Source organism: Zootoca vivipara, chromosome 17, assembly GCF_963506605.1.
Source record: "Zootoca vivipara chromosome 17, rZooViv1.1, whole genome shotgun sequence".
NCBI classification, from domain to species: domain Eukaryota; kingdom Metazoa; phylum Chordata; class Lepidosauria; order Squamata; family Lacertidae; genus Zootoca; species Zootoca vivipara.
In genome coordinates, this window is record NC_083292.1 from 40876687 (window position 1) to 41019796 (window position 143110).

At 42.2% G+C, this 143110-nt stretch overlaps 9 protein-coding genes and 2 pseudogenes across 9 annotated transcripts; 4 read left to right on the forward strand and 7 right to left on the reverse strand.

Annotated features, from left to right (window-relative positions):
- The first annotated feature begins 7599 nt into the window (after positions 1 to 7599).
- Positions 7600 to 10328, forward strand: LOC132591347 (vomeronasal type-2 receptor 26-like). Its single transcript, XM_060269655.1, has 2 exons — positions 7600 to 7708; positions 9427 to 10328. Exons 1-2 carry the CDS (start codon positions 7648 to 7650, stop codon positions 10326 to 10328), a joined length of 963 nt encoding a protein of 320 aa, XP_060125638.1. The 5' UTR covers positions 7600 to 7647.
- Positions 10329 to 14051: 3723 nt separating this feature from the next.
- Positions 14052 to 36578, forward strand: LOC132591305 (extracellular calcium-sensing receptor-like; annotated as a pseudogene).
- Positions 22920 to 27712, reverse strand: LOC118078591 (vomeronasal type-2 receptor 26-like). Its single transcript, XM_060269804.1, has 4 exons — positions 26885 to 27712; positions 25887 to 26108; positions 25446 to 25572; positions 22920 to 23821 (listed from the first exon to the last, which is right to left on the reverse strand). Exons 1-4 carry the CDS (start codon positions 27677 to 27679, stop codon positions 22920 to 22922), a joined length of 2046 nt encoding a protein of 681 aa, XP_060125787.1. The 5' UTR covers positions 27680 to 27712.
- Positions 36579 to 38203: 1625 nt separating the features above from the next.
- Positions 38204 to 44689, reverse strand: LOC118078000 (vomeronasal type-2 receptor 26-like). Its single transcript, XM_060269886.1, has 5 exons — positions 44546 to 44689; positions 42667 to 43527; positions 41264 to 41491; positions 40599 to 40725; positions 38204 to 39102 (listed from the first exon to the last, which is right to left on the reverse strand). Exons 1-5 carry the CDS (start codon positions 44687 to 44689, stop codon positions 38204 to 38206), a joined length of 2259 nt encoding a protein of 752 aa, XP_060125869.1.
- Positions 44690 to 48509: 3820 nt separating this feature from the next.
- Positions 48510 to 55504, reverse strand: LOC132591306 (vomeronasal type-2 receptor 26-like). The gene is made up of 5 exons (XM_060269382.1): positions 55361 to 55504; positions 53781 to 54653; positions 51197 to 51418; positions 50760 to 50886; positions 48510 to 49411 (listed from the first exon to the last, which is right to left on the reverse strand). Exons 1-5 carry the CDS (start codon positions 55502 to 55504, stop codon positions 48510 to 48512), a joined length of 2268 nt encoding a protein of 755 aa, XP_060125365.1.
- A 6000-nt stretch (positions 55505 to 61504) lies between these two features.
- Positions 61505 to 69442, forward strand: LOC118077997 (vomeronasal type-2 receptor 26-like). The gene is made up of 5 exons (XM_060269383.1): positions 61505 to 61648; positions 63947 to 64789; positions 65752 to 65979; positions 67378 to 67504; positions 68541 to 69442. The coding sequence occupies exons 1-5, from the start codon at positions 61505 to 61507 to the stop codon at positions 69440 to 69442; spliced, it is 2244 nt and encodes a 747-aa protein (XP_060125366.1).
- Positions 69443 to 74901: 5459 nt separating this feature from the next.
- On the reverse strand, positions 74902 to 81017 carry LOC118077996 (vomeronasal type-2 receptor 26-like). The gene is made up of 4 exons (XM_035101711.2): positions 80800 to 81017; positions 79124 to 79415; positions 77445 to 78305; positions 74902 to 75174 (listed from the first exon to the last, which is right to left on the reverse strand). Exons 1-4 carry the CDS (start codon positions 81015 to 81017, stop codon positions 74902 to 74904), a joined length of 1644 nt encoding a protein of 547 aa, XP_034957602.2.
- A 3001-nt stretch (positions 81018 to 84018) lies between these two features.
- On the reverse strand, positions 84019 to 89973 carry LOC118077995 (vomeronasal type-2 receptor 26-like). Its single transcript, XM_035101710.2, has 5 exons — positions 89710 to 89973; positions 88036 to 88878; positions 87010 to 87237; positions 86323 to 86449; positions 84019 to 84932 (listed from the first exon to the last, which is right to left on the reverse strand). The coding sequence occupies exons 1-5, from the start codon at positions 89971 to 89973 to the stop codon at positions 84019 to 84021; spliced, it is 2376 nt and encodes a 791-aa protein (XP_034957601.2).
- Positions 89974 to 114109: 24136 nt separating this feature from the next.
- Positions 114110 to 121480, reverse strand: LOC118077991 (vomeronasal type-2 receptor 26-like). Its single transcript, XM_035101708.2, has 6 exons — positions 121353 to 121480; positions 119924 to 120215; positions 117632 to 118492; positions 116741 to 116995; positions 116013 to 116139; positions 114110 to 115011 (listed from the first exon to the last, which is right to left on the reverse strand). Coding segments are annotated over exons 1-6 (2439 nt in total). The 5' UTR covers positions 121355 to 121480.
- A 964-nt stretch (positions 121481 to 122444) lies between these two features.
- On the reverse strand, positions 122445 to 123344 carry LOC118077990 (vomeronasal type-2 receptor 26-like). The gene has a single exon (XM_035101707.2). The coding sequence runs from the start codon at positions 123342 to 123344 to the stop codon at positions 122445 to 122447; it is 900 nt and encodes a 299-aa protein (XP_034957598.2).
- An 18474-nt stretch (positions 123345 to 141818) lies between these two features.
- LOC118077989 (vomeronasal type-2 receptor 26-like) overlaps positions 141819 to 143110 on the forward strand; it is a 5996-nt pseudogene continuing 4704 nt past the window's right edge.

A 143110-nucleotide genomic window follows, 5' to 3' on the forward strand; every position in this document is an offset into this window, starting at 1 on the left:
TTCAAATAAAATAGAAAGGTATTAATAAATGCATTTGCTGGTGGTACATGACATTTTTTTCATACAAAATTTATATACTGTTTGATTTTAATAAAATACAGAAAACAGTCATTAAAATCGTGTTTAAAATCACTTAAAACAGATATTTTAAAACGTTCAAAACTAAGGAAACATTAAGCTAAAACAGTTTTTATGAAATGTATTTTTTGGATTAGGCTTTCCAAAACAAACAGCCAACCAAAAATGTTCTAAGAAGGCAATGGGATGAATAAAGTGAAGGTGCCCTTTATCAGATTTGAAGCAAGAACTGCCAATGAACAAACGCCACCTTTTCACTTTCTCCCAAACTTCACAGGATATTTTCAGGGGGGAGGGAGTAAGTGTTGGAGATTGCAAGAGTGTGTGCTTATACATTTCATGCATTTTGCTACTGTCTCAAATTAAGTTTCTTTCAAATTAATGAAGTACACAGTAAAGGGCCTTAATAACAGGACCTTTGAGTCATTAAATTTCTAAAAGACAGTTTTACTCTACTCCGGTTATTGCATATAAGCTAAATCATGTATGGGGTGGCTATGCTACCTATTAATTTATTTGCTTCCAGATTTGTTTCATTTGTTTTAAAATTACGGCTTCTTCAGGAAGATCTGTTGAAATAAAGTGAAAACAGAGGGGAAACGTTTCAGAAGACTTATGTTTCTTGCATGTATTTTTAAAAAGTTGTCCATGCATTTTTGCAACTACATGCACACAACTTTTCAGAATGAAATTTCATCATGAAGTTTGAGGTTTTCTGCAGTTATAAGAATGGACTTGTATATATTTGATTCCCCCCCCCCTTTTTCTGCTGGAACAGCTTGGATGGAAAGTGTTGGTTTCCTTTTTTATTCAAATTTTTCAATAACAATAATCTATGATGAAAATGAAAATACTCTTTGGGTTGAGAATGTTGAATTGTAGGAGGGCATTGCCTCAACCATTTCTGGTATGTGTCAACACGCCCCCCCCCCAAATGGTTCCATTAGGGCAATCTGGCTCCTGGACCAAAGCAATTTGTCAGCTCTCATGAACAGGTCACCCCACTCCACTTTGTATTGATGGCAAGAGAATGTATCATTTGTGAAACTATATTTGATGGATCTCACCCTCATGTTATAGTATCTGCAGCTCAGCACCAGCGAGTGAGAGTTGAACACTACATGGATAACATGTTGATTTCTCCCATGATACAGTATCTCTGTTTTGCAGGATGGTCCCAAAGTTTTATCAGCACATCCTGGCCTTGGCATTCGCCATAAAAGAGATCAATGAGTTTCCCGATATCTTGCACAACACCACTATTGGGTTGCACATTGATGATAGCTACTACAATGCAAGGATGACCTACCGTGCCACTCTGGAACTGCTCTTCAAATCACCCCATTTCCTCCCAAATTACATATGTGGCAGCAAAACACAACTAATGGGAGCCATTGGTGGACTTAGGTCTGATACCTCCTCACAGATGGCAGATGTCTTGGGACGTTACAAGATTCCACAGGTATGGAATTCATGGGGAAGTATTTTCAAAATGATTAATATTTTATTTTTTAGATTTACATTCCATTTTTTGCACAGTCCATGCAATGGTTCATAATAAAACTAGTAAATAAAGGGGCAGATGGGGAATGTCAACCTGGAAAGGTAGCCCATCTAGGAGACGGAAAACTCTGGTCCTGAACCTTCACTGTCTTGTGGGGTACCTCCAGGAGAAGAAAATGCTCAGAAGTAAACCCTACACAAATCCAGAGTGGAGTCCCTAAGACGGTTGGATGGTGCTTTGTATGCCTCCTTCTGGCAACTCCGCAACCAAGCAGGTGTCAAACATCTTGCTCTGCTTTCCTTTGGACCACAACAGCATGGCCAAGAGGGGGGTCTTGTCATCTGGGCAGCCCAGGACCTCCATATACACTGTCTAGGCTTGCGCCCTGGGGAAGTCACTTCGCTGTTGCTAACACAGTGGTTTGGCTTCAACCCATTGTCTCTCAAGGAAGATGGATGCCAACAAGTAAATCAGAATCTATCAGGAACACAATCAGTAAACAACAATCACTAACAACAAAACTCTCCTACAAATACCCTCAGAAAATGTGTGTTGTGAGTAAAAGGATGGATTGAGGTCAATAAATACATGAAAACATGGAAGATGGGGAAGGTGGTAGGGTAGTTAAACTGATCATGGAGCTGGAGGATAGTGTTATTAGATAAGCCTGCCCGCTCACCTCAGAGGTAATATGGCAAGAGGTCTGATTCTGAATGCCCAGGTGGTGTCCACCACCACCCCACCCGAAGTTGCTAGCTCTCTTGGCTGCTTGACAATGATTAGCTTGTCACTCCCCTTCATGCTTTCATAATTTCCTGAGTAGATTATCGCAATACAATCTGTATGGGACTGCTATTGAACAAATATACAGAACCCACAGGCTGGACACCAGTCTGATGTTTGTTTGGAGGTGCACACTATGTAGAATGGAACATGGTGTCTATATTTGTTTCTGTGTGCAATTCCAACTACTGACTCTGGCCTTGGAAATAATAAAAAATATGCATCTAGAATTTATGGCAAGAATAAAACCAGGGAATGATAAGTGTTGGACCACAGTGATTCCTTAAAGAGTCTTCAGATAAATACCTGTCCATTACTTCTTCTTTTTAGTTTTCTTATGGCTCATTTCATCCAGCAGTGAATGATCACATTGGATTCCCCTCCTTTTACCGCATGGTTCCCAACGAATCTCTTCAGTACCAAGGAATTGTCCAGTTACTTCTGCATTTCAAATGGAAATGGATTGGTTTGATGAGTTTTGATGATGATGGGGGACAGCATTTTCTGCAGACTATAGAAGCCATGCTTTCTGAGAATGGCATCTGCTCAGCCTTCACAAACAAAGTTCCAGCTAATATCCGTATATTGGAAATGGGTGATATGAACAAATACATATTGGAAAGTGTTCCTATTTTTAAGGACAGCAAAGCCAATGCAATTGTTATATATGGGAAAACATCAAACCTCAGGTGGTTGGCTGCCATTATCTTTGGGATCAAAGAGTCTCTTGCTGGTAATCTTTACTACAATGCAAAGGCACCTTTTGGGAAAGTATGGATTACGACAGCCCAGATTGATTTAGCACTATTTCTATTCCAAAAAAACTGGGATATCCAGGTGTTCCATGGAGCCATCTCCTTCACAATTCCTTCAAAAGACATTCCAGGTTTCCAAACATTTGTTCGGAGTGTAAGTCCTACCCAAGCAAAAGGGGATGGCTTTATCAAAGATTTCTGGGAGCAAGCATTTGACTGCTTTGTTCCAAATTCTGGTGGCTCCACAGATACTGATGGAGCATGTACTGGTGAGGAGAGGCTGGAGAACCTCCCTGCGCAATTTTTTCAGTTGAAGATGACAGGCCATAGCTACAGTATCTACAATGCCGTTTATGCTGTAGCCCATGCCTTACGTGTCAAATACTCAGCTAGCTCCAACTACAGAAAAATGGAGAGTAGAGGCAAGCCACATCCTTGGCAAGTGGAGCCCTGGCAGGTAATGCCTTGTCACTCACAAACATCTCTGACTTGGGCTAGAGCATTATAGTGGCACATAGAATAGTATGCATGTATTTAGTTTTTAGCTCTCTTAAAAAAAATAGGTCCAAGCAGCTGGTCAGACTCATCACATCAATTTCCTTTCTGTAGTTTCCATATATTGTTTAGACCGGTGGTGTCCAAACGTTTTTCAAAGAGGGCCAGATTTGATGAAGTGAAGGGCTGTGGGGGCTAAGCCAAGCCAAGTTGTTGACCTTTTTTAGGGTTAGAGTTGTTGAGCTTCTTTTAGGTTTGAAGTTGTTAAGTTTTTTTTTAGGATTTTACCCCAGGAAATAAACTGCCATGGGGGCCAGATTAAACTGACCAGTGGGCCGGATTAGGCCCCCCAAAAACAGACCTTGGACATGCCTGGTTTAGACAAACCTGCTCAGATGCTTAGAAAGTTAACGTAATTTGAATCTGTTTCAGAATATTAACTTTAGTATGTTTTAAAGTTGGGCTGTGAATTTTCCTTGATTTCCTTGTCACATCTTTTTGTAAACTGTTTTGCATATGCCCACTTTCGCCTCCTACCCCTCCTGCCACTGGCAACATATCCCCAGGAAGGTGTTCCCACAAAACGACACAGCTCTCCGACTGGGGGAAACCAACTATTGTGTATTACCTTGTTCTTACCTAAGGAAATTGAATTAGCCATAATTAATTCACTAGGATATATTTCTGAGCAGATATGCTTGGCATGAGCTGGAAATGGTTTGTGTATATCTTACTGAGAATATTCTGTCTCTTATGGGGCTCTCTGTTCTATTTCTCTCCTCGTGTAGCTCCATTCATTGCTTAGGAACAACCCACTCAATAACACTGTTGGAGACGAAATTATGTTCAATGAACATGGGGAATTTGTAGCTGGATTTGATGTTACAAACATAGTCACCTTCCCAAACAATTCCTATGTCAGAATCAAGGTGGGAAGACTGGATCCTCAGGCTGTTCCAGACAAATCACTCACCATCAACAAGGAGAAACTTGAGTGGCACAGAGACTTGTCTCAGGTGCATCATTGACATCCATCCGTGGGCTGGCATCCGTTTAAAATAAATGGATACAAATTTTGTTTCATACAATCAATGGCATTCATTGGCTTGGCATAATATTAGCACATTATTCCAATTAATAAATAACAACATATCTTGAATAAGGCTGGCAATTTGTTGGTTTGTTTTTGAACTTAGAGTAATTTTGTATGCTGTCCATCACTTTGCTAGGTTTTTTTTTAATAGAAAAAGGCAGCCTACAATTATATACGCACACACACACACACACACACACACACTATATATATATATATATATATATATATATATATATATATATATATATAGTGATATCATTACTAGAGAAATTGTGAATCGGCAAAGGGGAGGGCTATTAGTCTACAAGAAGCAAAACAAGAGACGTAAGTTTCATAAATTCAATATATTCTGTCATCATAGGAAGGAATCTTCAGAAGGGTCATCTTGAGTAATGATGCCAGAGGCTTTGTTATAGCCATCTGGAGCTATCTGTTTTTGCAATAAATCCTCCTTTTTTATATATAAATATTTTATTGATTTTCGACCAAAAGATTAACAAAGAATTTTTTAAAGCAATATAAAAGAAGAAAAACAAAAACAAAAATACAGAATACAAAAATACAGAATACAGAAATACAAAGGAAAAACAAAAAAAGATATAATGCATTACAACTTATCTTCCTCACAGTGTAAGTTGGGACCTCCTCGGGTTCCCGTCCCTGTGGTTCTTATTTACTTTCCTAAATAGGAAATTCTACATCCAAATAATCACCTTTTAAAATACATCTTTTTTTTCCCTTCTAAATAACCTATTCCAATATTCCACAGTTTTATTTACCACTTAATTTCTAATCTAAAATATTACTTTAGCATACTTTTTAAAATACAATTTAAAATCTTTCCACTCTTCTTCCATCGCCTGTTCTCCCTGGTTGCGGATTCGTCCGGTCATCTCAGCCAGTTCCATGAATTCCATCATCTTCATCTGCCATTCATCAATCGTTGGTAATGTTTGCTGCTTCCAGTATTTAGCAATCAAAAGTCTCGCTGCTGTAGTGGCATACATAAAAAAAGATATCTTCTTCTTAGGGATCTCCTTTCCTACAATGCCCACTAGGAATGCCTCTGGTTTCTTAACAAATGTGCTTTTCAGCACTTTCTTAAGTTCATTATAAATCTTATTCCAGAAGTCATCCACTAGTGGACATGTCCACCACATGTGGTAAAATGAACCTAATTCTTTCTTACATTTCCAACATTTGTTATCATGGTTGTGGTATATCTTTGCTAATTTTACTGGTGTAAGATACCATCTGTACATCATCTTCATTATATTCTCCTTTAATAAACTACACGCAGTAAACTTAATATTCTCCTTCCACAACTTTTCCCATTCCTCAATCATGATGTTGTGTCCCAATCCTTTGCCCACAAAATCATCGCATTTTTTGTTTGTTCATCTTTCGTGTGCCACTCTAGCAACAGTTTGTACATTCTGGAAAGTATTTTCATCTTAGGTTCTAATAGTTCTGTTTCCACCTTTGACTTCTCTGATTGAAAACCAATTTCTCTATCCATTTTAAACACTTCATTTATCTGATGATATTGGAGCCAATCATCTAATTTACCTTTCAACTCCTCATATGTTTTTAACTTAAATTGGTCTCCATCTTCGATCAATAAGTCTCTATATTTCGGCCAACCGGTCTCCGTATTTAGCCTTTTACGAGCCTTGGCCTCCAAAGGTGAAATCCATTTAGGTGTTTTCCTTTCTAATAAATCTTTGTATCTGGACCAAACCTTATACAATGAATTTCTAATTATATGCCTTTTAAAGCCTCTGTGGGCTTTTACTTTGTCATACCATACATATGCATGCCAACCATATACATTGTCATAACCTTCTAAATCCAAAATATCTGAATTTTCCAATGTAAACCACTCTTTCAACCAACAAAAGGCAGCTGCTTCATAGTATATTTTAAAATCAGGCAGGGAGAAGCCTCCTCTTTGCTTATCATCTGTCAGTATCTTATATTTGATTCTTGGCTTCTTCCCTTGCCATATGAATTTTGATAGCGCCTTTTGCCATTCCTTGAAACAATTCAGCTTTTCTATTATTGGCAATGATTGAAACATAAACAACATCTTTGGCAATACATTCATCTTAACAGTTGCTATACGGCCCAACAGAGACAATTTCAATTTGGTCCAAATTTCTAAATCTTTCTTAACTTCATTCCATAATTTCACATAATTATCTTTAAACAGATTCAAATTTTTAGAAGTCATGTTAACACCAAGGTATTTCACTTTCTTGACAAAAGATAGACCAGTTGCTTCTTGCAATTTTTCTCTCTCCTCAATATTCAAATTTATATCTAATACTTTGGTTTTTAATTTATTCAATTTGAAACCTGCTACCCTTCCAAACTCTTGAATTACTTCCAGTGCCCTCTGTGCACTGGACTCTGGGTCCTGCAAATCCTCCTTTTTAATTACCTATGCTTACTGTGTTATCAAGCTGAGGACCGGGACTTCTGACAGACACTGAGCTGGGATATATTTGTACAGGAAGTCCCTAGACCTAGGTTTTGAACCTGACTTCATAGCAAACAGGAAGCCACTGCAGAAGATTGGTGCTGGTGGCTAAGAGACTGTAGATATTTTAGCCCGTCTTGTCTTCCTATTTCTAATTCCATTTCATTTTTTGGTATTTTTTAGTTATTGAAAAAAAAAATAGGAATGGGTTTGACATAGATAGAGATTTGTTTATCATGTTTTCCCTCTTATTCCAATAGTAAGCATTGCCCACACTCTCTGCACTGTCTCTGTAGTCACATATGTTAATGTTTAAAGCTAATCAACCTTTCTTTATAAAATAAAAACAATTAATTCCATGGAAAATTATTCCTTCGTCAATGTATAGGTGCCTCCATTCTCCTTATGTAACGATAAATGCTATCCTGGGTACAGCAGGAAAAAGAAGGAGGGGATGAAATTTTGTTGCTACGATTGTTATCCGTGCCCAGAGGAAATGATCTCAACACAGGAAGGTAGGAGACATGTTTAAATATTTCTAATGAAAAGTATAAACAGTTCTTGGAGGTGGATACATGAGATTTAGCCTGTACATTATTTTCAATAGTGTTTTTATGGATGGGAAGGAGATGGAAAGGTTGCTTCAGCAAATAAGCAGCATATTGTATCACCCCTTAATAATGTTTGAAACAATTGATCATTTGTTGAAATCTTGGAACTCTACCAAAAAGAGGGGGGTAGGGGAGAAAATCATAGGTCTGCACAAAAGAAAGCTGGTTCACTTTGGCTGAATTAACCCAAAGGAGCCAGTCAAGGGGTCCCGTGAGCTTTTGAGTCTGCCTAAAGCGCTGACAAAGATGGGGAATAGTAGAAAACCTAGAAAAATAATAGACGACAAAGAAGGAGGAAAAAGAAATGCGTACTGATTCATTACATCGGTATTGGTTATCTCTGTTTATGTTCTAAGAGAAGGTTATATGTCTATACTGTAAAAGGGAAGGGAAGGCTCAGGAAATCTCAATTGAAATCAATCCCTTTTCCCTATCTCCAAATAACCTGCCACACCACAAGTCTTTCTTTACTCTAAAGGGTTAAAGAACCCTGGCAAACCGCATGTTTCTTATGCAGAATGAATTAGAATTAATCCCTGGAAACAATGACCATGACGGCAATACTGATTTAGAAAGTTGGTTCAGATTATATATATACTAGTATCTTGAAGCCCGTTAAATTAACGGGTGCTAGAACATGCAATTCCCCCCGCCGATTCCCCCCTCTCTCCTCCTCCCTTCTTTTCTCCGCCCACATGTGCCGGGACTCTCCTGGGCTGCCACCGGCGCTGCTCCTCTGTCGCTGCTCCGCCTCCTCCTCCTCCGCTGCTGCGGTCCATGCCTAGGCAGGGGAGGGGGGAAGGTAGGGGCGGCCAGGGCCCTCTTTCCTTCCTGCCCTCCCCCTGGGCTCGAGCCTGCTTTTGCGAAGGGTTAGCGGGGAAGAATGAGCAGCATCCCTCCGCTGCCACCGGCTTCTTGCTGAACACAGCGGAAGCATGGGGTAGCAGAGGAGATGCTCCACGGAGCAGGGAAGCAGGGGCAGGCGACGGGCGGCTGTCACCCGCCCCTCCTTCCCTGCTCCCTGTCAAACATATCCCCCCGGGCTGCTCTTTCTCCCCCCCATGCACTGTCCCCGCTTCTGTCTGCCTCTGACCCTGCACCGCGAGGGAAACAGTAGGCAGAGGGGTGGGGGGAGAGAGAGAGCGTGTGCGTGACGCCCGCTTGCTGCTGGTCGTCGGGGGGGAGCGTAGGAGAGGAAAAAAAGGGGGGAAACAGCCTCCTTCTCCCGCCTTTCCCAACCCACCCAGAGCTGAGCCCGCCACACGCCGGGTGGGGGGAGGGGTTGGGATGCGGCGATGGGGTGGGGGTGGGGAATGGCGGCGGCGGCGGGTCAATCCCTCACGGTCCCTTCCCCTCTTCCCCATTAATCTTCCTCCCCATTAATCGGGAGGTGAGGCGCGGAATGGCAGTTTGGAGGCGAAGCCGTTGAGGGAGAGAGAACCGCATTCCGCCCCCCCCCCCCCGGCTCTGTGTGCGTCCAGTCTCTGTGTCCAATCCCTGTGTCCGTGGGGCACATGCTCAGTAGCGCGGAAAACGGGACACACGGAATCTGGATGCAGAGACACAGGGACTTTCTTATATAGGCTATTACACACACACACATACATATCTTTTTCTTTCAGATTTGGACTACTGTACCAGATGCCCTGAAGATCACTTCCCTAATAACCGTAGAGATCACTGCATCCCCAAGATTCAAAGTTTTCTTTCTTTTGAAGATACTTTGGGCCTTACTTTGACTTCTCTGGCTCTTCTCTTTACAATGATCACAGCTCTGGTGCTGGCAGTCTTCCTTAAGCAGCGGGACACTCCCATCGTCAAAGCCAACAATCGGAGCCTCACCTACCTTCTCCTTGCCTCCCTCCTCCTTTGCTTCCTCTGCGCTTTGCTGTTCATTGGACAACCCAATAACATCACCTGCCTCCTCAGACAAACAGCTTTTGGCATCGTCTTTTCGATTGCAGTCTCTTCCATCTTGGCTAAGACTATTACAGTGGTTGTGGCTTTCATGGCCTCCAAGCCAGGAAACATCTTCCGGAAATGGGTGGGGAAAAGATTGGCACATTCTGTCGTACTGTGTTGCTCCCTCGTTCAAGTCGCCGTTTGTGCTGGTTGGTTGGTTTTTTCTCCCCCATTCCCAGATTTGGACAGTCACTCAGTGCATGGAGAAATCATCGTTGAATGTAATGAAGGGTCAGTCACCATGTTCTACTGTGTCCTGGGTTATATGGGCTTTCTAGCCACTGTCAGCTTCACGGTGGCTTTCTTTGCTAGGAAGTTGCCAGACAGCTTCAATGAAGCCAAGTTCATCACTTTCAGCATGTTGGTCTTCTGCAGTGTGTGGCTGTCCTTTGTTCCAACCTACCTGAGCACCAAGGGGAAATACATGGTGGCCGTGGAGGTCTTCTCCATCCTGTCATCTGGCTTAGGTTTACTGAGCTGCATCTTTACTCCTAAATGCTACATTATTGTTTTTAGGCCTGATCTAAACAAAAAGGAGCAGCTAATAAGGAGAAAAAATTAACGTTTCAAATATTCAAATCGTTTTCTTCATTTTAATTTGATTTCTGTGAAAGTCAGTTTCCCTGTGCAATGTCTGATTTTGAACCATCCTTTTGAAATATGTGAAGCATTCTTCTCAAATACACAAAACAAACAGCAGGTGAAATTTATGTAGAATGAAACCTTCATATGCATTTTTGAATAATGCCTTCCTCAGTATTGAATTTTGTTCCTGTTTGCTTGGTGAAATACAGTAAATTGTAGAATTTGGAAATAAAATGTTGAGCAGACTAATCCATAGTGTCCTGATTTCCCCATTCTGGTTTTTGTGTATACGTGAGCCTTAAAGTACAAAACTGCACTCGTGCTTTAGAGCCACAACAGCCATTTTGTGCCATGCCAGCCCTCTAGTGGAAGCCATTTTGTATCGTGTGAAGGATACAATGGCTGCTATTTTGTTACTTGTGCTCATATACATTTTCAAAATCATAGCTCCCTTGGCTCATAGCTATTGTGAGTGCTCACATTACATGTACTTTTTAAAGTACAAAATTCTATATAATAAAGTCCCTGTGTCTCTGCGTCCAGTCCCTGTGTCCCTGGGTTTGCATGTGCCCCACGGACGCAGGGATTGGACGCAGAGACTGGACGCACACACACACGCTCCCCCCCCTGCCTCCTCCAACCGCCGCTCCAGGCCGGACAGCGCCTCACTGCAGGGCACGTCAGGGAAGCGAGGGTGGAGGTCGGCGGAGGTGAATGGGGGGAGGCAGGGCGCCCTGAAGACTGGGGAAATTAAAAAAGCCAGATCAGTGGGTTCCTTCCCCACATCTAGAGCAGCAGGTTTTCCCCCACCTCCGCCCCACACAGGGTCTGATCTCCACCACTCCCTTACCACACAAAGTTTCTGCCTTTCTCCCCTTTGCAGCGTTTGATGAGCCATCTTTCCCGCCCCTACCGTTTCCCTCGTGGTCCTCAGGCTGCGGCGGCAGACAAGGAGGGGGCTCGAGCCCAGGGGGAGGGCAGGAAGGAAAGAGGGCCCTGGCCGCCCCTACCTTCCCCCCTCCCCTGCCTAGGCATAGACCGCGGTGGCGGTGGAGGAGGAGGCGGAGCAGCGACGGAGGAGCCTGTGAGAGGAGCGGCGGGGCCGCGGCCTTCCCTCCCTCTCTGCGCTCGGCTGCAGGGCACGACGGGAGAGCGAGTTTGTTTACTTGTGTTCCTGGCACGCCCTGCGGCCGAGCGCAGAGAGGAAGGGAAGGCCGCGACCCCGCCGCTCCTCCCACATACGTTCTAGCGCCTGTTTACTTAACGGGCTGAATGACACTAGTCTACTAATAAAAGCCTAGAGGACTCCAGTGATCATATATCGCTCCAAAATACACATAGCTGCCAAGTTTTCCCTTTTCTCGCGAGGAAGCCTATTCAGCATAAGGGAAAATCCCTTTAAAAAAGGGATAACTTGGCAGCTATGAAAATACATATTAATCTGATATGAGGAATTATCTTGTGATAACCAGTGGAAAATGAGGACAAGGGACAGGGCAGGGTTTGTGGGAAATGACACATCACCAAAGGTGGACATAGTGCCATTGGAGAAGAGGAGTTCAACTGTAACTTTGACAGATCTAATGCAAATATCCCTGTATCCAGATCTTTTCCATCCTTGTGATCACTGTGGGTCACTTTCAAGTCACCACTCAGCTGAAGACGAACTAGAGAGCTGAAGAAGTTTGATTAGACATCTCACAAACATGTTAGAATCAGCAGGTGGTGATGTCACCCTGTACTTACCCAAATTACTGTATTTCATTCAGCTGGCCAACCCTGCAGGGACTTTTCAGTGGGGTGGTGATGGAGAAAATAAGCATACCTGAAAGGATTTTATATCATCCCACTGTAAAATTGCCAGCTACAGGTAGGGGGATTGGAGAGAGGCTTGAGATCTAAAAGGTCAAGAGTCAGATTATTGTCTTGCAATTGTTGTTGAAGGAACATTTACCCTCTCGGTGGTAAATGCAAGCTGGATACAAGATACAGGTCCCTAAAAGTGTATTTTCAAAAAAAAGTGGCATCAGAGCTAATTTGTTCAAACCAAGCTAGCAGTAATAACTATACCGTAGCATAGAGCATCAGAAATAAATCTCGGTTCAGAGCTTCCTATGGCCATCAGGATGAGGTTTGAGATGTTGTTCTTGCTGTTGCTACCACCTATGGCTTGCAAAGTAGAAAGTTTCAACTGCACTGGGAATGATCCAGTACATATTCCGCATGAATGGAACCAGTCAAGTGAAATCCTCATTGGAGGAATAATGTCTCATATCTACTTCCTTTTAACTGACGTTGATTTTCTGAAACACCCTTTGGAGGAAGAGATTGGTGTCCAACTGTAAGAAATTATTTTTCCCACACACCATAAAAGTGAGCTTTGCTTTTATTTTGGTGTTTATATCCTTTTAGAATCACCAAAGGTTAGTTTATATTGAACAGTATCAATTGTTGTGACTTGAGTGAATGTTCATAAGGACCAGAGCACATTGACTAGATATATCATTGTTTTAAAAACCTATTTGAATCATTAAAATATTTTGAGATATTTTCACTCAATTGAGGTGATAGGCTTACCTGCTGAGGCTTCCGATTTTAGCAAAGTTACAGGTAGGTAGCCGTGTTGGTCTGACATACCAATGATAAACTTAGTTGGTCTCTAAGGAATTTTTATATTTTGTTTCGACTATGACAGACCAACACGGCTTTGTTGTTGTTGTTTAGTCGTGACTGACTCTTCGTGACCCCATGGACCATAGCATGCCAGGCACTCCTGTCTTCCACTGCTTCCTGCAGTTTGGTCAAACTCATGTTCGTAGCTTCGAGAACACTGTCCAACCATCTCGTCCTCTGTGGTCCCCTTCTCCTAGTGCCCTCAATCTTTCCCAACATCAGGGTCTTTTCCATGGAGTCTTCTCTTCTCATGAGGTGGCCAAAGTATTGGAGTCTCAGCTTCAGGATCTGTCCTTCCAGTGAGCACTCGGGGCTGATTTCCTTCAGAATGGATAGGTTTGATCTTCTTGTAGTCCATGGGACTCTCAAGAGTCTCCTCCAGCACCATAATTCAAAAGCATCAATTCTTCAGCGATCAGCCTTCTTTATGGTCCAGCTCTCACTTCCATACATCACTACTGGGAAAACCATAGCTTTAACTATATGGACCTTTGCCGGCAAGGTGATGTCTCTGCTTTTTAAGAGGCTGTCTAGGTTTGTCATTGCTTTTCTCCCAAGAAGCAGGCGTCTTTTAATTTCGTGACTGCTGTCACCATCTGCAGTGGTAAATAATAAAGAAAGCAATCCAGTAAAAGTAAGCCAATGTGAATTTCATTTTCTGTCCAACTAAAAGTATTTACCACCACCATCTTCTGGCAATTGTAGCTTTTGCTTTTCACTGGACAGCTAAATTATCTTAAAACCAGAGTGGAACCATATTTTAATGAACTGTTGATTTTTCTCATAAGAAGAGCTTGTAAATCTGTTTGCAGGATGGTGCCAAAATTCTACCAGCACATCCTGGCCTTGGCATTTGCTGTACATGAGATCAACGAGAATTCCAACATCTTGCCCAATGTCACTCTTGGGTCCCACATCTATGATAGCTACTATGATGCAAGGATGACCTATCGCACCACACTGGATCTTATTTTCAAATTCCATCAGTTTTTCCCCCAACTACAAATGTGACACCCAGACACATCTAATGGGCATCATTGGTGGACTTAGATCTGATACATCCTCACAGATGGCAGATATTTTAGGACTTTACAAGATTCCACAGGTAGGATCTATGTGTTGCATTCATAGGGGATAATAAAATGTTCTTCTTTTCGTAGAAGGAGTCTCAGGGCTCACCCACACTTCTGTCTGTGCCTCGATTTCTTGGCTTCAAGGAACAGATCAAATTAAATTATATCATCCAGGTTTTGGAGCTGGATGCATATTGTCTTGCTTCTTTGGACCAATAGTTTGCTTTGGAAAAGAGGCAAGGGGAAATGCAACCTGGCTCATTCTTCAGGATGCTAATACCGTTAAAATCTGTTTCTTTCTTTGTGTTAGTTTTCATACGGCTCCTTTCAACCAGCAATGAATCATCAAGCAGCTTTCCCTTCCTTTTACCGCATGGTCCCCAATGAAGCTCTCCAGTACCAAGGAATTGTTGAGCTACTAGTGCATTTTAGATGGAAATGGGTTGGGCTGATGACTTTTGATGATGCTGGTGGAGAACATTTCTTACAGGTCATGGAAGCAATCCTTGCCAAGAATGGAATCTGTTCAGCCTTCACAAATAAAGTTCCAATTTATATGAGAATATTGGAAATGAGTGAAATGAACAAATACATTATGAAGAGCGTGCCAGTTTTCAAGAACAGCAAAGCCAATGTGATTGTTCTATATGGAGAAACTGCGAATATTAGATGGTTGGCAGCCATTATCTTGGGGATAAAGAAGTCTCTAGCAGCTGAGTCTCAGTACAACGAGACCACATCTTTTGGGAAAGTATGGATTACAACAGCCCAGATTGATTTTGCACTCTTTATATTACAAAAAACCTGGGATATCCAAATGTTCCATGGTGCTATTTCCTTCACAATTCCTTCAAATGAGGTTCAAGGATTCCAAAAATATATTCAGACTTTAAAACCTACTCAAGCCAAAGGAGATGGTTTTATCACAGATTTCTGGGAACAAGCATTTGACTGCTTTGTTCCAAGTTCTGATGGCTTCACAGATATTGATGGAGCATGTAGTGGTGAGGAGAAGCTGGAGAGCCTTCCTGGGCAATTTTTTCAATTAAGTATGACCGGTCACAGCTACAGTATCTATAATGCTATCTATGCTGTGGCACATGCCTTGCAGATCATGCATTCACACAGATTAAATTACAGACAAATGGAAAATGGAGGCAAGCTGCATCCTTGGAAAGTGGAACCCTGGAAGGTAATGCCTCTGCAATCCATTTAGAACATGTGTCTAAACCCTTGGTCCCGCTCATCAATTTCAATCCTCCCTAGAAATATTTAGGGTATGTTTTGTTTTGTTTTTATTAAAAAAAGATTATCTATTTTCAGGAAGAGTGGAGTTTGAGGGGAGGGTGATGGAAGATTTTGCAACTTTTGGTGAAGTGTTCAAATGTTGCACCTCACACTTGGTACCATAAGTGAGATGCTGTCCCTTACCATAACCCTTTAACTGAAAAATAGTTGCATACATAACTGTATGGTAGAACAGTGTGGTATGAAGTACATAGCTGCCAAGTTATCCCTTTTTAAAAGGGATTTTCCCTTATGCTGAATAGGCTTCCTCGCGAGAAAAGGGAAAACCGGGTCAGAACAACTGCAGCTAGCAACAATGACGGCACTAGAACGGTCGGACTTTCTGCAACAAACGCAGGAGGATGGGTTCGCTAGAGAGAAGAGGAAGGCAATACGAAAGGGGGAAGTCCAGGTGAAGGAGTTTACTGAGAGAGGAGGGCTGCTGTATAAGGGAGAGGCTCTCTATGTGCCAGAAGCTTCGTGCAAGGGTGCTGAGACAATGCCATGACAGTCCAACAGCAGGACATTTTGGGCAGTGGAAGACTTTTCTGCAAGTCTTTTCTGAAAGTCTGGTATCAAGGGATTTTTGGTGGCCACGGATGCAGAAGGAGGTCAAGGAGTATGTCCGAGCATGTGAAGTGTGCCAACGGGCCAAAAGACCTCGCGAAACACCAGCCGGGCTACTTCAACCACTGCCCATGCCACAAGTGCCGTGGGAAGGCATTGCTATGGACTTTATCACTGATTTGCCCGAGTCGCAGAAGCAGACAGTGGTTTGGGTGGTAGTAGATCTGTTCTCCAAGATGGCGCATTTTGTTCCTTGCAAGAAATTACCGTCAGCACAGGAGACCGCTCAACTCTTCATAGAACATGTGTTCAAATTACATGGATTGCCACAGAATATTGTGTCAGATAGGGGAACGCAATTTACCTCCCAGTTTTGGAGGCGACTGATGCAACTGCTGAAAGTGGAGGTGTGCCTCTCTTCGGCTCGGCACCCTCAGACAAACGGGGAGGCCGAACGGACGGATGCGATGTTGCAACAGTACCTACGTTGTTACGTGAATTATCAACAGGATGACTGGGTTGGGAAACTAGCGTTGGCTGAGTTCGCTTATAATAATGCCGTACACACTTCTACACAACAGACGCCATTTTTTGCCTGCCATGGGCGACATCCACGGATGTTTCCGGGTCAGGGGGACAGTCTGGCAGTGCCTGCAGCTGAACAGTTCGCAGAAGAAATGGAATCGCTGCACAATATTCTGAGAGAACAGCTAGAAAAGGCGAAGGCTCAGTATAAGGCCGAAGCTGATAAACACCGACAAGTGGGCAAGGAGATACGGGTAGGGGACCAAGTTTGGCTATCCACTAAATATTGGCCGAGCAAGGGACGTTGTAGGAAGTTACTGCCGCAACGGGTAGGGCCATTTGAAGTGTTGGAACAAATTAATCCTGTTTCGTATAAGTTACGTTTACCGGCTTCAATGAAGATGTATCCGGTGTTCCATCGATCACTCCTATCTCCAGTAACGCCAAGACACCAGTATCAGAAGAGGAAGGAGCCACCCCCCCCCTGCCCATCTGGGTGGAGGGTGAACCGGAATATGAAGTGGTTGAGCTATTAGACTCTCGTAGAAGGGGCAGGGGGGTACAGTATTTGGTGGCTTGGAAAGGGTACGGACCAGAGGAGAACTCGTGGGTGAATGCGAGCGATATACATGCATCCAGGCTGCAGAGAGAGTTTCACCGTAGGTGCCCTAATAAACCCAAACCCCCGGGTTGGGTAGAGGAGCAGGCAGAACAGGCAGATTGGGAAGCTGAAATGAATGGTGGGTCTGAAGAGGAGGAAGAAATAGAAGAGCCGCAACCGAGTTGCAGTTATTGGGGAAGTGAAGGGGGAGAATGGTGGGAGGTATCTCATAACACCCCAAGTAAGGAAGTGTGAAGGCAGGAGGAAGGAGAAGAGGGCCCTAGAGGGGGGGGATGATGATGATAGGTTAGAGCCGATAAGTGATGAGGCTCAGCTGTCGGACTTGGCTGATAGCCCGGAACTGGAAGGGAGGCTTGTTTTGATAAGGGCTGAGGAACTGGCTGGGAGGGGTGAGCAAATGCCAGAAACTCATCAAACCTCAGAAGAGAGTTTGTCCGAGCCTGTTCCTGGGTCTTTAAGGTTAAAAGAACGCAGGAGGGGAGGGTTACAGGATAAGAGGAAATTGCAATACAGACGGAAGCAGAGGGAGGTGTTTGAGCGTAGGGTTAAAAGGAGACGGAATCACGCTAGAGAGCTAGAGGAGACATCATCTGATTAACTAGTGGCCTTGAGCATGAAGCGGCAGTCTGCCTTTGTTTTCTATTTGGAATAAATTTCACTATTCACAAAAAGACTGTGTACTAGTCATTGCTGTTGCTTACAGTTTGTCATGAAAAGTATGAATAGTAGTAGAACTTATATGTGTAAACAAGCACCATTTCTGATTTCTTCAGATTTAGCTGCTGCCACTTGCAGAAAATTCTCATTTGTGGTTAGTGTAATAACATCTAGTTTGGGAGGGAGTAAACGATTGCCTGGAGCATGCAAGAACATTGATTATTAATTAGAAATTGTCAACAAGATAAATTTTATTCATTTCTCTGGACAATTCTTCCAATGGGTTGTATAGCTGTAGAGTATTTATCTTTACCAATCCTTGACCCTGCTTTTTGTTTTGTACTCAATTAAATAATTTATTTTTTTTATTTCCTCCTTCAAAAATTGATTAAAAAATCACACACACAAACCCAAAAACTCAACAATAATAATATAATCACCTGCAAAGAAACCTAACAGGTGAACACAGTGGGCTTCCAAATCTTCACACCATGCATAATCCAAACACTGTAGTGTCCACCTTCCCATGACTTTGTTTCTTGGAAGTTAAAAGCTGCAATTGTAACATTCCTCAAAAAGGAGTTGTTCCAACCCTTTGATCATTTTACTTGCCCCTTTCAGAAACTTTTCCAGCACCACATTAGTATTCCAAGAGTGGTCACACTATAGGTCAAGCTATCCTCCACAATTTAAAGATCTTACTACTAGTCAATAACCACCAGATCAGACTGAATTTCTGAATATGTGAAATTAGGATTTTTGCTGCAATTTACACCTGCTAATGCTGAATTTCATTTGCCATTTTGATGTCCATTCACTCAATACATTTATTCTCTCACTTCAATGCTGGATAAAGGTCACTGGTGGACAATGCTGAATCCAGAAGATTTAAACACTGGATTTGGGTGGATTTTTAGAAAAGTGGCTCTTAATAAGAGAGAACAATTATGGGCATCTTTACAGTATGCATAATATATTTCTCTTACAGACCTGGACTACTGTACCAGATGTCCCGAAAATCACTTCCCTAATAACCGTAGAGATCACTGCATCCCCAAGATTCAAAGTTTTCTTTCTTTTGAAGATACTTTGGGCCTTACTTTGACTTCTCTGGCTCTTCTCTTTACCCTGATCGCAGCTCTGGTGCTGACAGTCTTCCTTAAGCAGCGGGACACTCCCATCGTCAAAGCCAACAATCGGAGCCTCACCTACCTTCTCCTTGCCTCCCTCCTCCTTTGCTTCCTCTGCGCTTTGCTGTTCATTGGACAACCCAATAACATCACCTGCCTCCTCAGACAAACAGCTTTTGACATCGTCTTTTCTATTGCTGTCTCTTCCGTCTTGGCTAAGACTATTACAGTGGTTGTGGCTTTAATGTTGCTGTACAGATAAAAGAGAGGGGGGTGTCTTCCCCTGGTCTCCATTACCTGATTTTCCACACTAAATATAGTGATACATTTGCCAAAATGTAATGCTTATTTCCAATCATCCATTGATGTCATAAACAGATTTAATATTTGATGGCTACGGTACTTATTAAGCAGAAGGACTAACATATGACTATGTCACTAAGGGGCCATCTTTTTTAAAAAAGAAAGAAAGAAAGAAAGAAAGTTGATGCAGAGGACTCCCCCCCCCCATGGATTGGCAGTAAAGATTCCACAATTATGTTTGACCTACATTCCTGCCTGACTCTCTAGCACTGCTTCTGCATTTCTCAATCATCTGAGGTATTTAAGGAGAGGTGGGTGTCCACATGCCAGGAATGCTGTGGGTTATTGCAGTGAACAGGGAGTTGGACTAATAGAGGTCATAAAAGGAATATTAGGAAGAAGAGGAGGAGGAGGAGGAGGAGGAGTTTGGACTTGATATCCCACCTTTCACTACCCTAAGAGGTCTCAAACCACTCACAATCTCATTTCCCTTCCTCCCCCACAACAAGAACTCTGTGACATGAATGAGGCTGAGAGACCTCAGAGAAGTGTGACTAGCCGAAGGTCACCCAGCAGCTGCATGTGGAGGAGCGGAGACATGAACACTGGCAGTTTGGAACTGCACATGAAGTCAACTTAAGGATTATTTTCCCTTGGTCTATATTTGTTCCTTAAGCAGCATGCAGCCTGAAACCCTATGATACTCCTCTTCCTGCACCCACCCCAGATTTATAAACTCCCAGGTCCTTGGGTAGCCAACTTACACGTGGAATCTTATAGTTGTTCAGAATGACTGCCATGTGGAGACAGACATTAGAGTCAGGTCCCCCAATGACCGCTGCCAAACTGTTCTGGGGTTCACATTTGTAGTTATGGATAAATCTTCCCCGTGTGCAGAGAACTTCCAGAGAGGCTTGAAGTGTAGATATTGGTTGGAAATAGTTCTCATAGATGTTGAAACCCAGGGTGAAATTGGGTAAGAGATGAGTGTTGCAATTTATCCCCCTAACAGCAAATACAAAGGCCAGGATGTTCTGGTAATTCTGAGTCAGAAACCTACAAAGGACGTACTACTACTTCCTACTACTACTACTACTATCATCATCATCATCAAAACCAAGCTCCGTACATGAGCTCATCAACTACGTCCTGAGAAGGATGTTTTGTGAATGTTATCTGGTAAGAAGATCTGTAGATCTGCGAAATAATGCACCCAAGGATGAGATCACCTGACTGATAATAGTTGTGAAGAGTAGGAGCATGCTCATCCCTGCAAGATTTAAGAACAGGAAGTCTGCAACCAGCTTGAGGCAGCCACACTAATGCCAGTATTCCAAATAGAATCATCTTGGGTGATAACCATCCAGTAAGAAACCATTTTATCAGTTCCCACATTATCATTTGAGTGCCTATTAGTTTCCTCATCTGAGCCGAATAATCACTCAGTCAGCTGAGCTCGAAAGCTGGGACTTTCAAGAGTGCAGTTTATTAGCACTCAGACCGATGGCACAGCAGGTGTTAATATCTAGCTTGAGTCAGAATTTACTATTTTGCTAGTGGCCAATAGAATTCCCCATGATATTTGCAGAAGCGGTTGTAATCACAGTTGATTTGAGAATTACTGGGGAGTTAATCACATGTTTAGCATTTACTGTGGAGGTGCAGAAGAACATTTCCCCCCTGACATATCAGCAGAGGTCAGTGGGCTTCACAGCCCTCCCCGGTGTGGCAACAATAAGCTCCAAAGCCACTAAAGGCCACTAAAAAAGAGAAGCATTGAGAAACAAGCAAAGACTAACATACCACCCTATACCCGGGGGTCTCAGAGCAGTTCACAGAATATCAGGGCGGTTCACAGAATAATCTGGCATCAAATGGTAATGGTACCTTAAAAAGTATTCATTTCCTAATCTCAGCCCATGGGGCCATCAGATAATAGGAACCATTGCATTTTCTCTGGTATTCAGGGCCCAAGAAAAGGAGACTTATTCCATAGATACATAGGCCAACCATTAAGTTATTTTAGTGACTAATTCCTGCTGTTGATTTTTTTATTAAAAAAAACATTATATTCATTATATAGTAACATTCACATCACCATCACTATTTCCCTTAAGACAGATGTTTTTAATACATTCAAAAGCCTTTTTGTGGGGGAGAACAATCCTGCTTTTCTTTCATGACACTAGACTTATTCTGGTGGTTGTAAAGATTACGTTATGACAGACACAATCCTGAGATGTCAAAACACCAGGTCTTGTAGAGAGGCAGTTTTCTAATTTAGCTGGGGTGTGTGGATAGTTCCAGCCAAAAATCTGGGGAGCCTTCTTGCCCTAGGTCAATCAAGACATTAACTTTTTTCACCAATCCCTTTTCTCCACTCAAATGTGGATGAACACAAGGCATGCTAAACACGTTGTCTTGCAGGTAGGTAGCCGTGTTGGTCTGACGTAGTCAAAACAAAAATTAAAAAAATCCTTCCAGTAGCACCTTAGAGACCAACTAAGTTTGTCATAGGTATGAGCTTTCGTGTGCATGCTAAGGTGCTGCTAGAAGGAATTTTTTATTTTGTTTCGACTATGTCAGACCAACACGGCTACCTACCTGTAACTGAAACATTGATAAAGATGTTTAATAAGACTGGGCCCAAGACAGAACCCTGTGGCACCCCACTAGTCACTACTCTCCAGGATGAGGAGGAGCCATTGATGAGCACACTTTGGGTTAGGTCAGCCAGCCAGTTACAAATCCACTGAATGGTAGCATTGTCTAGCCCGCATTTTACCAGCTTCCTTCTAGGTGCTCACAGACCATTTGCTTAATGATCTGCTCTAGAATCTTTCCTGGTATTGATGTCAGGCTGACTGGGTGGTAATTTTTTTCTACTCAAATGTTTTTCTCCACTCAAATGTGGATGAACACAGGGCATGCCAAACACGTTGTCTTGAACTGCAGGCCCAAAGGAGGGTTTGAGCAAAAACAACAACCATGAGAATGGCCAGATCCAATGCTTTATTAAATAAAGGTGTAAACAGACATCAAGGCGTGCAGAGTCACACGTTCTTAAAGACACGGGACAAGAATTATGGAATATTATGCCAATATGTGATCACAAGTGGAGAGAATTGTGGACACAGATTGGAGAATTTGCTATTATTCAGTATGGAGAAATGGCAGAGGGAATTAATGAAGTAAATTTGATACGTAGGAAAAAACACGGTTAACCTTTACCAATAATAATAATAATTTGGGATCCCCTCTTGGACTTTTCATGGGAGAAAGAAATGAATGACTTTGAGACACTTTGACTTAAAAGAAATATTATTTAACAGAAAGTAGATAAGATGGTGTTATCTGGACTGAATGTCTTAATTCCTCACACACACACACTTTTTATGTAACCAGCAGATGGAAAATCATTAAGTCCTTTTTCTTTTTCTTAATTGTTTCTCTTCTTTCTTTCCCGTCTTCTTTCTGCTTCCTTCTCTTCCTCTTCTTGTTTCCTCTCCTTCTTTTTTTGCTTTTTTGTTGTCTCTCTCTTTCATTTTCTTCTCATGATTGGGGCTGCAATAGTAGTGTAACTTAGCTGAGGATAAGTATATTTGGTTGGGATTGCATTGTGAGTTTCATGGATGACAAGGTAGGTATTTAGTGATGGCTAAATTTCCATGGCTTACAATGCGATTAAATGATGAATAACGTTAGTTGGGTTGAGTACCACATTACAATGATTATTTTCTCCTCTGTATTAGCTGCTCTCTGCTGTTCAACTCAGGCCTAACCATAATTATATAGCTTTTTGGGAAAAAGATACAAACCAGTAAGCCTGCACTGGAGGACAAGATCGAGAAGATCTCTACAGCCACCATGTATTTCCCCTTAGTACTCAAGTAGGTTGGAACAAAGGAGAGCCACACACTGCAAAACACCAGCATGCTGAAGGTGATGAACTTGGCTTCATTGAAACTGTCAGGCAACTTCCGGGCTAGGAAAGCCACACTGAAGCTGACAATGGCTAGGAAGCCCAAAAAGCCCAGCACAGAGTAGAACATGAGAGGTGAACCTTCACTACATTGCAGTACAATTGCATCAGGCATTGTGTGCATGTCCAAATATGGGGATGGAGGAGAAGTTGACAACCACACAGTACAAATAATGGCTTGAATCAGGCAGCAGGAAAGAACAATTGAGGTGGCCAGGTGTTTCCCCACCCATTTTCTCATTTTCGACCCTGGCTTGGTGGCCCGGAAAGCTATGACAACAATGATGGTTTTAGCCAGCACACTTGATACAGCCACAGTAAATATGAAGCCAAAAGCAAGTTGTTGGAGGAAGCAGGTTTCCTTCTCAGGTTGGCCAATGAATAGCAAAGCACAAAGGAAGGAGATCAAGAGGGAGATGAGGAGAGTGTAGGTGAGGCTCCGGTTGTTGGCTTTGACTATGGGAGTGTCCCTGTGCATAATGAAGATTCCCAGCACCAAAGCTGTGATGAAAGACAAGGAAAGAGCAAGAAGAGCCAAACCGAGGCCCAATGTTTCTTCATAAGACAAGAAAGTTATATATTTTGGAAGGCATGAATCCTGGCCATTGTTTGGATACTGTCCATCTGGACATTGAAAGCAGGCAACCATGTCTGAAAAAAGAAAATGTAGTTTTCAAAACACCTTTCATTTTGTTATACATGCTCTGATATCGGAAAAACCCAAATGAAGGCAAAAAAGGTCAAAAGATGAAAGAAAATCTTGCACCTAAATGCTCAGAGCTCAGTGGCACAGGAAAATGCCAATGCTGCTTTTTGTCCAAGGGTGCAATGCCTCTGCTGCCATCTTGCCTGAATGTATATATCAAAATATCTGTTTGGTTTTATTCAAGTGGTATAATATACTGCCCTGTTTAGGGAGGCTTTTAATGTTTAATAGATTATTTTATTTCATTTTTCTGTTGGAAGCCGCCCACAATGATATTAATCCACACTGAAATGGGACTGCCTGTTTGTATTGGTGGAAGGGCTTGACTCAAGGATTCCATTGAAGCTAAAGGAAAAAGGTAAAAGGTAAAGGACCTGGACAGATAAGTCCAGTCAAAGACAACTATGGGGTTGTGGCGCTCATATCCATAGCTGCCAAGTTTTCCCTTTTCTCACGAGGAAGCCTATTCAGCATAAGGGAAAATCCCTTTAAAAAAGGGATAACTTGGCAGCTATGCTCATATCACTTTCAGGCTGAGGGAGACAGCGTTTGTCCACAGACAGCTTTCCAGGTCATGTGGCCAGCAGGATTAACCGCTTCTGGCACAACAGGATACCATAATGGAAACCAGAGCACATGGAAACACCGTTTACCTTCCTACCTATTTATCTACTTGCACTGGCGTGCTTTCAAACTGCTAAGGTAGGCAAGAGCTGGGACAGAGCAACAGGAGCTCTGTGTGGATTCGAACACCAACCTTCTGATCGGCAAGCCCAAGAGGCTCAGTAGTTTAGACAACAGTGCCAACCCCATCCTTTGAAACTAAAGAACAGCAAGAAGAGCTCTCTCTGAGATTTAACCGAGTTGATAATTAACTGGTTGTTGTTCTCTAGCAGTTAACATGTGAGTGAATAACATTAAATCAGGTGATAAGGGTTTTTGGTTGAAAATCTCCGTTTTGAAAGGAGTTGCCTTTGGGTTTCTTTGTTTTCAAACTTTGTGGAGTGAGGATGTAAATGAAGCTCTCCAAGTAAGTAGCTCCAGGCTAAAGCAGCTGGATGGCAGGCAGTGAAGCCTGTGTGTGAGTGTATGCGAGAGAGCTGTTTGTCAGCTTTGAATATAAATTAAAGTTATTTCTAAGCTCGACAGCACAAGGTATTGTGAGGATATTTTTGATGTATCATTGATGTTTTTGTTTTGTTTTTGAAGAACGTTCTGCTAGTAAACTTTTTAATTAAACATATGGGCCTTGACAATATTTTTATTCCAAAAGGACTCCATTTTCATGTATCCAGTTACTTCAAACTGTTCAATATTAGCATCTCCAATAAAAATTGCCTATTCATTCTTCATGAAATAATACAAGAACTGAAAACACTGCTAACCTTTGGAGTTCACTTTTTTCTGAGCTTTGTTATAGAGTTCTAATCCAAAAATCAGTATGAAAATATATGGAAAACTGAACTACAAACATTTTTTAGCATCGTTAGATAAATGAGTTTCAGCCTGATATGCATCCAGTGGACTACATGCTAAACTTCTGAGAACTTTATACATTATCATGATTACCCTTCTGGTTGGAGATCTTTCCTTCTGGACATGGAAGGCAATCATAGCAGCAAGATGGCTTCCCCTCCTTCTTGCCCTTTCTATAACCTGGATGACAATTGTCATTGCACAGAGAAATGGGACGCGACTGTCAATAAAGGAAAGCACAGAATATTTTAAGATTCAAACAATAGATTTAGATTGTTTGTATCATATAGTTTAATCTACAGCTGAGAATGAGATTAAGGTTGGCATGGCATAATAAATTTGCTTGAGTCTTAGGAGTTGCTTTCTATGCAGTAGGACTGATTGCACTTCCACCTTGGTTGTGTTTAAGATAAATGAGCCTCATCAAGCTGACATGAGAAAGAGGCAAAGTTGGTTCCAATTCTGAAGAATAAACCATTTTAAAAACTTTGGGAAAATAATGGGAACCATCTGAAAAGTTTTGTGGACCCTTACCTGGTTATAGATATTGGGCCAAACAATGGCATCCTCATCAATAGTGAATGCTTGAGGAGCATCTGGGTCTATGTTTCCAACTCTGACTCTAAGAAAAGATTGATTTGGGAATGTGACCCAATTTATAATATCAAATCCAGCTTGTAAGGCCCCCTTTTGATCAAATGAAACCTTTCCCCCAGCACTGTTGTTAAATGAAACATTTCGTAGAAAAAATTGAACCTAAAGGGAAGAGAGAGAGAGAGAGATCTTAAGAGAGAAGCAAGGCAAGAATACAACACACTTCAAACTAGGATCAATGGGCTCTTTAAATGATTAGTGCAGGATGTGGCAGTTCATTGTTCCAAGCAAGAAGCCAGTGATGTTCTCCTCCACAGTACTATGAGCTCAAGCAGGGCAAACCCCATTGCCCCACCATGTTCTTTATCTTCTGGAGGCAACTGAACATGCTTCGGTGTGTGAGGAGTTGCTTTCTTATACTATTAAAAATATGTGCCTTTTCTGCATATTGTGGAGTTAACCAACATGAAAAACAAACTTCGGCCACAGTGACATTGACCAAACAGTATGAAGGTGCAAAGACCAGCTTATTCATTGGGTGCTTATGACCCTCAGAATTGTCTCCTGGAACATGGCAGGCTGGTTCACCTACCTGCCCACTGCCCAGGAGTCTGGATATCTATTTCATCAAGCATTTGACTTTATCATGCTCCAAGAAACTTGGATGGCCAAATATCCAGTAATAGGTAGATATTGTGCAGTCAAATTAGAGGCCACTGCACGTCTTGGTCCTGAAAGAATGAAGGGTGGCTCTGAGAGGCAGGTCATCAAGTTGATATGCTTAGGTATTTTCAAAATAACCAGTGTTTAATGTGTTTACTGTGAGCAAGAAACACCAGAAAAGAAGTTGAAAAATGGGTCAGTGAGAAACCATGTCTGTCGCTGCCCCAAACCCAGACTTGGTACAGAGAGTGACCACTCTTCTCTTTGTGTTTTACCTGCCATGGAAGTTCAGTGAGAAACTTCTTTCTCTGTCCTCCGGCAATTGCTTTCTTTTTGGACTTGGACAAATCCATGGATTGCAGGGCATGGACCATAGCATAAACAGCCAGGTAGATGTTGTAACTGTGAGCAGTTGCACTCATTTCAAAAATGGATGCTGGAAGAGTGTCTAGCTTCTCCTTCCCTGTGCAGAATTCCTCATTTGCCATGTCTACCTTGGTGTCAGGGAGAAGACAGGTAAATGTATGCTCCCAGAATACTCTCAGAAATTTGTCTTCTTTTTCTGAAATGGGGTTCCTGTTCTGAATAAATTTACGGAATCCTAACACCCCTTTAGAGTGAACTGCTAAAGATAGAACACCATGGATGAAGTCTATGTCCCACTGTCTTTGCAACGGAAATGATGTGAAATCCATTTGAGCTGTCATAACCAGGAGTTTTGCATTCTTTTGGCCACTACTGAATTCCCAAAACTCAATCAATGTCCTCAAGACCAGCATGGTCTGAATTTCACCATGCACAACCACCACACTGGCAGTGCTCGCCATGATTCCCACAGTCATGTTGATCCCCTTGTCCGCAATTACACCAGAAGCACTGGAAGATCCTTGTTTTGGTAAACGTTCTATGAAGGCAAAGCAGATGCCTCTTTGGGAGAAGCTGGGAAGCACATTCTGCACAAACCTCTCTCCGTTGTCATCATCCAGATAAACTACCCCAATCCATGTCCACCTGAAATGAAGAAGTAACTGGAGAATCCCCATATATTGGTGAGCCCCATTTGGGAACATCTGTTGGATGAAAGCACCTTGTTTTTCAGTATCCAGTACTGGTGCGGAACCGTATGCAAGCTAAAGAAATATTAACATAAAACAGTAAAGTTCTCATCATATTATCATGTTCTTGTAGGTTAATGTGTGCATCTCCGGCAAAACAGCTACTACCAAAGCATAGTGCTTCTCACAAAGTATCACCTAAGAAGCATCAACCTTTTCTTTTGAACCTTCTGCCAATCTGTTGTTGTTTAGTTGTTTAGTCGTGTCCGACTCTTCGTGAACCCATGGACCATAGCACGCCAGGCACTCCTGTCTTCCACTGCCTCCCGCAGTTTGGTCAAACTCATGTTCGTAGCTTCGAGAACACTGTCCAACCATCTCATCCTCTGTTGTCCCCTTCTCCTAGTGCCCTCAATCTTTCCCAGCATCAGGGTCCAGATCTGCCAATCTAACATCTTAAACTCTGATGGTACCATAGATCAATGCCAAAGGGGTTTGCTGCTCATGCAACAGGACTTTGTGTCTCTCTCATCCTCTGTGTAGCCTCCAGCATGCCCCCCTGGGTTGCGCAAAAAAGGCCCTTTCACAATGCACCTGAAGGCTGGGATGGTGTGTGTGTGTGTGTGTGTGTGTGTGTGTGTGTGTGTGTGTGTGTACTCTGAAACAGAAATCTCTGTTTTTGCCAAATGGATCTGAGATAATGTAGACATTCTCCCTATAGTCAAGTTTTCCTGCAAGGCTTCCAGTGTGATTTCAGCCACATCCATTATAACCTCCAAACCACATCTAAAAAGCAAGAGAAGCAACCTGTGGTTTGCTCATAGATCCTGCTTACCTGTGGCATCTTGTAGTTGCTCAGGATGGTTGCCATATGGAGGCAGACATTGGAATTAGGTCCCCCAATGACTGCTACCGGATTGCTCCGGGTGTCACACTTGTAGTTTGGGATAAAATTTTCCTGAGTCGAGAGAAGTTCCATTGACGCTTGATAGGTTCCACTTGCGCTGAACTGGCTATTATAGATCTGGAAGCCCAAAGTGATGTTGGGTAAGAGTCGAGGGTTTAAATTGATTTCGCTTACAGCAAATGCCAAGGCCACAATGTGCTGGTAGAGCTGGGTCAGTACGCTGTAAGGAGAGTTACATGCCACAAAATGGTTCATCTGCTTCAGATTATATTTGGCACAGTTCTATACATTACATACTTAACTGTGGCATTTCATCAAGCTATGTATTACAGCTCATATACAGGAAAGAGCTGTTGACTGTGGTAAGGCAGCCACTGGCATTTTATCCCCTTTACTCTTCCCAATATGCATCTAAAGAAGGCCAAGTTTGAATAGCAATTAGGGAGGCTTTGTATTTCTTAAATCAGGTCTATTCCAATTCTTGAAATTATCAGATACCATATATTTAACAACAGAAGATATACTGAAAGTACCAGGATGAATTTAAAACCATAGGGTTGGTAATGATTGCCTGTAAACTCTTATCCAATCCAGAATATCTAATAGACAATACAGTTTAAAATGTCATTCCCCTACAATTTAATAGTAATAATAAAAATAAAAATAATTTATTATTTTTTTCCCAGCCACTCTGGGCGGCTTCCAACAAAATATTAAAATAAAACGGTCTGTTTAACATTAAAAGCTTCCCTAAACAGGGCTGCCTTCAGATGTCTTCTAAAAGTCTGGTAGTAATATATTGGAACAGTTATATTTTATAACTCCTTACATGATATCACCAAAGAGCTCAGTAGAGGGAGGTTTTTGAAATGTCATTGGACTTGAAAACACAAAGTTTTGTGAAGAGATGCCAGCAATATTGAGATCTCCAGGCTGATAATACTTGTGGAGAATAGGAAGAGGGTCATTGATACTACATTTAGCATTTGGAAGCTTGCACACTGCTTGAGGCAACAGCACAAATACTAACACAACTAACACCATCATTTTATATTAAGATCCGATTTCTAGAAAGAATTCCACCTATTCCAACATTGCTATTCAAGGAGCTGTGAATCCTGGAATTAGATTCAAATGGCAACTTATTCAGCATATGTGACAATTTGCATTTCAGAATGACGGGGCTCTGCCTGTCTCTTTCTCTTTTCTGAATGTTGCAAAGGGATATGGATGGTTTATTCAGTGCCAACACATAGTTTTCCTCATGACCATGGACAATCCCCAGGAACTTTGAAAACAAGGAGAGGAGAATTAATCATAGTTAATTTGATAATTACAGAGGAGATAATAAACTTATTATGCAGTGTGAAGTTGCAGCAAAGAGATTGATGAAGTTGTGTCTGTTTCTAGCCTTAGTTCTAAGTTTCACAGGAAATAATACAAACCTATATTTCACTGTTTGTCCATGGAGTTTTCTTGCCAGGGATACTGGAGTGGCTTGCCAGTTCCTTCTCCAGGTGGATCACATTTAGTCAAAACTCTCCACTATGACCTGTCCATCTTGGGTGGCCCTGCATGGCATAGCTCATAGCTTCTCTGAGTTATTCAAGCCCCTTCGCCACGACAAGGCATTGATCCATGAAGGGGCATTGATCCATGAAGCGAAAGCGAAAGGAAAGTCCGGTGCTGTAAAGAAAAATATTGCATAGGAACCTGGAATGTAAGAACCATGAGTGGAGGTAAGCTGGATGTGGTAAAAAATGAGATGATAAGAATAAATATCGACATCCTGGGCATCAGTGAACTAAAATGGAAGGGAATGGGCGAATTCAGTTCGGGTGACTATCATATCTACTACTGTGGGCAAGAATCCTGTAGCAGAAATGGAGTGGCCCTCATAGTCAACAAAAGAGTGGCAAAAGCTGTAATGGGATGCAATCTCAAAAATGACAGAATGATCTCGATACGAATCCAAGGCAGACCTTTTAACATCACAGTAATCCAAGTTTATGCACCAACTACCGGTGCTGAAGAAAGTGAAATTGACCAATTCTATGAAGACCTACAACAACTTCTAGAAATGACACCAAAGAAGGATGTTCTTCTCATTACAGGGGATTGGAATGCTAAAGTAGGGAATCAAGAGATAAAAGGAACAACTGGCAAGTTTGGCCTTGGAGTTCAAAATGAAGCAGGGCAAAGGCTAATAGAGTTCTGTCAAGAGAACAAGCTGGTCATCACAAACACTCTCTTCCAACAACACAAGAGACGACTCTACACATGGATATCACCAAATGGGCAGCATCGAAATCAGATTGATTATATTCTCTGCAGCCAAAGATGGAGAAGCTCTATACAGTCAGCAAAAACAAGACCTGGAGCTGACTGTAACTCAGATCATCAGCTTCTTATAGCAAAATTCCAGCTTAAACTGAAGAAAGTAGGAAAAACCACTGGGCCAGTAAGATACAATCTGAATCAAATCCCTTATGAATACACAGTGGAAGTGAGGAACAGGTTTAAGGATTTAGATTTGGTGGACAGAGTGCCTGAAGAACTATGGATGGAGGCTCGTAACATTATACAGGAGGCAGCAACGAAAACCATCCCAAGGAAAAGGAAATGCAAGAAAGCAAAATGGCTGTCCAACGAGGCCTTACAAATAGCGGAGGAGAGGAGGCAAGCAAAATGCAAGGGAGATAGGGAAAGATACAGGAAACTGAATGCAGATTTCCAAAAAACAGCAAGGAGAGACAAGAGGGTCTTCTTAAATGAGCAATGCAAAGAAATAGAGGAAAACAATAGAATGGGGAAAACCAGAGATCTGTTCAAGAAAATTGGAGATATGAAAGGAACATTTCGTACAAAGATTACCATAATCAAGGACAAAAGTGGTAAGGACCTAACAGAAGCAGAAGACATCAAGAAGAGGTGGCAAGAATACACAGGGGAATTATACCAGAAAGATATGGAGGTCTCGTACACCCCAGGTAGTGTGGTTGCTGACCTTGAGCCAGACATCTTGGAGAGTGAAGTCAAATGGGCCTTAGAAAGCACTGCTAATAACAAGGCCAGTGGAAGTGATGATATTCCAGCTGAACTATTTAAAATTTTAAAAGATGATGCTGTTAAGGTGCTACACCCAATATGCCAGCAAGTTTGGAAAACTCAGCAATGGCCAGAGGATTGGAGAAGATCAGTCTACATCCCAATTCCAAAGAAGGGCAGTGCCAAAGAATGCTCCAACTACCGCACAATTGCGCTCATTTCACACGCTAGCAAGGTTATGCTTAAAATTCTACAAGGCAGGCTTAGGCAGTATGTGGATCGAGAACTCCCAGAAGTGCAAGCTGGATTTCGAAAGGGCAGAGGAACCAGAGACCAAATAGCAAACATGCGCTGGATTATGGAGAAAGCTAGAGAGTTCCAGAAAAACGTCTACTTCTGCTTCATTGACTATGCAAAAGCCTTTGACTGTGTCGACCACAGCAAACTATGGCAAGTTCTTAAAGAAATGGGAGTGCCTGATCACCTCATCTGTCTCCTGAGAAATCTCTATGTGGGACAAGAAGCTACAGTTAGAACTGGATATGGAACAACTGATTGGTTCAAAATTGGGAAAGGAGTACGACAAGGTTGTATATTGTCTCCCTGCTTATTTAACTTATATGCAGATTTCATCATGCGAAAGGCTGGACTAGATGAATCCCAAGCCGGAATTAAGATTGCCGGAAGAAATATCAACAACCTCAGATATGCAGATGACACAACCTTGATGGCAGAAAGCGAGGAGGAATTAAAGAACCTTTTAATGAGGGTGAAAGAGGAGAGCGCAAAATATGGTCTGAAGCTCAACATCAAAAAAACCAAGATCATGGCCACTGGTCCCATCACCTCCTGGCAAATAGAAGGGGAAGAAATGGAGGCAGTGAGAGATTTTACTTTCTTGGGCTCCTTGATCACTGCAGATGGTGACAGCAGTCACGAAATTAAAAGACGCCTGCTTCTTGGGAGAAAAGCAATGACAAACCTAGACAGCATCTTAAAAAGCAGAGACATCACTTTGCCGACAAAGGTCCGTATAGTTAAAGCTATGGTTTTCCCAGTAGTGATGTATGGAAGTGAGAGCTGGACCATAAAGAAGGCTGATCGCCGAAGAATTGATGCTTTTGAATTATGGTGCTGGAGGAGACTCTTGAGAGTCCCATGGACTGCAAGAAGATCAAACCTATCCATTCTTAAGGAAATCAGCCCTGAGTGCTCCCTGGAAGGACAGATCGTGAAGCTGAGGCTCCAATACTTTGGCCACCTCATGAGAAGAGAAGAATCCTTGGAAAAGACCCTGATGTTGGGAAAGATTGAGGGCACTAGGAGAAGGGGACGACAGAGGACAAGATGGTTGGACAGTGTTCTCGAAGCTACGAACATGAGTTTGACCAAACTGCGGGAGGCAGTGCAAGACAGGAGTGCCTGGCGTGCTATGGTCCATGGGGTCACGAAGAGTCGGACACGACTAAACGACTAAACAACAACATATTTCACTGTTGGTTTGTAATTTTGCTAGTTCCCACTACACGTCTCCAGGGAATTAGAGAAAATGCAATCACAGTTAACCTGGTAATTAGAGGGTAAATAATCACTACTCAGACTTCCAGGTTCTCTGAGACATGAAAAAGAAAACATGTTTAACTCGGCATAATTTTCTTCTCTATAAGAAAAATGAGGTATTCAAAAAAGAGTCTTTCGAATAAAAATCATTGTGCAATATATTTATATGTAGAGCTGTGTTAAAACCTTTTTTTTTTAAAAAAAGCAGTTGTCCAACATAAAGCAGTCTCCCTTCAGTTTTCATCTAAAAGGGGGCATACACCTCCCAAAACTCATGTTATTTCATATGTGTGATCACTATGTCTGCCAAAATGAAACATTTTTACAAAGTTTCCCATATGATGGAAACACGAAAGGGGAGCGAAAGTTGCAGGTGTAGTTTTGTGATTTACAGGCCAAGTTCCTTATCCGGTTGCCTATATTCTGTGCTGTTTCATCAGAGCAGAAATGTTTTGGTAGGATTGTAGTATTCTTAGAATCAGAGAATTGTGGGTTGGGAGGGAATATGCAGGAATATCCAACTGTCCCATGCAGGGATAGAACCTGTGACCCTGACTTTATCAGCACCACACTCTAACCAACTGAACTATCCAGCTGGATGATAAACTACCTGTTACCCAGTTATATTACCCAACAAGCCTTGCTGGATCTGACTGGGAGTCCATCTAGTCTAGCCTCCTGTTCCCACATAAACCAGTTCTTTATGAGACACCCACAATACGAGTGTAAGTTCAGCACTTATATACAGTGGAACCTCGGTTTACAAACACCTCGGTTTGCGAATTTTCGGTTTACGAATGCCGTGGACCCATCTGGAACAGATTAATTCACTTTTCATTACTTTCAATGGGAAAGTTCGCTTCATTTTATGAACGCTTCAGTTTAAGTACTCCGCAGACCGTCTGGAACAGATTAATCCACTTTCCTTTACTTTCAATGGGAAAGTTCATTTCAGTTTATGAATGCTTCAGTTTATGAACAGACTTCTGGAACCAATTGTGTTCATAAACTGAGGTACCATTGTATTGTTGCAGGGGGAAAAGGGGGTTATTTGTCAACAAAAAGTGAGTGGAGGCAGGAACCAGGAGAAGGAAAGCAAGGAAGATCTTTATTTGTCTTGTAACAGAGTACCCCCACCCCCCGCAAAAAGGCATGGACCCAGAACAAAGGTGTGTTGCAACTTTTAAATACATTAGAAATTGCCCAGTCCCTTAGACAAAGACCGCCCAAAAGCATCAAATAAAGAGGTGGTCTACAACAGAAATTTGAGAGTGTAGATTGTCTCCCGTCTGTCAAGATAATCTGATAAGGTTTGCTGGTTGCCTTCACCTTGGCAAGTCTGGGCCATGCTGTTGAAATAGTAAATACCTTAGTTCTTGAATCCAATTAACAGACCTACCCTATTCATTCACAAAATATGTCCTTTGGGCAGGATTTGAAGAATTTGTAAGTGAAAAGAACTATTGGGAGAGGTTTTTCCAAGACATTTCCTTCTGCAGATAAAACATTTGGGGTCATTAAGAGTCAAGTTGGCTTCAGGAGCTAGTCAGGAAGGGCTGGGCGATGGGCTTTGCGGGTTGGTGAATGATTTTCCCTGTGAGGGAGCCGTCCCAGACCCGCTGAAAGAGGCGGTTATCAAACTGCTTCTTAAAAAAAAAACATCTTTAGATGCGGGCAATATGGCCAACTATTGCCCAGTCTCAAATATTCCATTCATGGGCAAGGTGGTTGAGCTAGTGGTTGCTGAACAACTCCAGGCACGCCTGGAAGAAGTGGACCATTTGGATCCCTTCCAGTCAAGATTCAGGCCTCATCATGGGACTGAAACTACCTTGGTCGCACTGGTTGATGATCTCTGGCAGGCTAGGGACAGAGGAGAGAGCTGTTTCCTAGTTCTGCTGGATCTCCCAGTGGCTTTTGATACCATCAACCATAACATCCTTCTGGACCGTCTAGAGGGGTTGGGAGCTGGGGGCACTGTCATACAGTGGTTCCGCTCTTTCCTCCTGGGTCGTGTTCAGAAAGTGGTGGTGGGGAATGAGTGTTCAGACCCCTGGGCTCTCACTTGTGGGGTGCCTCAGGGTTCCGTCCTCCCCCCCATGCTTTTCAACATCTACATGCAGCCGCTGGGAGAGATCATCAGGGGCTTTGGGCTGGGTGTTCATCAAAATGCGGATGATACCCAGCTCTACTTCTCTTTCAAATCAGAACCAGTGAAGGTGGTGAAGGTCCTGTGTGAGTGTCTGGAGGCGGTTGGTGGGTGGATGGCGGCTAACAGATTGAGGTTGAATCCTGACAAGACAGAAGTACTGTTTGTGGGGGACAGGGGGCGGGCAGGTATGGAGGACTCCCTGGTCCTGAATGGGGTAACTGCCCCTGAAGGACCAGGTGCACAGCCTGGGAGTCATTTTGGACTCACAGCTGTCCATGGAGGTGCAGGTTAATTCTGTGTCCAGGGCAGCTGTCTATCAGCTCCATCTGGTACACAGGCTGAGACCCTACCTGCCCGCGGACTGTCTAGCCAGAGTGGCGCATGCTCTAGTTATCTCTCGCTTGGACTACTGCAATGTGCTCTATGTGCTGATACCTTTGAAGGTGACCCAGAAACTACAACTAATCCAAAATGCAACACAGCTCTGCTGCTGGCAGTCTTTCTTAAGCAGCAGGACACTCCCATCGTCAAAGCCAACAATTGGAGCCTCACCTACCTTCTCCTTGCCTCCCTCCTCCTTTGCTTCCTCTGCGCTTTGCTGTTCATTGGACAACCCAGTAAAATCACCTGCCTCCTCAGACAAACAGCTTTTGACATCGTCTTTTCGATAGCAGTCTCTTCCGTCTTGGCTAAGACTATTACAGTGGTTGTGGCTTTCATGGCCTCCAAGCCAGGAAACATCTTCCGGAAATGGGTGGGGAAAAGATTGGCACATTCCGTCGTACTGTGTTGCTCCCTCATTCAAGTCGTCGTTTGTGCTGTTTGGTTGGTTTTTTCTCCCCCATTCCCAGATTTGGACAGTCACTCAGTGCATGGAGAAATCATTGTTGAATGTAATGAAGGGTCAGTCACCATGTTCTACTGTGTCACCATGTTCTACTGTGGGTTATATGGGCTTTCTAGCCACTGTCAGCTTCACGGTGGCTTTCTTTGCTAGGAAGTTGCCAGACAGTTTCAATGAAGCCAAGTTCATCACTTTCAGCATGTTAGTCTTCTGCAGTGTGTGGCTTTCCTTTGTTCCAACCTACCTGAGCACCAAGGGGAAATACATGGTGGCCGTGGAGGTCTTCTCCAACCTGTCATCTGGCTTAGGTTTACTGAGCTGCATCTTTTCCCCTAAATGCTACATTATTATTTTTAGGCCTGATCTAAACAAAAAGGAGCAGATAATAAGGAGGAAATGTTAAACTTCTAAAAAATCAGATAAATTCATATGTGGCTTTATACAGAGTATGATTGTATCCTATCCTGTTGAAACCTTTGATCTACTCTCCTCACATGCATCAAAGTAAGAAAGGGTTGAAATAGCAATTTAAAATATTTACCATGGCACAAAATTTTCCTTACAACCAAACACTTGTAGGGTGGAGGTCGTTGTAACTTTATTGAGATTATTAAGTGGTGTACAATGTAAAGAAACCTTATATCACTGGGGGGAATTTATAACCAATAATAAAAAACAGCATATAAAAACAGATCTGTAATTGTATCCTTTTTCATGTGATCTAAGCTAAACACCTCATGACAGAGCTAGCTTAGATACATTCTCAGTTAATCATTAGACTTTCAGAGTTCAACTCTATGCTCAGTTGGTAGAGCATGAGACTTATAATCTCAGGGTCGTTGGTTCCACCCCACATTGGGCATAAGATTCCTGCATTGCAGTGGTTGGACCCTCATGGCCCTTTCCAACTCTATGATTCTATGATTCTGTGGGAACAAGAATTCATACAGATAAAACAGGGTTTGATCTTATGAATCAGGGAAAGCCTGCACAAAATCACAGGGTTGTTGTTGTGTATTCTTTACAAGATTTCAGTACATTCTCATACCGCCAAAAACCCTAACAGACATATAGAGCATATAGACAATATAAGGACAGAAAAACCTTATAACTATTAAAATACAGGGTTTTTTGGTTGCTCATAGATCTGCATTGCTGTGCTACAGATCATTGGGCAGACTCCACCCCTTCTGGCCTGCCTGCCGGAAGAACTTGAATTTCGTGGTGAACTGGAAATGAGGGCGTCTTTGACATGCCAAGGAGTAACTCCCCCATTGGATTGGACCTGCGGAGTGCTGTGGCTACTTGCCCTTGCCTGGCTGTTCAAACTAAGGCATCTCCCCTGAATCCCTTTTACTGGATACCACAATTCTCACCAAATTGAGTAAGTAAGAAAGAAAACTTTATTATATTATATTAATTATATTATATTATAGATATATTTTTACATAACAGTATGTAAAGAAGATCGCGCATGGGTGGAGGGAAGCAATGGGTCTTGGGGGAGGGAGATGAGGGCACCAATTGAAAAATTGTTAAAGATATATAGAATTTAAGAGATTGAGAATAAGGAATTAAAACAAGGAGACAAATATTAAGGAATATTAAAATAATGGAATCTGAGAAGAGATTGGTATAGTAAATGAAAGCATGAGACTCAAGGTATTGCCATATATGATTTTATTTTGGATGTAAAGTCTTTTGTTGTAAAGATTGTACACTAAATGATTAAAACAATAAAACGCCCCCCCCCAAAAAAAAAGAGAAAGAAGGAAAGAAAGAAAGAAAACTTAGCTCCCAGTGCAATTAAAATTAATCATGATTTTTAATGGAAATAACCGAATCAACAATAAAGTCCCATTTACTAAAAGAGAATGCACCATTTCGACCTATGTTTAATTGGAAGTTAATTTGCTTTGAGTTCAACATGATTCCCCTACAGGTGTGATTAAGCTTACATTGAAAATAGACCTGAATCATAAATTTGAACCAAAGAGCTGGCTTAAGGCTATTAGGGATTAACATTCTTTACTTTTTCCTCATAAGCTGTTCTTTGTTGTTCAGTTCTGGTCTTATCAAAATGATGTAACATTTTGGGGTGAAGATGCAACCCAGTAGTCCCAAACTGGAGGCTAAGATAGAGAAGATCTCCACAGCCACCATGGACTTCCCCTTGGTGCTCAGATAGGATGGAATAAAACACAACCAAACACTGCAGAACACCATCATGCTGAAGGTGATGAACTTGGCTTCATTAAAGCTGTCAGGCAACTTCCTGGCTAGGAAGGCCACAGCAAAGCTGACAATGGCCAGGAAGCCCATAAAGCCCAGGACTGAGTAGAACATGATAGTGGAACCTTCATTACACTCCAGTATAATTTCTTGCGTCATGGAGTGCATGTCCGTATCTGGGAATGGAGGAGAAGTTACCAGCCACACTGTGCAAATGGTAGCTTGAATAAAGGAGGAGGATAGAACAATGGAGCTGGCCAGATCTTTCCCCATCCAGGTCCTCATATTGGATCCTGGCTTGGTGGCCTTGAAAGCGAGAATCACAATGACAGTTTTGGCCAAGATGCAAGACATTGACACTGAGAAGATGATGCCAAATGCAGCTTGTCTAAGGAGGCATGTCAGCTTTCCAGGTTGCCCAATAAATAGCAAAGCACAAAGGAAGGAGAGAATGAGGGAGATGAGGAGAGTGTAGGTGAGGTTCCGGTTGTTGGCTTTGACTATGGGAGTGTTTCGGTGCTTAACAAATATCCAAAGCACCAAAACTGTGGTGGAAGAAAAAGAGAGGGCAGCAATGGCGATGCTGCCGCCTAAAGATTCTTCAAAGGACAAGAAAGTTATATATTTTGGAATGCATAAAGTTTTGTTATTATTTGGATAACGATCTTCTTGACACTGAAAGCAGTCGTCCATGTCTGAAAAAGAAAAGTAAAACAAAGCCAGTGAATGTTCTTCTGTTTCTTCAGGCCTAGCATACAAATGATGACATTTGTTTCATAATTAGAGGGAGATGAGGAGCGTGTAGGTGAGGTTCCGGTTGTTGGCTTTGACTAATTAGAGTTGATTTCCTAGCATGCAATGTCTACTTACAGATGTAGTTATGGGCTTAAAATATGTAGGGGACTGGTCATGAATGCACTGGTCCCACCTCTCACATCCCTGTGCATGTTGACCATGCCCACTCACTGTTACATCATATATTGAACAGGAAAGGGGTATTCCAGGTGCATTTGGCTTAATGTGTTTCAGTGGCATAGCAGGAGTTGCCAGCACCCGGGGCAGCATGGAGGGGGTGGGAGGGAGGGAGGGAGGCAAATGGATCGTGTACACATGCACATTCAACTACCTTGGGCTTTTGAACACCTGAATATAATGTGTATGTATATAGATATACTGTAAATACAATTCCTAAACACAATAAGGATCTCCCCAAATGAATTAAAGCACCAGGAAGACCCAAATATGTAAAATGTATATTTTCCTTGCTGTAACAATACAGCATACATAAATAGATAACGATAAATAAGTCCACTTTGACTTTAGACCTTATATAGTCTGCATGTAGTTTAAACAGATTCTTACCAGCACATCCAGACAGTGTTATATTTAATCAGCATTATATATTTTCCACCCCATAAGATGCACCTGACCATAAGACACACCTAGTTTTTTAGAGAAGGAAAGGGGGAAAGCCCTGGGTTTTTGGGGATCACCTCACAGTTGTGCAGTTTCTTTTGCAAAGGAAAAAAATCCTGGTTTTATGGAGTACTGCACAGTTCTGCAGCTTTTTTAGGAAAGGAAAGGGAGCTGTTTCAACAGTTTCCAGACAGATAATCTAATCATCCAGTCAAATGTCACTGAGGAAACAAACAGCCTTCATCTGCAGAACATTCAACAATGGAGCCCTGGGCAAGGGGCTGGGGCCGGAAAGGGAGCTAGCGATCGCCCACACATTCACTCCATTTCCCCTTACTTTTTAGGAGGAAAAAAGTGTGTCTTATGGACCGAAAAAATGGTACTCTTTATAGTCACCACACACAGAAACACCGGGGGGGGGGTGGAGTAGAGCGAGAGAGATATATATATATATATATATATATATATATATATATATATATATATATATGGCTGATATGAGCATTTTGGTCAACCCTGCTACACACACAAATAATTCCCAAATTATGGGTTTCCTTTTTTGTGTGTCATCCCTGGCCATTCTGAAACAACCATATTTTCTGTATGGCCTATAATACTTTTTCCCTATTGGGAACAATAGGACTGGTATAGACACATCAGCAAACCCCACTCCTTCTGGACTTTGAATAAATTTTTAGACTTGAGTGAAATGAATTTCTAATACAAACATCTGCCCAAATGCTTGACATATTCCATTAAAAAAACCATTTCTTACCTATCTGGTTTGAAATCTTTCCTTCTGGACAGGGAAGACAATCATAGCAACAAGGGGGCTTTCCCTCTTTCTTCTTTCTACTGTAACCCAAAGAGCATTTATCATTGCATAGAGAAAGCGGTTGGGCCTGTTGATAAATGAAAGAGGCTTGTTTTAACAGTTATGGGGAAATAGTGTTTCGAAAGCTCTGTGATGTTTTCGCAAGAAATGGGTGACTGAAGAAGGGGTTGCCATTTATTTGTGCCTACCAATGTATTTTGTGAAAAATTAGTCCAGTGACTGATGGCTGGACAGAGTTTCGAAAGCTACTGTGTTAAGTTCATCCATGAAATTCCTCAAAAATTCCCCTTTTCTAGATCCCGTAAGTCCCCAACATTTTCACAATTTGAGAATGCGGCCATACATCTTGTTTGGGGGTGGGTGGGAGGAATATCACTAAGTGATGCAGCTAAATAAGCAAGTGGGTGATAAAAGTGTGGGGTGGGGGTGGGGTGGGGGTGTTTGCTTTTCCAGCTTCACTTTCGGTTTCAGAATACTTGACATGCAGAATTTGTAAGCAACACTGGACTAGGCAATGAACTACTTTTGCTTTGCTTTGAGGTTTGTTTGTTTTAATGCAGAAAATAAGGACATACCTGTAGAAATGTATACTGTACAGGCCCTACCTGGTTAAATCTGTCAGGCCATATGATGATATCATCTGAAATTGCGAACACTTTGTCTGTGGGAGCATTGGGGTCTATCTTTCCCACCTTCACTCTAACAAAAGACTGGTTGGGGAAAATAACCCAGTTGATAATATCAAGTCCACCTAATAATTCCCCATTTTGGTCAAAGGAAATTGTTTCCCCGGCACTGTTGTTAAATGAAACACTTCTCAGAAAGTGGAGCATCTAAACAGAGGGGGAAAACACATTGACACCATGACAATGCCGATGATCAAATTAGAGGCAATATAGAAGAGCAAATAAAAGAGGTGCTGTCATTGTAGATTTGTTCCCTGAGCCAATCTTTGGGCTTATGCAAGCATGAACTAATAAAAAGGTTGAGACTTGCAGGGGGAGAGGAGGGTATGTACTCAATGTCTGCTTAACCTCTTCTGTGCTGAACCAAAACTCTTCATTTGTAGGCTTCAATTCATTGACCCCAGGGTGTCCCAAACTTGGGTATCCAGCTGTTGTTGGATTACAACTCCCATCATCCCTGGCTAACACGACCAGTGGTCAGGTATGATAGGAAGTGTAGTCCAAAAACAGCTGGAGACCCAAGTTCTGGAAACCCTGATTCACCCTAAGCTGACTCGCCCAACTGTGTGAACATCCCAATAAGCTCGACCTCCAAAACCTCCACTTATTAGGCAAAATTGCAGTGTGGGAGCTGTGGACATACAGTCAAATATTATTTGGAAAACTTTCATGATCAGGGCTCCCAGTTGCATAGAGAAGCCTTCGCCTGTAAAGCTTCCTATATCTTCAAACAATAGAGAGGTGCCTGTGGTATGAAGTCAATGGCAATGATCACCTGTGGTGGTGAGGCCAGTGCCCATAGGACGACTCCCCTTTTCATGTATGCTTTGGATACATGGAGAAAACCATGTCAAGGGAACACGTCAAGGATGCATTCTTAAGAGAGAGAAAATCCAATATACTGTACATAAAATCATAGAATCATAGAGTTGGAAGAGACCACAAGGGCCATCCTGTCCAACCCCCCTGCCAAGCAGGAAACACCATCAAAGCATTCCTGACATACATATACAATAATAAATTAAAACTGTCTTTCTTTTTGTAAAACATCCCAGTGACACCCAAGGACAGCTACTATTAAGAAAGTTAAAGAAAATGAAGAGCGTAATGCTTAAAACAGGCATTGGCAAACTCCGGCCCTCCAGATGTTTTGAGACTACAATTCCCATCATCCCTGACCACTGGTCCTGTTAGCTAGGGGTGATTGCAAATTAAGGCAGTGCTAGATGGCCCACCACTAATGTCTAAACAATCGAGGATGGTTTGTTTCTTCACCCATGGATAGGGTGAGATCTATAATAGTTTTAAGTTCAGAACTTTACCTGCCACGGATGTAGATTAAGAAGCTTCCATTTTCCTTCATCCACTGTTGCTCTGCGCTTCAATCTGGTTGAATGCATGGCATTGAAAGCATGAGCGATAGCATAGACAGCGTTGTATATGCAATAGCTGTGGCCAGTCATTGTCATTTCAAAAATAGATGCAGGAAGAGTTTCCAGCCTCTCCTCTCCAGTGCAGATTTCATCAACCTCCTGGTCAACCATGGATATGGGGAAGAAACATTCAAATGCCTTTTCCCAGAAGACCCTGATGAAGCCATCTTCTGTTTCTAAAGCAGGATTTCTCATCTGAAGAAACTGATGGAACCCCAGCACCTCCTCTGAGTGGACAGCAAAGGATAGCGCACCATGCAGGATGTCGACATTCCACCTTCTTTGAAGAGGAAGGGACGTGAAAGCCATCTCAGCTGTCATAAGCCATACTTTACCTTGGCTGTTCACCCATATATCATAAAACTGTAAATACTGAATACAATTTCTAAAAACTATCATAGTGTGAGTCTCACCATGGAAGACCACCACATTGGCTTTGCTTCCCACGATGACCCTAAATGTTTCAATCGCCTTCTGCAACATTTTTTCAATCTGACTGGAAAAATCTATTTGGGGTAATTTCTCTATGAAGTCAAAGCAGATACCATTCTTGGAAAAAACGGGAAGCATGTTCTGTACAAATATCTCTGTGCTTGCGACACTGAAATAAAGCACTCCAATCCATGTCCACCCAAAATGCAGCAGTAATTGGAGAAGAGCCTTGTGTTGATTGAATGCACTTGGAAACATCCAGTACTCAAACGCAGCTTGGGGGTTGCTGTTGGTTTCTGGAGCGGAGCTATAGGTGAGCTGAAGAAAATCAAGAACAACGAGAAGAGTGGAAAAGGTATTTTCAAAATAATAATAATATTGAAATATCATTTTGCAAATTTGTTCTTTTTCTGGCTATGTACACATTAGTGGTTTGAAAAAGCAGCGAAGTCAGTTCTCCTTGCTGTGTTTTGAGCAGCATTTTAATGTTGCTGTACAGATAAAAGAGAGGGGGGTGTCTTCCCCTGGTCTCCATTACCTGATTTTCCACACTAAATATAGTGATACATTTGCCAAAATGTAATGCTTATTTCCAATCATCCATTGAGGTCATAAACAGATTTAATATTTGATGGCTACGGTACTTATTAAGCAGAAGGACTAACATATGACTATGTCACTAAGGGGCCATCTTTTTTAAAAAAGAAAGAAAGAAAGAAAGAAAGTTGATGCAGAGGACTCCCCCCCCCCCATGGATTGGCAGTAAAGATTCCACAATTATGTTTGACCTACATTCCTGCCTGACTCTCTAGCACTGCTTCTGCATTTCTCAATCATCTGAGGTATTTAAGGAGAGGTGGGTGTCCACATGCCAGGAATGCTGTGGGTTATTGCAGTGAACAGGGAGTTGGACTAATAGAGGTCATAAAAGGAATATTAGGAAGAAGAGGAGGAGGAGGAGGAGGAGGAGGAGGAGGAGGAGGAGGAGGAGGAGGAGTTTGGACTTGATATCCCACCTTTCACTACCCTAAGAGGTCTCAAACCACTCACAATCTCATTTCCCTTCCTCCCCCACAACAAGAACTCTGTGACATGAATGAGGCTGAGAGACCTCAGAGAAGTGTGACTAGCCGAAGGTCACCCAGCAGCTGCATGTGGAGGAGCGGAGACATGAACACTGGCAGTTTGGAACTGCACATGAAGTCAACTTAAGGATTATTTTCCCTTGGTCTATATTTGTTCCTTAAGCAGCATGCAGCCTGAAACCCTATGATACTCCTCTTCCTGCACCCACCCCAGATTTATAAACTCCCAGGTCCTTGGGTAGCCAACTTACACGTGGAATCTTATAGTTGTTCAGAATGACTGCCATGTGGAGACAGACATTAGAGTCAGGTCCCCCAATGACCGCTGCCAAACTGTTCTGGGGTTCACATTTGTAGTTATGGATAAATCTTCCCCGTGTGCAGAGAACTTCCATAGAGGCTTGAAGTGTAGATATTGGTTGGAAATAGTTCTCATAGATGTTGAAACCCAGGGTGAAATTGGGTAAGAGATGAGTGTTGCAATTTATCCCCCTAACAGCAAATACAAAGGCCAGGATGTTCTGGTAATTCTGAGTCAGAAACCTACAAAGGAAGTTTGATTATTTTTAAAGACTGCTTTCCACTTCTATGATAAATATCAAGGTGGTCACATCATGAAAATACAAGACAATATCTAGTGGAGTGAGAGACAATGCTGATCATATTCAGAATGGATCCATTGGAATAAACAGATACTCATTTCAAAGGGTCTCCGCTCAGTATGATTTAGTTGGCCGTCACCTATGATCAAGAAAATCCAGGTGTCATTGGTTTTTTTAAAAAATCAGGGCAAAAGATACCTCAAGATCACATGATCAACAACAGGAACTGATAATAGTGGCCATGAAAACTAAGAAATAAGTGCATTTCTAACATCAAGTGAAAGCTATCTAAAGTCCATAGCAGCCCAGGTGCCTTCTAAACATGTCATGGGGGTAGCACATGTTCTGACAAGAGTCTCTCAGCCGTGTGCAGCAAGTTCAAGAAATTAAACAGAGCTTACTGTAATGTAAATCTGAGAAATAATGCCAGCATCAGTGAGGTCTCATGATTGATCATACTTACAAATAACAGGATTGAGCTTAGCAATTGTACACTCAACATCAGAAATCATCCACATGGTTAGTGAGAGAAGTAATGTTACAGAATATCTGCATTTATTATTACTTTTAATACTAATATTGTCATCTACTCCACCACAGCAAATAAGAACATACCAAAAGGTAGCGGTAGAGGCAGAATGCCTTTCTAAAAAGGAAGTAAGGAATGCAGTCAGGTCATCCCCCTATTGAAGCTACAGCTCATCCTCATAGAAACATCCTGAGATTATTATCTGAAAAGATTTTCATATTATTATTATTATTATTATTATTATTATTATTATTATTATTACTATCATCATCATCATCAAAACCTAGCTCCGTACATGAGCTCATCAACTACGTCCTGAGAAGGATGTTTTGTGAATGTTATCTGGTAAGAAGATCTGTAGATCTGTGAAATAATGCACCCAAGGATGAGATCACCTGAGTGATAATAGTTGTGAAGAGTAGGAGCATGCTCATCCCTGCAAGATTTAAGAACAGGAAGTCTGCAACCAGCTTGAGGCAGCCACACTAATGCCAGTATTCCAAATAGAATCATCTTTGGTGATAACCATCCAGTAAGAAACCATTTTATCAGTTCCCACATTATCATTTGAGTGCCTATTAGTTTCCTCATCTGAGCCGAATAATCACTCAGTCAGCTGAGCTCGAAAGCTGGGACTTTCAAGAGTGCAGTTTATTAGCACTCAGACCGATTGCACAGCAGGTGTTAATATCTAGCTTGAGTCAGAATTTACTATTTTGCTAGTGGCCAATAGAATTCCCCATGATATTTGCAGAAGCGGTTGTAATCACAGTTGATTTGAGAATTACTGGGGAGTTAATCACATGTTTAGCATTTACTGTGGAGGTGCAGAAGAACATTTCCCCCCTGACATATCAGCAGAGGTCAGTAGGCTTCACAGCCCTCCCCGGTGAGGCAACAATAAGCTCCAAAGCCACTAAAGGCCACTAAAAAAGAGTAGCATTGAGAAACAAGCAAAGACTAACATACCACCCTATACCCGGGGGTCTCAGAGCAGTTGAGAGAATATCAGGGTGGTTCACAGAATAATCTGGCATCAAATGGTAATGGTACCTTAAAAAGTATTCATTTCCTAATCTCAGCCCATGGGCCCATAAGATAATAGGAACCATTGCATTTTCTCTGGTATTCAGGGACCAAGAAAAGGAGACTTATTCCATAGATACATAGGCCAACCATTAAATTATGTTAGTGACTAAATCCTGCTGTTGATCTTTTTAAATATATATATATATATTTATTATATAGTAACATTCACATCACCATCATTATTTTCCTTAAGACAGATGTTTTTAAAACATTTAAAAGCCCTTTTGTGGGTGGGAGAACAATCCTGCTTTTCTTTCATGACACTAGACTTATTCTGGTGGTTGTAAAAATTACGTTATGACAGACCCAATCCTGAGATGTCAAAACACCAGGCCTGGTAGAGAGGCAGTTTTCTAATTTAGTTGGGGTGTGTGGATAGTTCCAGCCAAAAATCTGGGGAGCCTTCTCGCCCTAGGTCAAGCTTTTTTCACCAATCCTTTTTCTCCACTCAAATGTGGATGAACACAAGGCATGCCAAACACGTTGTCTTGCAGGTAGGTAGCCGTGTTGGTCTGACGTAGTCAAAACAAAAATTAAAAAATCCTTCCAGTAGCACCTTGCAGACCAACTAAGTTTGTCATAGGTATGAGCTTTCGTGTGCATGCTAAGGTGCTGCTAGAAGGAATTTTTTATTTTGTTTCGACTATGTCAGACCAACACGGCTACCTACCTGTAACTGAAACATTGATAAAGATGTTGAATAAGACTGGGCCCAAGACAGAACCCTGTGGCACCCCACTAGTCACTACTCTCCAGGATGAGGAGGAGCCATTGATGAGCACCCTTTGGGTTCAGTCAGCCAGCCAGTTACAAATCCACTGAATGGTAGCATTGTCTACCCCACATTTTACCAGCTTCTTTACCAGAATATCATGGGGCACCTTGTCAAAGGCCTGGCTAAATTCAAGATAGGCTATATCCACAGCATTCCCTTCATCTACCAGGCTTGTAATTCTGTCAAAAAATGAGACCAGATTAGTCTGACATGACCTATTTTTCAGAAACCCATGCTGACTTTTAGTGATCACAGCGTTCCTTTCTAGGTGCTCACAGACCGTTTGCTTAATGATCTGCTCTAGAATCTTTCCTGGTATTGATGTCAGGCTGACTGGGTGGTAATTTTTCTCTACTCAAATGTTTTTTCTCCACTCAAATGTGGATGAACACAAGACATGCCAAACACCTTGTCTTGAACTGCAGGCCCAAAGGAGGGTTTGACGGGGGGAGGAACCATGAGAATGGCCAGATCCAATGCTTTATTAAATAAAGGTGTAAACAGACATCAAAGCGTGCAGAGTCACACAGTTCTTAAAGACATGGGACAAGAATTATGGAATATTATGCCAATATGTGATCACAAGTGGAGAGAATTGTGGACACAGATGGGAGAATTTGCTATTATTCGGTATGGAGAAATGGCAGAGGGAATTAATGAAGTAAATTTGATACGTAGGAAAAAACACGGTTGACCTTTACCAATAATAATAATAATTTGGGATCCCCTCTTGGACTTTTCATGGGAGAAAGAAATGAATGACTTTGAGACACTTTGACTTAAAAGAAATATTCTTTAACAGAAAGTAGATAAGATGGTGTTATCTGGACTGAATGTCTTAATCCCTCACACACACACTTTTTATGTAACCAGCAGATGGAAAATCATTAAGTCCTTTTTCTTTTTCTTAATTGTTTCTTTTCTTTTCTCAATAATTTCTCTTCTTTCTTTCCCGTCTTCTTTCTGCTTCCTTCTCTTCCTCTTCTTGTTTCCTCTCCTTCTTTTTTTGCTTTTTTGTTGTCTCTCTCTTTCATTTTCTTCTCATGATTGGGGCTGCAATAGTAGTGTAACTTAGCTGAGGATAAGTATATTTGGTTGGGATTGCATTGTGAGTTTCATGGATGACAAGGTAGGTATTTAGCGATGGCTAAATTTCCATGGCTTACAATGTGATTAAATGATGAATAACGTTAGTTGGGTTGAGTACCACATTACAATCATTATTTTCTCCTCTGTATTAGCTGCTCTCTGCTGTTCAACTCAGGCCTAACCATAATTATATAGCTTTTTGGGAAAAAGATACAAACCAGTAAGCCTGCACTGGAGGACAAGATCGAGAAGATCTCTACAGCCACCATGTATTTGCCCTTAGTACTCAAGTAGGTTGGAACAAAGGAGAGCCACACACTGCAAAACACCAGCATGCTGAAGGTGATGAACTTGGCTTCATTGAAACTGTCAGGCAACTTCCTGGCTAGGAAAGCCACACTGAAGCTGACAATGGCTAGGAAGCCCAAAAAGCCCAGCACAGAGTAGAACATGAGAGGTGAACCTTCACTACATTGCAGTACAATTGCATCAGGCATTGTGTGCATGTCCAAATATGGGGATGGAGGAGAAGTTGACAACCACACAGTACAAATAATGGCTTGAATCAGGCAGCAGGAAAGAACAATTGAGGTGGCCAGGTGTTTCCCCACCCATTTTCTCATTTTAGACCCTGGCTTGGTGGCCCGGAAAGCTATGACAACAATGATGGTTTTAGCCAGCACACTTGATACAGCCACAGTAAATATGAAGCCAAAAGCAAGTTGTTGGAGGAAGCAGGTTTCCTTCTCAGGTTGGCCAATGAATAGCAAAGCACAAAGGAAGGAGATCAAGAGGGAGATGAGGAGAGTGTAGGTGAGGCTCCGGTTGTTGGCTTTGACTATGGGAGTGTCCCTGTGCATAATGAAGATTCCCAGCACCAGAGCTGTGATGAAAGACAAAGAAAGAGCAAGAAGAGCCAAACCGAGGCCCAATGTTTCTTCATAAGACAAGAAAGTTATATATTTTGGAAGGCATGAATCCTGGTCATTGTTTGGATACTGTCCATCTGGACATTGAAAGCAGGCAACCATGTCTGAAAAAAGAAAATGTAGTTTTCAAAACACGTTTCATTTTGTTATACATGCTCTGATATCGGAAAAACCCAAATGAAGGCAAAAAAGGTCAAAACATGAAAGAAAGTCTTGCACCTAAATGCTCAGAGCTCAGTGGCACAGGAAAATGCCAATGCTGCTTTTTGTCCAGGGGTGCAATGCCTCTGCTGCCATCTTGCCTGAATGTATATATCAAAATATTTGTTTGGTTTTAGTCAAGTGGTATAATATACTGCCCTGTTTAGGGAGGCTTTTAATGTTTAATAGATTATTTTATTTCATGGGCGGGGTATAAATAATAAATTATTATTATTATTATTATTATTATTATTATTATTATTATTAAATCAGTCTGTATTCCCTTGTCAACGATCACCATCAAACTGAAATGATTTATAGAGGAAAGAATCATTCTGTTTGTATTGTCAATTGTAATTCAGATTTGTTAAGTATAATTGGTTTCATTCACACTAAAATGGGACTGCCTGTTTGTATTGGTGAAAGGGCTTAACTCGAGGATTCCATTGAAGCTAAAGGCGTGCAACAGGAGCTCACCCCGTTGTGTGCAATCGAACACCAATCCCTTGAAACTAAAGAACAGCAAGAAGAGCTCTCTCTGTGATTTAACCAAGTTGATAATTAACTGGTTGTTGTTCTCTAGCAGTTAACATGTGAGTGAATAACATTAAATCAGGTGATAAGGGTTTTTGGTTGAAAATCTCCATTTTGAAAGGAGTTACCTTTGCATTTCTTTGTTTTCAAACTTTGTGGAGTGAGGATGTAAATGAAGGTCTCCAAGTAAGTACCTCCAGGCTAAAGCGGCTGGATGGCAGGCAGTGAAGCCTGTGTGTGAGTGTGTGCGAGAGAGCTGTTTGCCAGCTTTGAATATAAATTAAAGTTATTTCTAAGCTGGACAGCACAAGGTATTGTGAGGATATTTTTTTATGTATCATTGATGTTTTTGTTTTGTTTTTGAAGAACGTTCTGCAAGTAAACTTTTTAATTAAACATATGGGCCTTGACAACATTTTTATTCCAAAAGGACTCTGTTTTCATGTATCTAAACTGTTCAATATTAGCATCACCAATAAAAATTGCCTATTCATTCTTCATGAAATAATACAATAACTGAAAACACTGCTAACCATTATAGTTCACTTTTTTCTGAGCTTTGTTATAGAGTTCAAATCCAAAAATCAGTATGAAAATATATGGAAAACTGAACTACAAACATTTTTTAGCATCGTTAGATAAATGAGTTTCAGCCTGATATGCATCCAGTGGACTACATGCTATACTTCTGAGAACTTTATACATTATCATGATTACCCTTCTGGTTGGAGATCTTTCCTTCTGGACATGGAAGACAATCATAGCAGCAAGATGGCTTCCCCTCCTTCTTGCCCTTTCTATAACCTGGATGACAATTGTCATTGCACAGAGAAATGGGACGCGACTGTCAATAAAGGAAAGCACAGAATATTTTAACATTCAAAAAATAGATTTAGATAGTTTGTATCATATAGTTTAATCTACAGCTGAGAACGAGGTTGAGGTTGGCATGGCATAATAAATTTGCTTGAGTCTTAGGAGTTGCTTTCTATGCAGTATGACTGATTGAACTTCCACCTTGGTTGGTTGATAAATGAGCCTCATCTAGCTGACATGAGAAAGAGGCAAAGTTGGTTCCAATTCTGAAGAATAAGCCATTTTTAAAACTTTGGGGAAATAATGGGAACCATCTGAAAAGTTTTGTGGACCCTTACCTGGTTATAGATATTGGGCCATACAATGGCATCCTCAACAATAGTGAATGTTTGAGGAGCATCTGGGTCTATGTTTCCAACTCTGACTCTAAGAAAAGATTGATTTGGGAATGTGACCCAATTTATAATATCAAATCCAGCTTGTAAGGCCCCCTTTCGATCAAATGAAACCTTTTCCCCAGCACTGTTGTTAAATGAAACATTTCGTAGAAAACATTGGAGCTAAAGGGAAGAGAGAGAGAGAGAGAGAGATCTTAAGAGAGATGCAAGGCAAGAATACAACACACTTCAAACTAGGATCAATGGGCTCTTTAAATGATCAGTGCAGGATGTGGCTGTTGTCTTTGTCCATGGAGTTTTCTTGGCAGGGATACTGGAGTGGCTTGCCAATTCCTTCTCCAGGTGGATCACGTTTGGTCAGAACATAACTTCTCCAAGTTATTTAAGCCCCTTCGCCACGACAAGGCAGTGATCCATGAAGCAGAAGACATCAAGAAGAGCTGGCAAGAATACACAGAGGAATTATACCAGAAAGATATGGAGGTCTCGTACACCTCAGGTAGTGTGGTTGCTGACCTTGAGCCAGACATCTTGGAGAGTGAAGTCAAATGGGCCTTAGAAAGCATTGCTAATAACAAGGCCCGTGGAAGTGATGATATTCCAGCTGAACTATTTAAAATTTTAAAAGATGATGCTGTTAAGGTGCTACACCCAATATGCCAGCAAGTATGGAAAACTCAGCAATGGCCAGAGGATTGGAGAAGATCAGTCTACATCCCAATTCCAAAGAAGGGCAGTGCCAAAGAATGCTCCAACTACCACACAATTGCGCTCATTTCACATGCTAGCAAGGTTATGCTTAAAATTCTACAAGGCAGGCTTAGGCAGTATGTGGACTGAAAACTCCCAGAAGTGCGAGCTGGATTTCGAAAGGGCAGGGGAACCAGAGACCAAATAGCAAACATGCGCTGGATTATGGAGAAAGCTAGAGAGTTCCAGAAAAACGTCTACTTCTGCTTCATTGACTATGCAAAAGCCTTTGACTGTGTCGACCACAGCAAACTATAGCAAGTTCTTAAAGAAATGGGAGTGCCTGATCACCTCATCTGTCTCCTGAGAAATCTCTATGTGGGACAAGAAGCTACAGTTAGAACTGGATATGGAACAACTGATTGGTTCAAAATTGGGAAAGGAGTACGACAAGGTTGTATAGTGTCTCCCTGCTTATTTAACTTATATGCAGAATTCATCATGCGAAAGGCTGGACTAAATGAATCCCAAACTGGAATTAAGATTGCCGGAAGAAATATCAACAACCTCAGATATGCAGATGACACAACCTTGATGGCAGAAAGCGAAGAGGAATTACAGAACCTTTTAATGAGGGTGAAAGGGGAGAGCGCAAAATATGGTCTGAAGCTCAACATCAAAAAAACCAAGATCATGGCCACTGGTCCCATCACCTCCTGGCAAATAGAAGGGGAAGAAATGGAGGCAGTGAGAGATTTTACTTTCTTGGGCTCCTTGATCACTGCAGATGGTGACAACAGTCACGAAATTAAAAGACGCCTGCTTCTTGGGAGAAAAGCAATGACAAACCTATACAGCATCCTAAAAAGCAGGGACATCACCTTGCCGACAAAGGTCCGTATAGTTAAAGCTATGGTTTTCCCAGTAGTAATGTATGGAAGTGAGAGCTGGACCATAAAGAAGGCTGATCGCCGAAGAATTGATGCTTTTGAATTATGGTGCTGGAGGAGACTCTTGAGAGTCCCATGGACTGCAAGAAGATCAAACCTATCCATTCTTAAGGAAATCAGCCCTGAGTGCTCCCTGGAAGGACAGATCGTGAAGCTGAGGCTCCAATACTTTGGCCACCTCATGAGAAGAGAAGAATCCTTGGAAAAGACCCTGATGTTGGGAAAGATTGAGGGCACAAGGAGAAGGGGACGACAGAGGATGAGATGTTTGGACAGTGTTCTCGAAGCTACCAACATGGGTCTGACCAAACTGCGGGAGGCGGTGCAAGACAGGAGTGCCTGGCGTGCTATGGTCCATGGGGTCACGAAGAGTCGGACACGACTAAACGACTAAACAACAACAACAGCAGGATGTGGCAGTTCATTGTTCCAAGCAGGAAGCCAGTGATGTTCTCCTCCACAGTACTATGAGCTCAAGCAGGGCAAACCCCCTTATTCCACGATGTTCTTTGTCTTCTGGAGGCTACTGAACATGCTTTGGTGTGTGGGGAGTTGCTTTCTTATACTATTAAAAATATGTGCTTTTCTGCATATTGTGGAGTTAACCAACATGAAAAACAAACTTCGGCCACAGTGACATTAACCAAACAGTATGAAGGTGCAAAGACCAGCTTGCTCATTGGGCACTTATAACCCTCAAAATTGTCTCCTGCAACATGACAGGCTGGTTCACTTGCCCGCCCAGGAGTCTGGATATCTATTTTACTGTGTTTACTGTGAACAAGAACACCAGAAAACAAGTTGAAAAATGGGTCCGTGAGAAACCATGTCTGCAGCTGCCCCAAACCCAGACTTGGCACAGAGAGTGACCACTCTTCTTTTACCTGCCATGGGAGTTCAGTGAGAAACTTCTTTCTCTGTCCTCTCTGTCCTCTCTGTCCTCCGGCAATTGCTTTCTTTTTGGACTTGGACAAATCCATGGATTGCAGGGCATGGACCATAGCATAAACAGCCAGGTAGATGTTGTAACTGTGAGCAGTTGCACTCATTTCAAAAACGGATGCTGGAAGAGTGTCTAGCTTCTCCTTCCCTGTGCAGAATTCCTCATTTGCCATGTCTACCTTGGTGTCAGGGAGAAGACAGGTAAATGTATGCTCCCAGAATACTCTCAGAAATTTGTCTTCTTTTTCTGAAATGGGGTTCCTGTTCTGAATAAATTTATGGAATCCTAACACCCCTTTAAAGTGAACTGCAAAAGATAGAGCACCATGGATGAAGTCTATGTCCCACTGTCTTTGCAAAGGAAATGAAGTGAAATCCATTTGAGCTGTCATAACCAGGAGTTTTGCATTCTTTTGGCCACTACTGAATTTCCAAACCTCGATCAATATTCTCAAGATTAGCATGGTCTGAATTTCACCATGCACAACCACCACACTGACAGTGCTCGCCATGATTCCCACAGCCATGTTTATCCCCTTGCCCACAATTACACCAAAAGCACTGGAGGATCCTTGTTTCGGTAAACGTTCTATGAAGGCAAAGCAGATGCCTCTTTGGGAGAAGCTGGGAAGCACATTCTGCACAAACCTCTCTCCGTTGTCATCATCCAGATAAACTACCCCAATCCATGTCCACCTGAAATGAAGAAGTAACTGGAGAATCCCCATATATTGGTGAGCCCCATTTGGGAACATCTGTTGGATGAAAGCACCTTGTTTTTCAGTATCCAGTGCTGGGGCGGAACCGTATGCAAGCTAAAGAAATATTAAAATAAAACAGTAAAGTTCTCATCATATTATCATGTTCTTGTAGGTTAATGTGTGCATATCCGGCAAAACAGCTACTACCAAAGCATAGTGCTTCTCACAAAGTATCACCTGAGAAGCATCAACCTTTTCTTTTGAACCTTCTGCCAATCAAACCTCATCTTAAACTCTGATGGTACCATAGATCAATGCCAAAGGGGTTTGCTGCTCATGCAACAGGACTTTGTGTCTCTCTCGTCCTCTGTGTCGCCTCCAGCATGCCCCTTGGGTTGCGCAAAAAAGGCCCTTTAAGAATCCACCTGAGTGTGCTTCAGAAACAGGAGGGGATCCACCAGACTTGCAGCTAAGACATGTCTGTGATCAGACCTGGCACCTCTTGGAACATACACAGCTGTCCCACCAACTTAAGGGCTATTGTTGGTAGTGACCCAAAGGTACAGACACTCACTGCCGTCAGAAGGCTGGGATGGGTTTTAAAAAAATAAAATTAAGATAAAGGTATATATAGGCTTTGAAACAGAAATCTCTGTTTATGCCAAATGGATCTGAGATAATGTAGACATTCTCCCTATAGTCAAGTTTTCCTGCAAGGCTTCCAGTGTGATTTCAGCCACATCCATTATAACCTCCAAACCACATCTAAAAAGCAAGAGAAGCAACCCGTAGTTTGCTCTTTGCGCATGAGCAAAGCTTACCTGTGGCATCTTGTAGTTGCTCAGGATGGTTGCCATATGGAGGCAGACATTGGAATTAGGTCCCCCAATGACTGCTACAGGATTGCTACGGGTGTCACACTTGTAGTTTGGGATAAAATTTTCCTGAGTCGAGAGAAGTTCCATTGACGCTTGATAGGTTCCACTTGCGCTGAACTGGCTATTATAGATCTGGAAGCCCAAAGTGATGTTGGGTAAGAGTCGAGGGTTTAAATTGATTTCGCTGACAGCAAATACCAAAGCCATGATGTGCTGGTAGAGCTGGGTCAGTACCCTGTAAGGAGAGTTACATACCACAATATGGTTCATCTGCTTCAGATTATATTGGGCACAATTCTATACATTACATACTTAACTGTGGCATTTCGTCAAGCTATGTATTACAGCTCATATACAGGAAAGAGCTGTTGACTGTGGTAAGGCAGCCACTGGCATTTTATCCCATTTACTCTTCTCAATATGCATCTAATAATGACACTTGCTGGAAGCTAAAGAAGGCCAAGTTTGAATAGCAATTAGGGAGGCTTTGTATTTCTTAAATCAGGTCTATTCCAATTCTTGAAATTATCAGATACCATATATTTAACAACAGAAGATATACTGAAAGTACTCGGATGAATTTAAAACCATAGGGTTGGTAATGATTGCCTGTAAACTCTTATCTAATCCAGAATATCTAATACACAATACAATTTAAAATTTCATTCCCCTACAATTTAATAGTAATAATAAAAATAAAAATAATTCATTATTTTTTCCCCAGCCACTCTGGGCGGCTTCCAAAAAAATATTAAAATAAAATGGTCTGTTAAACATTAAAAGCTTCCCTAAACAGGGCTGCCTTCAGATGTCTTCTAAAAGTCTGGTAGTAATATTATCAGTTACATTTTATAACTCCTTACATGATATCACCAAAGAGCTCAGTAGAGGGAGGTTTTTGAAATGTCATTGGACTTGAAAATACAAAGTTTTGTGAAGAGATGCCAGCAATATTGAGATCTCCAGGCTGATAATACTTGTGGAGAATAGGAAGAGGGTCACTGATACTACATTTAGCATTTGGAAGCTTGCACACTGCTTGAGGCAACAACACAAATACTAACACAACTAACACCATCATTTAATATTAAAATCTGATTTCTAGAAAGAATTTCACCTATTCCAGCATTGCTATTCAAGGAGCTGTGGATCCTGGAATTAGATTCAAATGGCAACTTATTCAGCAGATGTGACAATTTGCATTTCAGAATGACGGGGCTCTGCCTGTCTCTTCCTCTTTTCTGAATGGTGCAAAGGGATATGGATGGTTTATTCAGTGTCAACACATAGTTTTCCTCATGACCATGGACAATCCCCAGGAACTTTGAAAACAAGGAGAATTAATCATAGTTAATTTGATAATTACAGAGGAGATAATAAACTTATTCAGAACTCTAGCTGCTCCATGAAAATGTTCAGTTGATCTAAACTAATTGAATACAGTGCCTACAAAATTGAAAGGGACTTAAATTATTACTAGTTTGCCACCTTGTTTTCCATGGGGCCTAATTTCAACTCACTTGGTATGGAACTGATTCAAGCAAATATGATGCAGTGTGAAGTTGCAGCAAAGAGATTGATGACGTTGTGTCTGTTTCTAGCTTTAGTTCTAAGTTTCACAGGAAATAATACAAACCTATATTTCACTGTTGGTTTGTAATTTAGCTAGTGCCCACTAAAGGTCTCCAGGGAATTGGAGAAAATGCAATCACAGTTAACCTGATAATTAGAGGGAAAATAATCACTACTCAGACTTCTAGGTTCTCTAAGACATGAAAAAGAAAACATGTTTAACTCAACATAATTTTCTTCTCTATAAGAAAAATGAGGTATTCAAAAAAGACTCTTTCGAATAAAAATCATTGTGCAATATATTTATATGTAGAGCTGTGTTAAAACCTTTTTAAAAAAAAAGCAGCTGTCCAACATAAAGCGGTCTCCCTTCAGTTTTCATCTAAAAGGGGGCATACACCTCCCAAAACTCATGTTATTTCATATGTGTGATCACTATGTCTGCCAAAATGAAACATTTTTTCAAATTTTCCCATATGATGGAAACGCCAAAGGGGAGTGAAAGTTGCAGGTGTAGTTTTGTGATTTACAGGCCAAGCTCCTTATCCGGTTGAATTATTTTACAAAGGCTAGATACCGGTAGTCACATTGTTTTCCAAGGTAGAATATTTAAGTACAAAAATGTTGCTCTTGCCTATATTCTGTGCTGTTTCTTCAGAGCAGAAATGTATTGGTAGGGTTGTAGTTTTCTTAGAATCAGAGAATTGTGGGTTGGGAGGGAATATGCAGGAATATCCAACTGCCCCATGCAGGGACCGAACCTGTGACCCTGACTTTATCAGCACCACACTCTAAACAACTGAACTATCCAGCTGGATGATAAACTACCTGTTACCCAGTTATATTGCCCAACAAGCCTTGCTGGATCAGACTGGGAGTCCATCTAGTCTAGCCTCCTGTTCCCACATAAACCAGTTCTTTATGAGGCACCCACAATACCAATGTAAGTTGAGCACATATATATTGCTGCAGGGGGAAAATCTGTCAAAGAAAAGTGAGTGGGGGCAGGAACCAGGAGAAAGAAAGCAAGGAAGATCTTTATTTGTCTTTTCACAGAGTGTAACTTGTCTCCCGTCTGTCAAGATAATCTGATAACGTTTGCTGGTTGCCCTCACCTTGGCCATTCTGGGCCATGCTGTTGAAGTAGTAAATACCTTAGTTATTGAATCCAATTCACAGACATACTCTGTACATACACAAAATATGCCCTTTTGACAGGATTTGAAGGATTTGTAAGTGAAAAGAACTATTGGGAGAGGTTTTTCCAAGACATTCCCTTCTGCAGAAGAAATATTTGGGGTCATTAAGAGTCAAGAGGGCTTCAGGAGCTAGTCGGGAAGGGCTGGGTGATGGGCTACGCAGGGTGGTGAATGCTTCTCCCTGTGAGAGAGCTGTCCCAGACCCGCTGGTTGAGCAAGTGGTTGCTGAACAACTCCAGGCATGCCTGGAAGAAACAGACCATTTGGATCCCTTCCAGTCGGGATTCAGGCCTCATCATGGGACTGAAACTGCCTTGGTCGCACTGGTTGATGATCTCCGGCGGGCTAGGGACAAAGGTGAGAGCTGCTTCCTAGTTCTGCTGGATCTCTCAGTGGCTTTTGATACCACCAACCATAACATCCTTCTGGACCATCTAGAGGGGTTGGGAGCTGGGGGCACTGTTATACAATGGTTCCGCTCCTTCCTCCTAGGCCGTGTTCAGAAAGTGGTGTTGGAGGATGAGTGTTCAGACCCCTGGGCTCTCACTTGTGGGGTGCCTCAGGGTTCCGTCCTCCCCCCCATGCTTTTCAACAACTACATGCAGCCGCTGGAAGAGATCATCAGGGGGTTTGGGCTGGGTGTTCATCAATATGAGGATGATACCCAGCTCTACCTCTCTTTCAAATCAGAACCAGTGAAGGTGGTGAAGGTCCTGTGTGAGTGTCTGGAGGCAGTTGGAGTATGGATGGCAGCTAACAGATTGAGGTTGAATCCTGACAAGACAGAAGTACTGTATGTGGGGGACATGAGGCGGGCAGGTGTGGAGAACTCCCTGGTCCTGAATGGGGTAACTGTGCCCCTGAAGGACCAGGGGCGCAGCCTGGGAGTCATTTTGGACTCACAGCTGTCCATGGAGGCGCAGGTCAATTCTGTGTCCAGGGCAGTTGTTTATCAGCTCCATCTGGTACGCAGGCTGAGACCCTACCTGCCCGCAGACTGTCTCGCCAGAGTGGTGCATGCTCTAGTTATCTCCTGCTTGGACTACTGCAATGCACTCTATGTGGGGCTACTTTGAAGGTGACCCGGAAACTACTACTAATCCAGAATGCGGCAGCTAGACTGGTGACTGGGAGCGGCCACCAAGACCACATAATACCAGTCTTGAAAGACCTACTTTGGCCCCCAGTACGTTTCCGAGCACAATTCAAAGTGTTGGTGCTGACCTTTAAAGCCCTAAACAGCCTCTGTCCAGTATACTTGAAGGAGCATCTCCCCCCCCCATCGTTCTGCCTGGACACTGAGGTCCAGCACTGAGGGCCTTCTGGCGGTTCCCTCCCTGTGAGAAGTGAGGTTACAGGGAACCAGGCAGAGAGCCTTCTCAGTAGTGGCGCCCGCCCTGTGGAACGCCCTCCCACCAGATATCAAAGAGAAAAACAACTACCAGACTTTTAGAAGACATCTGAAGGCAGCCCTGTTTAGGGAAGCTTTTAATGTTTAACAGACTTTTGTATCTTAATATTTTGTTGGAAGCCGCCCAGAGTGGCTGGGGAAACCCAGCTAGATGGACCGCTTCTTGTTCAGAAGTGTGCAATCTTTGTTCACCAGGCTTCTTCTTGCCCCCTGCTTAATCTTACGTGGCCCACAACATAACCTGTGTTAAACTACATGAAGAAGGTTGGGCTCCAGATAATGTTCACCTTTTTCGTGCAGGCTAGTCCACTTTTCGTGACTATTGGCTGTTTCCCAGTCAGCTGAGCAGCACAAGGGGCATTGCTGGAAGAGGACGCTTTTGAACCTTCCACCTCCCAATTCTGATGGAAATTTCCCATCCATCCACCCCTGTGCTGCCATCAAGGGTATCGCCTACTTTTACTTCACTGCAATTAAACAAAACCCTACTGGAATTGTGAAACCTCAGTTCATAATATAACAATGGATACTTCCATTTGCACTATGAAAACCTAGCCCAATTTGGAATGTGCACACAATCTTGTAAACTGGCTATCATTTAAGAGCCTTTTTCTTTTCTTTTTGGACACCACAAAGTCCTTGTGGTCTTTATTTTATTTTTTTACTGTTAGTCTTTTGATGTCTTATTAAGGAGGATGAAATAGGAACTGTTGCTGACGTGTGATGAACACCTCACCCCCACCCCCACCCTGCCTTGTCTCAGAGACTGCAACGCTGTGAGGTTATTATCTCTCTTGCAATTATGGCAATAACTATGATTACTTCTCCAGTTCTCCAGAGAGTTCCACTGTCCAGTTGCAAAACATCAAAGCAAGACAGAGGGTTGCTTTTAATATCATCTGCACCATTCAGAGCTGGGGCTTGAGGTGCAGAGAGCTGTATCAGTCTGATTGCTAATACTTTGTATCATGTCACCCTGGCTTCAGTCTTCTGAGTGAGTGTGGAGTCAAGCCAGAGACTTGCTGATGTAGGAACAGGTTATTTTGTTTCTAGAAAGGAGGTTTTCATGCAGTATGGTGATATTTGCGGTGTTGGTATTAGTACTGCTTCCTCAAGCAGTGTGCAAGGTTCCTGTTTCTAGATGCCATGTTAGTCACCCTCTTCCTATTCATCACAAGTATTATCAGTCAGGAGACCTCATAATTGGTGGCATTATTTCTCATATCTTCCGGTTTTTAAGTACGTTTCACTTCCGAAACCGTCCCTCTCCTGAACATTTTGATGATCTCATGTAAGGAGTTGGGTTTTCTTAAATGTACCCTATCTATCCTGATAATATTTGTTGCTGGTCTGATTCTGTTATGGTCTTCAAAATCTAAGGGGCCTATTTGCCTGTAATATGGTTTGTTGTATTCAATCTGTAGATGTTACAATGCCTGCAAATTTTATCCACATTGGTCAAAAGAGATGGGGGGCAGTTATAGCTTCTTTAAAGAAATAATAATAATAATAGCCAGTATCAGTAACATAGCAGATAACCTGGGTTTAAATATATTGCATGTGCTATCTAAAAGCTACCAAAAGGGGGGGTATTGTTTGAATAATAGGCATGTAAGTCAAAAGTTGAGGTTTGAATGTCAAGATCAATTCATATGTTCCTCAACCTTGGCCATATAGTGCAAGAATGTTTAGCAATTGAGTATTGACTTGAAATTTCTAGCACACTCATTTTAAGGTGGCAATTTCTTTCATTTTAGAGTTCTGACTCAGCACTACCAGCACATCCTGGCCTTGGTTTTTGCTTTAAAAGAAATAAATGAAAATCCCCAGATCTTAGCCAACATCAGCCTGGGTGCCCATGTCTGTAACAGTGAATTCAGTGCAAGAACCATATATCTTGCCTCCATGGAACTTCTCTCCACAAAGGGAAAGTTTTTTCCTAACTACAAGTGTGCTATCCGGGAAAATCTGGTAGCAGTCATTGGGGGACCTAATTCTGATGTTGATCTCAACATGGCAGTCATGCTGTATAACTACAAGATCCCACAGGTAAGTTTTCACATAAAGTACAGGAATTTAGAGAGCTATTGTCTATCCTGCTTTCTTCAAGGTGAAGTTTTTCTTGTGGAGATTATAAAGAGGGTTTGAGATAAATAGGAACCCCGTTTACTCTGTTTAGGCATAACATTCTGTCCAAGAAAAAGAATATTTACAGCTGATTCACAGTTGGCTGTTCTGGTATTCATGCACATAACCACTTACAGGGAAGTCAAGAACTTCTCTACATTCTTGAAGATTTTGGTTACTCTTTGAACTGCAAATATTGGCTATGATCCAAAGGGCAACTAGTTTCTGATAGGCCAAATATTATTTTTTGTTTTCTTCAGTTTTTAGATCTGAGGGGACTTTCAGAAACAATTTGTGGAGCAATATATTTGTTGGATATGGGCATCTGAGGGATGGAGAGAGGGACATTTCAAAATAATAATAATAATAATGTTTATTTATTTATCCATCCATTAATCCATCCATCCCCCACATTATTCCCTTACAGGGACTCAATGTGGCTTACAGATAAAAAATACAAATGGCTAAAAATATACTTTAAAAAATACAAATTAACATTAATACAATAACTTACAGTAAATCTTAAACTACTATGTTTTTATGCAACATACTAGTTAATATTAAAAGAAATGAAAAATTCCAGCATATTGTGTGTTCCATAATATTTAGCCTTGAACGGCACCACATGGTGCTTGGGATCATTTAAAATAATTGTTTGGAACATGGCACACTTCTGTTGTAGGTAAGTAAGAGGTAGCTCTAATAATAAAATTTCAGGAAATATTTTCAGGAATTTCAGGAAATATCCATGTCACAGCAAATTCTAAAACAAAGAAACAAAAAAACCAAGTTATGGGCAATGTAATGTTCCTAAACTAAAGTTGCTGACCAGTGTTTTGAACCAGTGTGCCATGATCCAAGTTCAAAACATAACAGAATGCAAACATCTTTAGCTCTTCATGTCTTGATGTGCTTTTCATCTCCAGTAGGTTAGGAATATAAAGAGGGTGCTAGCGCAGTTTGCTGCCCTAACCTGGTCCACCAGCCTCCCAGGTCCTGCCCTATTTACACCTCAGTGCTCCTGTCTGCAACCCTTGTGAAATATCTACCACAGCTTAGTAGCAAATCTTCTGTGTGGATGCATTAAATAGCAATAGTATCATATGGTGATTATTTGCACGGTCAGGCGGAGACCCCCGAAACCCCAGGCAGCCCCCGAGCGGAATAACGACACCAGACAACGTTCTATGGGATTAAAATTGGCCACAACTTTATTAAGAGTCAGATGTAGGGAGACCTTGGCACAGGCATTGGGTATTTATCCTTCCCAGCCCCCCAGCCAGGGGTCTGGGTAATTTCCGGGTTATCCAGCATATGTGGGAGTTGGGCTAGCTCTGGAGAACATATGTTAAAGCAGATAGCCTGCCCCCCTTTTCGCCACCACTGGAGGGGGAGGGCAATTACGGCCCCTGCGCAAATGCTCAATGCCTCCCTCCTAGACCCCTTTAACGGGAATCTTGGTATCGCCGCCGCAATGGGGGTGGGGAGTCACCTCTCCCATGCCCCCCCCCATTTTGGTAAATGTCTAAAGGATTCCGCCCAACCAGGTATGTCTCACCTTCTGCTATGTGCACCGGATGGTTACCTCCTCCTACCTGGCCAGCCCCCTCCTGGCAACACCTCCCCCAGCTGGATTGGACGGCTGGCTGTGTGGGCGGAGACCACAGGTATCCAGCCTGGGAAGGTGATGCTAGCCTCCGAACTGCGGTGGGCTGCCCAAGGCTCCCAGGGTGCTACGCACGACCGCAAAATGCACACCAAACGGTCATTGCAGATAGAGCAGAAACTATCCATGCAACTGGGAGGAAGGGCCATTTTTTACTATCCCTCTTCCACTCTGGAGTTCCCCGTGCCCACTTCTACAAATGTTTTTTGGGGGGGCTCTCATTAGCAATGTTTGGTTTGTGTGGCATACTGCAGTGGAGAAAGAGACCACCAAAAACGATCTCATTTCCAATACAGCTGATGGACAGTAAGCACTGGATCAAACCCCGTGTCTGTGCCTTCTTCAGTCTATCACACCTGTAGGAACTGAGAAGATTTTGAATCATCATAGTTCATAGATATTTGCTTAAGTAACAAGATGAAATCTGGATGGGATCTCGGTAGATATTTGGGGAGATGCATAATTATTTTGCATCACACACAAAATTTGTTTTACTTTGGAAAACATTGTCTTAGAAATAACTTTTCCATCTCCTCATTTCAAATGTTGTTTAGCTCTCATATGGCTCCGCCCTAATAATGGATAACAAAATACAAGGAGTTTTCTTCCACCAGATTTTCCCAAATGTGGACCATCAGTATAAGGGCATGCTCCAGTTACTGCTTCATTTCAGGTGGACATGGATTGGCATACTTTATTTGGATGACAGCAATGGTGAGAGATTTGTACAGAATGTACTTCCCAAGTTCTCTCAGAGTGGCATCTGCTTTGATTTCATAGACAAAATCCCAGAACCAACATTTTCCAATAATGCCGATGTAATGGTGGACTATGGGATTCAAATGGTAAAGGTTATCATGGGCAGCACTGCCAGTGCTTTGGTTGTACATGGTGAAATTCAGACCATGGCTTATGTGAGAACATCCGTCTGTTCCTCAGTATTTTTTGATATACCAGTGAAAACAAAGGTCTGGATCATGACAGCCCAGATGGACTTCACATCACCTTCCTTTCCAATAAGTTGTGGCATAGAGTTAATCCATGGTTCCATATCCTTTGCAATACATTCAAGTGAGTTGCTAGGATTCCAGAAACTCCTTCAAGCAAGAAACCCTACCTTGACAAAAGGAGATGACTTTATCAGAGACTTCTGGGAGCATGCATTTAAATGTTCATTCTTAAAATCTGTAGTAGACAATTTGGACAGCAAAATCTGCACTGGAGAGGAGAAGCTGGAGACTCTACCCGCAACAGTTTTTGAAATGAGCATGACTGGCCACAGCTATAGCATATACAACGCTGTCTATGCTGTGGCGCATGTTCTGCACAGCATTGAACTACTTAAATCCAAGCCGAGAGCAACGGCAAATAGAAGGGGGTGGACACAACCATGGGAGGTAATATCCTCAGCCGATTAATGCATTGTTATCTACTTCTGTAGGTGCAAAATTAACCAGAATGTGTAGGAAACCGAATTATTACCAAGCATTTTAGGATGGTGTCTTATAGCTTCTATTTCACAGGAAATTCACAAGTCACTATCACTAGTCACACAGCATTGTTCTTCTGCACCAAGGTAGGAATATATACATTCCTGGTTAGCAAGCAGTGGGGCAAAATGAAAGAGTTCCTTTGTATGTGTAGTCCTGCTGCCTGTGCCCTCCGGGGCAGAAAGTGGGGTGGTGCTTCTCACTATTTTTGCTGTGCCAGTTCCAGCTCTGCAAAAGAGAGTCCCATATTGGAACCTTCATCAGGAAGTCCACCAAATTTTGGATCCATCTTTGGTTTTGCCCCATTCCTACTCTCAGAATGCCTTGTATCCAGTCAGCAATAATTTAGCCAATGTATACAAAGTATCAAAGTGGTGATAATAATATAGCAATAAACCAAAACAAACCATCACAAACTGGCTAATAAATATAAAAGGGAATTTACTGGGATTATAACTGGACTAAAGATAGACTAAAGACCATTCAAACAAACAAAAACATGTTAAAATGCCATGTGCAGGTCAATACTAGTTCTGTCAGAACATTCAGTCAAGAACATGTTGCAGAACACTCCTGCAATAAAACAACAGTTTGGAGGGAAGCCTTTTTTAAAACTTTATCCCTAGTTCTGGTTTGGTTTTTTTAAAAGGCACTCTCAAATATCATGCTCGTGGATTGAATTTGTTGTTGTTAAAACAACATATGTCCTTTAATATTTAGACATTTCAATATGATCATTCTGCATAAAGCTTCTAAAACGTGCATTAATCACAGTACTCAGCTGTGAAATATTGCCACCACCATGCAATATCACTTTTTAATATCCTCTGCAATGCTTTGTTCTCTGTGTCTTTTCTATCCTACTTTAGCTCCACCACTACCTGAGACATGTTTCATTTAACAACAGTTCTGGGGAAAAGGTATCCTTTGATGAAAATGGGTCCTTAGTTGCTGGATTTGATATTATAAATTGGATCACATTCCCAAACCAATCTTTTCTTAGAGTGAGAGTTGGGAAAATAGACCCACAAGCTCTTACTGGCGAAGTGCTCACCATTTCTGGAGATGACATTATATGGCCCAGCAAATTCAACCAGGTAGGGTCTGTGTTCATTTCCAGATACAGTATATCGACCGTTGGATGAACTGGACATGGACAAAGGGGTTTATTTCCTGCATGAGCACAAATCACCCTTTGTACGAGATAAGTCAATCAGTGCATGGCCAGCCAAGGCAGGAACTATGGCAACTGCCCAGTGCTGTCTATATAAGTTATTAATCTTGTGGTGGGTGCTGTGTGTTAGGGTTAGTCTTGAAAAGTGAGTCTGTGTTACATCTTGAATTAGTCGAGCAACTGAAATTTGCTTTGGACTATTATATCTGTATCTGTATCTGTATCTGCAAAGCCTGCAATGTGTCTGTGTGTGCCTGAAACTGTATTACTGAAGCCTTATCTTCTGCAGCAGCAAACTATTTTGGACCTTAATCCTCTGTGTGGTGTCTGGAAGTGGGGACAGCAATGCTAAAAAAAAGTGAAATACTGTTTATATACTGTATGTTGTCAGCCATTAATCCTGGTTTATCAGGCCCCATGATAGGAGGTCTGTGTTTGTTCGGAAAAACAGACTTCATAGTCCAATCTAAATCCAAGATTCATCAGGATAAGAGAGTTTGGATTCAGCAGATCTTTGGCTTTCCTAGCTATGCAAAGGCTCAGTGGAAGCTTTGTTGTTGTTGTTGTTTAGTCGTTTAGTCGTGTCCGACTCTTCGTGACCCCATGGACCAGAGCACGCCAGGCACTCCTGTCTTGCACTGCCTCCCGCAGTTTGGTCAAACTCATGTTTGTAGCTTCGAGAAGCTACACTGGTGTAAATACCTCACCTTAGCTGAGCCAAAGGTACACCATCTCAGGCAAGGAAGTTTAGATCAGTGCAACATAATCTGGTGTAAGCGCCCCCACCCCACCCCACAAGGTGGAATTCCAGTAGCATGGAAGGTGTATTACAAAGGTGGGATGGGGCAATGAGAGAATTACATCTATTTCAAATCCCTTTCAGCTTGGTCATGTGCTCTGCAACCCAGCAGAACTTAGCCCACAAAAAAAGAGTTGGTGTAACTTACACTGGCTTTCTATTGTTATGATTGATTTAGAACCCCTCCTCCACTCAAAGTTCTCCCCTGGCCATGCTGTGAAGCTACAATGCTTTACATTTTTATTGATTTTAATCATATTCATGGAGGCCCCCTGAGTGATTTTGAATGCTGGTAGAACTCTTGAAGAGCAACAGGAATAAAAGCTTGTAGCCGGGGCAGAGGAAGTTTAGTGCAGCCATACCTGTATTCCGTTGGTTTTACACATGAGTAGAATGTCCCCCAAAGGTTCCTGTCTTTCCAGAATCAAGCAATCTCTTAATGTATAATGACCTATGATATCCAAACTCCAAAACTGTACTTTCTGAATGTTGAAATGCATTATGTCTTTCAATCATGCACAGACACCGCCCCGTTCATTGTGTAATGACAACTGTCATCTGGGTTATAGGAGGGCTAAGAAGGAAGGGAGACCATTTTGTTGCTATGATTGTTTGCCTTGTGCAGAAGGAAAGATCTCAAATAAGACAGGTAAATTCATGTACAAAAGCTTTAAAAAATAAATATATGGTTGGTATCCATAATATTGCCAAGAAAAAGAATGATATGGTGACTGATTGTGTGTAGCACCTCATGTGAGAAAAAGCAAAATAAATTACACTATATCCCAATTTAAGCTGAGATGGTTCTATCTTTGAGGTTGTGCTGTGCAAAGAGAGAAGGCAACTTCAGTTTTGGGATTAAGAAAGATTTTGTCTGAAGCTTAATATGAGATGTTCCAAGTACAATGTTTCTCTGGAGCACCCCAGTGACTTTTTGCAAACATCATTACATTTTTAAAGTCATGAATTTAGCTTTCAAATATCAGCCCTCATAGAGCACTTTTGAATTTTAAGGGATTATTTATTTATTTTTAAAAGATAATTTTATTAACTTTCCAAATTAACAACATCAAACAATAACAAAATAACAATAACAACAACAACAACAACAACAACAACAACAACAACAACAAATAACAGAGTCCCATTGACTGCAAGAAGATCAAACCTATCCATTCTGAAGGAAATCAGCCCTGAGTGCTCACTGGAAGGACAGATCCTGAAGCTGAGGCTCCAATACTTTGGCCACCTCATGAGAAGAGAAGACTCCCTGGAAAAGACCCTGATGTTGGGAAAGATGGAGGGCACTAGGAGAAGGGGACGACAGAGGACGAGATGGTTGGACAGTGTTCTTGAAGCTACGAACATGAGTTTGACCAAACTGCAGGAGGCAGTGGAAGACAGGAGTGCCTGGTGTGCTCTGGTCCATGGGGTCACGAAGAGTCGGACACGACTAAACGACTAAAGAACAACAACAACTACAACAACAAACATTTTGTCTTCTATTCACCTATTTTAGTTCATTTTGCTCTGCTGAGCTTTGACTTCCCTCCATCCCATCATTCAGATTTCTTTCCCACTCCTATTTCACAGTTTCTTTTAGTCCTACTATTTAAAACCAATTCGTAATACTGCCCCATATACAGGGCTACCATGTATAAGAAGCTTTTTTTTCTTTTTTACAGACATGGATGACTGCATTCAATGTCAAGAAGATCAATATCCAAATCGTGGCCAGGATTTATGCATTCCGAAATATTTAAGTTTCTTGTCTTATGACGAACCTTTGGGGACCTGTTTGGCCATTTTTGCTCTTTCCTTCTCTTTCCTCACAGCTCTGGTGCTTGGAGTCTTCATTAAGCACCAGGACACTCCCATCGTCAAAGCCAACAACCGGAGCCTCACCTACAGTCTCCTCATCTCCCTCCTGCTCTGCTTCCTTTGTGTATTCCTATTCATTGGTCAGCCTGAGAAGAGATCGTGCCTCTTTCGGCAACCTGCGTTTGGCATTATCTTCTCAATGGCAGTTTCTTGGGTGTTGGCCAAAACCATCACTGTGATCATGGCTTTCACGGCCACCAAGCCTGGGTCCAGGATGAGGAAGTGGATAGGGAACAGACTGGCCTTTTCCATTGTTCTCTTGTGCTCCCTTATTCAAACCACTCTTTGCGCTGTGTGGCTGGCAACCTCTCCCCCATTCTTGTATTTTGACATGCACTCAATGACTGAAGAAATTGTTCTGGAATGTAATGACGGTTCAGTTATTATGTTTTACTGTGTCTTGGGCTTTATGGGCTTCCTAGCCATTGTCAGCTTCACGGTGGCTTTCCTAGCCAGGAAATTACCTGACAGTTTTAATGAAGCCAAGTTTATCACCTTCAGCATGCTTCTGTTTTGCAGTGTTTGGCTGTCCTTTGTTCCCACCTACCAGAGTACCAAGGGAAAATACATGGTTGCCGTGGAGATCTTCTCCATCTTAGCTTCCAGTGCGGGGTTACTGATTTGTATCTTTTTACCAAAATGCTATATCATTGTGGTTAGGCCTGAGTTGAACACTAGGGGACAGCTAATAAGGATAAATGATTAAAATTCTTAATTCCTATTTTCCAACTATAGCTACAATTAGCTGCCATTCTGTTCCATTTTAAGGAACAGAATATTTCATTGTCATCATCATTACAGGCATGAACAATTTCTTGCACTGGGAGTCTGGGAAGTCTGGGAAGTATTCAATCACTGATAATTATAGGTGCATGAGGAGCTGTGTTTTTCAGGTTTTATATTTATTCCCATAATTAGAATGAATGCAAGCCTGATTAGGTATTATGCTTCATCATTAAATTTGAGCTCATTTAGGGGCTATGTGGCCACAGCTGCCAGCTCAAAATACCCAAGTTTGTTTGTTTTTCCATGTTGAATGGGGAATGAGTGAATGGAGATTCTACAATTGATTCTAAATTTGTTTTAGGTGTTCTATTGTTTTTTATTTCCTAAAAACTGTGTTTTATTTTAGTTTGAAGTATATATATTTTTCTCTTACATGTTTTTTGCAACCTTGTCTCTTTGGATATATAAAATAAAGAAATCTGCATGCATTTGTTTGTAGCTTCCTCTTTGTGATTTGGAACTTAATCATTCGATATCAGTTACAATATCATGGGAAGATAGCCCCCTTCAGCATTGCAAGAGAGGGTATTCCCAGTGTATTGTCATAGATCTACCGAAGCAGTCCAGAGGACGGACAAATATGGGATCCTCCTCCTCTGAGAAGAACACTCATGATCCATGCATATTCCAGCAGGAATGAAGAAGCCAAAAAGTAGTACTAAAGCTACTTTATTGTAAGGCTAATTACACAGTCCATTCTCTGTTTCTCTGCTCACCAAACTCCAACAGAACAAAGCTAGGCATATTGCTTCTTACTCCATTGAGAAGCAGAAACGAAAAAGTACAGAAACAGAACATCACATGGTCAGGAAGAGATAACATCTCTCCTCTCTCACGCTGTAACTCAGACTCACTGTGTGAAAACCAACAGACATATGTGCTGCTGCTGGAGCAGCAGAGGATATATAAAAATCCTAAAATGGGCTACCAAAGTGTGAATGGTAGAAGTTATTAAACAGTAGTATATAGATAATATTTGGGATATGAAAGGAAAACACAAGTTGCAGAAATGTGCTAGGTAAGAAAGCCCTGAGTTAGCTTATGGCAGGCATGTCCAACAGGTAGATCACTAGGTGTCTGTGGTAGATCACTGGCTCCCCCCAAAGAAGCTCAACAACTTTGGCTCCCCTAAGAAAAGCTCAGCAACTTTGACCTGAACCCCCCCCCCCAAATGGGGTAGATCACTGCCAGTTTTCAACTCTATGAGTAGATCACAGTCTCTTGGGAGGTGGCCACCCCTGGCTTATGGAAACCATCCTTGCTGGGCTAGTGAAGAGCACTGGGGTAGTAAGAGCAATTGACAATGCAAAAAGCTATCCTCCCCCCCCCCCCCCCGCTCCAAAGACTGGACAGAGTCAGGAGATTTGAGAGCCTGTCGAGGTGACGGAGTGTGTGCGTTAGTGGCGGAGCATGCCTCCACACCACCTGGTGTGTGTGTGCGCACGCCTGTGCCGGGGGCAGGACAAATGGAGCCCACTGCACCCACCAACCCCCCACTTCTGCTGGAGTGACACCAGCCCTGAACGGCATGCCTATTGCACCCTCCTTGCACCACTGTCTCCGGATCTGAGCCTTGCAAGGCTGAGATAGAAGGGCACAAAGTTTCCATGCGCCCCCCCCCACTGCCCTCCCCGAGTGGCCTTGCAAGGCTTGGATTTGGGGAGGGTGGTGCGAGACGGGTGCAACAGCCACATGCCCCTTGCCACCTAAGGCGAGGCTGGGATAGAAGGACACACACCTCCTGCACCCTCCCACATCGCCACTCCCCTTCCAGCAGCCTTGCAAGGTTGGGATTCGGGGAGGTCCTTTCTCCTCTGGTCACTGCTATGAGGTGAATGCCTGGATGATGGGCTATTAAGAGAACAAAGGATTCTGGGGCTTGGTGTGATATGGGAAATGGGTGGGGCCCCTCCCTCAATGAAGAAAAGACAGAATTGAGGTTTTGGGACTATGATGAAAGCAGAAAGCTGGAGAAAGAGTCAGTGTGTGGTGTTTGATTTCTGTTTGAATCCAAGGCTGTGGATATGGTAGAAGAAGACCAGTTTGGGGTGTTGGTGCTGTGAACCCCTTGTCAGGGAATGGCAGGACTCTGAAGAGTGGGGGGGGGAGAAGAGGACCACGAGAGTCACCCAGGAACCAGTGATTGATGAGGTTTGGCGCTGCCTGCAAAGGAGGAGCCTAGGAGGGTGGGGAAAGTCAGGGCAGCCCAAGATGGAGGAAGGCATGGCGGAAGTGGTGGAAGAAGAAGAGGGTGTTCAGCCAAAAGATGGGCCAGCAGACTCCCTACCTCCCCCCCCCCCCCTGCTATCTTCTAGAACCAGGAAGGGCTTGAAGGAGGAAGAGCAGTAGTGACTTCCATGCAGGAGAAGTCTCAGGTATCGGGTGCACAACCCATCAAGGGAGGGTATATCAGCTGCAGAAAGTAGGGTCTCCCTCTTGCTGGAACTGCTCCACAGGGCCTAGACCTGTGGACAGCTGCCTAGAGGCTAGGTGTGTGTGTGTGTGTGTGTGTGTGTGTGTGTGTGTGTCCGGAGCACTGTGCAAACTGCTGAAAGTGTTTTCCTTGTTATTAAGCGTTAACTATTGGGTTTCTTGTCAATTAAGAGTTAACTTAATTTGGCAGGGGAGGGCCAGGACAGCCCTGCATTGTAAGCTCAGGTTGTATCATAGCTGCCAAGTTTTCCCTTTTCTCGTGAGGAAGCCTATTCAGCATAATGGAAAATCCCTTTAAAAAAGGGATAACTTGGCAGCTATGGGTTGTATATATGTGTAAATAAACATATCATTTTAAATAAACCTAATAAATAAATAAACCTTATAACATGATGATGGATGTACTTTTTAAATTGAGTCATTGTACTGTTTTGGAATTCCTTGTGTTGAAAAATGGGCTATTTTTTAAAACAGCAGCACTAATGGATTCACTGTGATTTGCTCAGATACATTCAGTTTCCAAATGCTAAATATTTACTGCTCAGTTTCCAGTAAGAGCTCATCTTTTAACATGTCTTTTCACAAGCTCGGTGCAGAATTCTAGGGGGGGGGGGGGCGGGAGACACAGGACTTGCCTTCTAGAGCTTTAAACCAGGGGTCAGCAACCTTTTTCAGCTGTGGGCCGCTCCACCATCCCTCAGACCATGTGGGGGGCCGGACTATATTTTGGGGAAAAATATGAACAAATTCCTATGCCCCACAAATAACCCAGAGATGCATTTTAAATAGAAGCACACATTCTACTCATGTAAAAACACTGGGCAGGTCCCACAAATAACCCAGAGATGCATGTTAAATAAAAGGACACATTCTACTCATGTAAAAACACGCTGATTCCTGGACTGTTCACGGGCCGGATTCAAAAGACGATTGGGCCCATGGGCCTTAGGTTGCCTACCCCTGCTTTAAACCATTGAGAGATATCAAGAATGGTGGAGTTTTCTCCCAAATGTCCCAATTGGTTCCTTCTTTGGCTATAATTTACTGCAATGACAAGGGAGGACTGGCCAGCTTCCGCAGTTCACATAGGCAGCATCTATAAGGCGCAGCCACTCATGTATTCCCAGAATCCCCAGCATGAAATGGAATCAGCCATGTTCAGAATAATTCATTTGTCACCATTCTTTAAGGATGAGGGCACTACAGCTGCAGAAGACTTCCACAACAAAATAAATTACATTCCTCCTGTTTCAGAAGCTAGTTTGCTATGCAGATTGACCAAAAGGATATCAGCAAGGAGGGATATGTTAAATATGAAGAGCAATGGGCAGAGCATTATCTTCCAGGTTCAGGCTGGGGCTCATCTTGTAACAGCATATTATTGTTATCTGAATTGGTTGTGAAACACCACATTCTGAATTGCAGGACTATCTCAAACAATCTTGATCCATCAGATACAGCAACCAGGAATGGAATATAACTAATTTCTCGCTACATGCAGCTCAATACAATGGGGTTAAATTACAGGCACATTTAATATCTCTAGAAAGTAATGTCAGTTCTTTAATTATTTATCCTGATTAGCTGCCCCCTACTTAATTCTGGTATAGCAAAATCATATTGTTTCCAGAGAGAATTCTTTATGCACCACAGCCAATTCTAGTTGTGGAATGTCTGGCAACACTACGCTTGCGTTTCATTTATGACGAAGATGTTGGAATATGCATTGACTGTCTCAAAGCACGGTCCATTGTCTTATTTATTTAGATCAAATTGAGATGTGAAACACAATTATCTGCCCTTGATACCACCTTGCCAATGTTCCTTGCTTCAAGTTAGCTACTTTGTCAGCACATTCATGTCTTGTACAATTTATTTTTATGTGCTATCCCCACATCTCCCCATAACCCACCTCCTTGTGGCTGGGGTGTCCTGGTGCCCCAGACAGGCCACTGTAGTGCATCTGTGTGAGAGGAGGGGGCTCCAAATCTGGTCTCCAAGGAGCCTGTCATTGGTCCTAGCTTCATATACTGCCCTTCCAATTGTAATGATCACCAGCCATCACTACCGGTAATTCCTGTGAAATTTGGGACTTGGTTAGCTAAAGAGAGTGAAACATGGGGAATTCTCTCTCTCTCTCTCTCTCCCTCTCCCTCTCTCCCTCTCTCTCTCTCTCTCTCTCTCTCTCTCTCTCTCTCTCTCTCTCTCTCTCTCTCTCTGCACTTCTGCAGCTGGCGCAGCGAGAAAATCATGTTGACTATGGACTATGGAATTGTACTGCCTTTACATTTTTCATAGCTTTGGAAATCATTGTGGTTGGATTTCCTTTTTAATGTCTTAGTAAAGTACTAATTCAGGGGACGCGGGTGGTGCTTGATGATCAGAAGGTCGGCGGTTCGAATCCCCACAACAGGGTGAGCTCCCGTTGCTCGGTCCCAGCTCCTGCCAACCTAGCAGTTTGAAAGCACGTCAAAGTGCAAGTAGATAAATAGGTACCGCTCCGGAGGGAAGGTAAAAGGCATTTCCATGCACTGCTCTGGTTTTGCCAAAAGCGGCTTAGTCATGCTGGCCACATGACCTGGAAAAACTGTCTGCAGAGAAATGTCAGCTCCCTTGGCCAGTAAACCGAGATGAGTGCAGCAACCCCAGAGTCGGCCGCAACTGGACTTAATGGTCAGGGATCCCTTTACCTTTTAAAAGTACCAGTTTACTGATTTTTTAGGCTTTTATGGATATCAAGGAACTGATTATCTCACCAACTTATACACTTTTTAACACGAACTCTCCCTCCCATTGTGCTGGTTTAAGCACCATGTTATTTTCAATAGGTCCTCTATTACAAAGTCCATAGCTGTTTTGGGAGACTATGGCCTCAGATCTCACCTGCAATATCTATTTTAACCCTGACAGGCAGCTGTTTCAGGGTTTGAACCAGAAACCAATCTTTCAACACTGAATAAATAACTGGAGACAACCTGCAGTAGACCTTACTTGGTTGAACCTGCGGGGCCACACAACTGTGTTGTCGTGAATGTTGAACCTCTTGTCTGGGGAAGCCTGGGGGTCTATTTTCCCAACTTTGACTCTAAGGAAGGAGTCATTGGGGAATATGACCCAGTTGATAATATCAAATCCAGATACCAGTTCCCCATTTTGATCAAAGGAAACTTCTTCTTTAACACTATTGTTAAACGAGACACTTCTCAGAAAGTGGTGAAGCTAAATCAGTGCAGAGAGAAAAGCAATAAATAAGGATGTACAAAACGGTGAAATATTACAAGTGAGTGATAATCTTTCACACTTTGGTACATGACCTGTTAAAAAGCTGTATATGGATTTATTATTTGCCTTGTTGAACGAGGTTGTTCTTAGAAACAGGTTGAACCAAATGGGGGAGAATAAAGTATTAAAAACAATGTACATACAGATACAAATAAACAACAGGTGATAGTGCACCACATTCAGAAATGTGAATTCTTTGTGAAGGATTATTTCTATTGTAGCAGTAGTCTTCCTAGTGGTATTTAGTTACTTGTAACCATTAAAGCTGAGGTAAAAAAAAATCCTGAACATGGTTTCCCTCACCCTCAGAAAATCTTTGATATTTTCTTCACCAGAAAAAAAGATAACTTTTCAGTGTTTTCTATTAACATCTTCCCCCTTGTGGCTGTTCACAATACAGTGGTACCTCGACTTACGAACGACTCGACAACCGAATTTTTCGACTTACGCATGGGGGTAATGGCTGCGCGCTTATGAATGTCTCGACATCCGGGAAAAAAAGTGGCGGTTTTAGATAGGGATTTTTCGACTTACGAATTTTTAGATAGGGTTGCTTCGATTTACAAATTTTTCCGTTTTCAATGCATTCCTATGGGAAATCGTGTTTCCAATGGCATTTTTTGACTTACAAATTTTTCGACTTACGAAGGTGCCTTCAGAACGGATTAAATTCGTAAGTCGAGGCACCACTGTAATTAGTAGCATTGGTGCTGGAGTCTGTAACCCAGGTACACTCTAGAACAGGGGAGGGGATATTTTAAAGTCCCTTCACAGTCAACTTTATGGGAGGCCATATGGGAGGCCATATGGGAGGGGCTGGAGGGAAAAATAGTTGAGAATAGAGACCAAAGCGGACAAGTCAATCGCTGTGCTTCTCACCTTTGTACAGTAGGCAACTTTTCAGCTAAACAGAAATCAAAGTTTTCTACACAAGCATCTCTCCAAACACCACCAAGGCAAGTAAATGGCCTCGTCACAGTTCAAGGACACATTCTAGCCATGCAAAAATACTCAGGGAGGAGGTGGTTCAGGGCCAGTGAGCTTGGGGGATCCATTGAAGAAAACCCCATAATGGAGCTTTCTTCCTTTCTTCCTTTTTTTCTTTTTTCTTTTAAAAAGGAACCGTTTCTAACATTTGTAGAAGGTGGGGTATGAGCCTAAGGGTACAGCTGTTATTCTTCTCATTTTGTGTGTGAGAGAGAGATACAAGCCTGGTGAACTTTTAATGGTTTCTTGAAGGGTTTCTTCAAGGATCCCCATGAAAGTATATGGTTTGGGAAGAAGATTGGTGTCCTGAGGGTGGCGTGTAGCCTAGGATCAGTCCCGGGGTCTGGAGGACTGTATTTGGCCCCTGGGCCTGAGGTACCACACCCCTTCTCTACCACCCTTTCCCTGGAGCAATGGAGATGCCAGGAGTGCCTGAATTATGGGCCTCTGCTTTTATGGGCAGCATTCCTGGCTACACTACAATGTCTCTTAAAGGGGGGAAAATAAGGATCCCTGCTTCATATGCTGGAAGGGAAGGGAACTGCTGAGGATTCTGAAAGGGGGAAGTGGATACGGCATGCCAGAGCAAGAATGCCCTAGCAAGGAGAAGGGAGGAATGCAGCAAAAGAAAGAGAAGTGTGAGGGGAGTAGCCAAGTTGACGTTAGGGCACCTTGGGAAGCACTTTTGCCTCAAACCTGGAAGGGCTCTTCTTCACATCTCCTCTTCATATTATTGAACTTTGCTACTGGCCCTTGTGCAGAATGCTCAGGGTTTCTTCACTTTCCTGGAATAATCCCAGGAAATCTGGAGTGCTATGGCAGCATGGTATGAAGTACTTCTCTAAAATGAGCATCACTAAAAACAGACAAGCCCACTAGAGTCTTGGTAACATTTCATCAATTCCCCTCCCCTCTCATTTTCTCCCTCAAAATCATCGAAAGGGAACAGGCTTTTCCCCACTGTGTTCAAGAAATGTGCTTCTTCCTTGGGCTCAGCCCTAGGGTTGTACGAAGCACATGACAGCCCATCAACCTATTTATGCACCTGCAGTTATTATACACTTTCTGCATTAGTCTGATTAGTCCCTCACATGCCACATAGGTTCACCCAGAACCTCCCATCTCAAGACGCTCTTCATCACTTTACGTTTGAGTTTTGTTGCATGCATGGCTTGCAAAGCATGCGCCACACCATTCAGACCACTGGAATACAACATTACCTGCCACGGCTGTTGATCTATAAGTTCCCACCTTATTCCACCAGTTATTGCTCTGAATTTTAATTTGGTGGAATGCATGGCATGCAATGCATGTGCCAAAATATAGATGGCATTGAAGATACTGTAGCTGTGGGATGTCATGCTCATTTCAAAAACAGTGTCAGGAAGGCTCTCAAGCTGTTCCGGCCCGGTGCAGAATTCCCCGTCTTTCTTGTCTGAAGAAGGATGGGGCAAATAGCAATTAAATGCTACTTCCCAGAAGTCCTTGATGAACCCGTCTTCTTTTTCAGAGATAGGGTTTCTCATCTGAATAAATTTCTGGAACCCTGGAATATCCCTTGAGTGAACAGCAAAGGATAGAGCATCGTGCAGGAAACTTACATCCCAACTTTGTTGGAAGGGAAAGGATATGAAATCCATCTGGGCTGTCATAATCCAAACTTTTGCCCTGGCTTGCACGGGTACCCCTTCGATTTCTGCAATATTGGGCAACACTCTTAGTGCCATAATGGAATGAATTTCACCATTCACAATGACAACATTGGCTGTACTTCCCACAATAATATGGCATAGTTCAGAAGATTCCTCTACTGTTTCGATGAACTCACCAGAAAAGGTGACTTTGGGGAATCTTTCTATAAAATCAAAGCAGATGCCTCTCTCAGCAAACACGGGAAGAACATTTTGTACAAATCTCTCTCCATTGTCATCGCTCAGAGAAAGCACCCCGGTCCACGTCCAGGTGAAATGCAGAAGCAACCGGAGAATCCCGACATACTGATGAGCTCCGTTTGGGAACATGTAGCAGAGGAAAGCCGCATGGAAGTCGGTGTCTGTTAGGGGATGAGAGCCATAGATGACCTAAAAATAATATTTTTGAAAAAGAAAAAGGGATACCAACTACATTTTTTCCATTTATTTAATAATTATTAGCATAGAGTCATACTGTTATGCTACTTATTTAGATGTTTTATATGCCTGTTGTCTTTGAGAGCTGGACCATAAAGAAGGCTGATCGCCGAAGAATTGATGCTTTTGAATTATGGTGCTGGAGGAGACTCTTGAGAGTCCCATGGACTGCAAGAAGATCAAACCTATCCATTCTGAAGGAAATCAGCCCTGAGCGCTCACTGGGAGGACAGATCCTGAAGCTGAGGCTCCAAGACTTTGGCCACCTCATGAGAAGAGAAGACTCCCTGGAAAAGACCCTGATGTTGGGAAAGATGGAGGGCACTAGGAGAAGGGGACGACAGAGGACGAGATAGTTGGACAGTGTTCTCAAAGCTACCAACATGAGTTTGACCAAACTGCAGGAGGCAGTGGAAGACAGGAGTGCCTGGCGTGCTATGGTCCATGGGGTCACGAAGAGTCGGACACGACTAAACAACTAAACAACAACATTTAGATGTTTTGCTTATGCTGCTCTATGACCATAATAAAGTACTTCATAAACAGGCATGGTGATGCAAAATCAAGGAGTGAATCATTTCAGGCTGTAGTTTATGAATTGTACATCCAGGCAGAATATACCAGTGACCCGACAGTGTAGTATATTATGTCTTAGGAGGAGTTAAATCTCCACTGAGAACTACCCAAACATTCAAATATAAGCCTTAAAGGACATAGTGGAAAACAGGAAATGGATCGTTAATAACCAATATTCTGTGCCCATATCTTACTTGTGGCAGCTTGTACATATAGAGGATGGTTGCCATGTGAAGACCTAGATCAGAGTTTGGTCCCTCAATGACTGCTCTTGGAATGTTCTCCGTGTCACACTTGTAGTTTGGAATGAATCTTCCCTGCCTGGAGAAAAGTTCCATTGAGGCCAGGTACGTCCAGCTTGGACTAAAATGGCTATTGTAGATGTGGAATCCCAAGGTGACATTGGGCAAGATTTCAGGGTTTTCATTTATTCCCTTTATAGCAAACGCCAAAGCCACAACATGTTGGTAGAGCTGTGTCATTACTCTGAAATAAGAGAGCTACTTGCTGTGTAAATAATGCATCTTCACACAGAAAAATAGATTTATGCCTATAGTCCAGTGAATCACATGGATACACTGGCAAACATTTCTTAGCATTGCAAATTATTTGAACTGATTTTAATATTGCATTTTTTATTGTTTTTTATCAAACAATGATTTCCTAAGTTCTAATTTTATAAACACTAGTTTAGATATTTGTGCTTCTTTATTTTTTATATTTCAGGGTTCTTCAGACTCCCTCAGGGCTGCCATAAATTCATTTAAAATGCTTTTAAAGCTTCCTAGTAGTTTGGGCTAACAGGCTTAGGTGAAGGACAACCTTACTGACTAAGATTGTTTATTAAAATGATGTTTTGATAATAAGGGAACATTGATATTTGCTTTGGGATCTTACATATGCATGATGATAATGACGCAAGAGATGCTGTTGCTGAAAGCAGCTTCTACAGGAGCACTCCTATGGAAAGATCTGTTGGAATAAGAAGCTTAGGATGCAGTAGATTAAAAAAAGTGGGGAGGGAGCGTTTAGCTTGGATGTAGGAAACAAGCTAGGGGACCTCTGATAATGCTTGTAGAAGTCAGGCCTTGAAATGGGGACTCTGTATAGTAAAAATGGCTTTAAATTATTTCCTTATCTAGAGCAAGCTGGCAGGCAAAAATATTTACATAAACTCTTCCCTAATGAACTTTTATCAGTTTAAGGGAGCAGCAGCAGCTCACCAACTCTCTATTAAGGGAGAATAAATGAAGAATACAATGAATACAAAAAGCTTTGAAAGGGGCTCAGCCTGAAAGCTTCTTGGAGGAGAACGTGGCATGACTCAACAACCTAAATATCTAAAGGAATAGATATTACAGGGCTTCGGTGAACATTTGGAGGAAAAATAATGAACGCATCAGGATCTTGAATATAGGGCATTGAGACTACAGTATCTGAAGCATTGGCTTTGGCAGTGACTCATGAAAACACAATTAAAAATTGAAACGGGATACTGTGGACCTCCTACTTAGCTAGCTGATTGATGGGTCATCTGGGACAGTCACCATTAACTCCCCATCCATGACTCTATTTAAGATACACCAGTGTAACTTGTTCATTCTGAGCCAAGACTGGTGTAAGCCCCCCAACACAACACCCGAGCACAAAACCCAACTTTTTAAAGACTTTTCAAGACTTGTTTTTCACTTGCCATTGAGTGGCTTTGCATCTTGCTTCATACCAGCTCCTTGTGCATAGGATGGCTGCCCAGAGCTGCCATAACACCAGAACTAATGGGAAGTTAGAGGGATGGAGTAGTAGCATCAGTAATATTCACTATGGATTCATTATATATGTATGATATGGTTAAAAGAGCACAACTCCTTACAGAAAGTCATCAAAAAGCTCAGGAGAGGGAGGTTCCCTGAAAGTCATGACACTTGAGGTCACATAGATTTGAGACATAATGCCAGCAATGAGGAGGCCTCCTGACCGATAATATTGGTGAAGAATAGGAAGAGGCTCTTCAATGGAACACTGAGCAACAGGAAGTTTGCACACAACTTGAGGCAGCAACACCAATACCAAGAATACAAATGCTACCATCTTACAGGAGGGAATCTTCATTTTAGAAGACAGTTAATCTCTCTCCCCACCCCTGTACATCACTGAAGAGCAAATCTTACTAGAATGGCAATTGACTCAGCTGATTCAATGCTAGAAGCATGCAACATACATAATCAGTGATCAGAGCTACAGAGCCTTGTGAGTCTATAGTTCAACCTCTGAATGGCACTGGGGGTATTAATAACATCTGCTAGTGTAAGTCTGTTATTTGGAGTGTGGTTATTGGATATCCCTTAGGGTGGAGAGAAAAGTAGCAGCAATTGTGATTAATGATTATTACAGAAGAAATAATCACCTGTTCTGGGTTATACATTATCAGTGACTTTGGCAAACAAAATAAAAAAATTCCTTCAGTAGCACCTTAAAGACCAACTAAGTTTTTATTTTGGTATGAGCTTTCGTGTGCATGCACACTTCGTCAGATACACACTTCTTCAGATGCACACAAAAGCTCATACCAAAATAAAAACTTTGTTGGTCTTTAAGGTGCTACTGAAGGAATTTTTTTATTTTGTTTCGACTCAGACCAACACGGCTACCTACCTGTAACTTTGGCAAACAAGACAGCAATGTCTGTTACATCTCAGCCAAAGCATAGTCTACCAAATATGAGTAAGTGCTATTGATTCATAAAAGTGGATTAAATTCCTCCTCCCCAAATGCAGTTGGAATACTTCAAAGTCCAAAAGAAAACTTCAACTGCTTTGGAGTAATCAACGTTTTTCCATATGTATTTTCCTGCTTCAGAAGTCTGCTGACATTTCTGTCCCATTAGGGTGTAAATAATTAACATATGAGATTACTTGATCAATTTTGGGCCCAGAAAAGAAGGAAGCTGAGAAATTGTTAGGAGTTGTTCCACTTCTTCCATTTTAACCATTTTGGTTGCCCTCTTCTGGACACGCTCCAGCTTGTCAGTATCCTTCTTGAACTGTGGTGCCCAGAACTGGACACAGTACTCCAGGTGAGGTCTGACCAGATATTCTTATCCCTGATGCTCTCATATGAATTCAGCACAGCTGAAGACGGTGTGTACTTTCATTCAAGGCACGATGGGGGTCTGTACAACCGGACATGTCTCTGCGGCAAGACAAAAGTGTAGCAGGTCCTTATCTGAGAGATGTTGTTTGCAGATGGTACAGCCTCGACAACATTCTCCAAGGAAGTTCTACAGAGACTCATCAACCATTTTTTAAAAAATACTTTTTATTCATTTTATAAGGGGAAAAACCACAAACATACGAAAATGAAAAAAACGAGTAACACAGAAATACTTCTTACGCTCTCATAACTTCTTCTTAACATCATAATGACTTCTCCCAGTCCCCCTGCCCCAATCTGAATTTCATTTCTGATCATCTTTGGCAGTTTCAAAAGAAATACTTATATCCTCAACAGATTTCTGTTCTATTACCTTCTTAAAAGAATATTTATCTATGTCTTACTTCTATGCCAAAAACCTATAATTGCATCCCTAGACAATATTAAATATTACAATATTTTTTCAATTATAATTTAAATTTTTTCCAGTCTTCCTCCACCGTCTCTTCTCCCTTGTCAAGGAGTCTCCCAGTCATCTTGGCAAGTTGCATGAAGTCCATCATCGTTGGTATATCTTGACTCTCCCAATTCTTAGCAATTAGTAAACTCGCAGCAGTTGTGGCATACAAAAACAATATTTTGGGGGATTTCCTCCCCCACTATTCCCAGTAAAAAGGCTTCTGGTTTCTTAATGAAAGTGTATTTCAACACTTTTTCCATCTCATTATGCGACTCATCCACCATTTTGCCCAAGCCTGCAAGGAGTTTAGCTTAACAAAGGATAACATTCTGAGTCAGGACATTGCCAGCACTCAGCATTGGCGAGCGCACACTTGAGGCAGAAGAGAATTTTGTTTACCTGGGTTCCAGAGTGGTGCATGCTCTGGTTATCTCCTGGCCGCTTGGATTACTGCAATGCGCTCTACGTGGGGCTACCTTTGAAGGTGACCCAGAAACTGCAATTAATCCAGAATGCGGCAGCTGGACTGGTGACTTGGAGTTGCCGCCGGGACCACATAACACTGGTCCTGAGAGATCTACACTGGCTCCCAGTACATTTCCGAGCACAATTCAAAGTGTTGGTGTTGACCTTTAAAGCCCTAAACGGCCTCGGTCCTGTATACCTGAAGGAGCGTTTCCACCCCCATCGTTTTGCCCAGACACTGAGATCCAGCACTGAGGGCCTTCTGCCGGTTCCCTCGCTACGAGAAGCCAAGTTACAGGGAACCAGGCAGAGGGACTTCTCGGTCATGGCACCCACCCTGTGGAATGCCCTCCCACCAGAGGTCAAAGAGAACAACAATTACCAGACCTTTAGAAGGCATCTCAAGGCAGCCCTGTTGATGGATTTCTGTTTTTTAATATTTTGTTGGAAGCCGCCCAGAGTGGCTGGGGGAACCCGGCCAGATGGGTGGGGTATAAATAATATATTATTATTATTATTATTATTATTATTATTATTATTATTATTCCAACATATCAGATGACATCTACAAGGTGACAGCAAGCTACACTGTGCCTCCAGGGCAGAAGTGGGAGAAGAGTTGGAATTAGAGATGGTGCCTACTCAACTGAGCAAATTGATTGGTGACTGTTTTCTAATTACAGTGGTGCCTCGCTAGACGAATTTAATTTGTTCCACGGGTCTTTTCTTATAACGAAAAATTTGTCTAGCGAATCCCATAGGAATGCATTGAATTTTTTTTTTAAAAAAATTGCCCATAGGAACGCATTAATTGAATTTCAATGCATTCCTATGGGAAACCACGATTCGCTAGACAAATTTTTCATAAAACTTATTCGTCTAACGAGGCAACCTCCGCTCGGAAAATCCTTTCATTAAGCGGAAATTTAGTTAAGCAGGGCATTCGTTAAGCGAGGCACCACTGTATATGTTATTGAATCAAATGGGATTTAGTTAGAGGTGAATTTAAAGAGACTAGCTGATTCTTTGATTTTCTCTTCTTACTAACACCTGCCTTCTGTTCAACTCAGGCCTCAGTAAAATGACATAGCATTTGGGGGAAAAGATGCAGCCCAGTAAGCCAGCACCAGACGCCAAGATGGAGAAGACCTCCACAGCCACCATGTACTTCCCCTTGGTGCTCAAGTAGGTTGGAACAAAGGACAACCAAACACTGCAAAACACCAACATGCTGAAAGTGATAAACTTGGCTTCATTGAAACTGTCAGGCAGCTTCCTGGCTAGGAAAGCCACAATGAAACTGCCAAAGGCCAGTAAACTCATGAAACCCAGCACACAGTAAAACATGACAGTTGATCCTTCATTACATTCCAGTAAAATTTCTGTCATCATTGAATGCATGTCAAGATCTGGGAATGGGGGATAGGTTGCCAACCACACACAACAAATTGCAGATTGAGTAAGGGTGCAGGAAAGAATAATGGAATTGGACAATTTCCCCCCAACCCATGTTCTATATTTAGACCCTGGTCTTGTGGCCATGAAAGCGAGAGTCACAAGGGTGGTTTTGGCCAATATGCAAGAAACTACCAATGAGAAGATCATGCCGAAAGCAATTTGTCGAATGAGGCACGTCACCTTCTCAGGTTGGCCAATGAATAGCAAAGCACAAAGGAAGGAGATCAGGAGGGAGATGAGGAGAGTGTAGGTGAGGTTCCGGTTGTTGGCTTTGACTATTGGAGTGTCCTGGTGCTTAACAAAGATCCAAAGCACCCAAGCTGTGAGGATAGAAAAGGAGAGGGCAAAGGTGGCCAAACTGATCCCCAAGGGTTCTCCATAAGTCAAGAAGGTTATTTTCTTGGGAAGGCATCCATCCTGGGCAATGTTTGGGTAATGATCTTGTGGACATTGAAAACAGTCATCCATGTCTGGAAAACAAAAATAAATTGAGCTTCCAAGGCAAATAACATTGTTCCTTCCTCCTTGCCTGCCTATGGTCTTAAAGCGACAGAAGCAGCGGGGAGGGGGTGTTTTGCCTCCCTTCTTTCTTGGATCAGACCCCTCTGGCAATTCTTCCACCAGTCCTGTGCTCACTCCCCAGCCCCCCAGCCCCCCCCCCCCGCTGCCCTCTTCCAAGTTCCACATATACACCTCATCCTGACAACCTGAGGTGGGACACTCTCTGCCCTCGCTGTCACTTCCCCCGAGCAACCCTCTTCTGGGTGATTTTTGCCCTCTCCTGAGGCATTCCTTTGCTGGCACCCTCTGTGTATGGCCAATCATGGGGCACAGGGTGACCCATGGCAATACAGTCATACCTTGGTTCTCAAACAGAATCTATTCTGGAAGTCCGTTCAATTTCCGGAAATGTTCGAAAACCAAGGTGCGGCTTCCGATGGGCTGCAGGAGCTTCCTGCACTCATCTGGAAGCCGTGGAAGCCGTGTCGTATGTTTGGGTTCTGTCAGGGGGACTCCCTACAGGGAGCCTCCCCCCGTCATCCTGACCAGCACTTCGTCCAGCGACAGCACAAGCAGCGACTCAGGAGGAGAGAATGAGGAATGGAGCAGTTTGGAGAGAGGGCTCAGTGAGGTGTCTGAGCCCTGGAAATGCTATGGAGAAGAGAGCGTGCAGGAAGTGCTCAGAGACGCGTCAGAGCCCTGGCACTGCTCTGCTCAAGGGTCAGCGGATGAGGGATTCAGCGAGACATCGGAGCCCAGGCGTCGCCCCAGCCAGCAAGAGGGGAAACCTCTCCTTCTGGTGCCCGAATTGAGGCGTGCGCCCAACACGTAGGGCGAAGGGGTGGCGTTTTGGGGTGCCCAGGCTTTTATGCTGGTCGAAAAGCAGGCAGCGCCATTGCTGGGTTCTGAATGAGACTAGGCAATCAGGTTTTCTGTTATCTCTGCACTGTAAATAGTATGCACAATAAAACTCTTAAAGACAGTGCGGACTGGAGCGTCTTTACTCAAGAGTAGCCGCAACAATCCCCTGACAGGTTCCAAATAACGTTTGTAAACTGGAACACTCACTTCCAGGTTTGCAGTGTCTGCATAGCTGCCAAGTTATCCCTTTTTTACAGGGATTTTCCCTTATGCTGAATAGGCTTCCTCACGAGAAAAGGGAAAACTTGGCAGCTATGAGTGTCTGGGAGCCAAAATGTTTGAGTCACAAGGCATTTGGGATCTGAGGTACGACTGTATTTAACTGCATACTATCAGCCAACTCCGTACAATTTAAGAATCAGGGAAATTAGTTTCTGGTGTGCATGTACTGGATCATACCTGATGGAGTCTATAAATACTGTCCAAAACACCTCTTACCTTCCTTGTTGGAAATCTTTCCTTCTGAACATGGGAGACAATCATAGCAGCAAGACGGCTTCCCTTCCTTTTTGGCACGACTATAACCAAAGTGGCAGTTCTGATTGCACAGAGAAGCAGGTTGTGACTGTTTATTTTTAAGAGAGAGAGAGAGAGAGAAGATGCAAGTTAGATAGTTCATGCCTCACTGGCCCATCCAAGAAACCTGCAGTTTAGAAACCAGTTGGTGTAAAGAAAAATAACAGAAGTTTTGAGTGAGGGTTCCTTTTAATGCAACCACGACAATATCAGATACAGTATTCAGTCCCGTTGAATATCAAGAAGGGATAGCCCCCAAGCTGCCTGAATGCTTTCATCAAAATAAATCCTTGTCCCTCTGTCAGATGGGTTGAGCTCTCATTTGGTCCTGATGTATTCCTCATCATAGCTGCCAAGTTATCCCTTTTTTAAAGGGATTTTCCCTTATGCTGAATAGGCTTCCTCATGAGAAAAGGGAAAACTTGGCAGCTATGTTCCTCATCAATGTTGGAATTATTACTTTGGAAGATGATCTAGATTGGTGCTGTGGTCCCAGATCTCCCAGCACATTTAATTTAACTGTGAGGGATACCTGTTTTAGGGTTTAGCCAATGAAGCATTTATTGACCATTGAGGAAATGAATGGAGAATCCCTGGAGTGGACTTTACCTGGTTGAAACTGTTGGGCCACACAATGGCATCATAATCCAAGCTGAAGCCTTCTTCGGGGGCAACCTGTGTGTCCATCGCTCCAACTTTGACTCTAATAAAGGACACATTTGGCAACACAACCCAATTGATTATATCAAATCCCGTAATTAATTCCCCATTTTGGTCAAGGGAAACTTTGTCCGCAACACTATTGTTAAAAGAGACTCTTCTCAGAATGTTGTGGAGCTAGATCAAAGGGAGCATTAAAAAATGAAATTCATAATGATTTGTTGAACAATTTGCATTTACAAGAAGCTGATTACGTTTCACATGTGAGGGGGCTATGGTTCATTGTTCTTTAAAAAACTATGCAGGTCAATCTTTGTCATTTTTGTATAAGGCACTTATTAGAAACTGATTGTGTAACAAATTGATTAATGGTTCATGGAAATGCTCTTTGGAAAGGTTTTTTTTTTTTTGCACTAGGAAAATGATATGCAAGCTTCTATTCAACCTGTCCACTGAGATCACAGCACTCAAAACAGTTAAATATCAGAGGATATACAAAAAAGTGGAAATGATATAAATTATTTTTAAAAAGAAACCAGCGAACTGTTACACCTTCCTGCCCTCCGTGTCTTAGTAGTGACATGCATTTATTATAATATTTTTATCCCACCTGCACAACTCTCAAAGCAGTTAACACCATAGGATGCAAAATAACATAACATGACATAAAACAATTTCTAGACACTAACAGATATAGTAAAGTCTATTAGTTTAGGGTTGCCATATTTCAAATGATTAAAATCTGGACAGAACAATTATTTTGGGAGCAAAGTTGCTGAGCTTTTTTTGCAAAATTGCAGGGGGAGAGCTATTTTTATGGAAAATCAGCAAAAAACGGCACTGCTGACATTTGACTGATTTAGTCAGACATTTGACCAATTTCCACCCAGACACTACTGCTGCTGGCTGCAGAATTCTGTATATGTCTGGGAAAATCTGGACGTATGGCAACCCTATGTTGGACTCTCTCATTACCTGCCAGGAGTGTAGGTTTAGGAAATCCCGTTTCTCTTCTTCCACCATTGCTCTGTATTTTATTGTGTGGAGATGAATAGCATTCAGAGCATGTGCAAGAGCATATAGAGCATTGTAGACGGCATAACTGTGGCTACTTGTCCTCATTTCAAAAACAGAGGCAGGAAGGTCCTCAAGCTTCTCCTCCCCAGTACAACATTTCCTGTGTGCTTCCTCTAGAGATGGATGAGGGAAAACACATTCAAATGCTGCTTCCCAGAAGTCTCTGATAAAGCCATCTTCAACTTCCAAGTTAGGATTTCTCAGGTGAAGAAATTTCTGGAATCCAAGAAGCTCCTTTGCGTGAACTGCAAAAGCTAGCGCTCCATGGAAGATTTGTATGTCCAAATATCTCAGAAGTGAACACGAAGCAAAATCCATCTGGGCTGTCATAATCCAGACCTTTGGTATATCACCTCCTCGAAGGCCGGGCATTGCCCTCATTACCATCATGGTATGAATTTCACCATTCACAACCACAACATTGGCAGTGCTTTCCATAATAATAGCCAATACTTTTGTACCTTCTTCAAGTGTTTCATAGAAGTCGTCGGAAAATTTTAGCTTAGGAAATGTTTCTTTAAAAGCAATGCAAATACCTCTCTCGGCAAACATGGGAAGAACATTTTGTACAAATATCTCTCCAGTGTCATCTTCACAAGATAACACCCCAATCCATATCCATCTGAAATGCAACAGGAGCTGCAGAATCCCATCATATTGTTGAGACCCCTTTGGGAACATCTGGTGGAGAAAAGCTCCTTGGGTGTTGCTATTGGTCACAGGAGAAGAGCCGTAGATGAGCTAAAGATCATAATTTTAAAAAAGAGGGAAGTGTTGCAACATTATGGTACCAAGTTTCAACAAAACTAAATATTTGGGGGCTTTTTTTCTTTGATTAATATTTATGGACAAGAACCCCCCCCCAAAAAAAATCCATTAGGTTAATAGAATTAGAATGGAGTGGTTTTGGAAAAGTATTGATGTATGTGACTTCTAATTATACAAGGCAGGTGTTTGTTTGTTTGTGTGTGTGTATGTGTGTATAATCAATTCATACAAAACATCAAAGAATTTTACAATAACTGGACATAATGTTCTGTTTCAGTGTATCTGAAGAAGTGTGCATGCACACGAAAGCTCATACCTATGACAAACTTAGTTGGTCTCTAAGGTGCTACTGGAAGGAATTTTATTTTTATTTTTTATTTTGTTTTGACTACGTCAGACCAACACGGCTACCTACCTGTAACTGGACATAATAACTATACCGTAAAAACCCTACCAAAAAAGAGTTAACTTCAGAAATCAGACAATTATGGTAGAAAGATGGAACTCTTCATTTGTTACATAAACCTGATGGTATATAAAACTGTTCAGCTGACATTTACAAGTTGAAACAGAGACTTCCAGTTTGGCTTGCCATGGCAGGGGCTGGATCAACATCGCAGCCGTTTCGCATGGAATGTTTTGAGGATGAGATAGGAGTAATCACCCTCCCCAAAAAAACACCCTAGGACTGGGGGACGGGGCAGCTTCACCTGCAGATCGCCCAACACTAGCCTCCCTCAACAAACAGGGTAAGAATGTTTTGGACAAATGTCTCACCAGCAAATGTCTATACACCTAACTTACTTGTGGCATCTTGTACATAGACAGGACAGTTGACATGTGGAAACATAAGTCCGAGTTTGGTCCCCCAATGGCTGCTACTGGGGTGCTCTCACCATCACAATTGTAGTTGGGGGTGAGTCTGCCCTGTCCAGAGAGGAGTTCCACTGAAGCATGATAAGTCCAACCTGCTGTGAAATGGCTGTTAAATATGTGGCAGCCCAGTGTGACATTGGGTAAGATATGGGGATTTCCATTGATCTCCTCTACAGCAAATACAAAGGACATAATGTGCTGGTAGAGTTGTGTCACTGACCTGCAAATGAGATTGATATATGAAATTGCACAGAACTGAATTAAACCAGAGATGAATGGAAATTTTAAAAAATGATAGTGGCTTTTGACAACAAAGAACTGGCAAGACTGAGAGCTGAAACTATGGCAAAGCTACAAGGAGCAACTGTTGAGCTGGAAGGACTCACTTGATGAATTGGGAGAATACAAGCATGAGAAATGATGCAGCTCAGTGATAGAGCTGGGTTTCTGGGAAACATGAATGAGGTTATAAATGGAGACATGGAGAGATTTCTGGAAGACTTGGAGTGACCCCAGGTTACAAAGCTATTAAATCCCTGGCATGCTTTGTGAAAAAAGAATGGAAGAAATGGAAATGGAAGAGATCAGGCTGGAAAAACAAAGCAAATACTACAAGATGTGGAAATTGAAGCTAAAGAACCAATGTGAGTGTGGGCCAATGTGAGACTTGTATACATGCAGAGAGGGAAAGATTTGTCATTATTTAATATGGAGGCATGCAACTCTTTTGCAACTTCTTTTTATGAATCTGAAGCCCTCTTATTTTATTCTTTCTTTCTTTCTTTCTTTCTTTCTTTTATTTTCTCCTTTCTTTTTCTATAAAGATGTCTACTTGTCTCAAAAAGACCAATGGCTTCAAGGAACAAGAAAGGAGATTCTGACTAAACAGCAGGAAGAAATTCCTGGTGGTAAAAACTATTCAACAGGGCAACCGACTCCCTTGGAAGGTTGTGGACTCACCTACATTGGTAGTTTTTAAGCAGAAGTTGGATGGCCATCTGTCATGGATGCTTTAGTTGAGATTCCTGCATTGCAGGGGGCTGGACTAGATGAACCTTGGGGTCCCTTCCAACTCAACAGTTCTATGATTCTGTTAATATATGCACCCAGTGTAGGGAAATGTTTGGTAATATTGGCAGACAAATATAGATGTGTTGTTCCCATGAACAGGAGTGATTCACATCACTCAAATATACAGAGCAATAGTTTAGTTACTATTGAGTTCTGGAGAACTTTAAAGAAAAGGATGAATGCTTTTTTTCTTATATTAGTTGCAATTTATTTTGAGTTAAATCCTGGGATATTTTGGAATTAGGCTATAATTTATTGCAATGATTATCAACAACAGAGACAGCAGTCGTATTATTAAGATTCTGTGTGTTTGCCTTTGGAAATTTCACATATTTATCACACATATGTGTCAGTACTAAAAGCTGTTGATTTCAAAACAGAAAAATGGTTTAAAAGAGCTACTCACAATTGTGTGTTTGCTCACTACCAACTGACACTGTTTATAGTTACCAATATTGATTGAGCAAATCTACCCTCAACCATAAATACTGGAACTATTTAAAGGGGGGGAAGATGGTGAATAATGATGAAATAATATCACAAATGCAGAATATTTTGATTGCAGGTGTATAATATGGTTAGCAAAGTACATCTCCTTACAGATTGTCATCAAAAAGTTCAGTGGATGGGGGCTTCTCGAAGGTTGGCGTACTTGAAGTTATATAAAGCTGTGACATAATGCCAGCAATGATGAGGTCTCCAGACTGATAATATTGGTGAAGAATAGGAAGAGGGTCCCAGATGCAACATTGAGAAATAACAACCTTGCATGCAACTGGTAGCAGCAGCAACAGTAACCAGTTTGCAAATAGGGGGTTGAAGGGGAAAATCTTCATCATTCCCCACACTGTCATTTGAGTGTCCCTGAATAACAACATCTGAGCAGAATAGCCACACATGTAGCTGACACAAAGCCGGAATTGCACGATGTGAAAAAATCAGTAATCAGACTGACAGAGCCCTGGCTCTCAGTAACACAGCTTGTGAATGACATTGGGGATATTAATAACACCCAGAAGCCTTGGTTCATAAGTCTGCATTTGTCCGTTGGAATTCCCTAACAGCAAGGAGAAGAAGTAGACATAATTATGATTAATTTTATAATTACAGGAAAGACCATAATCTGCTCTGGCTTTTAAATGTTTTGTCACATTGCAAGAAAAAAAAACATGTTTTTCATATCTCACCAAAGTCTTAACTGGCCCTCCTGAATGGGAGATCAAAAAAGTTATGAGAAACAGTGGAAACATCTGTGGAAATCGGAACCACACACACACACACATTCTACAAATGGATAACCATTTTCTAATAAACCTATTTATTGATGTTGCATATAATCTTGAATAAATTCTAACAGGGCCATCTTTTCAAAATTTGAATACATTCATAACCCAAATTAAATATCCAATGCCTGAGAGTAATCATATGTATTTCCCAATATGTATTAAGAGCTTCAATCAATTAAAATACAGATTAAGATCAGATTAAGATCAAAGTAAAATCAGATGGCAACCCACTGGGCCAGCTATTTATGCTGGTCTTATACGGATTGGTGGGAAGAGCTAGGGAGGCCGCTTACATGCAGGGGCTTATAGAAGGTTCTTATAAAGGAGGGGGGTCATGGGCGTAGGCAGGGGGCAGGAGGGGGCAATTGCCCCCTCCTAGAAGCAGGGCCGCTGGTCAGCCTGCCCCGGTGCCGTCTCCCTTCTCCCTGGCTGGCTGAGGGGCGGGAGGAGGGAAAGCCCCAGAGCCGCGCAAAGCGTTTGGCTGGCTTTCCCTCCGCCCGCCCCACAGCCAGCAAGGGAAAAGGAAGGCTGGCTGTGGGGCGGGCAGAGGGAAAGCCAGGCAACCGCTTTGCGCGGCTCTGGGGCTTTCCCTCCACCCGCCCCGGTGATCATGGAGGGGGAGGAGGGGATCGGAGCAGCCCGATTTCGGGCTGATCCTGGCGCCCCCTCGCCCCTGCCGATCGCGATGGGGGAGGAGGGAGTCGGAGCAGCCCGAAATAGGGTTAGGGTTGGAGGGAAAGCTGGCAAGGGAGAAGGGAGCTTTCCTTGCCCCACTGTGGCCCCTCCCCCTCCCCTTGGCCCCGCCCCTTGCCCCCCTAATTTTCATCCTGGCTACGCCCCTGAGGGGGGGTCAGACTGGGCCCTGACCAATCATGGTGGAACAGCTCCGTCTTGCAGGCCCTGCAGAAATCCTGCAGGGCCCTGGTCTCTTGCAACAGAGCATTCTACAAGTCCGGGGCCAGCGCCTGGTGAGAATAGTAATAAATGCCTTGGAATTTTATGAAAGAAATATCAATAAACCATTTGCAATGTTCTTTTGGGACACAGAAAAGGCTTTTGATTATGTATCTTGGGTCCTCTTAAGAAAATTAATTGAAATCATGGGATTTTGAGAAAACTGGAAGAGCTATTACTGCCATACATTCAGAACAATATGCAAATTTAATAGTAAATGGAATACTTTCAGAGAAGCGTAGTTATGAAGGGTGCAATATAAGGTTGCCCACTTTCACCACTATTGTTTATTTTGGTTGTAGAGATGTTGTGAATCAAGGACCAGCCACCCGCTTGAAGATAAGAAAGACAAAAGGAGACAATGTATTTAGGTTAATGGGCTAAAGAAGGCCACAGCTGTTATTTGTTACAGCATGTGAGTGGTATTGGCTTAGGCATTGGATCAAACAAACTATACATGACTCCACCCCGCTCAGCAGGGAGTCATTCAAGTGTTAACAACCAGAAGGTGGAGCTTGTTGATGCAAATACAACTAGAAGCTTCCCCTGATGTCACCGGGGGTCGTGCCATGGCCCTAGCCACCAGCAGGGCACCAGACAGGATCCACAACTGCTGGATCCCTTTAACGGAATACCCAACAAGTAGAGGGGTAGGCAATGGCCACAACCTGCCCTCCAATACACCACACATATTCCAATGCCTAACCGCCAATACCTGAAAAGTTGTGACAATTTGCTACGAGGTAGGCGAAAAACCAAGAGTCTGGAGCCAATTTGCCAAACGCATAAAAATTCCAACCAGGCCCCTTGGGCAAGCAACACAACCAGCCAAGGTCCATAGCAATGTCAAAAGCATAGAAATGACCTAAAGGGAGGGTGGGCAGGTGATCCAACAAAATCCAGAAGCACAATGAGGGCTCAGCACTGCCGCACCACCAATTGGCTGGCTGCAGGGGCACGGTGTGGCAGCCGGGACAGCCCCCCTGCCGATGTGGGAACCGGCTCCCACTCCTCCCCTCTGGAAGGAGGAAAGGCTTTATGTAGTCAAACCTCGGTTCCCAAATGCCTCCATTTTGGAACGTTTCGGCTCCCGAATGCCGAAAACCCAGAAGTAAGTGTTCTGGATTTTGAACGTTTATCAGAAGCTGAACATCTGGTGTGGCTTCCACTTGAGTGCAGGAAGCTCCTGCAGCCAATCAGAAGCTGCACCTTGGTTGTCGAAGATTTTGGAAGATGAACAGGCTTCTGGAATGAATTACATTCAACAACCAATGTTTGACTGTAACGATAATAATCTTTAAATCTTTTAATGATAATAAATAATTATAAATTTGTTTATGTATACAACAACTGCAGCAAGGATTGGAAAAATAAGTAGTCTAACAGATCGGAAAGAAACATTTTCCTGGGTTTATGCTTTTTGTAGAATGCTGAATGGGAGGAGTTCTGGAATCCCTGATATCACAAGGGAGGTGGTTCTTAGCCAGTGGGAGGATGAAACGCCCTGAAGAAGAAATTAGAGAAGAGATTGTTATATGACAACACCAAGGTATCCAAACAGAAAAAGGTCTGGAAGGTGGGAAACATTCCTTAAGAGATGTGATATGTGCAGGGCCTTATTCCAGGGCCAAAAGCTCACAAAGAGGGGAAATGATCAGGGTGATCTTTTAAATACTAGAACTCAGGTTCATCCAATGGAACGGAGCGCTGGTACATTCTAGGGCTGTCTACAGGTGAGCTCTCTTGCCAGTGCCCCCAATGGCTGTTTGGCCAATAGCAAACACCAGACAAGCAAGACGTTCTTTGGATTCCACTGAACGGAGGACTGACAGACTCTTAAGGTAGAGACAAACTTCTATTAATTGGTTAACATTAGCAAAGAAATTGATCAGCAACGTAGAATAGAGTCGAATATAAAGCCAACAGCAACTGGAATAAACTACAAAGTTGCAATATTAACCAATAAGCAAACAATCTTAGGCAACAATAATCATATAACAGATAGAATAGGTACAGTTCTACATGTCTCCCCAGCCGATACTGAGATTCGAAAGACATATCTGGGATACTTCAGACTGGCCCCAGGGAGATCAGACTGGCCTCGACCAGAGCCAGGGCCTTTTCGGCTGTGGCCCCAGACTGGTGGAACGCTCTCTCACAAGAGACCAGGTCCCTGAAAGATTTGGCATCTTTCTGCAGGGCTTGCAAGACAGAGCTCTTCCACCAGGCCTTTGTTCTCTGTATAAGAACAAGCACAAAGGAGGTTTCCCAGCCCACTCACAGGTCCTTATAATATCAGTGGAAACAGTTGGTCCTGGTGAATATTAACTGCTTTCAATTTTAACCTGAGGATCGTCATTTGTCCAGTTTTCATTTTCATTTATTTGAATTTTCAGATGCATTTTAATCGATTGATGTCTTGTTTTATGCATATTGTATTGTTTATATGATGTTAGCCACTCTGAGCCTGGCTCCAGGTACAAATAAAAATGTATTATGATTTATTATTAATCTGGAATGGAACATAGAACAATGTATCAGAATTTCCCTGTCTCCTTCAGGTCTCATGCCACGCTGGCAACAGATGCAGTTCATGACGTAATGACATTCCCATCCTTTCATGTAATTATGTTCCCATACTGCGTGGCCCTCATCCCCCCCCAATGCCATGGAAGAGGTGCTGACCGCGGGAGGCCCAGTAGGCCTCAGGCCGCGCCACCTGCGTGGCCCCAAACCAGCCCCGATGCCAGGAAGGAGGTGCCAGCCACAGTAAGGCCTAAGCTGGCCCCACCATGGCCCCAATCCCAGGCCCGGCCCCAAGGGGAAGCCATGAAGGTGAGGAACACTTACCTCACCAAGAATGAAGTTCAGCAATGCACCCAGTAGGAAGAAAACAAAGCCCATTGTCCTGCCGAGATGGGGTGGGCAACGGCCAACCTGCAGAAAAGTGGGTGGCACTGGGCCAGGTAAGACCCATGCGGTGTGGCAAACCCCACCCACATTCTGGAGGGGGTGTGAGCGGAAATTACGTTCCCATCCTTTCACTTCTCAAACTGTCACTTTACTTATATTAAAGCTGCAGCTACATTGCAAACCAGGAGCACCGCATTCTGTTTTATTCCCTGGCAATACAGGTGCCCTGCTCTGATTCATAGGCCCAGTTTGTCAATCCAGATCATGATCCAGATTATGATCAGAAAATACAAGTCTTTGGCAATCCTATTTGCTAGCTCGGATGGCTTTGAAACAGAATTAGACAACAGCCCTCTTCGTTCTTTCTTTAAGCCACAGCATCAGATGTCAGGCTGGGTCTTTGCAAACAGAAAACAAAATGCCACACTTGGAGAGCCTGTGTAACAGCTTCCCCTCTGCTTCTTTTCCAGTTCCAACTCATGGTCTCCAAAATCTTGCTAGATTCAATTGGATTTATATGCATCTCACTGAGATGGATCTTGTACTCCATATTTTCTGGTGATCAGGAGGTAGTTCTATAATTAAATGTATATACCTTCCATCAAGGGTGGGGAAGATGTGACCCTCCAGATGTTATTGGTCTACAATGCCCATCACCCTCAACTATGGACCATGATGCCTGTGAAGGAGGGCATTAGCCAGGAACACCTGAAGACCTCATAGATCCCACACAATCTATTAAATGGTGAACATCTTACTGGAGTCCTGTAAACTAGATGTCCAGGAGTTTAGAGAGGAATTGGATGCAAAATGAGAATGTGCTATACAGTGTATTACCTAAAACAATTTTCAAAAATGCCTTGGAATCCATATAGAACATCTCTTTTGGTTTAAAGCTGAGATTGATCCAAGAAAAGGAAAAGAAAGATGCTTCAGTTATATTGGACTCAACAACTTCTTGACGGGAAAGGATGGTCTCACACTGATAGACGCCACTCTGAACCTAATGTGCGCATAGTGTTATTCTCCATTTGCTGTTGTCTTATTCTAGCTTGTTGTTTCACAGACAAAACTGAGAGGATGGGGAAGCCAAGGCTGGCAAACCGTAGAGCATTCCAAAGACATGCAGGCAAAACTGAGAGGATGGGGAAGCCAAGGCTGGCAAAGCGTAGATCATTCCGAAGACGTGCAGTGTCCAGAAAGCATGAAGGAAAAGCAGTGAAAACTGGTGGTCTGTATACAGCGCAGTCATATGGGCTGAGGTTTCTCATAAAGTAGAGGAATGCACAGGAAAGGGAAGTTGATGGAGAGACAGGCAGGGAGTGGAGCCAGTCATGTTGTGCCAGGGAGGAGTGCCAAAAAAAGCCCATGCAGCCCTTTAGGTGCCGGAGATCCACCAAGCCCCATAGAAATCCCAAGAGTGAGCCCACTCTTTGCTGCTGGCTGTTGTGTGTGTTTTTAGTGTGTGCAGTCAGGAATGGCTGTACAATTAGGCAGAATGAGGCAGTTGCCTCAGGTAGTAGGTGCTGGGGTGGGTAGAGATGTGTAGACCAGGGGTCAGCAAACTTTTTTGGCAAGGGGCCGGTCCACTGTCCTTCAGACCTTGTGGGGGAAAAAAGAATGAATTCATATGCACCCTGCTTTCTTCAGTCATCTCACCCCTTGCTTTTTCCTGCAAGACTAATTGCAGCTGTTAACCATTGTTAACATTCGTCCACAGGTTTACCACTCATATCAGCCAATCACCCATTCCCACCACCCTACTGAGTAATACCCCTCCCTGTCCTCTCACTATACATAAGGGTTTAGTGACTTCTGTTTCAGTGTATCTGAAGAAGTGTGCATGCACACGAAAGCTCATACCTATGACAAACTTAGTTGGTCCCTAAGGTGCTACTGGAAGGATTTTTTTTAAAAGAATTAATCCGTTCCAGACTTTTAAAAACAAACCCTAAAACAGCAATGTAACATGAATTTTCCTATCTAACGAGACCATTGAGCCATAAATGCCGGCACCTCTTCCGGGCTTTGGAAGTCTCCAGAGGCCCTCCCACCATTTGCAGCCCTCCCACCAGCAGGGGTGACCCTGGCACTGCGTTTCATTGGTAGAGCCGCCACCGCGCAGCGCTGCGTTGGCTCTACCAATGAAACGCAATGCTGGGGTCAGCCCTCAGCCCTCATCCCGGTACTGCGCTTCACCCTCGGACTCTCAGGGGGTCCTTAAATGGCTGTGTGGCCAGGATTTACAACCCTGTCGGGCCTGGCTTGGCCTTCAGACCGTAGTTTGCTGACCCCTGGTGTAGACCACACAAGCTGCACTGCACCTCCTCAGTTTGTCTGCTGCCCCATCAGCAGCATAGAAATAAGAGCCAATGGCCAGCCCAGCTCAGCTTGTTTATGTGGAATTATGTGTATGGAGGGAACATCTTGTCATTTGTCTGGGGAGCAGAAAGTAGTATCAAAGGCTACTGTCTTTTGATCCAGACATTGGTCAGAAAAGTTTCCTCAAGCAGCAAGGCATCTCGGCTTGCTTCCTCCACCTGCTTATCCGCCCAAGTACCCAGTCCTTGAACAGTTGAGTGTCTCTGTCTGGTGGCTGCCACAGCATATGGAAACCCTTTTTCCTGGGGTGGCAATGGTATGTTGGCTATTGATGGCTAAAGTAGAATTTTCTTTCTTCAAGCATCAACTTATCAGAACGTGGTTGCCTTCATCACATCTCCAGCGGGCGAAAGATTAGTCATAATTGAGATTTGCATCCTTGTTGCCATGACACTGATGCTTTACATGCTGTGTAAGTACATCATTGGTGCACGTTGATACTACTGTCGTGGATTTTGCTTCAATGCCAATAGCATTTCCAAAAAGAGATGGCAGGATCCACCTTCCCTTTACTCCTTTCATCTCTCTTGTTGGGATTCTGGTGAACACAGAGTTAAAACACTCTGGAGGCGTTCTGATTCTCTGGGTGTCTGCCCACAAGTGATACGTGCAGTTTCCCTTGCTCTGATTTCAGTGTTTTGGTTTTGAGTCTGAGTTTCTGCCGGAGAGGAGTGTGTAGGAGAGAGTGCTAGAGATAAGAGCTGCAAACATGCAGCCAGCTTCTGTTGGTTTTGCTGTTTCTTTTGTGCTTCTGTAATAAAGATGAGTTAGACCAGTTAAACCACAGAGCCTAGGGCTTGCTGATCAGAAGGTCAGCAGTTCGAATCCCTGTGACGGGGTGAGCTCCCGTTGCTCGGTCCCAGCTCCTGCCAACCTAGCAGTTCGAAAGCATGTCAAAATGCAAGTAGATAAATAGGAACCGCTACAGCGGGAAGGTAAATGGCATTTCTGTGTGCTGCTCTGGCTCGCCAGAAGCGGCTTTGTCATGCTGGCCACATGACCTGGAAGCTGTACGCCGGCTCCCTCGGCCAATAATGCGAGATGAGCGCGCAACCCCAGAGTCGGTCACGACTGGATCTAATGGTCAGGGGTCCCTTTACCTTTTAGACTAGAAGCAACGGAGTTGAGTCTGTTTTATTGAAGACACAGACTGCCATCGTTCCAGCTGCGCTGTAACTCTGCTGGATCCGAACAAGAAGAAGCTTTGCAGAGCGAGCTGGGGAGCGTGCTGGGCAGCCATTGAAGGTTGGCTGCGTGGGTCTAAGTATTTACGACCCACTAATGAACTTTACAACACTACATTTATCACAACATCTCTTAGATTTCCGGGGGTGAGTTACAGCTGTCACCCACTGAGAGCAATGGCACTGTTTTGTTCTCCCTGAATAAGTGAGTTCCAGCACTTGGAAGAAAAGCATAAGTCCCTGGGACACCCTGGACAATTCCCTTCCCCAGTTTGCAAGTCTCTCCTCCTTTCCCAACTAATCCTCATTTGCTGTGGGAGAGCCCCCATTCCTGGTCCTTGCCACCCTGCCCTCTACTAATGCTCCATTTCCATGAAGGAAAGTGCTTGGGGGAAACAGGCTGCAGAGGATAAGGCCATGGCCAATGTGTGTGGCTCCAGAGCCTACCTAGATATTGAGATATATGCAGGGCTTTTTTTTCAGGTAGAATTAACCAGGACCAAGTTCTGGCCCCTCTCAGGTGGGCGCCTCTGCTGTTCTAAGAGAACAAGGGAGGCATTCATGGTGTGTTCCGGTGCCTCTTTTTCTAGTAAAATAGCACTGGATAGATGAACACATGGCCTGTTTGCCTACATAATTTATTTTTATAGGGCACTCCAAAGTCAGCAAAGCTCGGGGGGGGAGGGAACCAAATGATCCAAGAATTTGCATATTTTAAGCATACGGCAGAGCATGAGGCAGCCTGGCAAATGCAAGTCTGTAGGACAAAGAGGACAGGTGTATCTAGATACCCCAAAATCTAAAGCTCTCTAAAGAAGGCCAACCATCTGGTGACAGAAGTATCAGGCCAAATGGAAATAGGACTTCAGACCACCAGGGCGGCTTAAATCAAGGCATGGAAACCCTCAATCTAAGGGCTGAGAGCAGAAAATATTAATAGAAGTCATTTTCATGTTTTTGTTAATTTGATTTTTTTATTTGTCCTTCTTCATAAGGTCCTGAGGCACGTTTGTTGTACAACTTGGCAATTTAAATTCAATATTAAGAACAGTTTGAAACCAAGTATCCCCCCCCCAGCTTATCAGACTAGCGTGCTAGAACACAATTTCTTCATTCCTTTTCTCCCTACCTCCTTCTTAGATCAGAAGGAAATGAAAGTAAAAATGGAGTTTCAAGAGGCAGTGAATATAATTCGAACGGTGGTTGTTCGGATTGATCCAATCTTCGAAGGCAAGGATGGTAAGCATTTTATATGCACATCCACACTTTTGCTGTAACATGTTTAAATTAAACAGAGTTCAATTCTTGCAGTCCACTTTGGGATTCAAATTGGGTGAGCAAAACATGTATTCAATGAAACTCATCACCCAACAGAGTTTAGCACGTTTCCATTGCTCAGCAGGAAGAAAAGCAGACGATCGTGATTCTCACATCTCCCCACTAGAAATGTCGTCCTCCCCCATCAAACTGTAATTCACAATGTTTCTGCTAGTGCAAGATTTTAGCACTAGCCACAAGGGAACATTTCCCCCACTTCTCCTGCATGCCATTACCAAAGCTGCTCTCGGGAGGGGGGGGGCGATGACTGGAATGGGGCTGACAGTATATCCTACTTAGCTCTATGTGGGATGCAACCCAGAATTCAGCAGGAAAAGAGTTTCGGCACCTCTATTTTCTTAGATCTCACAAAGCATAACTGAAAACTGCAAAGTACTCTTTGTAAACAGTATTTGGCTTTACTGTGGGACTTGAGGTGTGAATTGGTTTGTGACCCTGTGTATTCCCAGCAGAACAGGAGGACATAGTAGGGGAACATTAGAGATATTTCATGAACCACTTTTAATATGAGAATAGGATAGTTGATTGCATAGGTCTTTGGTCTGATCCAGCTGCAGTGGTGTTCTTAGGCTTTTCATTGGTGATTTCAGCCACAGAGAATCAAGTCTGCCCTCATATTCATAAGTTACAGCTAGGTAGCTGTGTTGGTCTGACGTAGTCAAAACAAAAAATAAAAAAAATTCTTTCCAGTAGCACCTTAGAGACCAACTACCTATGACAAACTTAGTTGGTCTCTAAGGTGCTACTGGAATAAATTTTTCTCATATTCATAAGAAATCCATCCTGGAGCTCTGCTTCTTGTTTCAGGCTTGAGTGTTTTTAAGTGTTTGAAAATGGTTTCCTGATATTTGCAAATTGTTATTTCATATACTCCTGCCTTAAACTGTTTCAAATATTTTAGACTTAGTAATACTTGCTGCAGCTCAAAACATGTCAGAGAAAGTGCGGTATTTTGCCAAGAAAAATGATGAACTGCAAAAAGACATTGGTAAGCTACCCTGCGACGCTGAAGAATTGTAGTGCAGTGGGAACCTGCCCTGAGTCTGCACCAGCTGAAAGCCCCTTCTCTAGCTGAATACTCTTAGAGCCAGAGCAGAGTGCTGCCCTCTTTTGCATCCGGCCACCCTAGAGAAACCTCAGAGATATTCAGTTCAGCTCTCCTGAACTGTTGAATTGATTTAACTTCTATTGTGAGGAAAGAAAAGACAAGCCCATCATCAGAAAGAAGCCCTTATCACCCACTCACATAGTGAATGGACCCATTGGCCACTAAATACATAATTGGTAAAGTAATTTAAAATTGTCTATAAAGCTTTAGATGTGAAAGCAAATAATGGGAATGAATGCCTATTACGTCACTTGTACATAGAAGCAAAATAAAGATGTTCAGCAGCAAAACACACATTTTGTGAGAGTCGTATACAGTATTGTAATGCCATTTCCCCCTTTCTCTTTGAGCTTGGGAAATATTATTTATTGCATTTAAAGACATTAGGCCAAAACCAAGTCTAAATCCTGATTGAAATGGATCTAGAAAATCAGTTCCCTCCAAGAGCACCTGGATCTGGTCCACAAGCACCCACTCAAGAACCTTGCCCAGGAAGGGGAGATTAGCAACTGACGGGCAGTTACTTAGATTTTCTGAGCCCAGGGATGATTTCTTTGGGAGTGGTTTTACCACTGCCTCCTCCAACCCCTCTTATAAAGAGGCATTAATCACCTTTCTGGTCCAGCCAGCTGCCTGCTCCCTGCTAGTTTGTATCAGCCACAAGGGCCAAGGGGGCCCCAAGCACCTTTTCCGCATTCTTGAACCTTACCAACTGAAACACACCCAACACAACGGAAACAGACTCTGCTCTGGACACCCTTCGAGATTCATTGCTATAAAAGCAGGGTCAAGATGCAAGCAATTTTGTCGTTAAAATGCTTTGCAAACAAGTCACAGAAAGCTGCTGTCAGTTCTACCATCTCCTTCGGGCAGACGGTAGCAGGCCCTGTGTTACCCGGGAAAGCTCTGCTGGATGGCACAATGGAGGAAGCAAAGCAAACCTTCCTTGTAGTCTTCACTGCCACTTGGGAGACTCGAGGATGAGCCCTCACCAGTAGTCAATTGCATTCAACCAGATTTTTCCTCCACTCAAGTTCAAGCCATCTCCCAGTTTCTTTCTTTGCCCTAACCTCTGCAGTATACCAGGGGGACAAACAGGCTGCATGAAGCAGGAGTGGGCACTCAGGGCCAATTTTGTCAATGGCCCAAGCCAAGGCAGAGGGTCCTCTGGGTAGTTGCACCTGCCCTGTAGCACTCCCTCCCACCAGATGTCAAGGGGGAAATCAACTATCTGACTTTCAGAAGACATCTGAAGGCAGCCCTGTTCAGGGAAGTTTCTAATGGTTGGTGTCTAATTCTGTTTTAATTTTTTGGAAGTCGCCCAGAGTGGCTGGGGCAATCCCAGTCAGATGGGCAGCATATAAATAAAGTATCAATACCATTATTGTTAGTATTTGGTTGTTCCAGAGCTCAGCCAAAGCTCGGCAGGAGCACCAGTCAGATCAGCTGGAAAATCCCCCAGAGCCATTTGGAATCCCACTGGATCCATCCTTTCAGCTCAGGCAGGGAGACTGCTGGGCAGCAAAGCAGGTGGTAAACCAGCAGAATCCCTCATCTGTCCCGGTTGCCCAATGCCAGCAACACACACTCTAGATTCCCCTCCCCACCTCTGCAGAGAGTGAAAGAGGATTTTGATAAACCACAGCTACTCCCCCTCCCCAACCTTCAAGTCTGCCCTGATGCTCCCCTGAGTATCCAGGTGAAAACAAGTGGGTGAGGCCCCTGAGGTTCAGGTAAGGCCTGTGAGGGGAGATACATCTTTTGTCTATTCCCTCAAATAAAAGGTTCTTGACTGCACTCCCAGCTATGCCCCACCCCCCAAAGTATTCCCTGCAGCATCAGAATGGGTTGAAGTGTTAAGTGTTAATGTTGTTCTTGTTTTAATCTTTCTGAGCTTCCTAGATGAATATATGTTATCATATGACCACAGAAATGAACTTAATAAAAATAATTGAAAACTGCACAGATGTACAAGGTGGTTCCCATTAAATTCCCTATTTTCTCTCTCTACTTCCTCCATACATGGCTTGACTCAAAGATAGCGTTGCTGAAAACTTGAACAATGGTTGGGTTATATATGAAAGGACCTTGTATGGGTTTTCTACTGAGATAGCCTCGTGGGTGGATGCCCAAAAAAAATGTGAGCGGGAAGACGCCCAGCTCATTTCTATGGAATCAATGGACGAACAGGTGAGCATCAAAGCTGAGTATAGGAAAGGTAGGGGATCTTCTTGAGCCAATGGGCTCCTATCATCACTATCCATTTAAGAGGGTTACATCTACCTGTATGCAGCCAGGACAGCAACTCCATCAGTCAAGCCAAGGGGTGGATGAGGAAGGGTGCAGCTGCTACCATCTGGGACTAACTAAGGCTTCTTGGAGCTGCTGATCTCTAATAGAATGAAGCTGGCAGTCAGGAAGGAGGTCTTGAGGGGGGTGAAGGAGTAGAGAAGAGTTTTTCTGCACTGGTCCAGTAAAACGCTTCTGCTGCGCAGACCAGATACAGTTCTCTTTGCGGAGCATAAATCAAACACAGCGGCTGGATCCTTGTTGCGGTAAAAGCCTTCTAGGTTTGCCAGTAACGACCCACGGAAGCCCAACTTTCGAAGACAGTTTTATCGCAGACAGATAACAGAAACACCTCCAGAGCTTTCAGACATGGCTGCCCCACACCCCACAAAGCAAACAAAACAAACACTCTATATACACTGAGCACCTTAACAACTTAACAACTTAAATCACCTTGCTACTTTGCCAGCGTCTTAGGTTTAAAGCCCTAGCAGTAGATACTTGAGGGGCATCTATCCCTTGGCTTGCTGGTAAATTCTTCCTCTGCTCTGTGAGATGTACTGAGTCCTCAGAAAAGAGGCTTCTCTCACCACCCTAACCCTCTGGCATGAGAGTATCATGGAGATGACTCCAGAGAAGCTAGCAAGGTATATCCCTCTCCCAGTGCCTTAGCCCTGGCAGAGGGGCTACTGGGGTGCTACAGGGCACAGACATGGGTGAGACCCCACCACCATGACATCAAGCATACCACAACCAGACTGATTCCAGTGTCTCTGGAACGAACCAACAAACATGGATGCCGAAATTGGAGTATTTGCCACACAGGTCACTGTCCCACTAGATGGTTCCAAGACCAACTGTTCTATGGCACAGTTATTTACAGTATTTGGAAATTTTAACACTGTGTCATGACTGGAAGACATATGTAGCTAGTCTTGGTGAGGGCAGGTGAAGTTGCCCTTCACTACAACATTTCCTCTTTGGTATGCTTCCTTGATTCCATCATCATCATCCATCATCATCATAATGTTGATCAGGAGGACAATACCACATCCACTGTACGAAATTATTATTGGTCATGGGAATATTATGTAAAGTTTTGATCACTGCTTCCCCCAAAAATGTGGGTAGGGTCTTCACAGGTGACACCTGCTCCTTTTAAAATGTGGGGTTTTTTAATGCCTGTTGAATTTCTGTAAAGGGCTATAGTCTCCCAGAGAAAGGGACATTGTCTTAAAAAGATTTTATTTCTTCTTTCTCCACCCCTACCCTAGATTTTTGTGAGCACCGAAGTACAAAACCTTAAAAAGGTTTATTGGATTGGAGTCTTTAAAGACAGGGGAGGGACATGGAAATGGCTGTCAGGGAAGATACCTTCAGTCACGTAAGTTTTTGAAGAAATATTTGTTAATGACATAACGTTCCAAAAAGTTGCAGATTCTGTTTACATAATTGATCCATTTGCTCTCCAAATATATTTTGCCATGCACTTTTCTCTACTACCAAAGATCTACATATGTACTCCTCCACATCACTATCCAGGTGAGTGCCTGCTTCTTCTCACTAGGGTGCAGAGGCAGGAAGGCTGCTCTTCTTGCTTCTCTAAACAAGTGAATGTGCTGATTCGGAAGAGGGTGAAAGCATGCTTTTAAATGGTTTGTGCTGCTTAGCTCAGCTTCAAAAGGACTTGCAGGAACCTAAAGCTGAGCAACACTCTCTTTAGGAAAATATTTCTACAGTTATCTGCTAAACAATCTGAATAACCAGCAATCTCAAACTTAATATAATAGGAGCAGGTGACGTAGGTGTGTGAGAGAGGGTAGTCACTCTCTTGGATAGAATCATAGACACATAGAAATTTAGCATTGGATGAGACCCGAAGGGTGATCTAGTCCAACCTAAAGAATCATTGACAAATCCCTAATAGTTTTGGGTTGCTGTCAGCTGGCAGTTTAAGACAGTTCATGGTTCCCTTTAAGTATCTAACAACTCTTTTCAACCCATGTTGATGGATTGACAAGGAAGATGGAAGATCTCATTCATCCACAGCTTGGTAGTAGAACAGCGAGCTAGTCTGGCATTTATTTATTTATTTATTTATTTTTCAAATAATTTTTTATTCATTTTCCAAATACAAAATCTCAAATATTATATTATTTGCTTAACATTGTTGACTTCCTCAATTTACCCCTCACTGGGTCCATTTTAAAATTCCAATTAAGCAGTTTTCATCTTATGTCTTAAATTAATCTAACACATTTTATCATTAACACTCGAATATTCTGTTCTAAAAATGTCATCTATTCTCCACCAATAATTAATCAATTTATCCAAATCAAAAATCGTTTTCCCTTCCTTCTGTCTTCTATTTCTCCCCTTAGCCTCAAAATTTTTACCAAGAACTTTAAAAAAAAATTAATATTATTTCTTCTATCATACTAACATTTAAACACATTATAACAAATTTAGCCCCCTTCCCCTGAACTCAGGGTCTCCCAGATTCTTCAGCGAGTTCCATAAGTCATTCCAGTTTCAGACCATCTAAATCAATCAAGAAAGTTACATCCATTACTACCCCTCACCCCACTCCCACCCTGTCCCAGCCTACCCACCATTCTTCCTCAATCATCCCCTGATGCCTCCCCAATTCTTTAAATGCTGTAGTACAAAACCATCCAGCAATAATTCCATTTTTCAGCCCTATCTCAGTTTTTATTCCCTTTGGATTCTGACCCCAGCATGGATCCTGTCCTCCCTCTCTCACTGGGAGGACATTGCTCCATGCTGGTTCTTCTTTGGGGACTTCTTGGATCAAACATATGTTCTGTTCCCCCCCCCTCTCACTGGGGGAACAATGTTCCATGTATCTTCCTCCTTTTTTAAAAAGTTCAATTACACTGTCCAAGGCTGATTATTGTTCCTCTTGCTTGACTTTGCTCTCTGTTAGAGTTAATCCTTTTTCTCTGTCCTGACAATTCTGATTCCTTTCACGCCATTCATACAACTGTGTATTACTTTCATGCAACAATATATTATTTTGCCGCAATTCATTTCTCAAGTCCAAAAGCAATTCCAAAAGTTCCTTCTGAAAGTCCAGGCCATCAGGTGATGTTATGGCTACAGGCATCCTGTTCACCTCAGATTTCATGGGAACAGAGCAGAGCAGGAAGTGGAACAGATTGTATTTCCCAAAACATCAAAAACCGAGTTTATATCCAATCTGGTTATAGTCTCATTTTTTAATTCTTCATGTCTTAAAATTCTTGTGTCCATTTATAAAAAGAACATTTGTCAAACTTCTTATACACAGCCTTATATTTTACACTCTCTTCACAATTGACAGTTCTCAGTCTCAAAGAGATAAACAAATTCCTTTCTATTGTGATGTCATAATGGCGGCTCGCTGCTTCCTCCCGGGACCCGACTTCAGTTTCCAGGGGGATTTTCCCCAATCCAAATTAAAAAACTTTTGCAGGGATTTTAATTAAATCTTTCTGCCCTTTACCCTGCCTCCAGGGGGTAAAGGTGTTAAGTCCAGTCCTTGATAATTAATAGGTTCCTTTCACTTTTCTGGCTATAGGCAAATTAACTGCATTACGGTCCTCTCAATGGGGGAGATCGACTTCCTGTTTAAATCTCCTTCCATGGCCAATTCATTCCAAATATGAAAAATATTTCTTAAATTTCTTCTTTTACTCATGGTATCCAATGTCTTCAATTTTTTTTCAATTTTGAGGAAGAACCGATCGCTGTTGCCTGGCAGGATCGCAGCTTCGTGCCTCCGAGATAGCTATGCTCTGTTGTGCCGCGTTAGCTCAAGACCCCCTGCTCTCTCGCCGCCCAAAAATAGGCTAGCCGAGGGAGGGGGGAGCTCTCTTCTGGCATCTGCCAGATCCACATCCCCAAAACACTTGATTCGGGGTTTCTTCTTCTTCTTCTTTCTTTCTTCTTCTTCTTCTTCTTCTTCTTCTTCTTCTTCTTCTTCTTCTTCTTCTTCTTTAAATATGTTTATTTTAAAAAATTCTGAAATAACAAGGCATATAAAAATACACACCCACACAACAGAAAGAAAAAAAAGACAAAAAATACAAATAGAAAACAAAAATTCTAACTTATTAAACTTATCTCCAATCTAATGACTTCCTCGTTCCCTGTCCTTCTGCGATTCTTTTCATCACTTCTGTAGTAAAGTCTAAATCTTATATAAATTCTACTTATTACTTAATAATCCCTTATTTTTTCTATCTTTTACATCTTATCCTATTATATTCTATCTAAATCTTTCTTCTCAATAAAATAAAATCCTTATTTCTAACTATGCTTATCTCTTACCATTATATTATCTACAACCTCTAATTTTTCTCCTTCACTTCCTTTATTTCTAATCTACTAAATACTTATTCTTTAAATAAATTTTAAATTTCTTCCAATCTTCTTCTGCTGCTTCTTCACTCCAGTCCCGGAGTCTCCCGGTCAACTCAGACAGTTCCATATATTCTATCAACTTCTTCTGCCAATCATCCACTGTTGGTAATTCTTCCTTCTTTCAGTTCTTTGCAAGTAGAGTTCTTGCAGCTGTTGTGGCATACAAAAAGAAAGTAACATCCTTCCTAGGTATATCCTCTCCTGTTATCCCAAGTAAGAAGGCCTCTGGTTTTCTAGCAAAGGTGTTTTTCAACACTTTTCAATTCGTTATAAATCTTTTCCCAGAAGTCTCTCACTTGGGGGCACGTCCACCACATGTGGAAGAAAGTTCCCTCTTGTTTTTTACATTTCCAACATTTATTATCTTGTTTATGATAAGTCTTTGCAAGCTTTACCGGGGTCAGATACCATCTATACATCATTTTCATCAAATTTTCTTTTAACACTGAACACGCGGTAAATCTCATATTATACTTCCATAACCTTTCCCAATCTTCCACCATGATATTATGTCCTACATCATTTGCCCATTTAATCATTACACATTTTGTTTGCTCATCTTTTGTATGCCATTCCAACAATAAATTATACATTTTTGATAAATTCTTACTTTTTGAATCTAACAATTCCATTTCCAATTTAGACTTTTTCATTTGAAAACCAACTTTTTTATCCATTTTATACATTTCATTGATTTGATGATATTGTAACCAATCATTTACCCTACTCTTCAACACCTCACCGATCCGGGGTTTCTTCTTGGGGGCTGCTGCGCTGGAGCATTCCCCCTTGCCTCGGAAGCACCACGTTCTCCTCAGCTGAGGAGAACGGCACCTGCCATTGCTGCGTGATCGGCCGGAAGTCTGCTAGTCTGGCATTTATTACCAAGACTGGATTAACAGAGGGCTGCTTTCAATTTTGCAAGGTCTCCTGGAACAAAATCCAATGTACTGGATTCATCTCCATTGATGCACCCAATACCAGCCACTAATCCTTTTTGTCAATAGTATTAAGTAAACTTCACAAACGGCCATTGGGGTTGTATAATACTAGCTGGGAACTTAAACCCTGTATGCCAGTGGTTCCCAGTTAGCTAAGTACTGCAGACCCCTTGTTTTTCAAAAGCCAAACCATGCCCCCCATTGAACATTTTGATATCTCTGTGGCAGTAATTCCTATGTGAATGGTGTAATGGAGCCGCTAGGTGGGTGGTTCATGGACCACCAATTGGGAACCACTGCTGTATGTGATCTTTTTTTAAAAAAAAAAAAAGAAAAGGTAAAGGTAAAGGACCCCTGACAGTTGTCCAGACGCGGACGACTCTGGGGTTGTGGTGCTCATCTCGCTTTACAAGCCAAGGGAGCCGGCATTTGTCCGCAGACAGCTTCCAAGTGATGTGGCCAGCATGACTAAGCCACTTCTGGCGAAACCAGAGCAGCGCATGGAAACGGCGTTTACCTCCCTGCTGCAGTGGTACCTATTTATCTACTTGCACTTTGACGTGCTTTCAAACTGCTAGATTGACAGGAGCAGGGACCAAACAACAGGAGCTTACTCTGTCGCAGGGATTCGAACTGCTGACCTTCTGATTGGCAAGCCCTAGGCTCTGTGGTTTAGACCACAGCGCCACCCACTGTGGATCCAACATCTCATGGGAGTAAAAAAAAAAAACAACCACCTACGACACCGTTATTACTAATATCAATTTAATAGATTAATGAAGAGTTAAAAATCGGGGAGTTATAGAATCCATTTACCACAGAATCTTAATGCTGTGTAGTGGGACATGATTCAGTATACAATGGACACTGGAGAATGCAAGGCCTTACCAGAAGTGACAATAAGCATGGGGTTAGGATGATATCTTTATCAAATATGGATAATTTATTAGAGTAAACTTAGAACCAGCTTATATATATATGAATGAGTGTGATTATAGATTATATTTTGTATTTCAATTGTAGACTTAGCTATTTTTGTATCTGTATACTGTCAGTGCTATCCCCATGCATGGGGTGGGTGATGGATGTGAGATGAGATGGGTGAAGGTGGGTGCTAATCTAACAAGGTTTTAATATGCTCAGAACAATCACTACTGTGCTAACTCTGCTATGAGAGAGTGAGCATCTCTCAACACCCCAAATGGTACATTTTGCATGGTTAGAATTCTAAAATCTGGGGAGAAAAATCCATCACAATTGTGGGTGGCTGGCTGTTAAGAGAGAAAGAGCTGGACATCTTTTTAATAGCAGAAGGCATGGGGAGTAAGTGAGGAAGTAGACATCCAATCTTGATTGATCAGTGCTGCTGTTTCTTTTATTTTCAGCTACTGGAATTACAATCAGCCAAATAATGCAGAGAACCACGACTGTATTGCAATGTCCTTTGATTGCTACCAGAACAACTGCTGGCTGGCAGCAAAATGTGAGCTACCAATAAACTTTATTTGTAAGAAGGTGCCTAAGGATAAATGGATCCAAGAAGACACCTTAAAATACATGTAACTGGATCCCATGATCACTGCACAAAAACAATACCAAGAGATCACACACCCCACTGTATTAATGCACAATCCACACTCTACCACCTACGTTTTGGAACTCTCTGGCATCAGCCCTTAAAACCAGAAAAGACCTTATTCTGCAAGCTCAAACGTAGATGACCACAAAAATAAAGAATGGAAGGATCCAATCATAGACTGTTTTCTGTTTAATGCATTTATTTGCAATGCACACCAATATTTGTTTCATTACTCTGTGTGTCTGATCTGCATGGTCACTACCTTACAGGGCACATAAGGGCAACCAGTGAGTTCACAGCTGGCGAAGGGGGGGGGGAGACACACACTAACTTGTTCACCCCAGGTGGTAGAAGCATAGAGTTGGAAGGGCCCCTGAGGATGCAGGAATGTGCAGCTGCTCTTTCGGGGCTCAAACATGCAGACTTTGCATTATCAGCACCACAGTCTAGCCAATTGAGCTATTCAGTGTCTCAATGCAGTTGGGGACTGGATGAGGATCAATAAACCAGCTTTGTCTGCTTCACCAACTGCAGCCATTCCTGGACAGGGGTAGCCTGATCACTGCAGCCCATGCGTTGATAATCTCAAGGCTGGATTCCTGTAATGCACTTCCTTGTGGGGCTGCCCTTAAGTCTGGTTTGGCTGTGCCAGCTGGTGCAGAATGCAGGAGCCAGGATGCTGAAAGGATGTTCTGGTCGAGAACATGTGGCCCTTGGTGAAAACAGCTGCCCTGGGTGCCCACTTACGACTGAGACAAGTTCAAGGTTATTTTCTTAGACCATGGGTAGGCAAACTAAGGCCCGGGGGCCGGATCCGGCCCAATCACCTTCTAAATCCAGCCCACGGATGGTCTGGGAATCAGCGTGTTTTTACATGAGTCTAGTTCTGAAATTCTTTTGGAATAAGACAGCTACTTGAGATCTTGTATACAATGTCCTGGGAGACTGAAGTGTTCTCCTACTGGTTTCTCTGTCTTGTGATTCCTGGTGTCAGATTTATGTCCATTTATCCTTTGGCGTAGGGTTTGGCCTGTTTGTCCAATATAGAGAGCTGAAGGGCACTGTTGGCATTTGATGGCATACACAATGTTAGAAGATGAGCAATTAAATAGTCCTGAGATGGTATGTTTGATGTTGTTGGGGCCAGTAATGGTGTTGTCCGAGTGTATGTGGCAGCAAAGTTGGCATCTGGGTTTATTGCAGGCTCTAGTACCAGTGTCCATGTTAGGTCTGATGGTTGTATTATTGTGGGTGCGGAGTTGTTTAAGATTGGGTGAATGTCTGTAGGAAATGAAAGGTCTTCCTCCCAGAGCTTGAGAAAGAGAACTGTCATTGTCTAGGAGAGGTTGTAGATCTCTGATGATGCACTGTACTGTTTTAACTTGGGAGCTGTATGTGATTACTAGTGGTGTTCTGTTGTTTTCTTTTTTGGGTCTGTCTTGCAGCAAGTTCTCTCTGGGTATCAGTCTGACTCTGTTGATCTGTTGTTTAACTTCATTGGGCAGATATTTTAGATCTAAAAGGGTTTGCTGTAGATCTCTTAGGTGAGAGTCTCTGTCTGTAAAGTTAGAACAGATGCGGCTGTAACATACGGCCTGGCTGTATACTGTACAATGGATTGTTTGGTATGTTTGGTATGGTAGCTAGAAGCATGTAGATATGTTTGTTGGTCAGTTGGTTTACGGTATAAGGTGGTGTATATATGCTCATTCTATATTTTTAGAGTAGTTGGTCTCTAAGGTGCTACTGGAAGGAATTTTTTATTTTGTTTTGACTACGGCAGACCAACATGGCTACCTACCTGTAACTATTCTGTTATCTGTTGGAAATAAAACTGCCAAAAATGTAAAGCCAATTTCTTTAGTTGCCTTGCTGACAATTTCATTTCTCAGAAGGTGAAAAAAAGCAACAAAGGGATTGACTATCTTGGGCCTGATCCTCACCAATAAGGAAGAACTGGTCAATGAGTTGGGAATAGTGGGGACTCTGGGAGGAAGAGACCACATTATACAGAAGAAAGGAAAATCTGGACGTAGTCAGATGCACACTCTGAAATTTAAGATAGCTGATTTCAAAAAGCTGAAGGAACCACTGTACGAGATCACTTTGCCAGAAATTTCAAAAAAACAGAAAAAGGAGAGAGGTTGATGAGGGTTTGTTAAAGGTGAGATGTTGAAAAGAGAAGTGCAAACAATTCAAACAAAAAAAAGGGAAGGGGTGCATCAAAAGAAACCAGGGTGGCTGCATAAGGACCTTTCAAAAGGGGTTAAGGTTTAAAAGGATCACGAAAAGGAAATGGGAGAAAGGACAAATCACAAGGGAGGAGCATACCCTGTCTTGCTGACCATTTTGTTGCAGACAGGGTAATGTCCTGGGCCAGTTATGCTGAAAGGCATTGCCACAGAATCAGTACTGATCCTCGTCACTGGCAGTGATGGAAACAATTAAGCAATTCACCACTGCTCTGATTGTGTCCTCATAATTTCTCCTAAAGCAGCTCTTTGGGGTTGCTCCAGATCTTTTTATTGTTTACTTGTTAATTCTTTAATTATTTGTTTACTTGTTGATTCTTTAATTTCTAGGGACATGTGTATTCCTAATTACTAATTACATACCGTGTTTCCCCCAAAATAAGACACTGTCTTATATTTATTTTTCCTCAAGAAGACACACTATGGCTTATTTTCGGGGGGTGTCTTATTCCAGCGGGAAGGGGACCACACAGCGTGGCATGGCTGAGAGCAGTGAGCTGTTGCCAGGAGGCGCTGTGTCCATGTCTTATTTTGGGGGGAACAGGGTACATGTAAACAAAATAACAATAACATAAATTACGAGCATGATTCAGACTTCTGGATTATTTAAAACTGTCTTCTTATTAGCTGCTCCCTGCTGTTCAGCTCAGGCCTCAGTAAAATAAGATAGCACTTGGGGGAAAAGATGCAGCCCAGTAACCCAAAACTGGAGGCCAAGATGGAGAAGACCTCCACAGCCACCATGTATTTGCCCTTGGTGCTCAAGTAGGTTGGAACGAAGGAGAGCCACACACTACAAAAGACCAACATGCTGAAGGTGATGAATTTGGCTTCATTGAAACTGTCAGGCAGCTTCCTGGCTAGGAAAGCCACCGTGAAGCTCACAATGGCCAGCAAACCCATGAATCCCAGGACACAATAAAACATAAGAGTGGAGCCTTCATTACATTCTAGTATTATTTCTTCAGTCATTGAGTGCATGTCAACGTCTGGAAATGGGGGAGAGGTTGCCAGCCACACAGTACAAATTGTCACTTGCATAAGGAAGGAGGAAAAAACAATTGATGTGCCCAATGGCTTCTCTACCCACTTCCTCATTCGGGACCCTGGCTTGGTGGCCATGAAAGCTAGAACCACAATGGCAGTTTTGGCCAATATGCAAGAAATTGCCACTGAGAAGATCATTCCAAAAGCAGTTTGTCGAAGGAGGCAGGTCACTTCCTCAGGCTGGCCGATGAAGAGCAGAGCACAAAGGAAGGAGAGCAAGAGGAAAACGAGGAGAATATAAGTTAGGTTGCGGTTGTTGGCTTTAACTATGGGAGTATCTCTGTGCTTCATGAATATTTGAAGCACCAAAGCTGTGATGAAGGAAAAGAAGAGGGAAAATGTGGCCAAACTGATCCCCAATGGTTCTCCATAAGACAAGAATGTTTTGTCTTTGGGGAGGCAGCCATCCTGTTCATTGTTTGCATATTGATCTCCAGGGCATTCTAAACAGTCGTCCATGTCTGGAAAAGGAAAGGAAAAAATAATCTTATCCATGCACAATGTGTGTCTAAAAGTAATCCATTCATGTGTTGCAGCAGATCATGTCTTCTAGTCATATGTGCTTGTAGGGAGATCAATATTATATAGTCAAGTCTTCATCAACCTCATGCATTGAAATGCTTTCAACTACGACCTCCATCAACCCCAGCAAGCACAGCTTTTCAGCTTTTGACCAATGAGAGTTGTAGTTGAAATCATCTGGAAGGCAACAGGTTAGTGACGTCTGGCACTGATGATAATAGTAATAATAATAATAATAATAATAATAATAATAATAATAATAATACAAATTAATAATCCCCCATTCACTGTTCATTTAAAAGGGCACTGTATGTCAGGCAGCCCAAAGCCTGATTGAAGAATACAACAACAACCACAGTAATAGCAATGTCAATTCAATGAGCAAATGCAAAATTCCAGGAGTGGGTGAGTGGGTTGATGCAATGAAGAAGAGCTTGGTGTTGTGGGCTGGCACAGGCTGGTTTAAATCCCCTGGGTGCAGACCTGGTTGTTCCCTCAAGTCCAACCCTAGAGACCCCATCCCTTCGCACCAGCCTCCCATTGGCCAATTCGGCAGGCTGACGTGGAGCAAGATTTCAAGCCAGGAGTGTGAGCCGAAACTCATGCTCTGACAAAGATCAGACCCCAACATATAGCCCAGTATCATTGGCAGTGGGGGGTGCTGGCTTTCCCACAAAACCACCACACCCCTAAAAGGAGGTAAGCAGACTTGTCCACCAAGGAGTTAAGCACTTCTTGAAGCAGAAAAAAATCCACATTTTGAAAACTGGAGTTGCACATCTCCTTGAACCATCATACGATGGGGTGATGATGTGCTATGTTGTCTTGTACAGAGGAAGGGTGGTCATTGGATAATGTTTGCTGTTAAAAACTGGTGTGAATAAGCAAGGTCATAGCTGTTCAATTTGATTAGATCAATTACTTATATTAAATTTCTTACCTTTCTGGTTTGAGATCTTCCCCTCTGGACATGGAAAGCAATCGTAGCAGCAAAATGGTTCCCCTTCTTTCTTGGTCCTACTATAACCTGGATGGCAGTGGTCATTGCACATGGAAAGTGGCTGTGACTGTGCATAAAAGAAAGAACAATGTGCTTACATTGAGATATTATAATTTGGAAATTTTATCTCAGTCTTCTGTATCCATTTAAGAAATGGCTTCCAGAGGGCACTAGGAAGTCAGAGGGCATGTCTGGGCCATTGAGAGATGTGACAGGAAAGATAAGGAAATGGATTTGACACAAAGAATTAAAAGTCAACTTCATCCTCTGAAATATCCCCAAATTGAACTGAGATTTATACCAGCATAGGAACTCATCTAACTCTCTACCATGAAAGAGGAGAACATTGAAAGGATAAAGGATTGCAAAAGCGCTCTTCTGCCACACCAGTGAGAGTCCAGGATGGCTTTAGATGGGTGATTGAACAGTCATCAATTTTTATCTACTACCAGCAACCTTCAACTAGAACAATTAAAAGGACATTGCATAGTAATGAAATTTCAGCATTCTGTAAGGTGAATGTATTCGTTCAAAAGCATGATTTCACTGGGGACCTCAAAATTTCAAGAACATTGAACTACAACCATTTGAGTATCTAGATAACCCACATCTTGAATATTGAGGAAATTACGGTAATCGACACAGCCTGAAATATGCAAGGACTGCACCTGGTTAAACTGTTTGGGCCATAAGATGAGATCCTCATGAATGGTAAAGACTTTGTCCAGGGAGGTCACAGCATCTTTCTTATCTTGGAGAGTCAGAGGGTCTATCTTTCCAACTTTAACTCTGAAGAAGGTCTGGTTTGGGAATGTGACCCAGTTTATAATGTCAAAGCCAGCAGCCAATTCCCCATTTTGATCAAAGGACACCATTTCCCCCACACTGCTGTTAAATGAAATACTTCTGAGAATGTGGTGGAGCTAAATGATGAGGAAGAGGAATCATAATTGTGTAAACATGCAAAACATGAAACTATGAAATGTGGTGATAAAATATTTTACTTGGAGTGTTCAGATTGTGTTCCCTTGAAAATCTTTATAGGCCAATAGTATAAAAAGTAACAATTAATCGCCTAAAATTCCAGATGAGCTCCATTTTTACCCAACAATGCCTCTGGGATGATACCATATGATGATAAATTATTCCTCTAAATTAGTCATTTTGGGGGGAAATTGTGACTTCCAGGCTGTTCATGGAAGTACAGACAACACTTGTTGTGATGGTCGAAATACATTATAAAGCAAAGGGATGGGAAGCTGATAGAACTCTCCTCACTATTTCTGACAACTACCTCCCACAAAACACACATAAATTGATTATGTGCTATAAAATAGTTCCATTACACAGCTTTACCATCACTAGTTATAGTCAAACCACTGTTCAGCTTTTTATGACTTGCAATGGGCAGGGGATTCTTTTGAGAAGTTCTTTCTTCCACCACCATTTGGGTGCCAAAACTCTATCCTTAATAAATAAGCTAATAAGTTTCTGAACCATCTAAGGGATGCTGTTGAATAAAATATGTGGTGGTATCTTTCATCTGATCAGGCCATTACCTGCCACTGTTGTGCTTTCAGAAGCTTCCACCTTCCACCATATGACATTCCTTTGTATTTGAATTGTGATAAATAGCTGGCATGCACACTGTGTGCTATTGCATAGACTGCATTGTAGACGCTGTAACTATGAGCAGTCATGCCCATTTCAAACACAGAAACAGGAAGCATCTCCAGCCTCTCATTCCCAGAACACCTTTTCCTGTCCATCTTGTGTGCTGCAGAACTGGGAAATGAACACTCAAATGATTCTTCCCAGAACTCCCTGATGAAGCCATCTTCTTCTTCTGAAGCAGGGGTTCTGTTCTGAAGAAATGTGTGGAAATGTAGCACCTCCTTTGAATGAATTAAAAGGGACAAAGCACCATGGAGATAATCTATGTCCCAATTTCTTAGGAAGGGGAAGGATGTGAAATCCATCTGGGCTGTCATAACCCAAATTATAGCTCTTGTCATCAATGGCATATTCCCCATTTCTGCAATTGGGGGCATTACTCTAAAAAGCGTCATGGTCTGAATTTCTCCATGCAGAAGCACAACATGGGCAGTACTTGACATAATAACATTTAGTGTCTTTAAACCCTCTCCTACCATGTCTCCAAAGCCACTGGAAGAAGTTATTTTGGGGATTTTTTCTATGAAGTCAAAGCAGATGCCACCCTGGGAAAGCAGAGGAATTATGATCTCTGTAAACCTCTCTGTATTGTTATCAACCTGGGAAACAACTCCAATCCATGTCCATGAGAAATGCAGAAGTAGGTGGAGAATTCCCTTGTAATGAAAGGCACCATTTGGGAACATCTGGTGGAAGAAAACCGCTTGAGTTTCGTCATTCATGACTGGAGAAGAGCCATATATGAGCTAGATTTGAAAAGGTATGAGAAGAGAAGCATTTGCTGCTTTGTGAGTATAGAGACATGGCAAATTGTGCCCCCCCCAAAAAAATTTGTTTTATCCTTGAATACCAAAACAAATCCAGTACTAAATATCTATAAAGAAATATTGACATGGATGTAATGAATCAGGTATATAATCTTAGAAATCCATTTCTCACCCACCACCACCCAGCCATTTCCCCCGCAAAAATACCCAAGAGCTTCCCTTCTAACCCCACACAACTGCTAAGCTCAGATGAAGGTGATAACTAAGTAGGTCAAGGCATTGTTGTTGTTTAGTCGTTTAGTCGTGTCCGACTCTTCGTGACCCCTTAGTGATAACTAAGTAGGTCAAGGCATAGTCTTCTGCTATTTGCAAACTGTCTTTCCCATTGGTGTGCCAGTTCTTATTCCTATTGTTTACAGGGCAGCTATCGGAAGAATGAGTGGGTTATTGAAGACATTCAATATTTTATCTCTTGGAGATTTTGTACATTATAGATGAAATAATTTCTTAATTTTTAACAATAACAAATGAACTTTTACAAATATTGGGGTTCCACTCAGATGTTACTGAAATCTAGCACACCAGGCAGAGATTTGGCTGATCATAAAGAAGAAAATTATACAATGTTCAGCAAAGTTTTCTGGTTTTTTTCTTGTAAACCTTGTCACACATTTAAATATGACTCTGGTGGCTACATAGCTATATAAGGTAGAAAAAGCTTTCACATTCAATATATTAGATGGGTAAAAGATCTCCATACCTGCCAAGTTCCTGCCAGAAAAATAAGGGATCGGCAGACCGGAAGTAGCGCTGCCGCCATTTTGGAACTGGGCAGAGCAGCATCAAAAATTGCTTCTGAGCATGCTCCGCCCAGTTCCAAAATGGCCACCGCGCCAGAAATTGCTTCTGTGCATGTCCAGAGACTCCAGACATGCGCAGAAGGAGCCTCCCCCGGTCGGTAAGTAAACCGGGGGAAAACAAAAAAAATCCATTTTTCCAGCTGGGAATGGCTGGAAAAACGGGGGTTTCCTGGGGAATACGGGAGACTTGGCAGCTATGGATCTCTGGAATGGAATTCATGCTATATTTAGGTGGCCTGGGAAAATTTAGCTAAGGCTCCAGCAAAGAAGGACAAGGAGTAGGTTATTATCTTGAGTCACTGAGGCATGAGACCTTGTCCATTTTTGTAGATAGATAGATATAGATGATAGATAGATAGATAGATAGATAGATGATAGATAGATAGATATGGTAGGTAGGTAGGTAGGTAGGTAGACTACAAGGTTTACTTTATTTCAATAATATTCTGAATGTGTCTTTCTATTCCAGCCTGCAAGAAGCATCAAGATGGAGGTGAATGGCATTCAAATGACTTCTTCAACTTAGAGGTGCTTCACACACACATCTTACTTGTGGCATCTTGTACATGCACAGGATAGTTGCCATGTGAAGACAGATATCAGAGTTTGGGCCCCCGATGACTCCTACTGGAGTATTCTCAACATCACACTTGTAGTTAGGGATGAACTTGGCCCGTCTGGAGAGTAGTTCGATGGAGGCTTGATAGGTCCAGCTGGCACTGAAATGACTGTTATAGATGTGGAATCCAAGGGTGACATTGCGCAAGATTTGGGTGTTTGCATTGATCTCCTTCACAGCAAATGCCAAGGCCAGGATGTGCTGGTAGTTCTGAGTCAGGACCCTTTATCAAGTGCCATATAGTAAGAGTCATGTGTTACATTTATACCATCGGCTTCAGTTCATCACATTCACAACATTTCAGTTCAGCGTATGTTTAATTAATGTATTGCACATGAATAGTTTTTAAGGCCAAGGTCAAAAGTAGTATAAACAGGAGCTGATTGTAAAACAAGGACCTCCAACGTCAAACATCATCTCATTTACAAACATAGTCATTGTGTTGCAAACAGAAACAGCAGCAGCAATAGAAATTTGCAGCACAACTATACAGGCCGATGGGAATTAAGACGACATTATCTTATACTCTGACCTGTCTTTCCATGGCTGCATTCGTGCCTACACCTTAAGCCCTATCCAGGCATGCCACTTCATTCAACAGCAAAAACTGCAAGGTTTTTAGGGGAGGCAATGAGATTAAGATCCATTTTTTGATTATTGATGTAAATCTCTAAAATGTATTTTGTATATTTAAGTTTTTATCTCTATCTTCAGTATATCTTACTTTATTGCTGTGGCTAGTTGCTGCTGCAAATAAAGATTCTTCTGATCTGACCATGTGAAACGGAACAGATCAAGTAAGCTAGACTCCCTAATGCTATTCCCATTGCCCTCCTGAAACTCCAAGCTTCAGAAACAGTTAATCCTGGAAAAATATATTCATTCATCAAGACTCCTCAGAGCATCACTCTTCCAAAATTCTTGGAAATCAGCAACTCCCACTACAGCTATAATGCCTGTAATGTTGTTGAACAAACCCTGAAATATTTCATTGAAACTCAAGACATTACATATAGTATCCCTCTTTATATCAGTTCCAAGGAAAGTCCCTAACATTTAGCATCAAAATGGAGAGATAGTGACCATCTCTATAAAGCACAATGGAAAGCAATATGCTGGTCAGACTACTACGTAATGAGAAAATGATTAATCTGTAGTTTGCTCATCCTCATGTCACAAAGAGGGGTTGAGATTTCAGATATCCAGAATAATAATCCCCAAAATTAGCTGACTGACTCTAAAGACAATCAATAAAGCAACAGACACTTCCAACAGTTTGCTCTCAAATCTCGTACAAAAGAGCAGCATGTCTGGGAAGAGTATCATTAAAACAATATGATATGGCTTTAAAGCAACATACATGTGTTCATCAGAAAGTTCTTGAGCTGGGTGTTTTTCAAAGGATATAGTGCTTGAAGATATGTAGATCTGAGAAATAATGCCAGCAATGATGAGGTCTCCCGACTGATAATATTTGTGAATAATAGGAACAGGTTCTTTGATAGAACATTGAGGAACAGGAGCAAGCATGCATATCCCCTGGGATAGCAGTAGGAACACCATCACCCGAAATACTACCATCTTGCAGAGAGTGTTATGGTAGATGCCTAGCCTTCTGCTCCGTGATTTTTATTCAGCTGAGTTTGAATGATCACTTACCCAGCTGATTCAAAGGCAAACAATAATCTCTGTGTGTGCGTTCACAAATCCAAACGTGCTTCAATAAAGAATAGGTTGCCATTCAGAGCTGTGTCTATATGCCCAGCTCTGAGTGACACATAGATATTAATAACATCCCTTAGTCTTTGATTGTTATTTTGCATGTGACCAGTAGTCATTCTCAAGGATAGGGGGAAGAAGTAGAAATAATGATGATTAATTTGATAATTGCAGCTCTGGTAGGAAGTTAATCTGATTCATTATTTCTCTGCAATTATATTGCAAAAGAAAACATGTTTTTCACATATCAGCTGAAGTCTTCTCTGGGCAATCCTCAGTGGGAGGAAGTTTCAACTTGTTATAGTTACAGGTGGGTTCACAACTGAGGTCTTAAAAAGAAAAACAACACAGGCATGTATCTAGTTTGAACTAGTTTGAACTGAGGTGGATTCAACTTTTGCAGAAGTTCCAAATGGGCCCATTTTTTCAAAACTTGAATGTTTTAGAATCAAAATGAAAAACCACATTTGGTCCTTGTTTGTGGTGTCACTGCACACTGATAAGATGTCTGGCACATGGGCTCTGTCTTGATGAAGGGGACAAAGCCTAGGAGGAGACCAGAGGGGTGACTCTCCCTCTACTACTCACCCTGCAGGTGTATTTTATTTTTAAAGTTAATCACCCACCCTTCATCATGAAGTTACAGCAAGTTGCAACAATTAGAAAATAAAAATTCCTGTTACTTACACATTTCTAATTTAAAATGGACCAGGGCCAAATAATTTAGAACATTTCATTGTTTTGTTCTTCTTAGCTGTTCCTTGTTGTTCAACTCAGGTCTCAACACAATGATATAAAGCTTTGGAGAAAAGATACAACTCAGTAACCCAGCACTGGAGGCCAAGATGGAGAAAATCTCCACGGCAACCATATATTTCCCCCTTGTGCTGAGATAGGTTGGGACAAAGGTCAACCAAACACTGCAAAAAACCAGCATACTGAAGGTGATAAACTTGGCTTCATTAAAACTATCAGGCAATTTACGGGCTAGGAAAGCAACACAGAAGCTGACAGTAGCAAGCAAACCCATGAAACCCAAGACACAATAAAACATGGTAACTGAGCCCTCATTACATTCTAGTATAATTTCTTCAACAACTGAGTGCATGTTGAAATCTGGGAATGGGGTGGAGGTTGAGAGCCACACCGTACAAATAGTGGTTTGAATCAGGGAGGAGCCAAGAACAATGGAAACAGCCAGTCTCTTCCCCAACCATTTCCTCATTCTGGATCCAGGCATGGTGGCCATGAAAGCTAGAACTACAATGGTGGTCTTGGCCAGAACACAAGACACAGCTACCGTGAAGATAATGCCAAAAGCAGTTTGTCGGAGAAGGCATGTCAGCGTTTTGGGTTGGCCAATGAACAGCAAAGCACAAAGGAAGGAGAGCAGGAGGAAAATGAGGAGAGTGTAGGTGAGATTCCGGTTGTTGGCTTTGACAATGGGAGTGTCCTGGTGCTTAACAAAGATGCCAAGCACTAAAGCTGCAATGAATGAAAAGGAAAGAGCCAATATTGCCAAAGTCATCCCCAAAGCTTCTTCACAAGACAGGAAAGTCAGGACTTTTGGAATGCATGAATCCTGGGCATGATTTGGATACTGATCCTCTGGACATTGCAAAAAATTGTCCATGTCTGGAAAAGAAAACATAAGGTTTGAAATATGGAAGCCTTAATATGGAAAGCAAGAATATGGAAGCAAGAATAAAGAAATAATAATAATCACTAAGCAGATACTTGGGGTAGCCAATATTAATTTTACAAAATGTAGAAAGATGGATGCTAGGTAGATGTATAACAAACCTATCTCTGTCTTCCTTATGCAATTATATATACAGGATACTGTACACAGAGATAGTAGGTGTGGAAGCTAGTTGTGGATTCCACTCAGAAGGGGATACTATCCCTGGAAATTTCATCCAGTTCTGAAAAAGCCGGGGGGGGGTATAATCACTTTGTAATTTCCACATCATAATGAATGGAAGAGATATGAAACTTCTTTTCTGAATCAGAATTCAGTCTCAGACCTCTGTAGTAGCAACTTTGTTCCTACCTCTACATATAATAATGCACATTTAATTTCCCAGAAGGTGGAAGAAGCCACAAGGGGAACTTCTATCTTGGACATTGGTTGATGAAGTAGAAGTACTAAGTAACTTGGGAGGAAGTGATCATCTCCTCCTGGGTTTCATGATATATAGGCAATGGAAGGCTGAGTGCAGTGAGACCTGCACTCTGGACTTTAAGAAAGCCTATTTCAAAAAATTTAAGGAGCTACTATTTGAGAGCCCATGGTCAGAAATACTCAAAGAGAGAGAAAGGAGTCCAAGATGGGTGATAGTTTCTTAAAGGTGAAATGTTGAAGGCCCAGGGGGTTGCTGTGGGATATAAATAAAACACACATACAACAGCTTTGTATTTGTAAGCCCTAGACTCTGTGGTTTAGCCCACAGTGCGACCTGGGTCCCTTTTGTGGTTATCAAGCACTAAATGTCCCACATCTCCACCATCTTCTTTGTCATCACCATTATTCCATTCCATGCATTTTAATGTATTTAATCTTGTTTTTAAGCTGTATTTTAATCAATTGTTTATATCCCGTGATAGCTGCCCTGAGCCTGGTCTTGGCTGGGGAGGGCGGGGTATAAATAAATTATTTATTATTATTATTATTACTACTACTACTACTACTATATCAAAAAGATGCATAACAGCCAAGCAGCACAAGAAAAAGAAGGAAGGGTTAATGTCTTTCAAGCAGCCTTCACATCTTATGAACAAGTAAGGTTTGTTACTATATTTTTGTTTAGAAAAAAGTAGGGTTAAGCTCCCATAAGCTATAATGAAGTCCACCAACTGAAGACTGTCAATGGCTGCTAGCCATCATGTCCATGTTCTGCTTCCATGGTTGAAGGCAGGATGCCTCTGATTGCCATTTGCTAGGAATCAAAATTGGGGTGAGCACTGTTGCAGTCAGGTCCTATGGGCATTCTGGTTGGACATTGTGAGAAGATGTTGGAGCAGATGGGTCATTAGCCTGACCCAGCAGGATCTTCTTGTGTCCTCAAGTAAGAGAAGGCAGACAATTTACCTTCTGTACAGTGGTCCCTCGACTTATGAACTTAATCCATTCCGAATTAGTTCGGAAGTCGAAATGCGGCTTCCCATAGGAAAAAAATATTCGGAAAAATTTGTAAGTAAAAAAAACTGCATGTAAAAATTTGTAAGTCGAAAAAACCGCATTTAAAGCCTCCAACAGTTTCCGTTTGGATGTAGAAAAATTCATTAAAAAATTCTTTTGTCACGTTCGTCAGTTGAAACCTACGGATGTTGAGTAATTCGTAAGTCGAGGGGCCAGTGTATATGCTTTCTTAGTTTATTATATTGCTGCTGCTGCTGCTGCTGCTGCTGCTGCTGCTGCTGCTGCTGCTGCTGCTGCTGCTGCTGCTGCTGCTCAATTGGGACTTTGCTCAATTTCAGCAAGATTTTATATGATGCATCTTTTCATGAGAAACAATTATACAAAGGACACAGACCATTCTTCAGCAGCTGCCATTTGGCATTCAATAAAACCCCTGTTGCAATCTCCTGTTAGTGAGATGAAAGGCCTCTCCCCATGCAGTATGAGTCCTCACTGAGGTCCCTATTGACAGATGTAAAACAGATTCATAAAACAGTGAATCACGTTTTGAACACGACATGTAATTTGGTCTTTAGATGCTAAATAATAATAATAATAATAATAATAATAATAACCTATTCAGGTTGAGTAAGTTAAAATGTTAGGTGAAGATATAACACAATTAGGAAATAGAGTAAAATGCAAGAAACAAAATTTAAGGTGGCAGACCACTAGTCGAGAAGGAGGCAAGTCGTAGGCTCGTTGGAGCCAAAAAGTGTATTAATGAAAATATAATATGATGAAATGATAATATATGTAAAAATTAATAAAAATTATTATATGGGGGAGGGGGAGATGCTAACCACTGTTGGTAAGAACAAAGCTTTTCAAACACTCTGGATTCTTCCTTTTTTATTATTTCCAAGAGTATGGTGAGCATTCCTGCATTATTGCGCTCCTGATATTACCTTCCACACCTGTTGATTCCAAAACTTCAGCCACCCTCCATCCATGATTGTTCTGAGTTTGAACTGAGATGAATGAACAGCATGCAAGGCATGTGCCACAGCATAGACTGCATTGTAGATGCTGTAGCTATGGCCAGTCATGCTCGTTTGAAAAATAGACCCCGGAAGAGTCTCCAGCTTCTCCTCCCCAGTGCAGATATTGCCATCCTGCATATTTCCCTCAGAGTCAGGGAAATAACACTCAAATACCTTTTCCCAGTATACCTTCATAAAGCCATCTTCTTTTTCCAAGATGGGATTTCTCGACTGAAAAAATTCCTGGAATCCCTAGACTGAGTGAATTGCGAAGGATAGAGCACCATGGAGGAAATCAATGTCCTGATCTCTTTGAAAGGGAAGTGATGTGAAATCCATCTGGGCTGTCATGATCCAAACTTTCCCTTTAGCCTTCATTGGTATATCTTCATATTTTGGCATGTCAGGAAATTCTCTCAAAAGTGGCATGGAATCAATTTCACCATGAGTGAGCAACACATTGACAGTACTTCTCATGGCAATATTAAATGTCTTGAGCCCATCTGTAACCATGTCTGTAAAACCACTAGAATAAGTAATTGTTGGAAATCTTTCTATGAAATCAAAGCAGATTCCTCTCAGGATAAATTTTGGAACCACGCTCTGTATAAACCTGTCTCCATTCTCGTCATTCACAGTCAACACACCAGTCCATGTCCACCTGAAATGTAGCAATAACTTGAGAATCCCTTCATGTTGTTGTTGTTGTTGTTTAGTCGTTTAGTCGTGTCCGACTCTTCGTGACCCCATGGACCATAGCACGCCAGGCACTCCTGTCTTGCACTGCCTCGCGCAGTTTGGTCAAACTCATGTTCGTAGCTTCGAGAACACTGTCCAACCATCTTGTCCTCTGTCGTCCCCTTATCCTAGTGCCCTCAATCTTTCCCAACATCAGGGTCTTTTCCAGGGAGTCTTCTCTTCTCATGAGGTGGCCAAAGTCTTGGAGCCTCAGCTTCAGGATCTGTCCTCCCAGTGAGCGCTCAGGGCTGATTTCCTTCAGAATGGATAGGTTTGATCTTCTTGCAGGCCATGGGACTCTCAAGAGTCTCCTCCAGCACCATAATTCAAAAGCTTCCATTCTTCGGTGATCAGCCTTCTTTATGGTCCAGCTCTCACTTCCATACATCACTACTGGGAAAACCATAGCTTTAACTATACGGACCTTTGTCGGCAAGGTGATGTCTCTGCTTTTTAAGATGCTGTCTAGGTTTGTCATTGCTTTTCTCCCAAGAAGCAGGCATCTTTTAATTTCGTGACTGCTGTCACCATCTGCAGTGATCAAGGAGCCCAAGAAAGTAAAATCTCTCACTGCCTCCATTTCTTCCCCTTCTATTTGCCAGGAGGTGATGGGACCAGTGGCCATGATCTTGGTTTTTTTGATGTTGAGCTTCAGACCATATTTTGCGCTCTCCTCTTTCACCCTCATTAAAAGGTTCTTTAATTCCTCCTCGCTTTCTGCCATCAAGGTTGTGTCATCTGCATATCTGAGGTTGTTGATATTTCTTCCGGCAATCTTAATTCCTGCTTGGGATTCATCTAGTCCAGCCTTTCGCATGATGAATTCTGCATATAAGTTAAATAAGCAGGGAGACAATACACAACCTTGTCGTACTCCTTTCCCAATTTTGAACCAATCAGTTATTCCATATCCAGTTCTAACTGTAGCTTCTTGTCCCACATAGAGATTTCTCAGGAGACAGATGAGGTGATCAGGCACTCCCATTTCTTTAAGAACTTGCCATAGTTTGCTGTGGTCAACACAGTCAAAGGCTTTTGCATAGTCAATGAAGCAGAAGTAGACGTTTTTCTGGAACTCTCTAGCTTTCTCCATAATCCAGCGCATGTTTGCTATTTGGTCTCTGGTTCCTCTGCCCTTTCGAAATCCAGCTTGCACTTCTGGGAGTTCTCGGTCCACATACTGTCTAAGCCTGCCTTGTAGAATTTTAAGCATAACCTTGCTAGCGTGTGAAATGAGCGCAATTGTGCGGTAGTTGGAGCATTCTTTGGCACTGCCCTTCTTTGGAATTGGGATGTAGACTGATCTTCTCCAATCCTCTGGCCATTGCTGAGTTTTCCAAACTTGCTGGCATATTGGGTGTAGCATCTTAACAGCATCATCTTTTAAAATTTTAAATAGTTCAGTTGGAATATCATCACTTTAATCATACGCGTGTGTAAATACAGATAAACCCTTTAAGGATTATGGAGCTTATCATTTAGACAAGGTGTATCGGACTTAACTACTGGATGTTAAGTCTGATTTAATTAACCACTGGAAAGAAACCTAAGTACTCAAAAAATAACTTAGAGAACCAGTGTGGTATAGTGGTTAAGAGCAGTGGACTCGTACTCTCGTGAACCGGGTTCGTTTCCCCGCTCCTCCACATGCAGCTGCTGGGTGACCTTGGGCTAGTCACACTTCTCTGAAGTCTCTCAGCCTCATTCACCTCACAGAGTGTTTGTTGTGGGGGAGGAAGGGAAAGGAGAATGTTAGCCGCTTTGTGACTCCTTAAGTGTAGTGATAAAGTGGGGTATCAAGTCCAAACTCCTCCTCCTCCTCTTCTTTTTCTTCTTACCTTACCCTAAAGACGAAACAGGTTAATAGTCTAAAAGTTTCCTGGAAAAGGTAATATTTCATATTTGGTATACTGTAAATTGCATTGAAACGTAGTACAATAACATTCAAAGTTTCCTGATCCTTTACTATAAATAATTGTACCTCAGCGAGACCCAAAACTCTGTATCTGGAAGCCTGATTTATTTATTCCCCCTTCAAGATATGGGTGATTGCTTACACTGTCAAGAAGACCAGTATCCTAACAAAGAGAAAACCCAATGCCTTCCCAAAAGAGAAAACTTCCTGTCTTTTGGAGAAGCTTTTGGCATCAGCTTGGCTCTTTTGGGTCTGACTCTTTCGGCAACCACGGCCTTGGTGCTTGGAATCATCATCCAAAACCGGAACACTCCCATTGTCAAAGCCAACAACTGGAACCTCACCTACACGCTGCTCATCTCCCTCCTGCTCTGCTTCCTCTGCTCTTTGCTTTTCATTGGCCAGCCTCAGACATGGACCTGCACTCTAAGATAAACTGCTTTCGGGGTCATCTTCTCAGTAGCCGTTTCTTCTGTCTTGGCAAAAACCCTCACTGTGGTTCTGGCTTTTGTGGCCACCAAGCCAGGATCTCAGATGAGGAAATGGGTGGGGAAAAGATTTTCCATCTCTATCGTTCTTGGCTGCTCCTTTATCCAAGCAAGTATTTGTGTAGTCTGGCTATGTAGTGACCCTCCTTTCCCAGATCTGGACATGCACTCTCTGCCGGACGAAATCATAGTGGAATGCAATGAAGGCTTGGCCAACATGTTCTACTATGTTCTTGGTTATATGGGACTGCTGGCTCTTGTCACCTTCATTGTGGCTTTCTTTGCTCGGAAGCTGCCGGACGTTTTCAACGAAGCCAAATTCATCACTTTCAGCATGTTGGTGTTTTGCAGTGTTTGGGTGTCTTTTGTTCCAACATATCTAAGCACCAAAGGGAGAAACCTGGTAGCTGTAGAGATCTTCTCCATCTTGACCTCCAGTGCTGGGATACTGAGCTGCATCTTTTCCCCCAAATGTTATATAATTATTTTGAGACCAGAACTGAACAATAAGGAGCAGCTAAAAAGAAAGTAAAAAATTAACATTTGATTATATTTCCCTAGCAAAATCTAAAATGGATTAGTAGACTGGAATTTTCACCCCAGAATGTATATGCTTTTTTTTTATTAAATGTTGGCTATTGTTACCATTTTGATTCCAACCTGCCTGCTGCCTACCTGGGTACAGTAATTGAGAGAGCAGTTGCTGAACAGCTTGGTAGGTTTCTGGATGAAACATCGCCCCTGGATCCATTTCAGTCCGGTTTTTGCCCTGGTCACAGGACCGAGACAGCTCTGGTCGCCCTAACAGATGAGGTGGGTCAGGGCTGCTGATTCTTCTAGACAAGAAGATGCCTTACTCCCAGAGAATTACAGATGTCTAACTTTGCAGCTGCCCCTTACTTATCTAACATCACTAATGAAGCCTATAGATGGGCCTTTTCTGGAGCCCGTTTTGAGGCAATGCCCTCAGCTGTGCTGTACGGCAAATTTATGCGGGACCAATTCATGAACACCTCTGCCCTTGCATGTCCAATAAGGAAGAATCTGTCACTCACATCCTTTTATTCTGTGAATTTTATAGTGAAGAACGAGCTTGACTTATTTTACCCCTTTTGTCAAAATTTATACCCTTACAATATTATTTGAAATTCTCCTCCAAAATCTTATGAAAATTCCTTCTGGAAGATTCCTCAAGTCCAGTATCATATGATGTGGCCAAATTCTGCACTTTAGCTATTAAGAAACATAAATCTCTTCTATTGAATAATACAGTACATTGCAAATTCCTTTTGTGTAACTGTTCTGCTTCTGGTGATGTTTTTGCTGATTTTTTGTTTGGAATTATGGTACTTTGTATTGCTGGCTTTTGCTGTAATAAAACTGAACTGAACTGAACTGAACTAGATCTGTCAGCAGCCTATGACATGGTCGAATCCGAACTTCTGGACCACCGCCTTGCCAACATGGGGATTCAGGGCACAGTCCTACAGTGGCTTCGCTCTTTCCTTTCAAGTCAGGGACGGAGGGTAGCACTAGGGGAGGAGTTGTCCTCGTGGCACTCCTTGGGGTGTGGAGTGCCTCAGGGCGCAATCCTCTCCCCGATGCTTTTTATCATCTTGATGTGCCCCCTCGCCCAGCTTGTCCAGAGTTTTGGTTTGAGTTGCCACCAGTATGCTAATGACACCCAACTTTATCTTTTGATGGACGGTCATCCCGACTCGGCCCCAGACACACTGATCAGGTGCTTGGAAGCTGTGGCTGGATGGCTGTGTGGGAGCCAGTTGAAGTTAAATCCTTCGAAGACAGAGGTCCTTTGGCTGGGTCGGGACTACATGGGGCTGGGGGGCCAACTCTGATCCCTTTGAGGGGCGCAATTAGTGCCAACACCTTCTTTCTGGGTGTAATCTTTGATGCCTCCCTTTCTATGGAGGTGCAGGTTACAGCTACAACAAAGACGGCATTTTTCCACCTCTGCCATATTAAGCAGTTGGTCCCTTACTTCTCTCGCCCTGATCTTGCCACTGTGATCCATGCAACATTCACCTCCAGGCTTGATTATTGTAATTCACTCTACGCGGGGCTGCCCTTGAAGCTGACCCAGAAACTCCAGCGGGTGCAGAATGCTGTGGCGAGACTCCTTATGGGGTCCTCGCCACAGGATCACATTCACCCAGTGCTATAGCAGCTGCACTGGCTCTATTCTCTTTTTTCTTTATTGACATTATAAACAATCCAAAAGTGGAAAATTATATTGTACTGTACACAAAGCAAACAAGCAATAAATAACAAGAAAAAACAATGGTGGCACACCAATATAAATCACGACATCCATATTCCACAAGCTGGCATGGATGGTGAACACTCATCAAATTCTGAAGCATAGGAAATAAAATCCCACCAGATGATATAGAAATCTTGTGGGCCCCCCATTCCCCTGGAAACATGCAATTTATGTGTGTGTGTTGGGTGTGTGTGGTTGTTTTTTCCAGCAGTAGCCAAATTCCTAACCCTGATGAGACCTCCCTGCCCTTTTTTATTCATTTTCATTTATGGCTCTAGTGAAACAGTGCTGGTGGAGAGTTTCCCATATGCATCAAGAAGCCCAGAAAATCCTGCAATTATGTGTGGTATCTGAAGGGGAGCTGCATTCCCTATGGGTTGTACCCAACTAAGTTCAATTCGGAGTGACTCCATTGAAGTTAATGAACCTGTGTTGATCATATTCACCATCTAAAATAGGTCTAGTAGGGCTAGCAGTGGGTACAAGCCCATTCTCCCTACCCTCTGGACATAGTTTGGAATAGTCTCCCTGTTCCCAAAACCCACGAAGAAGTAGTGCACAGCATAGGTTGGCCATTCAATATTGCAGGGGGCACAATATGTAGGGGATTGGGTTAGCAGAAAAGGCATTAATTTTTGTAAATAAGTGATTAAAAATGAATTATTTTATTATTATTTTTCTCACACAGGATATTCACCACTAAGAATTATTATTTTTATATTGTTGTTTAGTGTTTTGTCCTAAGGGGAGGGGGAAATGAATTGTAGCGCTGGCAATTTTATCCCAAGCATGTTCTCCTTCCCCATAGATTCGATATTGGCAGTCACTGTCGCTCGCCCTAAATCCCCTTCTCTGTCATGGTGGTGCAGCAGCTAGAAGGGATCAGGGAGATCTGTTGCATTAGGAAGTTCTGGGACCTCAGAGAGCAATTCTTCCTAATAGTGTGAGCTGTTTCATAAGGGAACAGGTGGTCTTGCATGTTAGTAGAACCCCCTTCATTAAAAGTTTCTAAGCAGATGGTGGATAGCCAGCTTTGCAGGACTGTGTGGCAGGGTTGGGCTAGATGATCTTTTAGGTACCATTGCATGATCTGATAAATATTTTTCTGGCAGGAGGTTTGCTCCTGTTGAAGCATAACAGTATCCAAAAGCACTGTAGAAATCATTATCTACTCTGTAATTATCAAAATGTCTATAATCTGCCCAGAGTGCCAGTAGCGTTCTAGAAGTGAGTACAAAAAGGTATTGCTAAAAAGACTGAAATGATGATAAGGAAACTCAATGTTCCACAGACAGCTAAAATTAGGGGGAAGAGAGAGGCAGGCCTCTATCATTTGGATAATTCCTCCACCCACCCCCATGTATAGGGCAAGTCTGAATATTGTGTTTTCCATTAGAATTCAAGACACACCTCTGAAAAACTGCAGGGCTAAATGGTTAGGCAAAAGTAATAAGTCCATGTGAGAATTACATTCCCAGAGTCTTCAGCAATCTAAAGCATCTTTCAATCAGGGCAGTGGCTTGTTTTATACAGAGAGAGAGAGGAATTTCCACATGTATTGGGATGCTGCTATTTCTGATCCTACTACTTTCGAACATGGTGTGCTATGTGCATGCTGTTAAGTGCACCAGAAATAATCCCGAAGATGTTCCACATGAGTGGCACCAGTTGGGTGATTTCCTCATCAGTGGGATAGTATCTCAGCTGTCAAATCCTGTGTTCTCCAAAGTTTCCTTCAACCTATACCCTCCTCAACACTCCCTGATTCAGTTCCCACTGTAAGCAAAAGTTTTCATTTTTAATTTAGAAGGTCTGTATATCTGCATGAATAATTGCTTTTTTAATTTGGTTTTTAAAAGAACTATTAAGAAAACATATGTGTAATGTGCTTGTACTGGTAACTGGACATTTGGAAATATTAGCCATATATTATCTATTTTCTCTCTATTCTGGCTCAGGTACATAGGTGCCCCTTTTAGAAGGGGACTGTGAGGAAGCTTTCCATTGCACCAATATTTTCACCCATTCAAACATATTTGTCCACATAATTTTGTATAGATGACAAATTGGAGTCTGAGGGCCACATCTCATGTACGTTTCAAGAAAGAGGATAATAGAAATCTGCCTTAAATTGAGTCCAACCAATGGTCAGTCTATTAATTATTCTCTGTAGCCAAATGAAATTTGAAAGAAGAAACATAGCAAGTGAATGACCCTCAACCCTCAAGAATACGGCTGCAATCCTGTATACATTACCTGAGCATAAGCTTCACTGTAAATACTGGGACTTATGTATGAGTAAACATGCATTGGATTGGGAAGTGATTGGGAGGTTTCAGAATGAGTGACTGGTATGTGTGGGAGTGGGAGAGAAGGAAAGGAAAAGTCAAAGGAGGGAGGGAGGGAGGGAGGGAGGGAAAAGGGGGACTGTTCTTACCTGTCACAGTCCCTTCTGCCTCCTTCACCCACTAAATACCTCTCAGGACAGTCCATCCTACCTTGTTAAATGCTTTTTAGCCTTCTTATTCTTCTATACCTGCCCAAAGTAGAGGAATGGGGGTGGGGGGAATATCACAGATTGGCTTATCATGGAGAAGAGAGAAGACAGTCTCAGAAAGTCTCAGCCCCCCAGGGGAGAAGCTTTCATTAATAGGGGAGATGTGGACTGGTTTCATCCTGCCCAATATTTGATAAGAATGGGTGTGAGGCCCTCGGCCCAAAGTTCTGACTTCACTCATCGGCAGGGACTTAGTGCAGACAAGCTAGGCTAGCTCATTTCACAGAAATTGTGGTGGAAGCACAAGTCGAAAGCCACCGAGAGCCAGTGTGGTATAGTGGCGACTGTCTGACTGGGACATGGGAGACCAAGGTTTCAATCCCCACTGGGTGACCTTGGGCCAGTGCCTGCCTCTCAGCCTGACCTACATCACTGGGCTGTTGTAGGGCTTAACTGGAGAAGGGATCTTGGGCTCCTTGGAGAGAGAAAAAGTGAGGTATACTGGTAGTTTGTTGTGGCTATAAGACCATGATATAATCTTTTGAAGCACAAGCCTTGATTCCACCATGACATACCGGTAGCACGTCCCTTTATCTGCAGCATGGTGACCAAGTTCTACCAGCACATCCTTGCCTTGGTGTTTGCTGTTGATGAGCTCAATGAAAATCCCAGGATCTTGCCCAATGTCACCCTTGGGCTCCACATCTCTGACAGCTATACTGATTCAAGGAGGACTTACCACACCACTATGGACCTGCTCTTCAAATCCCATCACTTCATCCCCAACTACAAATGTGGCACCCAGGAAAATGTAATAGGAGTAATTGGAGGACTTAGTTCTGATACCTCTTCCTGCATGGCAGATATCTTGGGTCTTTACAAGATTCCACAGGTAGGATCTGAATACTGGAGCTCAGAGGCTTTCCTCTCATCTCCTCCATAATTCACTATTCTACTCTTTCCATCAGTAATTTGATGAAGTGTAAAGATAGAATGGTGTGGTGAGGAGAAGAAGAATGAACTGAAATTTGCATTCATTACTATGCAATGATGCACATGAGAGGTGTGTAGGTTTAAAATAATTTCTTTCATTTGTACATAGAATCATGGAATCTTAGAGTTGGAAGTCATCCCAAGGGTCATCTAGTCCAACCCCCTGCAATGCAGGAATCTCAGCTAAAGCATCTAAGGAAGGAGAGTCCACCACCTCTTGTGGAAGTCTGATCCACTGCTGTGTAGAATTCCACTGCCTGTATAGAATTCCACTAATTTGAAATTTGGGGAAATAATTAGCTGCTCTTCCAACTCTTATTTTTTTAAAGATTTCATATGGCTCATTTGAGCCAGCAGTGAAGAATCAAATCATTATTATTTTTTAACCATAATTTTTATTGTTTCTTCATAAATAAACATAATCAAATATTCTTACATAATCACAACTTAAATTGAAAAGTATATCCCTGATTATACCTTTTTAGGGATATCTCCTTTAATTACATCATATTTTACATTTGTTCTGCCGAACACGACTTCCCCTTTCTCCCATCCTTGGTTTTATTAATCAAATTTTTACAACTTGCGCTCATATAAAGCAAAATCCTGTTAGTGTTCTTACATCTTATCTTCTCCTATGTAGTCTCCATTATTTACAGATGCAGGTATCATGAAGTCACAAAAGATACAATTGGTGTTTCACAGTGTGTTTTAAGATATTCCGTAAATTTTCCCCATTCTTTCTCGATTTTCTGATCTTTTTGGTCCCTTACTCTTCCAGTCAGCTTAGCTAGCTCTATATATTCTACCATTTTCTCTTTCCAATCCACTATTGATGGTACCATAGTGGATTTCCATTTCTGGGCTAGGAGCACCCTGGCTGCTGTGGTGGCGTACATAAATATTCTTACATCTTCTTTTCTTATTTCCTTCCCAATTAAGCCTAACAAACATAGTTCAGGTTTCTTTGGGAAAGTGTATTTTAACATTTTTTTTAACTCATTATAAATCGCCTCCCAAAAGGGTTTAACTATTTTGCATTGCCACCACATATGATATATTTCTCCAACCTCCTGCCTGCACTTCCAGCATTTCCTGTCCTGTTTCTTATAGATTCTCGCTAGCTTGACTGGGGTCAGATACCAACGGTACATAAGTTTCATAATGTTTTCTTTTAATATCGTACACGCGGTGAACTTGATATTAGAATTCCATAGTTTTAACCAGAGATCAATTTCTATGTTGTGGCCGATGTCCCTTGCCCATTTGATCATGACATCTTTTGTCTCTTCATCCTTGGTGTTCCATTCGAGAATAAATTCGTACATGTGTGACAACATCTTTTTGTTTCCTTCCACAATTTCTACTTGAAATTTAGATTTCTCCCTTTCAAAACCGTTCCTCCTATTATCTTCCTTGAATAAGTCTACAACCTGATAATACTGTAACCAACTGGTCATTTTAGGTTTTAATTGATCATATGGTCTAATTTTCCAGCCTTCATCTGATCTTATTATTATGTCGCCATATGTTAACCAGTTAGTTTCCATATTTTTTTTCTTAACTGTCAAGGCTTCAGTTGGTGATAACCACAAAGGGGTCTTTCTTTCTAGTAAGTTTTTATACCTTTCCCACACTTCGTAAATAGGCTTTATGAATACGTGTGATAAAAATCCTTTGTGCACTTTTACCTTATTATACCACAGGTACGAGTGCCACCCGAACCTGTTCTTAAAACCTTCCAGGTCTAATAAGTCAACATCTTTTAAAGCCATCCATTCCCTAGCCCAGACTAGACAGGCAGCCTCATAATATGTTTTTAAGTCTGGCAGGGCAAAGCCTCCCCGTTCTTTTTTGTCTATTAACAATTTGTGCTTTATCCTTGGGGGCTTTCCCTGCCATACAAATCTTGAAATCTTTCTCCTCCATTGATCGAGGCAGCCTGTCCCTTTAACTACCGGAAGTGTTTGGAAAAGGAAAAGCATCCTCGGGAGTAAATTCATCTTTATTGTGGCTATTCGGCCACATAATGACAAATTTAGGTTTTTCCATTTTTCTAAATCCTTTTCTATATCCTTCCAAGTTGTTTCGTAGTTGTCATTAAATAAGTTAATATTTTTGGGTGATATCCATATTCCTAAATATTTTATTTTTTTGACTGCCATTATACCATATTCGTTCTGTAGTTCCACTATCTCCTGTTTACTCAAATTTTTGACCAACATTTTAGTTTTTCCGGTGTTGAGCCTAAAGCCGGCAAGCGTACCGAATTCCTTTATTTCTTTTAGAGCTTCTTTAATGCTGTCCTGCGGGTCCTCTAGCATTAGAACCAAGTCGTCCGCAAATGCCTTTTGTTTAAATTCTTTCCTCCCCAATTTTATACCCTTTATTGCTTTATTTTCCCTTATTCTTTTCATTAGTATTTCTAACACCGAGATAAATAATAAAGGTGACAAGGGGCACCCTTGTCTCGTGCCTTTTTCAATATTTAGCTCCTCGGTTAGTACACTGTTTACTATAAGTTTGGCCTTTTGCTCATTATAGATGGCTTTGATGCCATTCAGAAAGGTTTCTCCTACGCCCAACATTTCCAAAGATTTTTGCATAAATTTCCATGATATATTGTCGAATGCCTTCTCGGCATCGACAAATATTAAGGCAGACTTCACATCTATCCTCATATCTAAATACTCAATGACGTCTATAACCGTTCTTACATTATTCCTCATATGACGTCCTGGCAGGAATCCAGTTTGATCCTTATGTATAATCTTGTTCAGGACCTGTTTCCATCTATTTGCCAAAATGTCCGCATAGATTTTGTAATCGGTGTTGAGCAACGATATTGGGCGATAGTTCTTTATATTTAACAAATCGGCATCTCCTTTTGGTATTAATGTGATAAAGGCATTTTTCCATGAATCAGGTATTACACCATTTGTTAAGATATTATTTACTACTCTCAACAATATTGGTGACAACTGTTCTTTCAATTCCTTATAAAATTTAGCTGATAGCCCGTCAGGTCCAGGCGCCTTTCCTAATTTCAATCTTGCCATTGCTCCATGTAGCTCCTCTAATGTTATTGATTCATTCAGATGGCTTTTTTGATCTTCTGTTATTCTGTCCAGCTTACAAGATAGTAGATATCTATCCATCTCACTTTCCATTTCCTTACCTTTCTGATATAATTCTTTATAGAACCTCTGAAATTCCTTCCTAATTTCGTTTGGGTTCTCAATTATCTTTTCGTTTTTCAGTATTTTATTTACATAGTTTTGCTTTTGTTGCCTTTTTAGTTGCCAGGCTAAAAGCTTACCACATTTATTGGCATATTCAAAATTTCTCTGCTTTAGCCATTTCAACTTCCACTCCACCTCCTGGTTTATCATTGTAGAAAACTGGGTTTGTAGCATAGATATCTTTTGTTTTATCTGCTGATTCCCTGGTTTACTAATTAACAGCTTCTCATTTTCCATGAGACTTTGTATCAGCATCTCTTTTTTCTTGTCCCTCTCCCTCTTTTTTATACTATTCTGTTGGATTAAGAAACCCCTCGCTACCGCTTTACCAGCGTCCCATACAACATTTAGATTCGTTTCTTTGTCTAGGTTTAAGTCAAAATATTGTTTCATCGTATCACTAGCTTTTTCCACCACCCTTTGGTCATTAAATAAACTTTCGTTCATTCGCCATCTAAACGATACATCTTCTTTTTTTAATTCCATAAACATTGGATTATGATCGGAGAGGGTTCTTGGTTGGATTTCAACTTTTCTCACTTTGGGGGTTAGTTCTTTTGACAACCATATATGGTCTATTCTCCCAGAGCTTTTATTTGAATTGGAATAATATGTAAACTGTTTCGTGGTTGGAAATTTATATCTCCAAATATCAATTAATCCCAGATTTTCAACCATCTTGAAAAAACTTTTGGGTAGTTTCCCTTCAAACATATCTTTCTTTCTTACTGTTCTATCCATTTCCGGGCTTACTACACCGTTTAAATCTCCTAACAAAATTATTTTCTGATCCACGAACTCTTGTAGGTTTCTTTCCAATTTTTTGAAAAAAACGGCTTTCCCTTGATTTGGAGCATAGACACCGACAACCAATACTTTCTCTCCCCACAATGTTGTTTGTACCACCACTACCCTCCCCTCTTCGTCATTATAAATCAAGTTTGGTTCAAATTTTTCTTTTATATATAGAACTACACCTCTCCTTTTTTTCTCATCCACAGTTGCAAAATCCAAGCCTAATTTCTTATTTACTAAAATTCTTCTATGTTTTTTTGAAATATGGGTTTCCTGTAAGCAAATAATATCTAATTTTTGTTTTCCCAATACATATTCAAATTTGTTCCTTTTACTCTTACAATTCAAACCATTTACATTCCACGATTGTATTTTTAATGCCATAATCTTTATTCAGTTATTATCAATATTTTTAATATATCTTTTGAATTATTCCTATATCTCCTTCTCAATATCTTTAATATCTTCTGCTTCAACCTCTTCAATTTCCTCCTCTAGGTTTTCTTCTCCACTTTTCTCATCTGTCTCCTCCTCTTCTCCCCCCTTCGCCCCTTCATCCTCCTTTTTTTCCCATCCTAAAATTTCCTTATATTTCCTTCTAAATTTATCAATTTCATGGGGTCCTTTAATAGTAAATCTTTTTCCTTTAAAGTAGAACGAAATTCCATCCAAAATTTCCCACCTAAAGCTAATATCATTCTTCCTTAAGATGGAGACCATCTCACGATAATTGTCCCTCTTGCGCAAAATTCTATTTGGCACCTCTTTAAAGACAATTATCTCTCTCCCATCTATCACCAATTTTTGCGTAAAACTCTGGCTCAAGATAGTGTTTCTTATATCCATCGAATTAAACATTACTAAGCAGTCTCCCGGTAACTTCTTCGCTTTAGCCTTAGGTGATTTTACTTTAATTCTAAATGCATTTAGAATTTTTGCCTCTACTTCCTCTTTTTCAAGTTCCAACCATTTTGCAATTTCCATACTCAGCTTTTCTCTAATATTTTCATTTGCATCCTCTTTAATTCCCCTAAATTTCAAATTCAATTGTTTTTGTCTTTGTTCTAATAGGGCCATATTATCCAAAATATCCTCTTTTATTTTGCTCAACTTCTCAACTTCTCCTTTCACCCATTCTGTCTCCTTCTTTGTCTCCTTGACCTCCTTCTGTACCTTTTTTGTTGTTTCCTCCATTGTTTTTGTTCTTACCGATATATCATTTATTTGTTGGGAGATCTCCCCCACTGCCTTTTCAAGTTTTTCATCTATAGAGCTTTGTATATCACCCAATCTTTTCTCAATGTTTTGCTCACTCTGTCTAATTTCTTTCTTAATCTCTCCTAATAGTCCTTCCCAATCCTTAACCTCCTTACCCTCTTCTTGTTTGGAGCCTCTCCTCTCTGCTGGGGTCCCCGTCTTAGCACCTCTCATTTTGCCTTCGGGGTATAACCTTAGTCTTTTATATGGGTTTTAGTGTGCACCTCTTAGCAACTCCTTATTTTTTATACTTTATTTTTCAGCTGTGGTTCTATTTGTCGCCACTAAAGGTCGCTAGTTTTTCCTTTACCTGGGGTTAGGTCACAGTAGTTAGGCTTTCTCTTCACCTTAATTTCCTGCCCCCTCTAGGTGCTTTGTCTCTCTATTTGTACTTTCAAGTTTCTACCCTCTATAGAAATTCCTAGCAACCTAGTAGCGCAACAAAATAAAACCTTCTCTTTACAGTTGATACAATTAGTACAAATATCACTTTCCCCCCTAAGTCCTTTGTTCCCTTCGTTACTTTGTTGATTTCTGTTGCTCTTATGTTGTTTCCTTCTTCCACTTGTCCTTCAGCAGTCTGTTTACACAAAGTCTCTTTCCCTTTTTCCGTCGTTAGCACACTGTCCCTTCCACTTTCAATCTTCTGTTTCTACCCCACAATTCCCAGGTCCCTCAGTAGAGAGGTGTCCCAGTAGTATCAAAGTCTTATATAGGCAGGGAGGGATCCTCCTAGCACAGTCACCAGTCCAAATGGAGTAACAGCCCGATATTACAGAAAAGTTCTTACTAGGAGTGTTTGGTGGTGGGTCCAGGAGAAGTCCAGGAGGAAAGCGAAGGTTAAATGCTCCGTTTCTCACTTCTTTACACGGCTTGCTACCAACCAGTTCAGACAGATTCAGTCCGTTCGATCTACTCACGACAGTGTCCCTTTAAGCCGCTTCCTGGATTCCTGGGTTCTCACCCTCTCAAGTTTCTCGAACTATTGTCCCTTTTTACTCCAAAGTCTCTTATTATATTTATGGGCTTGTTGTTTATTTATTGCTTATTTATTACTTACTGCTTATTTATTTTTCCAAATTCCAGTTCACATCCACAATATAACAAATAAGTCCGTAGGTTTCAAACCCGCTATTTTCAGAAACTCCCTTATACCTTCATTCGACAACTTCCCAACCCCCCTTTGGTTTGCAAGGAGGGGGGGGACGTCAATCTTCTATTTCACCTCAGTTTTACTCATAAAAATCCTGAGGGATAGATGTTATAAGGAATATCTCAGTACTCACACTCTTAGGCAGAGTTTTTCAACGCTCTCTGCAACGCCCCTTCAAGCGCCATGTTAACGCCAAAGCGGAGAAAGTCCCCTTTTGCGCCCCACTGTTTTCGAATGCTGCCAAGATTCTTCAGTTCTTTAGTACTCTTCTTATGGCTGAATAAATTCAGCGTCTAGATGCGCAGCAAGCTTTCTTTTTGGGGGCGGTTTGCTTCCCATCCGGAGCCTGAGACTTCGAGTTACGGAGTCGGAGATAATCCCCTCGCATCCACCGCTCGATCCCCCCCCTCCGGTCTCTCTTAAAGAAACCGAAAGGCAGGGAGAGCAGCCAAGAACGCCGCCGGGATACCCGAACTTCAGGGTAGCCCCCCCTGAAGTGACCGGGTCCGCTTAGTCCTAGCAGACCCCTTAAACCTCCGAAACTCTCGGAACCTCCGCAGAGAGAGCGTTCCGCGCTCCTAACGATGGCCGCAAACCCACCGGAAGTCGTGAAGAATCAAATCAAGTTCCCTTCCTTTTACCGCATGGTACCCAGTGAAACCCTGCAATACCGAGGAATTATTGAGTTACTTCTTCACTTCAAGTGGAAATGGGTTGGGCTCTATGCTATAGATAATGAAGGTGGAGACCGATTCCTACAGACCATGGAGGAAATGCTTTTGCAGAATGGAATCTGTTCAGCGTTCACAGAAAGAGCTCAAACGCATCTGCGCCTCTCTGATAGCATACAGGAAATGCTCTACCACAAACAAAGTACTTTGCCAGTATTCATGCAGAGCAACGCCAATGCAGTTGTTATATATGGAGAAAGTGCCTCTATTACATGGTTGGGAGCAGTTATAGGGGGAATCAAGATAAGTCAAATGCTATTTCTGCAAAATAAGAGGCTCTCTACAGCAAAAGTGTGGGTCACAACAGCCCAAATAGATTTCACATTATACCCCATTCAGACAATTACTGATATGGACAGGCACATGTTTCATGGTGCTATCTCCTTCACAATTCATTCAAAGGAGATAGAAGACTTCCAAAAGTTTCTTCAGCTTGTAAATCCTTCATGGGCAAATGAAGACGGATTTATCAAAGTTTTCTGGGAGCAAGCATTCAGTTGTTCATTATCCAACTCATCAGCTGTGTCTCCCTTCACCTATGGCAGATGTACTGGAGAGGAGATGCTAGAGAGCCTTCCTGCACCTTATTTTGAAATGAGCATGACCGGCCACAGCTACAGCATTTATAACGCCGCCTACGCTTTGGCCCATGCCTTACTTATCTTGCAGTCAGCTGGGCTGAAACGCAGTGCAAGGGAGTCCAGCAACAGAATGGTTCCTCAGAATGTGGAGCCCTGGCAGGTAATGTTTCCTCATCTCCAGTGTCAACTATCATTATATAGGTTCTGGACCATTTCCTGGACCCAATATCCATTGTTTGACCAGCCAGTGATCTACAGGATATTTGTATCCAGCTTTAATTTTCTTAAGTCTTCTTCCAAATACTGGTCCCATATAACCATGATTTTCCAGACTTCTTTCTCCGCCATGTATCATTTTGCAAGTATCCTGCAGCACCCACTACAGTTACATTTTACACCCATTCATGATTTGTTACTCCCTTGCTGCTTCTGCTACTGCAAGTAGATTACTGTCCATGATGAATTGTAATGACTTGTAACCATATAGGAAAATGACCTTCAGGTCCTCATTCTCTTTCCACCCAGCTCCACTCAATCCTTCACAAGATCTCATTCAACAACACT

Coding starts and splice junctions, on each gene's coding strand:
- LOC132591347 (XM_060269655.1), top strand. CDS start 7,648: ATGAAATTTTGTTGCTACGATTGTTATCCGTGCCCAGAGGAAATGATC. Junction 7,709..9,426: donor AATGATCTCAACACAGGAAG/GTAGGAGACATG, acceptor TTTTTCTTTCAG/ATTTGGACTACTGTACCAGA.
- LOC118078591 (XM_060269804.1), bottom strand. CDS start 27,679: ATGTTCCCAAATGGGGCTCACCAATATATGGGGATTCTCCAGTTACTT. Junction 26,109..26,884: donor TCACTGAACTTCCATGGCAG/GTAAAACACAAA, acceptor TCTTCCCTTTAG/GTTCAATTTTTTCTACGAAA. Junction 25,573..25,886: donor GGCCCAATATCTATAACCAG/GTAAGGGTCCAC, acceptor CTTTATTGACAG/TCGCGTCCCATTTCTCTGTG.
- LOC118078000 (XM_060269886.1), bottom strand. CDS start 44,689: ATGGAAGTTCTCTGCACACGGGGAAGATTTATCCATAACTACAAATGT. Junction 41,492..42,666: donor TTAATCTACATCCGTGGCAG/GTAAAGTTCTGA, acceptor CCCTCTGTTTAG/ATGCTCCACTTTCTGAGAAG. Junction 40,726..41,263: donor GGCCTGACAGATTTAACCAG/GTAGGGCCTGTA, acceptor ATTTATCAACAG/GCCCAACCGCTTTCTCTATG.
- LOC132591306 (XM_060269382.1), bottom strand. CDS start 55,504: ATGGAACTTCTCTCGACTCAGGAAAATTTTATCCCAAACTACAAGTGT. Junction 51,419..53,780: donor TCACTGAACTCCCATGGCAG/GTAAAAGAAGAG, acceptor TCTTCCCTTTAG/CTCCAATGTTTTCTACGAAA. Junction 49,412..50,759: donor AAAGATCTCCAACCAGAAGG/GTAATCATGATA, acceptor TTCTTTTTTCAG/ACATGGTTGCCTGCTTTCAA.
- LOC118077997 (XM_060269383.1), top strand. CDS start 61,505: ATGGAACTTCTCTCCACAAAGGGAAAGTTTTTTCCTAACTACAAGTGT. Junction 61,649..63,946: donor ATAACTACAAGATCCCACAG/GTAAGTTTTCAC, acceptor AATGTTGTTTAG/CTCTCATATGGCTCCGCCCT. Junction 67,505..68,540: donor AAAGATCTCAAATAAGACAG/GTAAATTCATGT, acceptor TCTTTTTTACAG/ACATGGATGACTGCATTCAA.
- LOC118077996 (XM_035101711.2), bottom strand. CDS start 81,017: ATGGTAGCATTTGTATTCTTGGTATTGGTGTTGCTGCCTCAAGTTGTG. Junction 78,306..79,123: donor ATATGTACAAGCTGCCACAA/GTAAGATATGGG, acceptor TATTATTTTTAG/GTCATCTATGGCTCTCATCC. Junction 75,175..77,444: donor TAGATCAACAGCCGTGGCAG/GTAATGTTGTAT, acceptor GCACTGATTTAG/CTTCACCACTTTCTGAGAAG.
- LOC118077995 (XM_035101710.2), bottom strand. CDS start 89,973: ATGTCCTTTGTATTTGCTGTAGAGGAGATCAATGGAAATCCCCATATC. Junction 87,238..88,035: donor TAAACCTACACTCCTGGCAG/GTAATGAGAGAG, acceptor CCTTTGATCTAG/CTCCACAACATTCTGAGAAG. Junction 84,933..86,322: donor AAAGATTTCCAACAAGGAAG/GTAAGAGGTGTT, acceptor TTTGTTTTCCAG/ACATGGATGACTGTTTTCAA.
- LOC118077991 (XM_035101708.2), bottom strand. Junction 118,493..119,923: donor GCATGTACAAGATGCCACAA/GTAAGATGTGTG, acceptor TTTCAAATCTAG/CTCATATATGGCTCTTCTCC. Junction 115,012..116,012: donor GAAGATCTCAAACCAGAAAG/GTAAGAAATTTA, acceptor TTCCTTTTCCAG/ACATGGACGACTGTTTAGAA.
- LOC118077990 (XM_035101707.2), bottom strand. CDS start 123,344: ATGGACAATTTTTTGCAATGTCCAGAGGATCAGTATCCAAATCATGCC.